The 144,179-nt window shown below is 44.0% G+C and overlaps 2 protein-coding genes and 1 pseudogene across 2 annotated transcripts; 2 read left to right on the top strand and 1 right to left on the bottom strand.

The window, feature by feature from the left end:
* Positions 1 to 6,404: 6,404 nt before the first annotated feature.
* LOC136120874 (RNA-binding motif, single-stranded-interacting protein 2 pseudogene) lies at positions 6,405 to 7,576 on the top strand (annotated as a pseudogene).
* Positions 7,577 to 63,242: 55,666 nt separating this feature from the next.
* SNAP47 (synaptosome associated protein 47) lies at positions 63,243 to 113,670 on the bottom strand. The gene is made up of 4 exons (XM_065874599.1): positions 113,132 to 113,670; positions 89,038 to 89,528; positions 81,408 to 81,532; positions 63,243 to 63,913 (listed from the first exon to the last, which is right to left on the bottom strand). The coding sequence occupies exons 1-4, from the start codon at positions 113,629 to 113,631 to the stop codon at positions 63,767 to 63,769; spliced, it is 1,263 nt and encodes a 420-aa protein (XP_065730671.1). The 5' UTR covers positions 113,632 to 113,670; the 3' UTR covers positions 63,243 to 63,766.
* Positions 113,671 to 124,664: 10,994 nt separating this feature from the next.
* Positions 124,665 to 129,634, top strand: JMJD4 (jumonji domain containing 4). The gene is made up of 6 exons (XM_065875163.1): positions 124,665 to 124,929; positions 125,185 to 125,350; positions 127,415 to 127,540; positions 127,890 to 128,157; positions 128,735 to 128,881; positions 129,332 to 129,634. Exons 1-6 carry the CDS (start codon positions 124,665 to 124,667, stop codon positions 129,632 to 129,634), a joined length of 1,275 nt encoding a protein of 424 aa, XP_065731235.1.
* Positions 129,635 to 144,179: the final 14,545 nt, after the last annotated feature.

Genomic DNA, 144,179 nt, shown 5'->3' with positions numbered 1-144,179 from the left:
GCCCTCCTACACTGTTGGTGGGAATGTAAATTGATGTAGCCACTATGAAGAACAGTATGGAGGTTTATTAGAAAAACTAAACATAGAGTTACTATATGATCCAGCAATCCCACTTCTGGGCATATATCTGGAGAAAACCATAATTTGAAAAGATACATGCACCCCAGTGTTCACTGTGGCACTATTTACAATAGCCAGGACATAGAAGCAACCTAAATGTCCATCAACAGAGAAATGGATAAAGAAGATGTGGTACATATATACAATGGAATATTAGCCATAAAAAGAATGAAAAATACCATTTGCAACAACATGAATGGACATAGAGATTATCATACTAAGTGAAGTATGATAGACAGAGAAAGACAAATATCATATGATATCACTTATATGTGGAATCAAAAAAAAATGATACAGATGAATTTATTTACAAAACAGAAACAGACACACAGACTTTGAAAACAAACTTACGGTTACCAAAGGGGAAACATCATTGGGGGGGAGGGATAAATTAGGAGTTTGGGATTAACATATACACATTACTATATATAAAATAGATAACAAACAAGGACCTACTGCATGGCGCAGGGAACACTACTTAATATTCTATAATAACCTATATGGGGAAAAATATGAAAAATAATGGATATATATATATGTGTAACAATCACTTTGCTGTACACCTGAAACTAACACAACATTGTAAATCAACTATACTCCAATATAAAATAAAAATCAAATTAAAAAAATAATTTTCTTAAAGAAAATAAGAGATAAATTATTTTCTTAAATATCTGGAAATTGAAGAAATGTTATAAATTTTTAAAATCCAAATTGAAATGTGAAATAAATCATTAACAACTGGATAATCTGTTATATATTGTTAACAGAAATAATAGTAAAGGCTATTTCATGTGCCTATAAATGTAAAAAAAATATTGAAACCAAATCCAACAATGTATAAAAAGGATTATATGTCATGATCAAGTAGGATTTATTCCAGGGATGCAAGGATGATTCAATATTCACAAGGTGAATTCAATCAATGTGATACATCACATTAACAAACAGAAGGATAAAAATCACATGATCATCTCAATAGATGCAGAAAATGCATTTGACAAAATGCAACATCGATTCATCATAAAAACTCTCATCAAAGTTGGTGTAGAGGAAACATATCTTAATATAATAAAGGGCATTTATGACAAAATCTTACCTAACATCATTCTCGACTGTGAAAAACTGAAAGTCTTTCCTCTAAATTCAGAAACAAGACAAAGGTGCCCACTCTTGCCACTTCAATTTAACATAGTATTGGAAGTCCTAGCCACAGCAATCAGACAAGAAAAAGAAAAAGTCTCCACCAAAAAACGATTAGAACTAATAAGTGAATTCAATAAAATTGCAAGATAAAAGATTAATATACAAAAACCTGTTGCTTTTCAACATAATAATAATGACTATCAGAAAGAGAAAGTAAAAAACCAATCCCGTTTAAAATTGCATCAAAAAAATACCTAGGGTAAACTTAACCAAGAAGGTGAAAAACCTATACTTTGAAAACTATAAAATATTGATGAAGGAAATTTAAAATGATCCAAAGAAATGGAAAGATATCCCATGTTCTTGGGTTGGAAGAATTAATATTGTTAAAATATCCATACTACCAAAGCAATCTACATACATAATGCAATCCCTATCAAAATATCCATGACAGTTTTACAGAACTGGAACAAATAATCTTAAAATTTATATTGAACCACAGAAAGACCCTGAATTGCCAAAGCATTCTTGAGAAAAAAGGACACAGTTTGAAGTATCACACTCCCTGGCTTGAGACTATACTACAAAGCAACAGTAATCAAAACAGCATGGCACAGAAACAGACACATAGTTGAATGGAACTGAATAGAGAGCCCAGAAATAAACCCACACTTATGGTCAATTAATCTATGAAAAAGGAGGCAAGAATATACAATGGAGAAAAGACTGTCTCTTCAACACGTGGTGCTGTGAAAACTGGACAGCTACATGTAAAAGAATGAGATTAGAACATTTCCTTATCTCATATACAAAAATAAATTCAAAGTGGATTAAGGACCTAAATGTAAGACCTGAAACCATAAAACTCCTAGCAGAGAACACAGGCAGAACACTCTTTGACATAAATAGTAGCAATAATTTTTGAAATCTGTCTCCTAAGGCAAAAGAAATAAAAGCAAAATAAACAAATGGGATCTAATTAAACTTAAACTCTTTTGCACAGCAAAGGAAACCATCAGCAAAACAAAAAGACAACATACTGAATGGGAGAAAATATTTGCAAATGATATGACCAATGAGGGTTAATATCCCAAACATATAAAGAACTCATACAACTCAATATCAAGAAAACAAAGAATCTAATTTAAAAATTGGCAGAAGACTGAATAGAAATTTTTCCAAAAAAGATATACAGATGAACAGCAGGTACATGAAAAAAATGCTCAACATTACTAATGATCAGAGAAATGCAAAGCAAAACCTCCATGAGATATCACCTCACACCTGTCAAGATGGCTATCATCAAAAGTCTACAAATAATAAATATTGTCAAGGCTGTGGAGAAATAGGAACTTTAGTACACTTGGTGGAATTGTAAATTGGTGCATCCACTATGGAAAACAGTATGGAGGTTTCTCAAAAAAACTAAATATAGAACTACCATATGATCCAGTAATTCCACTGCTGACTATATATTCAAAGAAAATAAAAACACTAATTTGAAAAGATACGTGCACACCAATGGTCATAGCAGCATTATTTACAATATCCTAGATATGTAAGCACACTAAGTATCCATCAACAGATGAATGGATAAAGAAGATGTGGACTATTGCTCAGCCATAAAAAAGAATGAAATTCTGCCACTTGCAACAACATGGATGGACCTAGAGTATATTATGCTTAGTGAAATAAGTCAGACAGACAGAGAAAGACAAATACTCCATGTTATCACTTGTATATGGAATCTAAAAAAATAAAAGTAAGAATATAACAAAACAGATTCACAGATATAGAGAACAAAATGGTGGTTATTAGTAGAGAGAGGGAAGGGGGGAGGGGTGAGATAGTTGTACAAGATTAAGCGGCACAAACTACAATGTATAGAATAAATAAGCAACAAAGACATTGTAAAGCTCAGGAAATTTAGTCATTAATCTGTAATGACCTTAAATGGAGTGTAATCTATAAAAATATTGAATTACTACGTTGTACACCAGAAACTAATATAATACTGTAATTCATCTATACTTCTATAAAAAAAAGAAAAATCTGGGAAAGGAAGTAATCAGACCTCCACAATTAGTAAGATTTAGTGGATAGCAATCCTTTAAAGCAGGGGTCTCCAAACTTTTTCTGTGGAGGGCCAGATAAAAAAATATTTTACAATTTGTGTGTCACACTTTCTCTGTCACAACTGCTCAATTCTACCATTATAGGGCAACAGCCTTAGGCAATATATAAAGAAATGAGCGCAGCTGTGTTTCAATAAAACTTTATTTATACATAAAAGGTGAAAGGCTAGATAAGAACCACAGGCCATACTGTCAAAATATTTTCCTCTGTTCTAAAGGAATCAAATGGGAATAATTAGGCAAAATTTTTTTGAATTGTAAGTTTTCCAAGTTTATAAATAGGTTGCACCCAACTAGATATAAACTATTTAGACAGATGAAGGTGAATAACATAGGAATAGAATAAACAGTATTCTTTAGTAGGTAATGAAGAAGATATTAATGCCCTCAAAGGGTGGAGATGCTTTGAAATAGAAGATAATAAATGTTATTTTCATTATATATAAACATTATTTCCCTTCTAAATGTTTGGATTGTAAAACAATGCTGATAAAACAGCATAGGTTTCATGCAGAAAACTCCAAAACTTGAAAAGTACATTTGAAACAAACAAACAAAAGAAAAATTAATGAATATTCCATTCTAAGGGTTTCTTTTCCTTTTTTCCTTCCCTCCCTCCCTCCCTCCCTTGATCCCTCCCTTCCATCCTCCTTGCTTTCTTTCTCTCTTTTTCTTTGTTTTAATTTAGTCTGTCAGTCCTTCTAAAAATAACTCATTTGGTATAGATAAACTAATTCTGAATCTCATTCCAGACTTTCAAAATATAAAAAGTAGAATAGCAACTGAAAGGTAGAATAGCAACTGAAAGCTATTGTTCCCTCCAAAGGATTTTAAACATTAAATATTTTTTAAAAAAGAAAAACAGACCTGAAGAAATCCAAATACTTGGATTATCAGTAACACAAATGTAAACTATAAAACAAATGTCCTTATTATGTTCAAGGGGATAAAACCAAGCTTGTAAATTTCTGTAACAACAGGAAACTATAAATTTGACATAGAAGATTCAAAAAAGAACCAAAAATGAAAAACACAAAAATCAAAGTTCAGAATTCATTGACTGTCTTTAACAACAGTTTAGACCCAGTCTTAAAAATGAATGAAATTTTGATACATTCTAAAATATTGATAAGCCTTGAAAACATTATGCTGAGTGAAATAAGCAAGACACAAAAGAACAAATGCTGTATGATTCCACTTATATGAGATCCCTAGAACAGGCAAATTCATAGGGACAGTAAGTAGAGTGGTGGTAACCAAGGGCAGGGGGAGGTGGGAAATGGGGAGTTAGTTTAATGTGGACGGAGTTTCAGTTTGGGAAAATAGAAAGTTCTGGAGATGGATGGTGGTGATGGCTGCACACTGCTGAGTGTACTTAATGCCACTGAACTGTACATTATAAATGTTTTAAAAGAGATTTTATACTATGTCTATTTCATCACAATAAAAAATCTAATCTTTATGAAGGGAATAAAACTATATTTTCACCAAATGTTTATATGTCTAATATAAAAATCTTTCAAAATTAAAATAATTGTCTTCCCTTCTACCCTCAGAGTATGGAAAGATTGTCTGGACTTGAGGGGCAGGTGACAGAGGGGAAGCAAGAGAGATACATCTCAAAACAGCTCTCAAAAGGGCCCTGTGCCTTGTTGTTCTGGGAAGCCAGATCCCCACAAAAGTGTTGGACATGAGAGCTGTAGTGGAAATACACTCCCTTTTCCTGAATAAGTAGGCATAAAGCATCAAAACCAGAGTTTCCCTATGGGTATAGGGAGCTTATTGGTGTTGAGCATATCAATAGTGGGCTTGAGAGCAGCTCAAATTTCCCAGGAGAATATATCTCTGAGAGGCTGAATGGAGCCCAGAGACCAGTGAAAGTGGGAGCCATGTGTTTTGGATCAGGAGGTCAATCCAGGAAGGGACAGGAGCCAATGACCAGTGTCCCATCAAAGTCCATGCACATCTGCAAGATGAATGATGACCAAAGATGAGATATCCCCATGTCAATGCCTTGGCATAAACAAAGTCATCATCCTTCCCAGGATGGGGATAACTCCTGAACTAAGTGAGATCTAGTTTTACATAACAAGCAGTTTGGGCTTGCAAAGTGGAATGTTCATTTACAGATAGATGAAGAAAAATACTATTCTTATTGTAATGTTGGATTAAGATTTATAACTGTGAACTCTGGAGAGAGAATACACATTCTTTTAAAACATAGGTAGAATGTCTTTCAAATAAAAGCCTATAACAGACTACAAGCAATATCTCAACAAGTCCCAAATTTTTATATAATACAGGTCGTGTCCACTGACTACAATGGCTTAAAGCTCAAAATCAGTAATAAAATGTGGGGCTTTTCCAAAACATCTCTAAACCTAGAAAAAAAAACCCCACAACTTCTAGAGGATTCTTGGGTGAAAGAGAAAGCCACCTACCACTCACATCACAGTTAAGGCTTTCCTCTTAAGATCAGAAAGAAGACAGGAATGTCCACTCTTACCACTCCTATTCAACATTGTCCTGGAGTTCCTGGCCAGTGTAACGAAAGAAGAAAAAGAAATAAAAAGGGTTTTATAAAAAGAGAAAGCAAGGAGTGAATCCATTTCTATTCACATGGTTGCCCATGTAGAAAATTCCAAATAATTTATCAAAAAGCTACTAGAGGCTGAGGGCGGGAACGCTGAGGTGGGACAGTTGCAAAGGCTGAGGACACGGAAGCGTAAGAATGATGGAATTCTCGGAGAGAGGGGGAAGCAGTCCCTCTCTACACTCAGATAAGAGTGAGCTCTGTTCAAGAGGTCTCTTAGTGAGCTTCGATATTCGAAGGCCAGATGCGGCCCTCAGTACCCCACCTCACAGTGCGGCATGGAGGTCGAACAAACACCTAGACTCCAGCATGCGGTTTTGCTCAGAGAAGTTTGAACAAACATCCCAACTCTGTGAACTTCGGCTTGGGCATAAATTTCAGGTTGGTCATATGTGCCATTGTCTTAGCAAATGGCACCACCAAGTCCAGTCAGCAGTATCCCTAACAGCAGCAGTGGGAGTACCTGTAAATGACCAGCTGAGTGAAATCAACTTCTACATCAGGGCATTGCAGCCAAGCACTACTGACTAGGACCTAGTCAAGTTGTGTCAGCCATACGGCAAGTTTGTCTCCACTAAGGCCATACTAGGCAAGACCACAAACAAGTGCAAAGGCTATGGCTTTGTGGACTTTGACAGCCCTTCAGCAACACAGAAAGCTGTAAAAGCACTGAAAACCAGTGGGTGGTGGGTCCCAATACACCCCTGTGCCTTCCTCTTTTTCAGTGGTGTACAAGCACAGATGGCAAAGCAACTGGAGCAGAACCCCACAAATTTATACATCTCAAACCTCCCATTGTCAATGGATGAGTAAAAACTGGAAGGAATGCTAAAGTCCTTTGGTCAGGTTATCTCCACTCGAATCCTTCGAAATACCAGTGGAACCAGCAGAGGGGTTGGCTTTGCAAGGATGGAGCCCCCACAGAGAAGTGTAAAACTATCATCACTTTGGAAAATATATTAAGGCACCTCCTGGTGTACCAGCCCCATCTGATCCCTTGCTTTGCAAATTTGCTGATGGGGGTCCAAAGAAATGACAGAACCAAGGAAATTTTATGCAAAATGGAAAGCCTGGCCAAGGAATGCAGACATGCGTGGTATGGCCTTGACCTATGACCCCACCACAGCTCTTCAGAATGGGTTTTACTCAGCTCCTTATAACATCACCCCCAACAAGATGCTTGCTCAGTCTGCACTGTCCCCATATCTTCCATCTCCTGTGTCTTCATATCAGAGAGTAACTCAGAAATCTCCTCTTATAAGTATCTAACCCATCTTGGATGCACCACCAGTCATATCTCATGTAGCCTTCAGGTTCAGTTCTGACACCAGGAATGTATCATCCCATTTCTCTCCAGCCTGCCTCCATGATGGGATCTCTTACCCAGCAAATGGGCCACCTTTCCCTGAGCAGCAAGGGCATATATATGCCAACAGCTGCAGCTATGCTAGGAGCTTACATCTCCCAATACACCCCTGTGCCTTCCTCTTTTTCAGTTGAGGAGAGCAGCGGCCAGCAAAATCAAGTGACTGTGGATGCTCCCTCAGACCATGGGGTCTATTCTTTCCAGTTCAACAAGTAACAGTGGATTTCCCTCCCCATATTTTTTTAATATAAATGAATTCTTGGAGATGCTGATGCTCCAGACTCAAGAGGGCTGACTAGGAATATAGCCCCTCTGTGGGCCCTGCTGAGGACTAACGCTTGGCCATCGTTTTTCACAAGCCTAGGCCTGGAAAAAGAAATCTCTGCACTCTTGTCCTCTGCTCTTCCTCTACTCCTGGTGGAACCTGGGAGAACTGTCACTTTTTGTGTGTGCTACAGTCAAGGAGATCAGAAAAACTTTTAAGAAAAAAAGCGCCACTAGAAATAATGAGTTTGCAAGGTTGCAGGATACAAGGTCAGTACACAAGTATCAGCTGTATTTCTACATAATAGCAATGAGCAATTGGAAACTGAATGTTTTAAAAATGCTACTTGTAATAATAACTAAAAATCATAAGGTGCAGAGGCATAAATATAGAAAAGTGTGTAATATCTAAATGCTGAATGATGTGTATAATAAAGAAAGTCAAAGAAGACCTAAATAAATGTAGAGATATACCACATTCATGGACTAGAAGATTCAATATTGCTTAAGAATAGCTGCTTCCCCTAAATTGACCTATAGATTCAACACAATCTTCATAAAAATCCCAGCAAGCTTTTTTTTTTCGTAGAAATTGGCAAAATGATGAAAAGATGATCCATGAGGGTAGGGGTAATTGCAAAACACATGTCGGATAGGTGACATATCCAGAATATATAAAAATCTCAAAACTTAATATAAGAAAATAACAAAAATATTGGCAAAATATTTCAAGACACTTCATCAAATATATGTATAGCAATTAAGCATGTGAAAAGATACTCAACATCATTAGTTATTAGGAAAATGCATATTAAAACAACAATGTGATATGCTATACATACAACACCATTGATATTACCAAGTGCCGGTAAGGATGTGGAGCAACTGGAACTCTGAACCATTGTTGGTGGGGATGAAAAATGGTACTGCCACTTTGAAATCAGTTGATAATCTTCTGTAAAGTTAGATGTGCATTTGCCATATGACCCAGCAACCCCACATCTAGTTATCTATGCAAAGGAAATGGAAGCTTGTGTTTGTTCAAAACCTGTACATAAATGTTTATAGCTTTATTCATAATTGCCAAAAGAGTAAACAATCCAAATGTCCTATAACTGACAGATGCATGAACAAACTGTGGTACACTGATATGACAGAATACTATTGTGCAAATGTAAAGGGAAAACTGCTGATAAAAGCAACAGCATGGATTAGAATTTTCAAAATCATCAAGCTCTGGTGTCTTTTTGTTTAACAGATCTTCCCTCAATTTCTCTCTCCTTTTGCATTTTTCCTGTAGCAATAAGTAGAAACCAGGCCTCCTCTTGAAGTTTGGAAACAATTTTTGCTAAGCATTCTTCCACTACATAACAAGGATCCTCCTTCATCCAGTCACCTGCAGCATTCTCAACATCCACTTTGCTACTATCATTTTCTTCTATACAATCTAGTCTTTTCCCATTATACTCTACAAAATATTTCCAGCCACCACCCACTGCCAGATTTCAAACCCACCCCACATTTAGGTACTTATTAAGGCACCAGCTCATGCTTGGTACCAAAATCTGTATTCGTTTTCTATTGCTGCATAACAAATTATCACAAACCTATCAGCTTAAATAAAAGCATATATGTATTATCTCAGTTTCATTAGGTCAGGAGTGCAGAATGCTGTGGCTGAATTCTCTGCACAAAGCCAAAATCAACTTAGCCAGACTGAGTTCTCATGTGGAGGCTCTGGGCAAAAACTCACTTTCAAGCTTATTCTTGTTAGCAGTATTCAATTTCTTGAATCTGTATAACTGAGGTCCTTGTTTACCTGCTGGCTGTCAACCAGGGGCTACTTCCAGCTCCTAGAGGTCACCGACATTCCTCATCATATGGCTCCTCCATCTTCAAGTCAGCTGCAGTGCATCAAATCCTTCTTGTGTTTTGCATCTCTCTGACTTTTCCTTCTGCTATCAGCTGGGAAAAGCTCTCTGCTTTTCAAGGGTTCATGTGATTAGGTCAGACTCAGGATAATCTTCCTATCTTAAGGTCAACTGTGCCATATAACATAAATAATCATGGGAGTAAAATCCATAAAACCTAAGCCCCAGGGATTATTTTGGACATGATTTATAGATTTAACACCATTCTTATCAAAATACCAGAAAAAAAATTTTTTTGTAGACCTAAATAAGCTTCTTCTAAAATTTATATGGAAAGGCAATGGTTCTTTTGCATACCAAAAAAAAATTTTAAAGAAGAATAAAGTGAGAGGAATTACTCTATCTGATGTTAAGGCCTACTACAATATCTGCAATAATCAAGACGGTGTGATATTAGTGGAGGGAAGACACATAGATCACTAGAATAAAGTAGACAAACAGAAATGTACCAATGAAATAAGCCCAACTAATTTCTGACAAAGGCAGAAAAGCATATAAATATGGGTAAATATAGTCTTTCAACAAATGATGCTGGAGCAATTAGACATATTTAAGGTAAAAAAGTGTAAACCAAACTCTATACTTCATAAAAAATTATTTCAAAATTGACCATGGGTTTATGAATAAATTTTAAAAGCTAAAAAAAATTAGGAGAAAAATCTCCAGGGCCTAAAGCTAGGTGAACAGTTCGTAGATGAGACACCAAAGGTATGATCCATAAAAGAAAAAATTAATAAATTATACATAATCAAAATTAAAAGCTTTTGCTCTATGACATACCATGCCAAGAGGATAAAGAGACAAGATAAAGAGTTGGAGAAAACATTTACAAATTATATATCTGACACAAGACTCACACCTAGACTATATGAAGAACACTCAAAACTCAACAGTAAACAAACAATCTGATTATAAATGGGCAGAAGACATGAATAGACATTTTATCAAAGGGATGGTAAAGTTGATGGTAAATAGCAAATGAAAAGATGTTCAACATCATTAGCTATTAGGGGAACAAGATATCACTACACGCTTAATATAACAGGTAAAATTTTAAAAAATAGTGACAATACCAAATGTTGGTGAGGATATTGAGAATCTAGGCCTCTCAAAGATTGCTGGTGAGAATGTAAAATGGCACAGGCTCTCTGGCAAATAGTTTTGCAGTTTCTTCCCAAATTAAACAAGCACTTACCATACAAGCCAGCAATTGCACTCTTGCACATGTATTTCAGAGAAATGAGCATTTTTGTTCACACAAAAATCTATATGTGAATGTCTATAGCAGCTTTACTCATAATAGCAAAAAACTGGAAATAATCTAAATGTCCTTCAATGGGTGAATGACTGTACAAATTCTAGTACATCCATACAAAAGAATACTACTCAGCAATAAAAAGAATGTGGTAAGATTTCCAGAATGGTGGTGTGAGGAGCTTAAGGAAACCTCTCCCCTGGAGAGACATCTATTAGTCTGGCCAAAATTTGCAGATATAAACATTTAAAGACTAGATATTGATCAAAGGGCTTACAACAAACTGAGAAATATTTATTTTAAAAAATCTATGGGGGCTTCCCAGGTGGTGCAGTGGTTGACAATCCGCCTGCCGATGCCCCGGTCCAGGAAGATCCCACATGCCACGGAGCGACTAGGCCTGTAAGCCATGGCCGCTGAGCCTGTGCATCCAGAGCCTGTGCTCCGCAACGGGAGAGGCCACAACAGTGAATGGCCCGCATACCGCAAAAAAAAAAAAAAAAAAAAAAACACTATAGAGACTCAGTAAATGGGAAACTGTGGCGTTCAAGCTAGGGACTGCATCCATTCCCTCACATCTCTGTCTTGCTGTTTCAGTTCAGTAGGCAGCCAGGTTGCATTTCCCATCTCTTCAAGTTCCATGGTATAGAAGAGCTATTCAGGATGGGTCTGGCAGCCAGTGAACATCAGCAGATGTTACCTTCCATTGCTCAATGCTACAGAAGGCCTATCTTGAGTGGGTGGTGGCAGCCAGGCAACATCCATCTTCCCACCCTCACCTTCCACCAAGTAAGGAGGATCTGGGTGGGTGCCTGGTGAAGAGTGCAGAAACTCTTTCCAAAACAGCTTTGTGTACTGGGGAAGCTACTTTGGTGTTCTTAGCAGCAGAGTTGCAACTCCCATCTCCACCAGCTTCTTGGGGCAGAAGAACTATTCTGGGTAGATTCAACAGCCAGTGAACATATGCAGATCCCCTCCTTCCTGGCTCTGAGCTGTGGAAGCTCCACAGTGGGTAGTGTCAGGAACTGGAAAGCAATACCTGCTCCTGCGTACCGCCCCTACACACAACTCCTATTCCATAGCACAAAAGTACTTCCTAGGGGATGGGTGGAGCAAGCCTCAAAGACTGGCAACACCCTTGCCCCTACCAAGGAGCTTGACTTTAACTGGATCAGACTGTGGGGCAATTTACATCACAGGGTTGTTATAAACATTGGAGGAGTCAGCTAGCAGTTAGTGGAGGCTAACAGCTGGGTGTGATACCAGTAGAGGCAGACCAGCCAAAAACTTGATGGGGAGACTGGACACAGAGACAAAGAGAGCCAACTAAAACCACAGTCATCCTGGTGGACAGGAAGACTGCACACATTTCCAAGACTGTTAACTCTGTGGAGCAACACCAGAGGCTACATTGCAGGGGAAATGGATTTCACTGAACTAGACCAGCCAGGGCTCTAAACAACTGAACAAGCAAACAGTGCAACAAGCCCCATTTCTGGGGGAGGGGGCAGTATTCAAAGTTACTACAATATATTATCTGAAATGTCCTGTTTTAACAAAATCTATATAAATAAACAGTAAAGTGTGACTGATACACAAGAAAAAAAACAGGTGATAGAAACTGCCTGTGAAAGAGCCTGTATATTTAAGTCACTAACATTCTGGTAAACAAAGATGTCAAAGAAGCTATTATAATATGTTCAAAGAACTGATGACAATGTCTGGCCAAACAGATAATATCAATAGAGATAAAAATCTTGAAAAAGAATCAAATAAAGTTATGGACCTAAAAGGAACAATAACCAAAAAGAAAAATTTACTAGAGAAGTCAACAGTAGATTTGAAGTAGAAGAATAATCATCAATCTTGAAGAGAGTTGTGCAATCTGAAGGAATAAAGAAAAAAGAGTGAAGAAAAACTGACAGAGCCTCCAAGAAATGTTAGAATCCATTAAGGGCAACATATGCATAACATGAATACCAGAAGGTAAGGAGGAAGGGACAGAACAAATGTTAGAAGAAATCATTGTTGAACATTTTCCACATTAGGTGAAAAATAGTAATTGACACACCTGTTGTAAGCTGAAGAATGGCCTCCCCAAATATGTCCTCACCCTAATTCTCAGAGAACATTATCTTGTATGACAAAGAGACTTTGCAGAAATGATTAAATTAAAGATCTTGAGAAAGGGAGATTTATCCTGGATTATTTGGGTGGGCCCAATGTAATGACAAGGGTCTTTATAAGAGGAAGGCAGGAGGGTCAGAGTGAGTAGTAGGAGATATGACAGTAGCAAGAGATTGGATTACTGTGGCCATAAACCAGGGAATATCAGCAGCCTCCAGAAGTTAGAGGAGACAGGGAACAGATTCTTCCCAGGAGCATCCAGAAGGAACTAGCCCTGATGGTATCTTAATTTTAGCCCTGTAAGACTCATTTCAGACTTCTGACATCCAGAACAATAAGAGAATAAATTTGTATTGTTTTAAGCCCTAAATCTGTGGTAATTTTTTACAGCAGCAATAGGAAGCTAACACAACATCCAAGAAGCTCAAGAACTTCAAGTAGAAGAAATTCAAAGAGATACACACCCAGACACATCATAGTCGAAATATTGAAAGACAAAGACAAAAATCTTGAAACCAGAAAAAGAAAAATGAATCATCAAAAGGGAACTCCAAAATATTAACAGCAGACTTCTCATCAGAAACAATGGTAACCAGTCGGCAGTGGATAACATATTCAAAATGCTGAAAGCAAAAACCATCAACTAAGAATCTTATATAGTAAAACTATCTTTTAAAAATGAAGGCATAGTAAAAACATTCCCAGATAAGAGAATTTTCTGCTTGCAGACTTGCTTCACAAGATTTATTAAAGAAATTCTTTGGGCTGGAAGCAAGTGACCACAGATGGCAATTTGAATCCATATGAAAAAATGAAGAGTTCTGGTAAAGGTAATTATATAGGTAATTACAAAAGACAGTATAATGTATACACCCTATCTTTTCTTCCTTTAACTTATTTTAAGAGCAATTTCATAAAGCTATATGTATATAATTGTATTTGGGGGTCATTAACATATAAATGTAATACATTTGATAATGATAAGAGCACAAAGGTGGTGGTTGGGTAAGGAAGTCACATTAGATGGCAACACAAATTCACAGGAAGACATGAAGATAGACAGAGATGGCAAATGAGAAAGTTAACATAAACTCTACAACTGTATGCTTGCTCTTCTTTCTTCCCTCGGATTCCTTAAAGAGACATAAAATTAGGTAAATTAATAATTATAGCAATGTATTATTGTGTTTGTAACACACACACATACATGTAAAATATGTATAGTAATACAACAAAAGGGGGGAAAAGTAAAACTATAAAGGAGTAAAGTTTCTACATATCCTTGATTTAAGTTAATATAAATCTGGAGTCAACTTTGATAAGTTAAGATTTATACAGGCACATCTCATTTTACTGTGCTTCACTTTATTATGTTTTACAGATACTGCACTTTTTTACAAATTGAAGGTTTGCAGCAACCCTGTATCAAGCAAATCTATTGGTGCCATTTTTCCAGCAGCATTTGCTCATTTCACGTCTCTGTGTCATGGTAATTTTTGCAATATTTCAACCCCTTCACCAGCAAAAAGATTATGACTTGCTGAAGGCTCAGATGATGCTTAGCATGTTTTAGCAATAAAATATTTTTAAATTAAGGTCTGTACATTGTATTTTTAGACATAATGCTATTGCACATTTAACAGACTACAGTATAGTGTAAACATACATTTCATACACACTAGGAAACAAAAAAAATTTATGTGACTTGCTTTATTGCAATATTTGTTGTATGGCAATGGTGTGGAACAAAATCTGCAATATCTTCAAGGTATGGCTGTATTGTAAGCCTTAGCAATCACTAAGAAAATCACACAAAAAATACAGTTAAATATTATTAAATTAATTAAAATATTACACCAGAAAATGTTAAAAACAATGCAAAAGAAAGCAGTAAGGGGAAACAAAATAAGTATGAGACATATAGAAAACAAAAATCAGAACAAAATAGGTATGAGACATATAGAAAACAAAAATCAAAAGGTAGACATGTATGCAACAATAACATTAACTATGAATGGATTAAAATATCCAATCAAAATGTAGAAAATATGAGACTGGATAAAACAAAATAAAACAAAGATCCTACTATTTGTTGTCCACAAATGACACAAAGATACAAATAGGCCAAAAGAAAAGGTTATAAAAAAATATACCATGAACACCACAGAAGAACTGAAGTAGCTATACCAATACCAGACAAAATGGATGTTAAAACAAAAATATTACTAGAGATAAAGAAGGACATTTAAAAATTATAAAAGTACAAACAGATGGAAAGATATACCATGTTCTTGGATTGGAAGAATCAACACTGTGAAAATGACTATACTACCCAAAGCATTCTACAGATTCAATGAAATCCCTATCAAATTTACCAATGACATTTTTCACAGAACTAAAACAAACAATTTTAAAATTTGTATGGAAACACAAAAGACCTCGAATAGCCAAAACAATCTTGAGAAAGAAAAAGGGAGCTGGAGGAATCAGGTTCCCTGATTTCAGACTATACTACAAAGCTACGGTAATCAAGACAGTATGGAACTGGCACAAAAATAGAAATACAGATCAATGGAACAGGATAGAAAGCCCATAGATAAACCCACACAAATATGGTCACCTTATTTTTGACAAAGGAGGCAAGAATATACAATGGAGAAAAGATAGCCTCTTCAATAAGTGATGCTGGGAAAACTGGACAGCTACATGTAAAAGAATGAAATTAGAATACTTCCTAACACCATACACAAAAATAAACTCCAAATGGATAAAAGACCTAAATGTAAGGCCAGACACTATAAAACTCTTATAGGAAAATATAGGCAGAAAACTCTATGACATAAATCAGAGCAAGATCCTATTTGAACCACCTCCTAGAATAATGGAAATAAAATAAAAAATAAACAAATGGGACCTTATGAAACTTAAAAGCTTTTGCACAGCAAAGGAAACTATAAATAAGACAAAAAAAAAAAACAATCCTCAGAATGGGAGAAAATATTTGCCAACAAAGCAACTGACAAAAGGATTAATCTCCAAAATATACAAGCAGATCATGCAGCTCAATATCAAAAAAACAAAGATCCCATTCCAAGAATGGGTGGAAGACCTAAATAGACATTTCTCCAAAGTAAACATACAGATTGCCGACAAACACATGAAAAGATGCTCAACATCACTAATCATCATAGAAATGCAAATCAAAACTACAATGAGGTATTACCTCACACCAGTCAGAATGGCCATCATCAAAAAAATCTACAAACAATAAATGCTGGAGAGGGTGTGGAGAAAAGGGAACCCTCTTGCACTGTTGTTGGGAATGTAAATTGATACAGCCACTATGGAGAACAGTATGGAGGTTCCTTAAAAAACTAAAAATAGAACTACCAGATGACTCAGCAATTCCATTACTGGACATATACCCTGAGAAAACCATAATTCAAAAAGTCATGTCCCACAATGTTCATTGCAGCTCTATTTACAATAGCCAGGACATAGAAGCAACCTAAGTGTCCATCGACTGATGAATGCATAAAGAAGATGTGGCTCATATATACAATGGAATATTACTCAGCCATAAAAAGAAACGAAATTGAGCTATTTGTAATGAGGTGGATAGACCTACAGTCTGTCATACAGAGTGAAGTAAGTCAGAAAGAGAAAGACAAATACCGTATGCTAACACATATGTATGGAATTTAAGGAAAAAAATGTCATGAAGAACCTAGGGGTAAGACAGGAATAAAGACACAGACCTACTAGAGAATGGACTTGAGGATATGGGGAGGGGGAAGGGTAGGCTGTGACAAAGCAAGAGAGGCATGGACATATATACACTACCAAAAGTAAGGTAGATAGCTAGTAGGAAGCAGCTGCATAGCACAGGGAGATCAGCTCGGTGCTTTGTGACCGCCTGGATGGGTGGGATGGGGAGGTGGGAGGGAGGGAGACACAAGAGGGAAGAGATACGGAAACATATGTATATGTATAACTGAATCACTTTGTTATAAAGCAAAAACTAACACACCATTGTAAAGCAATTATACTCCAATAAAGATGTAAAAAAAAAAAAAAGATGTGGCACATATATACAATGGAATATTACTCAGCCATAAAAAGAAACGAAATTGAGTTTTTTGTAGTGAGGTGGATGGACCTAGAGTCTGTCATACAGAGTGAAGTAAGTCAGAAAGAGAAAAACAAATACTGTATGCTAACACATAGATATGGAATCTAAAAAAAAAAAAAAGATTCTGAAGAACCTAGGGGCAGGACAGGAATAAAGATGCAGATGTAGAGAATGAACTTGAGGACACAGGGAGGGGGAAGGGTAAGCTAGGACGAAATCAGGGAGTGGCATGGACATATATACACTACCAAATGTAAAATAGATAACTAGTGGGAAGCAGCCGCATAGCACAGGGAGATCAGCTCGCTGCTTTGTGACCACCTTAAGGGGTGGGATAGGGAGGGTGGGAGCGAGATGCAAGAGGGAGGAGATATGGGGATATATGTATAGCTGAGTCACTTTGTTATAAAGCAGAAACTAATACACCATTGTAAAGCAATTATACTCCAATAAAGATGTTAAAAAAACAAAAAGATACATGTACCACAGTGTTCAATGCAGGTCTACTTACAATAGCCAGGACATGGAAGCAACCTAAGTGTCCATCAACAGATGATCGGATAAAGAAGATATGGCGCATATATACAATGGAATATTACTCAGCCATAAAAAGGAATGAAATTGAGTTATTTGTAATGAGGTGGATGGACCTAGAGTCTGTCGTACAGAGTGAAGTAAGTCAGAAAGAGAAAAACAAATACTGGGTGCTAATGCACATATATGGAATCTAAAAAAACGGTACTGATGAACCTAGTGGCAGGGCAGGAATAAAGTCGCAGATATAGAGAATGGACTTGAGGACACAGTGGGGGAAGGGGAAGCTGGGACTAAGTGAGAGAGTAGCACTGACATATATACGCTACCAAATGTAAAATGGATGGCTAGTGGGAAGCTGCTAGAGATCAGCTCGATGCTTTGTGATGACCTAGAGGGGTGGGATAGGGAGGGTGGGGGGGAGACTCAAGAGCGAGGCTATATGTGTACATATAGCTGATCCACTTTGTTATACAGCAGAAACTAACACAACATTGTAAAGCAATTATACTTCAATAAAGATATAAAAAATTATCAAAGGGTCAATTCATCATGAAGATACCATAATTATAAACATATATGCATCTAAAACAGAGTCCAAAATTCATGTAGCAAGAATTGACAGAATTGAAGGGAGAAATAGACAATTAAACAATGTCAAGATGAATACTTTAATAACACATTTCAATAATAGATAAAACAAAAGTTGAAGATAAACAATGATGAACAGTACTGGAACAATACCATAAACCAACTAGACCTAAGATCTATAGAATGCTTCACCCAACAACAGCAAGATACGAATTCTTCTCTGGAACACATGGGATGTTCTCTAGAATAGACTGCATGCGAGGTCAAAAAAAATAACCTCAATAAATTTAAAGGATTAAAATCATACCACTTATGTCCTTTAACCAAAATGGAATTGTCTGAAATGAATAATAGAATAAAGTCTGAGAAATTCACGAATATATGGGAAGTAAATAACACACCTCTAAATAACCAATGGGTCAAAGAAAATATGACAAGGTACGTTAGAAAATACTATTAGATAAATGAAAATAAAGCACAGCATCATAACACATCAAAACATCAGATGTAGCTAAACCAAGTCTTAAGAGTAACTTTATAGCTTCAAATGCCTACATGAAGAAAAGAAAGTTCTCAAATCAATAACGACCTTAAGTAATAAGACGGAGCAGAAACTAAACCCAAAGCAAACAAAAGGAAGAAGTTGATAAAGATTAGAGTGAATCAATGAAATAAAAAAAATAGAATACAAAATAGAGAAAATCAACAAAACCAAAAATTTTTTCTTTGTAAAGAGCAACAAAATTGATCAACATCTTAATTAGACTGACAATGAAAAAAAGGACTCAAATTACTATAATCAGGAATGATTTACCAAAAAAAAAAGTTTTATGAGGGAATACTATGAACAACTGTATGCCAACAAATGAGATAATTTAGATGGGATGGAGAGGTTCCTTAAAAAGCACAAACAACCTAGACTCAAGTAGAAAGAGAGTATCTGAATAGAGCTATTACAAAGATTGGATTAGTAATTTTTAAAACTTTCCACAAAGAAAAGCCTTGGACTAGATGACTTCAATGGTGAATTCTACCAATAATTTAAAGAATTAATGTCATTCATTCACAAACTCCTCTGAAAATAGAAGAGGGAACACTTCTCAACTCATTCTCTGAGGCCAGTGTTTCCCTGATCCAAAGACAAACAACACCATCACAAGAAAACTACAGACTATTATCTCATATAACGTAGACATAAATATTCTCAGTAAAATACTATCAAACCGAATCTAGCAACAAATGAAAGGAATTATACACCATGACTCAGTGGGATTCATGCCAGAAATGTAAGGTTGGATTAACACCCCAAAATCAATTAATGTAATAAACTACATTAATAGATTAAGAACAAAGTCTACATATCTACATTATCTATTGATAATCTCAATAGATGCAGTAAAAGCATTTGAAAAAATTCAACACCCTTTCACAATAAAACACTCAACAAACTGGGAATATAAAGGACTTCCTTAATGTGATCAAGAGTGTCTGCAAAACCTCCACGGCTAACATCATACTTAATAGTGAATGACTGGATGCTTTCTCCATAAGATGAGGAACAAGACAAAGATGTCTGTTCTCACCACTTCTATTCAGCATTTTGCTGGAGCCAAGGAAATTAGACAAGAAAAGAAATAAAAAGTATCCAAATTGGAAAATAAGAAGTACTGAACAATTGAAATGAAATTAATAAAACAATTCCATTTACATAGCATCAAAAAGAATAAAATACTTAAATAGAAGAAGTGGAAGCTATGTACACTGAAAACCATAAAGCCTTCTAGAAAGAGTTTAAAGAATATCTAAATAAACAGAAAGACATTCAATGTTCATGGATCAGAAGACTTAACATTGTTAAGATGGCAATATTCCCCAGATTGATCTACAGAGTCAATAAAATTCCTATCAAAATTCCAGGTGCCTAGTTTTTTCATAATTCAACAAACTGATCCTAAAATTTACATGAAAATTCAAGGATTCAGAATTGCCAAAACAATTTTGAAAAAAAAAAACAACCCAAAACCCAAAGTTGGAAGACTCATACTTCCTGATTTTAAAGCTGCAAAATTACACAAAGACAGTGTAGTGTTGGCATAAGGATATTACACATAAAAAATTAGCTCAAAATGATCATAAAAACCTAAATGTAAGAGCTAAAACTTTTAGATGAGAATGTAAGAGTAAATCTTCATGACTTTGGGTTAGCCAATGTTTTCTTAAATGTGATATAAATCACACCTCATCATGGTATATAATCCTTTTTATATATTTTTCTTTATTAAATGCTCCTTGGGTTGTGGCAAATTTTTGATTAGTTTCCAGAGTACTGAGAAAGTTGGTTTTGACAACTTTTGATGTTGCTTTATGGAGAAGTGGGTTTTCGGGGCAGTGTAAGTCTAAAGGGGCAGTATTAGAGCTCCTCTGTGGTGACAGAGCAGTTCTGTACCTTGATGGTGGTTGTTAATGAGATCCAATTGCAAGGAACTAGACACATGCACACATGCATGCACACACACATGAACGTAGGTTTTTAAAAAGGTGAAAATTGACTAAGGTCTGTAGTCTAGTTCCCTGTATTGTATCAATGTCAATTTTCTGGTTTTGACATTATGCTACACTTGTAAAAGATGTCAGTCTTGGATGAAAGTTACCTGGGTCACTTTGTACTATAACTGCAGCTTCCTATAAATCTATAATCATTTCACAATAAAAAGTTAAGAAAAGAAACAAATATCTTTCCCAAAGAAGCACTTTTAAAATGCCTGTATTATCAGAAAGCAAGAAAGTAAAAAAGTAAGTAAAAAGGGTAATTTTAAAATTTCCAAAATATTTAAAGCTCATAAAGTGGTGTAAATTAAAGCTCATACTATTCATGGGATTATAATAGGATTTGGATGGACTTCAGAGTAAAAAATAATCTGGGGCTTCCCTGGGGGCGCAGTGGTTGAGAGTCCGCCTGCCGGTGCAGTGGACACCGGTTCGTGCCCCAGTCCGGGAGGGTCCCACGTGCCACGGAGCGGCTGGGCCCGTGAGCCATGGCCGTTGGGCCTGCACGTCCGGAGCCTGTGCTCCGCAACGGAAGAGGCCACAACAGTGAGTGGCCCGCGTACTGCAAAAAATAAAAATAAAAATCTAATCTGTCGTGCCATTACTCAAACCTGCATGTTACCTACATATGTGCAAGCAATACATAAAATGAGCAGTTTTGACTTTGGTTCATAAACACATAGGGGGAAAAGATTAACCTGAAGTGTGTGTAAAAACTTGTGCTTAATTTCAAGAACTAAATTAATCCACAAAACTGGAAAAAATTATTAGGACTGAAGTGCCAATAATAACAGAAATCATGACATGTTGGGGTATAAAGAATGTTGAGCCATAAATGTCATCAGAGATGGAAAATGTTTTTAGCTTTCCTTCCTCTTTAATGTTCAATGTCCCACTGCATGTTTTTCCATAGTTTATTGATTTTTAGTTTACTATTTCGCTACTACAAATAATGTTTTAGTGAATTTTCTTATCATATGTCTTCTTATTATAGTAAAATATACATAACATAATAGTTATCATTTTAACAATTTACGAGCATACAATTCAGTGGCATCAAGTTGCACATCCACAATGCTGTGCAACTATCACCACCATTTATTTCCAAAACTTTTTCATCACACCAAATAGAAACCGTGTACACGTTAAATTATTTCCTGTTACCCTCCTCCTCCCAATCCCTGGTAACCTCTCTTCTCCTTTCATGTCTATGAATTTGCCACTTCTAGAAACTTCTTGTAAGTGGGATAATACAATATTTGTCCTTTTTGTCTGGCTTATTTCATTTAGCTTAATGTTTTCAAGGACTTTCCACGCTGTAGCATGTATCAGAATTTTATCTCTATTTAAGGCTGAATAATATTCCATCGTATGGATATACCACATTTTGTTTATCCATTCATCCATTGATGGGCACTTAGGTTGTTTCCACCTTTTGGCCTGATTGAGGCCAAGAGTTCTAGGATAGCTTGGGAGAGGCAGGGAGTCCTAGCACAGGCCTGGGGGTGGCAGGGAGCTCTGAACTTGCCTGGGAGGCAGCAAGGGCTTTTATTAGGCTCAAACTCAGAGCTAAGGTAAGAGGTGGGAGAAGTACAGACCACCCAAGCTCACAGACTGGTAGGTCCTCCTTGTACCTGCCATGTGGGGACAACTCGTAAATATCCTTTTACTGGTGAGGGGACCATGTGTGAGCAGGACTGTGGAGGCCTGCACTCTGAACTTTAGGTTAGCACAGAGGTTATGGGAGAATCTGCTGAGAAGCTCTGAGAGCTCAGAGGCCCTAAGTGTGGGTCAGCCAGGAGCTGAGTCAGTACAGAGCACCATGTACTGGCGACCAGCTGAGCCAGTGCTGCTCCAACCAGCCCAGCACCTAAATCAAGTCTGCTGCTGGGGCCCCAGTCAGAGGGCTCCTGCAGCACTTCTGTGGGTCAGAGGCCTTCAATCAGAGGCGAGCCCCTGACTCCCCGGCTAATGCGACAAGACCTGGGAGCTGGAAGCAGCAGGGTCAGACACACCCAGATCAGCCATCTGCCTTTGAACTTGGGAAAACGGGAGGCAGATTCCTACAGTCAGAAAAGCGTCTGATGGTGGGATAGTGAGGGCTGGTGGCTGGCCACGCTGACCTCTTCCTGGCACTTTCACCACCAGTGTTTGGAGCTTCCATGAGCCCTGGGGGTTGGGACTGAGCTGCAGTGATGAAAAAAAACCATGACCACAGTGTGATTGCAAGGGCATCTCCTACTTTGGGGGCTGGCAGAGGGAGCCGAGAGGCTGTTGCACTTGCTAGGGCCTTAAGGTTGGGTTCTGCGCGCTGTACTGGCCTGTGCCCTCACCCAGGACACCCGACAGCTGTTCAGGGAGCTGTCAGTGACCACTGTCCCCAGGGGCCGCACAGATATATGCTATCCAGCCGCCCGTGACCCGAAGAGGTTCCTCCCCCTCCCTCCTCTGACCCCTCACCTGGCAGGGTTCCTCCCCGAAGGCGTTCAGAGATGAGCATCGCATCATGAGGAGGGGCCTGGCCAGGTGCACGTTGACAGGAACTTCGGGCTGCCTTCCGAGGAGGAGCCAGGAGCCGGGTCAGCCAGAGGCCTCAAAAGGCTGCCGCCAGGCAGGCGAGGAAGGCCCGGCAGCGGCATCTGCGGAATGTTCTCTAATCCACCTCCCGCCCCAGCTAGGGCGGCCACGGGTGAGGCCCCCTCCCCTCTGCTGCTCCAGCTCCACCGCCTCTCAACGAAGACTGTCCCAGCTCCTCCGCGACCAGGGAGAGGCCCCAATCCTCATGACCATCACTAGGGGATAATGTGTAGACACAGGTGGAAATGGATGTGAACCCACTTAACATACAGAAGTATGTTCCATGTAACCAACACATCCTTTCACAGATGTTAACTATCTCAATAACCCCCTAGTAAAAATCACAGTTTTCCAGTCTTACAGATAATGCCACATTCTTGCACTCTCAACATGTATTCCTGTGGGATGGATTTTCTTTTGAATGCAATTGCTGGTTGGAAGGTCAGCATATTTAAAAGTTGGTGGGCACTGTCAAATTCCCCTGAAAAGACTGTACTAGCTTCAACTCCCACCAATACACTGCCAAGGAGTTTCCTAGGAGAATCTGGGCTGCTTGACGGCATTTGCCAGCAGTACCCACAGTTGCCCATCTCCACGGCCAGCTGAGTATTGCATATTATTGTATTTTCATGTTATAATTCTTAAAAGCTTTGCCATTCTAGCTCAACTTAACACTCTGGTTTATACCTGCTTTGGGATTGCCTGCCATCTAAGAGTGATTTTATGTTTTTAAATGAATGGAAAAAAAAAGTAAAATATATCATAACGTGAAAATTATATGAAATTCAAATTTCAGTGTGCATGAATAATGTCTTATTGAAACCTAGTCATGCTCAATCATTTATGGGTCATCCTGGCTGCTTTTCTGAGACAGCCACAGAGGTAAGGGATGGGACTGTAGGGCCCAGGCCTCTGGCCCTTCAGAGAAAAAGTTTGCTGACTCCTGACACAGCTCATGAAAACCATGGGAATTCACTGTTGTTTGTGAGTGTGGGTCCCCATGTGAAGGCTGCTCCTGCCATCCCCCATATCCCCTACTGCAGCTCCTGACTGTCCTTACCACAGGCCTGCTTTTCCACCCCTCATGTCTTCTCTTTCCCTTCCCACTGACTGTTCCCCACAGGCCTATTCCTCCCCACCATCCCAAGTCCCTTCCTGCATCCTTCATGTCTCCTTCTGTCCTCCTGGGGCTGTCCTCCCACAGACCTGCTCCTTCTACGCTCATGTCCCCCTCTATACCTCCGACTGTCCCCCACAGTCCTACTCCTTCCATCCTCCATGTTCCCTCCTGCCCCACCCATGTGTCCCCCATAGACCTGCTCCCTCCACCCCAGGCTGTCCGCTACTAGTACTTCCCACCCCTGTGATATGGCTCTTCCTCTGTTCATCTTGACCCAGGAGTCCACTGTGGCCCCACAGATCCTCCTGACTGCACTTTCCACTTCATGGGCCTGTTTCTGCAGAGCCATGCTGCCCTCCAGCTGGCATGGATGATGCCCCTGGGTGGGAGGACTCAGGCTATCCCTGGGAACCTGCCCTTGTGGGGGCTTTCTGCTGGGCAACCTCTCCCAGGATCAATTCTGAGGATTCCCCGCCCCACATGTTGGGCCTCATGGGCCTTAGTCAGGGTCAGTGGGGTGGATGAGCTGCAAGATGGGCTCAGACCAGGCTGCCTCTCATTCCCTGGAGTTGCTATCTGAGGCCAGCATAGCAGGAAAATATCAGGAACAATACTGGGCTCCTGCCCGGGGACCAGCCCACCCACACCTTGGTTCATGCCCTCAGTGTTCTCTACCCACTCTTCGCCCCCATGAACTCCATGCCAGACAGACCCAGGACATACCTAGGAGGCCAGGAAGGAGAGGCCTGGCCCTGCAATAGGTCCTGAGTGACTGCGAGTGGCATGGGGTCCTGGGTCCCGGCATCAACCCCAGGTGTGGTCATCATTTATCCTCAGGCCTGACATAGGTCTGATCCATGTCCCTCTGCTCAGAGCCTAGACCCAGGGGCTGGGCCAAGTAGCTCCCACCTGCCTCCTGCCTGGGAGCCTCTGCCAGGCCTAAACCAGGCCATGGGCATCCTCACTCTACCTCTCACCCCACTGCAGTTCCCCACCCCTGTCCCTAGCCCTTTCCAGGAGGGCTCAACCAAACTGGAAGCCCCAATGAGCTGTAACTCCAGTGCCATCCAGCCTCTGACCCCTGTGGCCCTCCAGACACCTGTGTGAAGACATCATAACACTCAGCTCCAGTCAGCCACCTGGGAAGCCCATAGAATCATGAGAAATGAGACATATCTGTTGTCCTAAGCCATCAAGTTTGGGAATAGTCTGTTATGCAGCAAAAACTAACTGATACATAGTAAGAGGTAGTAAGAGCTGAATTTTAGGATGTCTAGGGCTGAAGATCATGTGGTGGGGTAAGATCAGGCAGCTGAGATAAGCCTGGATTCTCCTACTGCCAGTGGCAGGCTGCTGGGGTTACACTCCCCACACCATGGCTATTACCCTTCCCAGAAACAACCCTAAGCTGACGGACCTGTGAATTATTCCTAATGTACAAAGCCTGTGTGCCCCCAAGACCTGGTGTGGGAAGAAACGCTCCTCACTCCTGAGTGCCCTAACCTGAGGGGAAGCTGTGAGGGTACTAAAGGGAAGCAAAGCAAACAAGAGCAAGCCAGAACATGCAAGTCTCACCCTGGGGAGCATGGAAACCAGACAGGCAGGTTCTGGTCAAGGAGGGCTGGGTGGGAGGCACACAGACCAGGAGCTGGGCCAACCCTGTTGGGGAGCTTTGCCTGGGCCTGAGGACAGTCCCCCTGGGCAGTGACCTCAAGGAGAAGCCATATGGAGGCCTGGCTCAAGGACCGCCAGCTGCAGTCTGTGTGGAGGAGCCCTGGACATGGGTCTATTGTGGCCCACCTCCCTGGGCCTCAGTTTCCCCAGCTGCAAAAGAAGTGTTATACGAAGTCTTCCCTGGGAGATGCCTTGAGCAGGGAGTACGTGGCCTGTGCTCCTTCCAGACACAGCTTCCCCCTCCCACAGCTGGTTCCCATTAGAACAGGGCTCAGATCCCACTGGTTAAGTGAACTTGTCAAGCAAATGAGGAAACCTGATCCTTCTCTCATTCCACATTCCAGCCTTGGGAGCAGGCGGAGCAGCATGCCCCTGTCTCCTCAACCCTGCCCTCCTGGACCTTTATTCTCAACCGGCTACAGAGGGCAGGCAGGGACTCCCAGGAAGAGGAGCCCTGGATGTGGCCCATTCCAACAAGAGAGCTATTTGGAGAGCCGCCTTCTTGTGGCCTAGCTTCTGGGGCCACTGGCTTTTGGCTTGAGTCCTGTTGACCTAAAACAAATAGACTGCCAGCTATTTCTCCAGCGAATATGGGTTTATTCGGGATCAGCAGAGAATTGAAATTCAGGGTCAGCCACCATGGCAAGCCATGTGCAAGCTCTTGCACAGCAAGGAAAGGAGAACTCTTTTATAGAGGGGAAAAGAAAGTTGGGAGGGCTACAGTAAACAAGGAGTCTATGGCTTTTCATTGGCTGAGTCCTTGCCGGAAAAAAAGAGGAGTCTTTCTTCTTCCTATTGGGCTGTGTTATTGACACAGGGAGTGAGAGCTCCCCTTTCTAGTGTCCCAACTCTATTTAATTGAGGTTTCTGTTTATTAGTTTTTTACATTTCTCTCTTTTTGATCTCTGAAAGCATTGCAGATCAAGAGTCAGGTTTTCAGGTTTCAGCAGCTTTTTTTCTCTCAGAGCCAAGAAGGACCTTTCCTGGATGTAGTGTCCTATGTAGGAGGGTAAGTACACAGGTTGGAAACCTACTGAAGTTGCATTTCAGTAACAAGGAGGGGTAGGAGGGAGAACTCTCAGGCACTTTTTATCTAAAGTCCATATGTTATCAAGATCATACCAAGGCTTGGTCTGGATATCTTAGGAAATTTGTCTCATCAGATGTCATCTGCTTTAATTCTAGGAAATCTTTACTTTCAGGTCACCAGATGATGTGCAGGTCCAGTCAGAGTTTGGTGCTTTCTTTAGGTGTGTCATGTGAATCCAAAGGTTTATTCCCTGGAGATTGGTGGCACAACAGTTGGTTAGAAGTATTTGATGGACACTTTTTAGTGAGGTTGAAGAGAGTCTTTCTGGAGGTATCTTTTCCAATAGACAAAGTATCCAGGTTTCAAGGTATGGTGCTTAAGGTCTTCATCTCTTGAGAGTGCACTGTGAAAAGATTGTTCAACCAAAACATGGTAATTTTAAATAGAAGCAATTAGATCTTTGCAATATTGGAGTCTCTCTCCTTTTATCAGTAGTGGGTAAAAAGAGGCAGGAGGTAAGTATGTTGGGCATCCTCTGACTATCTCAGTGGGTGAGAGTTTATGAGTTCTGAAATGCTTTTGGTCAAGATATTTGGAGAGTCTCTATGAATTTTGCCAATTGAGTGTTAATAGTGCCATTAGTGCCTTCGACTAACCAGAGTATCGAGAGTGGTAAGTGCAATAAAAGAGTCGTAAAATCAGCCAACCTGTAGAGACGTGTTGAAGTACCTGACCAATAAAATGGGTTCCTTGATCACTATGAATTCAAGAGGAATTCTGCAGATAGGGATAATGTTTTCCAAAAGGGCTTTAGCCGCAAAAGAGGCAGTAGCCTGTCTGCAAGGGAAAGCTTCAGTCCAATGTGAAAACATGCATACCATGACTAAAACATATTTATATCCACTAGACAGAGAAAGTTGTATGAAATCCATTTGCCAGAACTCAAGTGGTCCATTAGGCAGTTTAAAACGTCCAGGAGCAGTTCAAGTAGGCCTCCTTGGGTTGTGATTTGGACCAGCAGGGCAAGTGAGGTAGGAACTTTTTGTAGCCTTGTTAATGTTTCCCCATCAATATTGATTCATGAAGGCTATCTTTTTTCAGTGGACCACTAGATTAAGGCATGTACCGTGGTGAGGAGTGGGAATTTTAGAGTCTCCAGTAGGACTGGGCTGTTATTTGGTCTGAACCAAATTATTTGGTCTGAACCAGAGCTTTCTCTTTTTATGGAACCAACAATTTTTGGATTTCCGATCTTATTTTTCCTTTTCTGAGGCCAGTTGTTGGGCTTCTCTAGCCCAGTTTTTCTAAGTTATCCTTTGGGGGAAATATTCCTTTGGACCACGACAGAGGTTTGGCTGCTGTTGGTTCCTTTAAGGGCAGCATTCCTTGCAGAAATGTCAGCAAGGTGAGTTCCCTTAGCTTCCAGAAAGTCAAGTATAGGATGCCCCAGAACCTTACTAATAGCTAAAGCATCAGGTAAAATATCGTATCCAATAATTCCTGAACATAGGGGTCATTTTAAACTTTATTTCTGCTGGAAGTAAGGAAGACACATTGCTTTCGCCATATCCCAAAATCGTGAGCTATCTGAAAGCATATTTACTATCAACATAAATATTGTCCGTTTTGTCCTTGGCTAAAGGGTAAACCTATGTAAGAATGTATCAGGCTGAGGTAGCCACAGGTAAAGATGCTGCCTCAACAACATCAAAAGGGGTTGCAATAGCATTCCCAGCACAATATTTACCATTGTTACCTTTTATTTATTTTCTTATAAATGGCTGCTACATTTTAATCCTGAATTATGTGATTATCCCTAGAAAGGTAAAAGAAAAATACATAAACATGATGACTATCTGGATTATAATATGGTGATATTACTTCTAAGGTGATATTAAACCTCATTTTTAAAATTTCTTTTGTTATTAATTTTTATTGGTGTGTAGTTGCTTTACAATGTTGTGTTAGTTTCTGCTGTACAGCAAAGTGAATCAGCTATACATAAACATATATCCCCTCTTTCCTGAATTTCCTTCAATCTCACTCCTGGACATATACCAGGAGAAAACCATAATTCAAAAAGATACATGTACCCCAATGTTCATTGCAGCACTATTTACAATAGCCAGGACGTGGAAGCAACCTAAATGTCCAGAGGAATGGATAAAGAAGATGTGGTACATATATACAATGGTATATTACTCAGCCATATAAAGGAAAGAAATTGTGCCATTTGCAGAGATGCGGATGGACCTAGAGACTGTCATACAGGGTGAAGTAAATCAGAAAGAGAAAAGCAAATATCGTATAATATTGCTTATATGTGGAATCTAGAAAAATGGTACAGGTGAACTTATTTGCAAAGCAGAAATAGAGACACAGATGTAGAAAACAAACATATGTATACCAAGGGGAGAAGGGGGTGGTGGAATGAATTGGACGATTGGGATTGGCATATATACACTACTATGTATAAAATAGATAACTAATGAGAACCTACTCTATAGCACAGGGAACTCTACTCAATGCTCTGTGGTGACCATTGTTACCTTTTAAATAAGAACCATCAGTGAACCATGAGACTCAGCATTACGCAGAGGAGCTTCATCACAAGGAGTCAGGAGGTGGTCCATCAGCATTAAGCAGTTGAAGAAGAGTAACAGGGTTAAAGTTACCACAGTGCAAAAGCATTACATGAGGAACAGTTAACAAAAGGACTTCACAGGAGGTGAGGCAGCTGGCTGAGAAATATTGGGTAGGATGAAAATTCAGGAGAGCTTCTACTGCACGAGGTACAAAAATAGTTAAAGAAGATCCCACAGTGATTTTCTCAGTGACCTTCACCAAAAAGACAGTGGCAGTAATGGCCCTAAGGCAAAGTGAGTCATCCACATGCCACAGGGACCAGCTTCTGGTTATAATACTCTGTGGGTTGATGGTGGTTCCCTTGTTTTTGGGTGAGTACCCCAAGGGCATTCCCTTTCTTTTCACATACAAAAAAGAAAAATGGAATCTGATAATTATGATGCCCAAGGGCAGGGGGGTTCATCACACTCTCCTTTAAGGCCTTAAAAGTTATGTTATTCAGTTCTGCCCATAAAATTGGGTTGCGGTTGTTATTCTTTAGTTAAAAAAATAAATAAATACAGAGATTTGGCCATAAGAGATACATTTGGAATCCAATTTCACCAATAACTGACTAACCTAAGAAAACCTTGCAGTTGACACTTATTCTTGGGTTTTGGGAAACTTAGGTCACAATGAAGCATATCTGGATCTAGATATAGCCCTTGTTCTGATATCAGATGCCCTAAATATCAAACCTGGGTTTGGTCAAACTGCAGTTTTTCTTTAGTGACCTTATATTCCTTTAAGGCTAAAAGTTTTAGCAAGTGGAAGGTGCCTTTCCGTGAGGAGGCTTGAGAAGGAGAGCAAAGAAGCAAATTATCCACATACTGCAATAGAGTAGACCCTCTAGGGAACCTAATGTCATCCATACCAGCCTTCAGGATTTGTGAGACTCCCAGTAAAACCCTGAGGCAATACTGTCCATGTGAATTGTTTTTCTTCCCAAGTGAGGGCAAAAGGTATCGGCTAGCTCTATCAACTGGAGTATGAAGAATGCACTGCACAAAGCAATTCTGGTTGGAATGGATGTTAGTACAAGGGTTAGGAACAACAGGGTGTCGAGGGATAACAATGTTGTTTATTGCTTGGGGGTCCTGGACAAACCTCTACCCTTGGCCCTTAGGGTTTATCATTGATAAAATGGGAGTGCTACAGGGGCTAGTCCAAGGGATAATAAGATCTTGAACTTTGTAATCTTCTATTATGGGCCTTGTGCCTTAAAGGGCTTCTTTACTTATATTACTATATATATACATTCTGGGAAGAGGCTTTGAAGGATATATTTGAATCTTGATGAGATGTACATGTGAATTTTGCCAAAATCACTTGGAGATTTTGCCCAAAGGAGGATGGTAGCTAATTCAATATGGACAAATTATCAGTGTTTCCAGAATCAGCTCTGCTATCAGAGACAGAGCAAATAAAAGGTGTCAAAAGGTCATTTAATTCACCTGATTGGTTACTTTGATGACTACTGTCAAATTCTAGAATTATTTACTCTTTTTGGAGAAAATTCCAGCATAATACTTCTTTAAGAAATCTTGGCCTAATAAATGGATAGGGGCAGAGGAACTAAAGAGAAAAGGGCGTGGATCTCTCAGAGGGCCTAAGAAAAACAGAATAGGTTCAGAAACAAGAATCTGTTGAGGTTCATTAGAGATCCCCACTATTTAAACATTTTGGTACTAGAGTGTGGCTCTCCTGTCAGTTAGTACTGGAAGAGACCCAACCCTAATCTGGAGAAGTGTTTCTCCAAGATGATTAAGAGGGACTATTGGGAAGAGCCTCTGTTGTTCCTTTGAGCCTCATCATTGAGAACTGGACGGACATTGGAAAAGTTGGTCAAAGGGCTGCAGGTGCCTAAAGCACTTAAATTTGTAACAATCTCTTTTCCAATATCATTGTTTTGCAGTAACAGCAGAAACAAGAAGAGTTTTGGTTTCCCTTAGGGGACCTCATTTGCTGGAGTTGAAGATTAAGCATTTTAGCAGTCTTCCTTTTAGGTGACTCATTTAGAAAGTTTGTTTGCCAGATTAACTAAATGTGGAGTAGACACAGTTTCCCATTCCATCCTGGTCATTTTTACTAGAAAGGTAAGGCCCTGATTCAGTCCATTAATAAACATAGAGTTAAAATCTACCTTGGTGGAATCAATATCTGAAGGAAGACCAGAATTTTCTTTAAAAATAATCCGAAGTCAATTATAATAGTCATGAACATGTTCTTCAGATTTTTGTGTGCAAGTCTGACTTTTGTCCCAATCGACAACCTTTGGGAAAGCCCTAGGAATTGTCCAATGAAGTTGTGTAGTGATTGCCTGAACCTAATCATATAATAAGTTAGAAGGCTGATCTCCTGGTTGTAATACTAGAGACCTTTCAAGGTTTTCCCAGTTATCAGTTATCATGCAATGCTGGGCCTGGCCTTCAGTGACAAGCATATGAACTAGCTGATGTAAGTCAGAGAAACCAGGTTGATAAGTTTGAATGACTGTATTAAATTCCCCAGAAAATATCTGAGGATCTTTGGTTATTTTTGGAAATTCCTTGACTATGACTCACAGTTCAGCTTTAGTGTAAGGCATATAAGGAATTAAAGATTTAGCCTCTGGATCCTTAGAAGACTTAATTTTAAAGGGACAGATTCTAACAAATTCAGAGGAAAGGGGAGTGGAGAGAGTTTCAGAGAAAAGGGAAATACGGTGACAGAAATAAGATAGGGGAATTGAGAGTATAGCCTCAAAATACCAATCAAAATAGGCATTCCATTCAGTTTGGGAAATTTTAGAGCTATGGTAGCCTAATTTGGTTTTAAGAAAATTAAATTTGGGGATTTCAAACTTTCCCATAATGGTCATTAACGTTCTAAATTGCCTTTGGTTAGGTTGGTCCATTTAGTTAGAATTGTGCATGAGGAAGGACGGTGGTTTTTAAACATAAAATCAGCCAAAGTCCCTGTGTCGGGGGGTAACCTCAAAATATTTAGGTAACTAGGATCCCGTTTATCAGGGTTTCTTCTCTAGAGTGGAAGAATAATTTTCAAATGGCCTAAACAGCTTACAGCTCAAACAGTTTACAGTTCAAACAGTTTAAAGAGCTCAGATAGCTGTGGAGGCTTGAAACTCAAACAGCCTGCAGGCCTAATACCAGCCAGTTCTAAGGAAACAGCTTGGTCCTGGAGGAGCCAGGCCGAAGTCTCAGCTCAGTTCCCACAGGACAACCCCTATTTCAAAGGAATGGGCCAAAGGCTGAACTGGCACAGCTCCAATAAACCAGCCTCCCCCTCACCCCCTACCCCATTCCCAAAGGAATGGGTTGAAGACTAGCCACTTCCAGGAGAAACAGCCCCTGTTCCAAAGGGAATTTGCTGAAAGCTAACACAGAATGCCAAATGAGTACTCACATACAAAACAAGGCCTTAACCAGAAAGGATGAAACTTTAAATTGATCCCAAGTAAAACCTGGAGAGCTTCAAAATGCAAAGAGAACATGAGCTCAGATCCAGGAGAAAGATGTACCTTCAAATCCCAGGGTCAGCAAGAAAAGCAGTGAGTGACAGTGGGGTCTCACATCTGTTTGATTACTAGCTCTGGAGCCTTCTATGACCCCCATGTGGGCCACCAAAATGTTGACCTAAAATAGACTGCCAGTTATTTCTCCAGCAAAAATGTGAAATAACTGGAGACTGCCAGTTATTACTCCAGCAGAGAATTGCATTTTGGGGTCTGCAACCACGGTGAGCCACAGGCAAGTCCCTGTGTGGCTAGGGTAGGAGAACACTTTTATAGAGGGGAAAAGGAAGTTGGGTGGGCTACAGTAAACAAAGAGTCTATGACCTTTCATTGGCTGAGTCCTTGCCAGGAAAGAAGAGGAGTTGCAGGGTGTGAGAGCTCCCCCTTCTGGTCTCCTGACTCCATTTAATTGGGGTTTCTGTTCATTAATTTTTTTTTACATCCCTGAGGGAGGCTGGGCTGCTTGCCCCACTTCCAGGACGAAACACCACCCTGTCCTCTGATGTGAGAGAGATCCCCTTACCCTGCGAGAGCCTACCCAGTGAGAAGGAAGGAAAGAAGCTGCCCCAGGACCCCCAGAAGCCCACCCTGCTTGTGCCTGTGGAGTCATAACTCTGAGCACTGCATATGTTGTGCTGTGGCCCCACATCTCCACCTGCCCCAGCCTGTCTTCTTTCCCCATTCTGTCCGCCTGGCCTGTGTCTGCCCCCAGACAGGCCGAGCCATGGGACATTGTCTCTTGTCCAGGAGACCCAAGCTGGAATGACCAGGGTCCAGTGTCCTTGCTTGCTGCAGAGCTCCCTGCCCCACCTGCCTGGAGGTTGCTACGTCTTCCCCACACCACTGCGGGGGCTCCTTGGCATTGTACAGATGAAGGTTAAAGGGACGGGGAAGGCCTGACCCCAGGGAAGCTGATCCTCAGGACATGCCATGCATGCACAGTAGGGATTGTGGCCTTGCTGTGCACACGTGTGGAGCTGTGTGTGGGTGCCATGTGTGGGTACAGGGGTTGTGTCCTGTGCACTTTTCTTGGGGGCACCATGAAGGGGCCATTGGTGCCCCTGGTTCTTAGACCCCAGCCTGGCCCTGGTGACAGGGGACATTCACACTGGCATGTCCCTCCGGAGAGCAGAGGCCTCAGCCACTGTCCCTGAGGCCCACGAGGGAAGCTGCCATGAGTCTTCATTCTCTAGAACAGGAAATGAGGCTTGCCCCTGGCCAAACATGCTGCCCCTCTTCTCAGACCTTGTCTTATTCCTGACCCTGTGGCCTCTTGGTGGAGCCTGCTGGGAGAAGGGCAGGTGGGGCAGGGGGCACTGAGCTCCTGTTCTAGGCTGGGCCTCATGCCCAGTGTCCACTTCTCCTTATTCCCCACCTGCCCTGGGGCACGTACCCCTAGGGCTTCTTGACCCCAGGGGCCTCCTGGGGTTTCACTGTGTCTCACTGAGGAGAAAGCTAGAGACTGTTCTAGGTCCTGGGACCCTTTGCCTTCAGGTACCAGGGCTCTCGCAGCTGTAGGGGAGGCCCTGAGGCAGCACCAGTTGGGTAGCTGGTGGCCCTGGGAGATCCTGGTCATGGGGCTCAGGACCCTGGGGACAAGTGCCAGCCAGGCTGTGCTGGAGAAGTGGTCCAAACCTTAGCTGAGACCAACAGGGACTCAGGAGGTGGAGCTGACCCTGCTCCACAGTCTGGGAGCCAGCCAGACCCGTCCTTGAGTGGGACCCTTCAGGTCCATGTCCAACCCAGCTATGGGGGTCTGTGATTCCAGATTACCTGGAATCTGGCAGGACAGGGTCTCTTGCTCTCAAGTCCTGAGACCTCTTTACTCTCAACTGAGGATCACCACTTCCCTTGGATACCCACCTATCTGTCCATTTCACTTGTGCTCTGGGCTTGTCCCTCTTACTGTTTGGACCATAGCTCTCAGCCTCCATCTGACCCTGGTCCTCACCACCTGGGTTCTAGGAGCCTGTCTGCACCAATCTATAGCAATTCTGCTCCACACCCTAGGAGGCCTCACTGATGCTGCAGGATGTCCACCTGGAGGGTGTTGCTGGAGCCCCTGCCCTTTATCAACCATCTAGGGCATTGGTCCATACTGGACACACAAACAGGTACTCTGGAATGCACACACATACTTGTACATATGCACTGTGCACACACACACACATTTGTACTCACACGGGCAAACATACAGATGAACACTTGCATATGCACACACATGCACTCGTAGGTGCACTTGCATAACACACTCACACACTTGTATTCACATATGCATGCACTCACACTAGTATACTTGCATGCACGAGCACACTGGCATACATGCAGTCACGTGCACACAATATACACGTACACACGTGAGCATTTTCACACGTGCATTCACATACATGAACACATTGCACACTCTGGCATGCTTGCACACATGCAATCACAAGTATACATTACACCCACACCCAGGCAGGCACACACACAAACACTTGCATGTGTGCACACTTGTACGTATATGCACACATTTGCACATGCACAGGTACACTTGCACACATGTGATGACACTCATAGGAACTCATAAGAATTCAGGTTCACATGTGCTCTGGTCACACCAGCTGTGCCCACCTTCACCCATACAAGCCATCCTCTTTTCTTCTCTGGACTTTGAGTTTCAGTTGCGCCCCACACCCTCCCTGTTCCCTCTATCTGGTCAGCTTATGGTCCGCCCTCAGGGTCCAGTTCCTACAGGCTTCCACTCTGCAATGCCAAGCCTCTCAGATGGTTATCTATAATCCTATACCTGACCAGTGGTTATCTGTCCCCACATGCTTCTTGAGGGCAGGACTGTTCCAGGAACATAACCCCACCCAGGAAATTCCTGCCTGGTTTAATCAGCAGTGACTCACCTTGGCTGCAGTCTTCCCAGGGGCTCTGAAGGCTCAGGCCCAAGCAGGGGTAGAAAAGATGGGCTCAGCCCCTCACGGCACTAGGTCACTCTCTACTACAGGGTGGGCGGCCAGTCCAGGTTCAGACCATGGACATGGTCGAGCTGGGAGCTGAGCCCATGGGCGTGGGTGTCAGAACTGGGCCTTTACATGTACATACACAGGATCACCAACAAGTCCTGAATTCCCGGATCTGGGGCTTCCCCATAGCCCTAGGGTTTTGATGGGGCCACACTCCCGAACAGGATGGCCTCATGGATGAGGGGTGCTGGACCTCTGCTCTGAGACTTAAACATGGAGCAGGGACCCAGACCCAGCCCCGCTCAGGAGAGGGCCAACTGCATGGAGGTGGAAGGAGGGGAGGAGGGTGAGAATTGGGTGAGAAGGACCCACTGCCCTCCTCATTAGTGGGGCACTACCCAGGATGGACACAGGTAACAGTGGTGGACAAGGGCCAGCACAGATACCCACAGGCCACAGCTGGAGTAGACTTAGTGTGAAGCATGTCTAACCCCCCTTCAGGCAGGGACAGTAAATCAGAGGTAAAGCTGGGAAGAGGCTCAGGACCCAGGTACCCAGGAAGAATGTGAGTCCTGGTGAAGCTGAAGGAACAGTGATGGTTCAAATGCAAGGCAGGTTGTTGCACAGGGATAGACATAGGACCGATGGGATGGAGCTGGGAGTACAGGGACACATCAAGCATCTATGGCCAGTGGATTTCACCAGGAGTACAAAGACCATTTGGGGAAAGAAGAGTCTCATCAACAAATGATGCTGGGACAATTGGATAGCCACACACAAGTGGAGTTGGACCCCTACCTCAAATTAACCCCCCACGTCAATTAATCAAAACGGGTCCTAGATGTAAAACTATAAAACTCATAGAAGAAAACACAGGGACAAATCATGATCTGGGATTTGGCAATGAATTCTTAAATATGACACTACAAGCAATAAAAGAAAAATAGACCATCAAAATTAAAAACTTTTGTGTATCAGAGGACATTATTAATAAAGTGAAAGACAATGTACAGGAGAAAAATTTTGCAAATCATACATCTGGAAAGAGTTTAGTATACAGAATATATAAGGAATTCTTTCAACTCACCAACAAAAGGACAAACAATCCAGTTAAAATGGGCAAAGGACTAATAGACATTTTAAAGACAATATACAAATGGTCAGCAAGCACATGATAAGATGTTCATTATTACCAGTCATTAGGGTCATGCAAATTAAAACCACAACAAAATACTACTTTACACATGCTGAGATACAAGAAAAAGGGTGTGTGTGGGGGGGGGAATAACAACAAGGATGTGTAGAAATTGGAATCTGTGTACACTGCTGGTGAGAATGTAAAGTGGTACATCCACTGTGGAAAACAGAATGATGGTTTCTCAAATATAGAATTACCATATGACCCAGCAACTTCACTCCTAGGTAATGGAGTCCCTAGGACCGAAAACAGGGACTCGAGCAAATACATGTACACCCATGTTCACAGCAGCACTATTCACAATAGTCAAAAAATGAAAACAGCCCAATATCCACCAATGGATCATTCCGCCATAAAAAGGAATGAAGTACTGACACATGCCACAGCATGGATGAATCTCAAGAATATTGTGCTAAGTTAAAGAAGCCAGACACAAAAGGCCACATTTTATTTGATTCCATTTATATAAAATGTCCAGAGTAGGCAAATTCACAGAGACAGAAAGCAAGTTGGCGGTTGCTAGGGGCCAGGGGGAAAGGAATGGGTAGAAACTGTTTATTGGCATTTTATTTGGGGGTAACAAAATGTTCTGGAACTAGATAAAGATGATGGCTTCACAACATTGTGAAAGCACCAAATACCACTGAACTTAAAATGGTTACTTAGAGGGCTTCCCTGGTGGCACACGGGTTGGGAGTCCGCCTGCCAATGCAGGGGACACAGGTGCATGCCCCAGTCCGGGAAGATCCCACATGCCGCGGAGCGGCTGGGCCCACGAGCCATGGCCGCTGAGCCTGTGCCACCGGAGCCTGTGCTCCTCAGCGGGAGAGGCCGCAGCAGTGAAAGGCCCGCGTATCACACACACAAAAAAAAGGTTACTTAAAAATGGTTACTTGCATGTTATGCAAATTTCACCTCAATAAAAAGTATAAGGGCAGGTGGGGTAGTTGGGGGTGACCAGGACAGGGTGCACAGAGAGAGAGTGCAGTAGGACTTGAGCAGAGACTCTGTCCTGTAGGGATGAGGGGACCACCAGTGGTGTCTTCTCAGAGACTGTTGACAGCCCGCTCAGTGTGGACTGGGGAGTCCCAGGAAAGGTGGGACCTCTCCCATAGCACCTCAGCCTCATCAACACCTCTGCACCCCAGGCCCCTGTGCTGACTCAAGACAGGCAAGGAAAAGGAGAGTCAGACAGGGCCAAGCCACACCTGCCTAGGGTAGATGGCCATGGGGGGGGTCAGCAAACCTGACTATAGTGTTGGCTTCCCCCAGTGGACATCAGACTGCTGCCTGAGGGTGGGGCCCAGGACTTGGAAGACCCTGGCCCATGTACCCAGCATCATAGCCCACCCTGGGCCTGCAGGGAGCCATCTCCCACCCCAGGCAGGCCATCTGGTCCATACAAGTTCAGGGATACCTGTCTTAGTGCCTCTGGGCCACCCCTCAGGGAAAGCTCAGAGGTGTCCACACAGAGGCTCCCTCCCCTCCCAGGGCCCTGGCCACCCTGTGGCCTTCTCAGCAGTCTCCCTTGGCCCCTCTACTGCACCCCCAGGCCCTGGGCCACACCCTCCAGACCCTACCACAGGTGAGTCCTCTAGCCTACTCTATCCTAACCCCAGTCATGGAGCCCACGGCCAGGGCACACTGCCATGATGGGTGACCACTCCCTGGCTCTGTGGGTCATGTGGAACAAGGAGTACTTCCGTCAGACTTTTTTCAGGGGAGGGGTCTTAGTAACGGTACTATCGCTTCTGGAGAAAGGGGTTCACACACCACAGGCTTCAGAGTCATTAGGCTACAAATGCAGATCTCTGGGATCCCTAGGGTTCTGGTCCTGGCCTGTTGTGGGGCTCAGGAATCTGTATTTGTACCTTGAGACCCAGGTGAGGCAGGGAGGGGTCAGAGCCCTACAGATCCTGAAGGAGTGAGCCTCAGGTGCTGGAGGGTGTCACCCCTTCCCCTGCCCAACTCAGCTGCATCCCTGAAGCCCCTTCCCTTGGTGACCCAGCAACTCCACTGATGTGCTGGGTGCTACAGCTGAGGCTCCTCCTTCAACTGGCTCTCTGAGGGGAGGACACCCAGAAAACCAACACGGCCCTCAAGAAGCCCACACTCTGGATGCTAAGACAGGCTAACTCCAGAGAAGGAAGCAGAGATCCCAGCCACTCCTTTTTTTTTTTTAAGGAATTCCTTAATTTTTATTGTTTATTTATTCATTTATTTATGGCTGTGTTGGGTCTTCGTTTCTGTGCGAGGGCTTTCTCTAGTTGCAGCGAGCGGGGGCCACTCTTCATCGCGGTGCGCGGGCCTCTCACTATCGCGGCCTCTCTTGTTGCAGAGCACAGGCTCCAGATGCGCAGGCTCAGTAGTTGTGGCTCACGGGCCTAGTTGCTCCGCAGCATGTGGGATCTTCCCAGACCAGGGCTCGAACCCATGTCCCCTGCCTTGGCAGGCAGATTCTCAACCACTGCGTCACCAGGGAAGCCCCACTCCTGTTCTTGAAGTCTGTCGAATATGTGTGAAATCAGATATTCTGAGTATCTCACCATTCAGGACTTTCCAAAACTTTCAGGAGACAATGCAGGGCCAGAGGCAAGCAGCACTGAGTGAGACCCTGGGCAGCAGCCCACCTCTTTTAGCCCTTCTGAGGGATGATGCTCTGGGGTCCAGCGGGCCAGAAGGCTACGTGGAGGAACAGCCTGTGCTGAGCTCTGAGAGAAGGAACTATACTATCCCGGTAAGCTGGGGTCTTGGCCAAGCCTGTGCAGCAGGAGAAAGCAGGAGCAGGGTGCCGGGAAGTGCTGGCAGAGAGAGGTAAAGCCCCTGCCTGGGAGGGGTCTCTGGGGAGTTGGGGCAGGGCCAGGAGGGGACTGATGAGCTTAGCGTCCTTGGGGTGGGGAGCCCAGGCAAGAGTGGGGCGGGGCCTGGGTGGGACATGGTGGCCAAGCTGGGGCTGCAAGACCCACTTGGCCTGAGGACCAGATGGTGGGGGTACCTGGGAGATCCCAGCTCCTAGCCACCCAGGGCAAGTTCGGGCCTCTCTCCTGCCTGTACAGCTCTCTTTCATGCATCACCCTCTCATTCATTCAGGAGGTCCATCCCTACTCAGAGAGTGCAGCCAGCCTGGGGTATAGGGACCCCTCCAAGGGTAATAGGGGGCAGGTTAAAGGAGGTGATGTGTACGTCAGTCCCAGCCAACCCAGGGGTTGCCTAAGCACAAGGAAAACCCTAACTGCAGAGCCCAGGCCTGATTGCCCAGGAGAGAGCATATACCTGTGGGCCTAAGACACCAGAAACTCAAGGCTGGGATTGGCTGTGGGCCTTTGGCCCTCCTGTGAGTCATCTTGGTGGCCCCACTGGTCCTGGCCCACCCCAGGGGACAAGAGGACGGTTCCACCCTTCCTGGAAGCAGCAGGCCAGTCTAGTTCCGGTGATGCCATGAGGATTTTCTAAATTACGTTTCCGGTCCATCACATGGGTCAGAGGCAGCCTCGAGGGACAGGCCAGGAGCTGGTCCCTTCCCTCTCTCCTCCAGACTGCAGCCCAGACATCCCACCCCTACTGCTTTGCCCCACAGAGCCCACCGAGTGTCTCTCCAGCATCTGGGGACCTGAGTCTAGATTCTGCCAAGAGGAACTGGGATTCAGAGCGGCTTCCTGGACCCTGGGCCTGGCCTCCCCTGCTGTCTCTGACTAGGGAAGCTCCAGCGTGTCCTCCTGAGCCAAGGCCCCTCTGCCACCCCCTGCAAACCCCGTTACATCCCAGCAGTTCGTCAACAATCCATGGGCATCCAGGGCTGCAGAGTTTGTGAATCAGAGCACCCCTTGGTCAGCACCCAGAGTCCCACTCTGGTCAGGAGACCCCAGGTCTCCCTTTCCTCACTGCAAAAAACCTGACTGTGAGTGTGCATGGAGCTCCCACTCACTGTGGGCCTCTCTACAGTGGTGAGGCCACCCTGTATCCCATTGCTCAGTCCCCTCCCAGGACATCACAGATAGAATTCATAGGTGGTACCCTCCAAGCACCTCACAGGTAGATGTTAAGTATCAATGAGTGGCGGGGACGGGAGCCTGCCTGGAGGGGGAGATTCCCAGCTGGTGGCTGGGGGGCAAGCACAGGGAAGCATTTGGAGTCTCTTGGAGGAGCAGTAAGTGGAGAGGACTGCGGGGATGAGGGGAGGGTGTCTGTTTTAAGATGGTCTTAGAGCGTGAGTGTAAACTGATGAGATGATCTAGGACGGGTTGGTAAACTATGGCCCGTGGGCCAAGTCTGACTGCCACCTGTTTCATAAATAACGTTTTATTGGAACAGCCACACCCCTTTGTTTCTATATTGTCGCTGGCTGCTTCTACTCTACAATGGCAGAGTTAAGTACCTAGTTGTAACAGAGACCATAATCAGCTAGATTAAAGCCACTGGGGACCACTGGGGAGGATGGGAAAGATTTACAGGATGTGCTCCTGTCCTCATTAAAGGAAACTGCATGGTTGATGAGGCTTGGACAGAAACAACCAAGTATGACAGCTGAGCACCCTTCAAACTGTCCCCTGGGGGGCTATAGCTGTGACTCAACTCCAGCATGCTGTTGCCTAGAGAGTGAAGTACACATGTGCAGGCCTTGGACCTTCTGCTCTCTTGAGGCCTCTGCCTCAATGCCTGCTTTACTTCACCTGGGCTGCTCCACCTCACTCAGGCTGCCAATGAGGCCCGATGTGCACCTGAGATGGAACCTCCAACTCATCAATAATTTTGGATAAAGTCCCAGGTCTTATGGGTCTTACACCGCAGTTGTTGGGCGGGGACAGATAAGGATTTAAACAAACAGGAGAGCTTCAGACAGTATGAGTGCTACAAAGACTCTGGCAGGGTCCTGATCATGCACCTGCCCCATGAGGATCCTGTTCACTTGGTGGGGTTTTACCTGAGTTTTTGCTTCTCTTCCACTCTAGCTTTTCCAGGCTGCCAGATGGTATCTATCAGTTGAGAATTTGCACCTGTTCTGTTCTGAGGTCCCGCCTGTGGTTTCTATTCCCATCATGTGAGTGCAGAGTGTAGTCTTACCAGAAAAACAAGCTCATTTAAAGGGCCCGAAGGTGGTTTTTCAGAGACACTAGTCTGCCATTTCTTGATCTACCAGCTTTCCAAATAAAGTCGTATTCCTTGCCTCAAAAAATAAATAAATAAAGGGCCCAAGAAGCAGCAGGCCCTTACTGACCAGGTGGCCAAGCTGGAAAGGCCTGGAGAGGGAAGCAAATGCCTGGGACCACATGGCCGTACAGCTGGGACAGGTCTCTTGGCTGCCAATCATTCCTCTGAACAAAAAGGACAGAGATGATGACACAGGGTTTGTCCAAACGTGAGCCCCCCCACCCCTCCTTAAAATATCTTCTCTGACTCCAAACCATATTTGGGTCCAAGAGAACAGCCCACAATGCTCCAGCAATGGCCTTTGTAAATGCCAAAGCCACAGCATTCATCTGGGGCATGAGAGATGCCAGACACAGGCTGCGGGAGCAGAGCACACACACGGAGACCTCAGGAGGGAATCCCGTTCTGTCACCAAGAGGCACCGACCTGTGCGAGGCATTGCCTGGCGCTGGTCACAAACGTGGCTCAGAGGGGTTCCTGATGGATGGTTCTGCGCTTCACATGATGACACCATCAAAAGATGCCAGAAGAGGTGGCTGGACATGCAGCTTCTCACCTGGGAAATGCAGGATAATCACACATGCCTCAGCCCAGGCACATGGTGAGTGATGTAGGAGAGCTAGCTCTCACTGCATTAGCACCGTTATGCTTTCTGTTAGCTTTTATTCCTACCTCCATCTGAAGTCACTATCCTTTTCCCAAATTTTCTTTCTTGTAACTAATCTAGTTTCTGAGATATTTTATGCATCCTTTAGAAGCTGCTCTAAAAACTTTTGGAACAAGGTACATTGAGTATATGCTGTGTGTGTGCCTGTCTGCATGTGCCTGCACGTTTCCATGTGTCTGTGTGTCTGCATGTTTCTGTGTGGGACTGCAGGTCTCCTCGTGCCTGTGTGTCTCCATGTGCATCGTGTGCCTGAGTCTGTCTGCACATATGTGTCTGTGTGTGTGTATGCCTCTGTGTGCGCACACACAGGGACATATGAATAAATAACTGCATAATTACCTCTGAGTTGGTGGGGGATGAAGTCCCAGAACAGCTCCCCCACATTGGTTTTAGTGGATTAGCACATGCTCCAGGAGCCCATGTGATGGAAGGCTTGCTTCCATGGAGTGGCCACCAAAGGTGATGGAGATACAACCTCCTCCTTCTGGGCCCAGTTCCATGGGAAAGAAGTTTGTGTGACAAAATCTTGAATGTATAGAAACATTGCATAACATTACAAATGTACCTGACATCATAGGAAGACATGAAACTTGACAGCAGCTCATGGTTGGCATTGCTCCTCAGGGCATGCGCGGCCAGAAAGTTCTTCTGATGGCCCTTGGAGCATGGGCTTCCAGAGTCAAACACTCTAGCTGTGTCTGCAAGTCAGAGTTTTACCTGAAAATAACCTCTTTTTCCTTATGTAGATTAAAAAGTAACTAGGAAAGAAAACTATTTTTCCAGCATAAATTTCCCCTCTTCTTTCCTCTCACAAAGAATATCTGTTAAAATAGTTTTGAGAATATCACCACAAGGTGTACTAAAAAGCAACCATCAGTCTGGAGGGGAGATGCACAGGCTCCCACCCTGCAGGGCACCTGGTGAAAATGTGTCTGCACAGTTACTACGGCCAACAGTTCTTCAGGACCAGTTATTATCATAGGAATTAATGTTTAATGGTCAATCCATAAATAAGATGAGAATTGCAATTGAAGAACAATCCCAGAGAGAAGATCATGGATTTAAAGTTTGATCTCACATCAGTCTAATGATACACTTACTACTATGTGTTTAAACTGCGACTTTTACCATGGTAGTCAAGGAAGAGGCTGTTTTATGGTCAGTCTCAGCTACAATTTATTTTGTTGGTTTTACAGGAAATTTAATGTTTTGTTTTTAAGTTTGCCTTGCAATGTCAAGACACTGATCCAGAAGCTCCAGGGAAGGCAAACTTGTGTTGCAAAGCTCCACACAGATGCTTGCATTTTTAATCATAAATTAGAAAAGTCAGTAAGAAGCACCCAACACTTGCAAGGACCCTGGAGCCATCCCTAATCTATGCAGACATTTAGTTCCAATGTTTGTGGGTCATGGAAGAACCAGGAGCATTCCAGAACTGCAGCATGCAGTTAGTACCTTAAAGAAGGACCCTAGACGGCTCTGCATGGAAGGTGGTGTGTGGGAAAAACCTATTTGTGCCGTGAACTCTTCAGCTTGCCCACATTCATCCAGAGATATGACAAAAGTAGGTATTTACATGCCCGTTTGGCCTTGGCCTAGCCTCCCGAGGTGACTCCACCCAGTATCCTGGTTTGTTTCCTCCTCCACAAGCCAGAGTTTCCTAAGCTTTTTTCCAGTTTCAAGCATTCCATATACATGTTTTTATTTTAAGCCAGCATGATCCTTTCTGAGAGAAAGTAAACACAAACCATTAATTAGTTGACCCTCATTATTTGCAGATTCTGTATTTGTGAATTTTTCTACTTTTTAATTTTGATTTCCTTAAAATTTTTGAAACTCATTTGGCCTCTTTTAGTGAAGACCTGAAAATACAGGACTAGAACTGGGGAGAAACACCTGACCTCCTGGGCAGGATGGTTTGGCCCAGAGGGTGGACTCAGAGGTTATCTGCCCTATGCTCCTTCTCAGGGTAATACTGTTTCTGGCTCTCACCACAGTGGGGCCCTGAGCTGCCTAGGGGATGGTCCACTCTCCTTCTGCAGAGCCTCAGCTTCCCTTCCCTTTGTCAGGGGGTGGAGATTAAACCAGGAGCCTCTCTTCCTCCTCAACCCTCCTCAGCTGCCTCTCCTTGAGCTCTGTGCAGTATCGTCCATCACTCAAGGAGAAGATGAGCCAGGCTTAGGAAGGGAGGTTGGACAGCAGCCTCCCTTTCCTCAGTGGAAAGTTGGCCCAAAGGCTTCCTTTGGCTGTAACAAGGCACTGCGTACACTGCAGTGGGGAGTGGGACCAACAGCAACTGGGGAGGAACTGACAGCACTCAGGGAGGATGGGGTCCGAGAGATGAGGCCATGAGGGTCCTACTTCCCCTTGGAGTGAGGAGCTGGGTGTGGGCCCACCCGTGGGGGTCACCATCCCTGTCTGGAGCCTGGGCCTAGGTGAGCTGGCGTAGCTGTCTCATGCACATTTCCTTCTCCCATCCTTGGCTCTCAGCTGGCCAGGAGCCAAAGCCTGGCCAGCTAGGAGAGGCACCCCGCCCAGGGGGGCAGGGGGGTGGGGTGATACCAGGGAAGATGATGACACCATTCTCTGCTGGTCTGCAGAGAACTTGGGGTGCCACAACTCCTGTCCTTCCAAGAGAAATTCTATGTCTGACCCAGCTTCCTCAGCCTTCCCAGAGTCCAGAGCTCGACCCAAGTTTCCCTGGGTGGTGCATTAAGAACAGGGCCCTTGGTGTCCGGTGGGGCGTTGCGCCACTCCAAGCCAGCAGCAGATGGGCCGAAGGGAGCCCCGTGGCTGTGCACATCCTGTGCCCTTCCCAGCTAGTCCTTGGAGTGCTCTGATGAGCATATGGTCCCTCTCGCGTGGAGGGAGGAAGCAGTGGAGGTAGAGACGGGAGAGCACAGGAAACTAGTGTAGTATGCCCCCACAAAGGATGTGTGTGCCTTGCTTATTTGAGAAACACAGGTGGGAGGCTTTAGCGCTGTGAAGCCACTTTGGCTAATGAATTTCTTTACCACTGTGCCTTTTCAGAGGGACCATGTGGACCCTGCATTCACTAGGGTTCCTCAGGTCCCAGGACAGGGAAGTGACATCCTAGTGTTCATGCCAAAGTCCCACATCCTGGGAAACTCCTCCCTGGGGTGTGAAAGGTCCAGGGTCTGTGACTGAAGCAGAAGACTGGGAGAAGAGTAAAAAGTTCGTATGGTGGCCCCAAAACTTGACGAAAGCAGTACTGTTTGGTGTCCACCGGATAGGGCACAGATTGCTGGTCTTCCATAGTTACTGGGTGCTGTGACCTGTGACTCACACTGGTGGGCCACTCAGATGGAGTGATGTAGTCCAAGGACTGCTGTGCTCTGTGCTGAGGTGGTACTAGTTAACTGTTGCATGGGGAGTGCACAGAGTATGAAAAACTAGTGCCAGTACAACCTGGCTGTCACCAATAGGAAGGCTTCAACATCAGACGGAAGGACCACACACCTGGATGGGAAGCCAGAGCCCACACACAGCACAGGTATCCCACGCTGGATCTGGAGTGGGCAAGGAGCAAGGGTTGACCACACACGTGGAGACCAAACTCAAGTCCCTCTGAGACGACAACACTTCTGCCCCAGACACAGGTTTCCATCTCCCTAAGGGACACCAATGTGCCGCTGACAGTAGTGGCTGCTAAGTATCTTTGGCACGCCACCCAAACGAGCACCATTCCCTCAACCGCCGAGGCTGAGAATACTCACATTTCCTAATTCAGATGCTGCAACTAATGTACCGTGGGTGGTAGAGGGGAAAGTCTGGAGCAGACAGCCTCAGATCCACCCTTGCCCAGGGCTGTACAGCTTCTTTGGCAGCTACTGCCCGACGACAGAACAGAACATGGCTGACCTCGACGGTTAGGAAGCAGAATTCCTTGTCCTGCCACAGGGCACCCTGGTCCAGGCTCCCAACCCACCCAGATCCTCTCACACACCCATGCACACACACTCACACCCCAACCCCTTCACGTGCACATAGGTCCCACACCCAAATCCATATACATACTCATGCACACATTCATTCACATCCACACACTCACACAAATCCTAAAACCACATGCACACACACATATACACACACCCATGCACATACACACTCATGCACACTGAAACCTACACACATACCCATACACACACACCTCTAAATCCACCCACACACCCTCCATCACACACACCTGACCCCACACCCAATACACACACACACACACACTCACGTACACACACCATTGTCCCATGATGTGTCTTCACCCAGGCTCAGGAACACTGACAGCAACGGCACCAAGGGAGCCTGGTGGGCTACAGGTCAGAATACTCTCTCCCACTGGCTCCTCTGCCCTAGAGCCAGGCTAGCCCTCTCTCTTCCACCCCACAAGGCTGTTCCTGCTGCACCCTTGGACACCCCAGGCATGCATCCCCTGACCAAGCCTAGCTCTGGAATCGGGAGGGAGAGAGGCCGGCCCTGGGCAGGGCTCCTGGTTAGTATCCTGTGCAAATCCTGGTGACCAAGGCCTGAGGAGCTGAAGGTTAGGAATTGAGGAGGCCAGGGGTCTGGTCAGAAAGTGAGACCCTAAGGATCTATTGTACAGCACAGGAAACTCTGCTCAATATTATGTAGCAGCCTGGATGGGAGGGGAGTTTGGGGGAGAATGGATCCATGTATACCTACGGCTGAGCTGCCTGGCTGTGCACCTGAAACTATCACAACGCTGTTAATCGGCGATACTCCAATGTAAAATTAAAAGTTTAAAGAAAAACAGGTGGGACGCTCATCAAGGAGCAGGGAGCCTCCCGTGGTCTGCTGATGTCTGCCCAAGCTGAGGGCGGCCTACGTGCAGAAACACTTGTCCAGAAGGCTCCACGGTGTGTGCAGGTACCACTGTATCAGCTCAGTTATTGTTTTCGGAACACCAATCAGGGTTTCACCGTCTCCCTGTCTAGGCGTGGTGCCTGGAGGGTGTGGGTCCTTTACTCCCCTCACCCTGATGCTTTACCAAAGACAAGCAGCTCATCACAGTCCACCCCTTCCCACCTTCCATACACCCCAGATTCCAGCTGCTGGGAGATGCCACCTGAGCTCTGCACCAGCTGCACCCTGCCCCTTCCATCGCCTGTCCCCTCCACTTGGATGCCCTCCCCCGGCCCGTGTCCAAATTCCCTGCCATCTGACCATTGCCCAGCCCACTTCTGCCTCGCTGTGGCTATAAGCTCACTCTCACATCTTCCCAGGGGTCCTGAGGCGGGGGTCCAGGCAAGCCCACACTCAGAGGTGAGTGTGCTCAACAAATGAATGAGCAAAATACTTCCCGCACAAAATTTTATCTTGATCCTTTAGCACTACACAGATAGCAGGACTGTATTAAAATAGGCCTCAATCTGTATCTCATTTTTATCAGACTCTGAACATAAGGAAAGAATTAAGCTTTGAAGGAGGTATCATTTCCAAATCCAAGCAGACTTTTGTTTTGGAACTTTCTCCCTTGAAAATTACTGAAAGCCAATACTGACAGGCATGCTTTACTTCTGAAATTGCAGAGTAATTTATTTATTTATTCAGGCCATGTGCTCGCTGGGATGGCATCTGGAGATAAACATCTGCTTTTGGTGAGAGTCTGCGATTTAGTCATGCCAAGCACACAGCAACTTCAGTCATACAAATGCACAAAATGTCCAGCCCTCTTTCTAAAATAAGAGACTGGTCAGAGGCGGGTGCCAAGTGTGGAGTCCTTCCACAGGGACCGCCGACACCCTCCTGCAGGACTGTGCTTGTCCCAAGCAATGGGGCCTTCTTCTTTACAGGAAGGGGGCCTTAGGAACGCCCACCCCTCCCTCTCCCCAGGACGCTGCCCAGACCCTCTGCTTTCTGCTTCCTCACTCCCACCACCCATGCTCACCACTCCCCTGCTCAGAGACACACCCAAGCTGGAGGCTTGAGGTTTAGGGCAATAAAAATAGCTTTTCCCAGTGGCATACACATCAGGAGCCCTCCCCTATGCCATCCAACTGGACTTCATGTAGCCATGACCCTAAATGGGGTTTGGCGCCAACTGTGTGCCAGGAATGCCCTTATGGGTATAAATGTGCCCACTTGACCCCTGGCAGGCCCCACGGGAAAGGTGGAGGAACCCAGCTGCACGTGGGTATAGCTGATGCACCTAGACCCTAATGGGGGCTCCAGTATCACCTCTGGGCCTGCTTAGGGCTCACCCTGAATGCCAGCATGCTGCAGCCACCTGCCCTATCTCCCCGGGGGGGAGTGGGGGCCAAAACCAGAGAGCACAGACTGGGGCCTTGTCTCTGCTTCCTCTGCCAAGCACCCTCCTACAGGTGGGCCCCTCCCCACAGGGTTCCTGCAGCCCTAGTGCAAAGAGGAGAGAGAAGACAGGAGCCCCAAGGGGCTGCCACCTGGAGAATCTGCATCTCTGTCTCCCAGAGACTCACTCCATGGCAATTTCCAGAAAGGTTCCCAGGCACTGGACAGGTGAGCTTTGCTCCGTGCAGTCAGTCAATTCATCACAAGATCTGTCAACAGCACTGAGAACTTCACCCAGAACTTCAGACACCCTGGCTAGTTCTCCCCATTCTGTTTCAATCAGAGGGAGCCTCCTAGTGCCCTGGGTGCTATCAGAAGATCTCTGCCCCACTTTGGACCTCGGCCCCTCTCTCCATGGATGCTGAGCCCTTCCAAGGCAGGGACTTCCTCTCTTCCCTCCCAGAAGCTGAGGTGTGTTTGTTGAACAAAGCGCTGATCTCAGTGCCGGCCAGGAGGGCCAGACTTGTCTCAGGCCCAAACACAAGCAATTTGAGTTAGTGACCCTCTTGTAACAAGCAGGTAGGAAGGCGGGTTTTTTAACCACAGCATTACATGATGTTGCATGATGGACAGGTCCCTATGGCAGTTTCTTCAAAAAAAGTACAGTCACTCTTCGAGAGTGCCCTGGTTCCTGGAACACCTCCAGTGATAGGAGCTCACCACCTGTGCTCGATGACTGTCAGAAATGCTTGACGTCTACTGCACTGAAATGCTGTGGGAAGGAACTAAATTCAAGGGGATCCTGCTTTCAAACAGACAAGGTTCAAGCCCCAGAGGGCAGGGTGCTCTGGACTTGCTCTCCAATCAGGCAGAGCCAGTTTCCCATCAGAAACACTGTCTCGCCAATCCATCCACAGCATGCAGAGCGCCGAGGGACCCCACATGGAGCAGAGTGAGCTCCGTAGAGGCCTCACCCCTCAGGTCTGCATCTCTTCCTGCTCTCCCTTTGCACTGCCCTTCTCTTGGTGTGAGCTGTACCCACAAACAGCAGCAAACCACGATGTCCCCTCTCAGACCCTTACTCACATCCCTGGTCACTGGCAACTGGGCAGTGCCGTACTCGTTATATGGGGATCCTGGGCCCACAGTTACCTCCTGTCTCTCCTGACTTTACTGCTGGAAACACTGTGCACCACAATAGAAACCATTAAACTAAAAACATGCCGAACATGTGGAACAAATAGGAACATTTCTGTGGATGGGGCTGGTGTCCAGCTGGCCATTTTCATTGGAAGTCCCCAGCTGTACCTCCCTGGCCCGCTGCAGGTTCTGGTCTGGCTGTCACCCTGAAAATACCCTGCTAGAACCATAGCAAGAGGTTCCTTTTGAGACGACAAAGGCACCTGGTCACCTCGCCCTCCAGGCCAAGAGGGTGAGGGGGTTTCTTCCCCACAGCTGCAGCCCTCATGATTGGCTTCATCGTGCTCCTTCCGTCTCCTCAAACGTGTGAAGGAGAGGAAGGGGACTTCTCCCAGGCCCTCGGCACTAACAGCCTCCTGGAACAGGACTGGCTTCATAAAGCCCTTTCTTCACTCTCTCCTAGCTCCTGAAGCCAGTGTGAGGACATCTCACAGCCGTCAGGGGTGGGGGCGTCTCACAGAGAAGCAGAGAGGAAGTAAGCCTGGGCCAGGGGCTCTGCCTGGTTGTGACAGTGGATCTTCAGAATCCACCTATTATAGGTGCAGAAATGAATCTTCAAAGGTGGGAGGTAACTTACTGAAGTCCTACAGTCAGCAAGGAGAGCCAGCACTGGGGGTCGATGCGTCTACTCCTTGTGGGTGAGGAATGAGGGCCGGGCCACAGCTTTCCTGGGTGCTGGAAACAGAGAGGGGCAGGTCCTAAGATACCCTCAAAATTCCTGCCCTGGTGTACACACAGCCTCTCCCAGTTATTTGATCAAACACTAATAAGGTGCTGTTGCAAAGGGATTTTGCAGATGTATAGAATCAAAGTCCCAGATCAGTGGACCTTAAGATAGGAAGATATCCAGGTGGGCCTGACCTAATCACATGACTTCCTTTAAAAGTAGTTTTCTCCAGCTGGTTGCAAAGGGAGAGTCCTAGGCTCACAGCATGAGAAGGATTTGGCCTCTGCTGCTAGTGTGAAGATGGAGGGGCCATGTGGCAAGGAACATGGGTGACCTCCAAGGGCTCAGAGTGGCCCAGCTGACAGCCAGAAAGGAAATGAGGACCTCAGTCTCACTGCTGCAAGGAGCTGAATTCTGCCAACAACCTGGATGAGCTTGGAGCCCCAGATGAGCCCAGATGAGGACGCAGCCCAGCCAACACCCTGATTTCAGAATTCCGGCCTCCGAAACTATGAGAGTAACTTTCTGTTGTTTCAAGCCACCCAGTTCGTAGTACTTTGTTATGGTCCCGGGAAACAAATACAGATTCTATTACCCAGGAGTGGGGTGCCACTGCAACAAATACCTAAAAATAAGGAAGTGGCTTTAGAATTAGGTAATGCCTTGAAAAGTTTTGAGACACGTGATAGAAAAAGCCTAAACTGCCTTGAATAGACTATTAGTAGAAATATGGATGTTAAAAACTCTGCCAGTGAGTGCTCAGAAGGAAATGAGTAACATGTTATTGGGAATTGGAGGAAACTTATTATAAAGTGGCAGAGAACTCAGCTGAACTGTATTCTACTGTTGGGTGGAAAGCATAACTTGTAAATGAACATGAAGAGAGAGATTTCTAAGCAAAGTTTTGAAGGTGTAGCCTGGTACCTCCTGGCTGTTTACAGTAACATTTTAGAGGGAAGAGATAAATTGAGGAAGGAACTAACAGAAATGATGAGCACCTGATGATTTGGGAAATTCTCAGCCTGTTCAGATAGCAAAAGAGGCTAAAATTAGGAGATTCATGGTTGGGAATGTGTGCACTGGTGAGAAAGCCAACAGTGTGGCTGAAGAGATTAAGGGTGTGACCTCATGGATGCACTCAACCATCTCAGCAGAAGCCAGGAATAGAGATGGTGTTACCCAGGAAGGATCTATGGAGGATCTTCTTGTCTATGGTGTGGATCCCCATGACAAACACAGGCAACCCACAAGTTTTTTGAGAATGTTAATCAGCAGAAACACTGACAGCTTAAACTGAAAGGGATGGAGCGAAAAAAGGGCTGCTGGACTTCTGAAATTCTACAGGCAGCAAACAGGCTGATAGAACTACTGAGCTGTTGACATGTTCTATCCTTCAAGAAAAAGGAAGAATGACTCCAAGAGTGGAGTTGGGCCCAGAGGGCAAAGCCTTGAATCACAGAGGATTATTCTCAGGTCTTGAAACTGAAAGGACTTTGCTGGATTTTAGTATTGCTTGGGACTGGAGACTGCTTTCATTCCTTCCTTTACCTCCCTCTCTCCTTCCCTCCTTTCCCTGTTTTTTTTTTTTTAAGTAGTCTTTCTTTCTTAGAGCAGATTTATGCAGCAAAATTGAGTGCAAGGTATAGAGATGGTACTCCCTGTCCCTACATACACAGAGTGTCTCCCACTACCAAAATCCCACAACAGAGGGGTACATATGTTATAATCGATAAGCTTACACTGACACTCACCCGAAGTCCATAGTTTACATTAGGGTTCACTCTTGGTGTTGTATTCTATGGGTTTTGACAAATATAACCATTATTATGTTTGTATCATACAGAGTAGTTTCACTGCCCTAAAAACCCTCTGTGCTCTGCCTATCCATCCCTTTCTCCCTGAAATCCCTGGAAACCATTGGTCTTCTTACTGTCTCCACGGTCTCGACTTTTCCAGAACATCATATTGTTGGAATCGTATAGTATGTAGCCTTCTCATATTGTTTTCTTTCACTTAGTAATACACATTTAAGGGTCTTCCATGTCTTTTCATGACTTGATAGCTCATTTCTTTTCAGTGCTAACATTCCATTGTCTAGATGCTCCGCAGTTTGTTCATTCAGTCCTTTGGATAACAGTCCTTATCAGGTATGTCTTTTGCAAATATTTTCTCCCATTCTGTGGCTTGACTTGTCATTCTCTTGACCGTATCTTTCACAGAGCAGACAATTTAAATTTTAATGAAGTCCAACTTATCAGTTATTTCTTCCATGGATCATGACTTTGGTGTTGTATCTAAAAAGCAACACTATACCCAAGGTCATCTAGGTTTTCTCCTATGTTATCTTCTAGGTATAGTTTCATGTTTTACATTTAGGCCTATGATCCATTTTGAGTTAATTTTTGTGAAGGATGTAAGGTATGTGCCTAGATTCATATTTTTTATTTTTTGCATGTGGATGTCCAGTTGTTCCAGCACCATTTGTTGAAAAGACTATATTTGCTCCATTGTATTGCCTTTGCCCTTTTATCAAAGATCCATTGACCATATGCATGTGAGTCTACTTCTGGGCTGTCTATTCTGTTTCACTTATTTGTCTATTTTTTCACCAATACCACACTGTCTTGATTACTATAGCATTATAGTAGTCTTGAAGTCAGGTTATGCTCTGACTCTGTTCTTCTCATTCAATATTAAGTCACCTATTCTGAGTCTTTTGCCTCTCCAGATAAACTTTAGAATCAGTTTGTTGACATCCACGCAATGATTTACTGGGATTTTGATTGGAATTGCATTGAATTTATAGATCTAGTTGGGAAATACTGACATCTTGACAATATTGAGTCTTCCTATCCATGAACATAGAATATCTATTTAGCTCTTCTTTGATTTCATTAGTATTTTGTAGTTTTTCTCATAGAGATCTTGTACATATTTTGTTAGATTTCTACCTAAATATTTCATTTGGAGGGGTGCTAATGCAAATGACATTAATTTCAAATTACACATGTTCATCAACAGTATATAGGAAAGTGACTTTTGTATATTAACATTGTATCCTGCAAATTTGCTATAACGGTTTATTAGTTCCAGCAGATTGTTTGGGGTTTTTTGGTCAATTCTATCAGATTTTCTACATAGACAATCATATTCTCTGCAAGCATAAAGTTTTATTTTTTCCTTCCCAATCAGTATACTTTTCTTTTTCTTATCTTATTGCATTAGCTTTCAGTACAATGTTGAAAAGGGTGAGAAGGAACACCTTTGTCTTGTTCCTGATTCTAGCAGGAAAACATCTAGTTTTTCACCATTATGATATTTGCTGTAGATTTTTTTGTAGATGTTCCTTATGAAGTTGAGGAATCTCCCCTCTTCCTAGTTTGCTGTTTTTATCATGAATGAGTATTGGATTTTATCATATGCTTTTTCTATATCTATTGATATGATCATGTGATTTTCATTCTTTATAGTCTGTTGATGTGATGGACTATATTGATTGTTTTCTGAATGTTAAACTAGCCTTGCAAACATGGGATAAATCCCACTTGGTCATTGTGTGTAATCATTTTATGCATTGTTGATTTGGTTTGCTAATATTTTGTTGAGGGTTTTTGCATCTATGGTCATGAGAAATATTGGTCTGTAGTTTTATTGTAATGCCTTTGTCTGGTTTTGTATTAAGGAAATGCTGGCCTCCTAGAATGAGTTAGGAAGTTTGCCCTGTGAACTCACTTCTTTAATGGATCCAAGAAGGGTTGTTCATTTTCTGTCTGTTCAGTTTTTAAATTGTTGTTAGGATGGAGTAGCGACTTCCCAGCTCCTCACATGCCAGACAGGAAACAAGCAACTCTGGTGACCCTTCCTAACTTCCATTCCTCCTCTCCTCCCCCAACCTTTTGGAGTAGGAACAGTCTGTCATGTATCACATGCTTGTCCCACCACTGTATTTTGGAAGCAGATAAGTTGTTTTCTGGTTTCACAGATCAGAGATGGAGAGGAATTTTGCCCCAGATGGACCATACCAAGAGTCTCACCAATACTGGATTTAGATGATTCAGATGATGAGATCAGAGCTGATGATATTTAGATGAGATTTTGGATGAAGAGCTGTTATATAATGGATTGAGACTCTTGGAGATGTTGGGATGGAGTGAATGTATTTTGTATGTGGGATGAATGTGAATTTAGGAGGAACAGCAGGCAGACTATAATAGGCTGAACTGTTGCCCTCAAAAGATATGTCCAATCCTAATTCCAGGAACCTGTAAATATGACCTACTTGGAAAATGTGTCTCTACATATGCAGTTGGGTTAAGAATCTTAAGATGAGCAGATCATGCGGGATTGCCTGGTGGATGCTAAATCCACTGACAAGTGTCCTTATAGGAAAGAGACAGTGGGAATTTTGAGACAGACACACAGAAGAGGAAGAGGCAATGCGAAGATGCAGTGGAAATGGAGAGACGTAGCCTCAGAAGGTGGAAAGGGGAAAGAATTCTCCCCTAGAGCCTCTGAGGAGAGCAGGGCCCTGCCGACACCTTGATTTCAGAATTCTGACCTCCAGAATTGTGAGAGCTTAAATTCTGGTGTTTCAAGACACCCAGTTCATGGTATTTTGTTATAGCAGCCCCAGGAAGATCATACACCTCCATCTGCTCTTTTGCACAGTTTGCAGCCAGGCCAGGTGAGGGGGAGACCCTACTCCATGCTGTAAGGTCTGGTAAGAGTGAAGGGCTGGGTGATGGGGAGAACCCACCCATGCTGAGGTCTGTGGACCCTGAGGGCAGAGTAACAGGGAGACCCCACCCATGATGATGTTCCTGTGCTGGGCAGTGTGACAAGGGAGAGCTAAGCAAGCAAGAGTGGGTGGAGCTGTGAGCAGCCTCAGGCTAGCTTATGATGCCAAGAGGGCAGAGTGCTTACTTCATAGGACCCAGAGGTCAGAGTGGGCTTGAACAAGATGCAATGGTGTCTTTCCTCATGACCACACACTCCAGCAAGCACACGGAGTGAGTGAGGCTCCAGGTTCAGGCACCTCCTGATTTGGGGTTAAGCTGGAGGGATCAGGACAGTGAGTGTCCCAGAGGGCATCTCACCGCCTCCCCAGCTACTGCTTCAACCCCTCTCTGTGACCCTCCTGCACCAAGGCAATGTCCTACATGAACAAGCCAATTGGTAAGAAAGGTGGTCTGAAAGTTTAGCAGGCAGCTACTGCTTCCGAAAAGAAACCAGTTTTCTATGAGATGGGGCATAAATGGGTGGGTTTGGATCTGTAAGTAACCCTGGCTCATCCAGACCACACCCACGACCTGGGACACTTTCCCTTCTCCCCACAGTCCTTCCTGTGGGTTTGCTCCTGTTGGGCAGTCAGGATCTCAGCAGCCCCCAGAGGCTTGAGTGCAGACCCTGGGTGGGAGTTAGGTGTTTGTTTCCTTGCCCATAAGAAAGGTAAACAGAGCTCCCCTCTGGGGAGCTTCTGTAAGCACTCAGAGCAAGGTAAGCACTCAGAGCAAGGCAAGCACACATGAGCAGACTTGAGTGTTTGATTCACAGATGACCCACTTACTGGGCACTTGGGAATGGGATCCCTGGCCTTGCCCTCTGACCCATCCCTATCATCTTCATTCCCATGCTGTGCATCTTAATGCTGCCATCACATTAGGAGACTGCCCTCTAGAGCGTCATTTCCATTGGAAAATGCAGCGCAAGGTCCAAACAACTACACCCAAGGGACTTCACAAGGCTGTGCATTCTCTGCTTTTCCTCACCTTCCATGGTGTGGGAGCCCAATGGCTGCACCCCACCTCCCACCCCTTTCCAAGGCATCTGCCCTGAGCCTCTAAAAAACGGCCAGCCTCATTAATCTCTCAGCACCAGCTCCATGGGCCAGGTGTGGGAACAGAACAGCCACTGCTGATGGGTGGAAGCAGCCTAAGAGTGTGGAGGAAGAGGCATCCTGGGACACCTGTGAGGCCCTGACCCTCCTTCATGTACAGCTGGGTTTCTGCACCCTGCCCTTTACTCATTCTAGGAAACATGCCCTAGAGCTCCCTAACCCTCCGACTTCCAGAAGGGATAGATGGGGGAAGTGAGTTGCCCATTCCCTAGCTCACACTTGCCTCCCCAGAGTGAGACAAAGGGGCAGAGGTTGTGATAGGTGATAAGAGTAAAATCCAGAGGGCTCTGAGGAACAAGTGCTGCTTCAGACCTGGTGGGAGAACATGTTGGACAGTTAGTACGGCACCAGTGCCCCCCAGGACAGTAGCCACTCATGATGGGATGGCCTGGACTTGGTTGCCTAACCAGCGAGAGCCCAGGACATGAGTCAGGCCCACAGAACACAGCCTTGACCATGGTCCTGCTCATAGCTCCCCACCCCTGCAGCCTGGGTCTCCTCACCTGGACACTGCATGTGGCCCCTGAATGGCTCTCCTGAGCTGGCGAGCAGCTCCTGCTGTCTCTGAATCTATGCCTTCCCCACTCTGCCCATGCCAGTCTACTTCTCACTGAGGAAGCTGAGGGATGAGACTGAGCAGTCCTTTTGGGAAGCAGGACCACCCTAGCTGAAGGACCAACCCTGTGACTTTTCACTTTCAAAATGAATCAGGGAAAATTACCTCCTGAGCAAACCCACTGCTGTTCTTAGTTTCCAAATGGGTGCCAAAAGCTTGAGATATTATGTGGCTGTGGAAATCAGTTGCAAATGTGAAAACTGATTACAACTTGCAAGTGTTTCAAGTTTTATTCAAATCCATAGCTAATAATTAAACTGGGATCAGTGAAAGGGGAGAGGGCTCCTCACAGGTGAGACCAGTGGGGCCTTGGAGGCACCTGCTTGTCGTGTGGTCTCATGCCAGGGTTGAGGCCCCAATCAATACAAGTGTCTCCAAGAGGCCATTTCACCAAACCCAAAACCAAAGCCCCCACCCCAACTGACTGCATATAGTTGAGTTTCCTGTGTTATTTGAAAATGTCTCAAGGATTGACTTTTTTTTTTTTTTTTTTTTTGCGGTAGCGGGCCTCTCACTGTTGTGGCCTCTCCCATTGCAGAGCACAGGCTCCGGACATGCAGGCTCAGCGGCCATGGCTCACAGGCCTAGCCGCTCCGCGGCATGTGGGATCTTCCCAGACTGGGGCACGAACCCGTGTCCCCTGCATCGGCAGGCGGACTCTCAACCACTCCGCCACCAGGGAAGCCCTCAAGGATTGACTTTTGTTTTTTCCTCTCTCCTAAAATTTGTGTGTGTGCTGATTTGGGGCCTCCAGAGAAGATCACTTGTGGAAACCAGTACCCGCCATTTCCCATCTCACTCCCCTCTCTCTACAGTTTCCTGTTTCTGCCTTTAAAAGGAACAGGACTGACTTTGTGCCATCAGTGCAGGCTTTGAGGCTCTGAACAGCTGAGCAGGTGGTAGGGGTCTCCCAGCCTATGACCAGTATGTTTGCTGTAAGCATCTTTGCTGCAAGCATTTCGGTCACACAACTAATTGGCTGTACGGCAACTGTGCCATAAAAGATAAAGTAACTAATTCACAACAGTCTTTGAGAGCATTAATTATCGATTCTTTAGCTAATTTAGATATGGCAGCTTGTTCTCTGCTTTCTTTACCAAACTTATGCAATATTAGAAGTTGGAGGGAAAAGAAGAATCTAGGACCTCCTATTCCTCACAAAAATAAATGGTTATGTGATTCCTGATGAGCATACGTTTCTTGAAAATGGTGAAACGTTTTTCCTATTTGATAGCGGAGTACATGATGTAACCAGAATTTTGGCATTTGGCACAGATCTTGCTTAGATGATTTGGTTAAATATAAGAACTGGACATGTGATGGAACATTTAAATGTAGTCCAGATATGTACTACCAGTTATACACAAGAAATATATTGATAAGAAATAGCATCCTTCATCTGTTATTTTACTTCCAGAAAAACCTGAAGAGACAACAGATTTTTTTATATCGTAAAGAACTTACAACTGATATTAGATCCTGAATCCCTAATGACTGACTTTGAGAAAGGAAGTATCATCACTTCCTCTAAGTTATACCCAAATACAACTATAACCATGAATCTACACACATTTTAATTGTATTAAAATATTTTTAGTATTTTCATTTTCCCATAATAAAATCTTTTAAAGATTTTGTCATTAATTTTTCATGTTTCATTATGCCATTTTTGTCTTTTTCATTATGCCCTTTTTATCTTTTATGGCAAAAATACCCAGAACCCTCCCAGCCGCAACCCTAAGCTCAGCTTTGGCCACCAGCAGCAGTGGCATGTGAAGAGCTCAGGCCATGCTTGAGTTTGGGGCTGAGGAGGGAAGTAAGTTGCCCTCCAGGACAGACAATGCTGGACAACTTTATGTGAAACCTCAAAAGGAACACACTCACCTGGGCAGGTGACTACAAAGCCCTGCAGTCTGTTCTCCTATGGTCTGCAAGCTAAGGACATGTCTGAATTTTCAAATGGTTGAACGAAGAAAATCAAAACAAGAATAACATTTCAGGACACATGACATATATGAAATTCTAATCTCACAGGTAGTTTTACTGGAACATAGCATGGCCATTTGTTCACAACAGACACCATATGCCTTGAAAGATGAAATATTTTCTACCTGACCCTTATATAGAAACAAAACAAACAAAAGGATCAGCCATTTTTGATGAAATGTCAAAGCAGTTTCATTTCAGCTCAATATTGGTCTCACAGCTGCATCAGACGTGGGTCTTGTATTCTGCCCACCTCTACAGAGTGTAAAACTGAGCTCAAAGTGTTACATGTTTTAGGAAGTACAAACACCTTACGAGGTGACAACAAACTAACATAATCCCCTCATAATCCCCTCAGTCACAGGCTAAACAGCGGCAAATAGAGTTTGGTACTCATGTGGGTGAGCCTGACCCCACACATAAACCCAATGTCAATGTTAGAGGACATACTCCACATCAGGAAAGTAAAAAACAAAACAGGAGACACAATAGGTCCTGATCCAAACACCAGCGATGATGATGCCAACAGGCTCAGCGTGCCCTTCCTGCCACTCTCCAGAGGGTCTACTCACCTGATGGGATCCACTTGGTTCTAACCATCACGGCACTTACCACCTGGGCTGCCTGAGGATGGCAGGAGACATCACCAGCCTACCTGCTCATCTCCTTCCCCTGGTACTGCTTCTAGGAGCATCATAATATCTGTTCCCTCTCGTGTCCTTCCCATGTCTGAAGTGTGGAGGCAGAGTCAGTGCACCATAAGTTGAGGGAGCAATGGGAGGTGGAATTAGTGCACCTGGGGGTGGGGAATCAGTGTGCCGTGGGAATCAATGCCTGGTGTTATACAGTTCCTGGCAATTTTGTTTCAGCCTTGGTGACTAACAGTTTGGCACATGGATTTTCTGCTACTGGAAGGGGTTAAGGTTAAAAAAGTTAACTCTAGGGCCAAGGTTAAAAAAAATAGCATAAAATGGCCCTTGATGGCCTTTTTTTTTTTTTTTACACTCTATGTCTCCACATAAACAGACCATAGTCTCTATCAATTTAACTATTCATGGGACAGAAAAGGCCTGGAGAATAATCCTCCAGCAGTACAATGTCTTCTGTACCATACACCTTCATGCCCAGAGTGTCTGGGCTTTATGCATCCCCAGGTGATGGATTAGGAGAGCGTGAGGCCCAGAGAGCTCAGGGCTTGCTCCTGGCGAGGGATCACCAAGAGTCCTGGCCCCCTGCTTTCCAGAGGCCTGTTAGCAGCCGAGGTATGTACAGCCCTGATGCCACATGAGTGCTGGGTGGTATCTGTTCTCAGGACAAGCAGAGGCTGGCTGGCGGCTGGAGGCTGCACTGGGAACTCTTGAGCAGTGCCCACCTGGATTCAGAAGAGCATCATGAGTGGGACAGATCCATTTTCATTTCAGCTGTTCAGGGCTCTCTAGAGCTAGATGTAGAGAGAGAGCAGGTCTAGGGGCAGTAAGTCACCTGGCCTGTGGATCTTCCCCTTCTGCTCATTAGAAACATCTGGGTAATGTATATACCCTCAGAGATTCTGACTGAGGGGCCTGGGGTCAGTGCACGTGTGTGTGCGTGTGTGTTTGTATCTTCTGAGTTCCTGGCATGAGCCCGGTGTGTGGCCACGGTGAGAACCACATACTCTACCTCAGGGGAACTCACTCTTCATGCGCTGCTGTGAGAAGCTACAGTATTTGGGCACAGCCTGCACACCTGCACTTGCCCTGTGCCCAGGGCACGAGCTGCCTTTCCTCCAGCATTCCTCCAAGTTCCCTAGGGATGTGATCCAGCTGCTGCTGCCTCTAGGCATGAGCTCTCAATAACTGTCCTTGCTGACACATCTTCACACCTGCCATGTCCTCCCTGACCTCCCTGTCATCAAGCACTAGAAGGGGCTGCATGGGGCTCAGACCCCCGGGAATGACCATGAGCTCCAAGAGCTCCCTCCATCACTTGATGTGCCAGGAAAGGTCAAGAGCAAACTGCTCACATGCTGCATTAGTGTGAGAAACCTTGACAGAACAGGTCCACCTGTCATTTTGGAAGTTAGTAAGTACTAACCAAGTAAGACAAACGGAGACTAGGAATATAATATACCAAATTGCAGAACAGGAAAGAACTGAAAGACTCCTATGAACATTACTTTCTAAAAGTGCTACATTCCATGTCTTTTTGGAATGGGTCAGCTATGACAAGGCTGGGCATCCCTAGGTGACCCAAAATTCATACTCACTGGGAACCTCTGAATGTGACCTTATCTGGAAATGGGGCCTCTGTAGATGTCATCAAGGTAAGGATCTCAAGATAAGATGATCTTGGATTAGGATGGATCCTTATAAGAGAGAGGAGAGGGAGATTTGAGACACAGAAACACAGGAAGATGGCCACATGACGATGGAGGCAGAGATTGGGGTGATGTGGCCATAAGCTCAGGGATACATGGAGGTACCAGTAACTAGAAGTGGCAGGAATGATCCTCTCCTAGAGCCTCCAGAAGGAGCACAGCCTGCCTACACCTCGATCCTGGACTTCTGGCCTCCGGAAGTACATTCCTATTGTTGTAAGCCTCCTGTTCGTGGTACTTTGTTGGGGCAGCCCCAGAAAACTTACACTGCATCTGTGAATTAATTCTTAAAACGATCCAGGACTTAGTATGCAAGTGGAGTGGTGCAACAGGGCAGCACAGGGCTTGCGAGCGCCATCCCAGGAGGGCTGTAGGAAAGGCGCTTCAAAGTAACATCTCTACAAGGTCTAAATGAACCTCTCTGTGCTAGGTTCTTTGGGATGCTATTTCAAAGCAGTCTGGAGGTGGCTTGTTGTGAGAATCGGGGGAGGTCACCCACTTCTCTACTTTCCTCTTGTCTCCCCATGAGGGGCTCTCCCAGGGACACACTAAGATACCCAAAACCAAGCAAAAAGCAGCATCAATGCATAGCTTCAAAAAATATTCTAAAGCTAGCATTTCTCTTTTGTTTCTGGGTAGAAATGGGGCAAAAAAGCAAAAATTAACACTTTTTAAAATAGGTGCAGTATGTACTATTTTCATGTTTGACTAAAAACTGAGCAGTGAAAATATTTCAGGTGCTTACAGGATGACCTTGAGGTATACTAGACTCAGCTTTGGTTAGAAATTATAATACAACCAAAAAGAAACTGACCTGTTCACCAAAGAAAAATGGAACAAAGTGAAGGCAGTGGGGTCTGTGCTGAGCAGCCCATGTAGGAGAGGCAGGCTCAGACCTGAATGTGATCCTGGAGAAGAGATTTTGCTGACATAGGATATGCCTAGAGTGTTCAGATAGGCAGAGGGTTAGAAATAAGTAGATTTCTTTCACAGAGACTTAAACCAACCTTTTTATGCTTATTGAGAATGGAAAAAGGATGAAAATGCAGCTAGTTGTGCCACTGGAGACCTGGGATTGTGGCCAAGCAAAGTGGTCCCTGAGTGCTGGGTGCAGCCCACCCTCAGAATGAAGAGCCACCTTGCTGTCGTGGCCACCTCAATAGGGCTCAGCCCATGTTTGAATGCGTGTGTGCTCCTGACTCCACAAGCAGCCCGAGAGGGCCTTGGGAGGAAATGGCTCGCTGTATTTGCAGGCAGAACTCCTCTCCTTCAGCTGCACTTTCAGCTCCCTGCAAGGGAATCCCTTGGTGGAAGCCACAACCACCCCAAGCTAAGCTGCTCACAGCTGTCAAAAGCAGCCCTTCATCCTGAGGCAGCTGTGCACCTCCTGGGGCAGGGCGCTTGGAATGACTTCCTGGGGTCTTCATCTCAAAGGAAGCATGCAGGAGTTGAGAACAACGTACTCAGAGAAGTGATTCTCAACAAAAGCAGTCACCTCTATGCTTTCTTGTCCTTCTAGGTCAGTTTTTTCACTCGTCGATTATGCTTGTCAATGGTTAAGGTTGTCCGGTCCACAGCTGCAGTGATGCCATCCAAGGCCTCATCCTGTCTCTCCAGCTCTGATTCGGCATCCAACGCGAGATCTTTTAGTTTCCTCAGGATCTGCAAGGGAAGTACAAATGATAGGAGGGGTGCCTTTTCTTATACTCTCAAAAACAGACAATATTTCTTTCCGTTATTTTTACAGTACTTGTAAAATTACAGAAAATTTGTAAGTCAAGGGGAATGATGAACACTCTGAGCAGAGCCAGAGCTTGCAGCTCTGACCCTGGGTTTGGGTCTCAGTTCTGCCACTTTCTGGCACTGACCTTCAGCGAGGTAGAGCTGTTGGAAGATGATGTATTTGCTCTTTGGCCCTGCCCCAAGCCATAAGCAAGGAGACTGACCACACAGCCCCAGGAGATGCACCCCTGCGGCACTGCTGTTTCCAACCCACGGTTTGCTGTTTCACCAACCCTGACAGCCTTGCTGGGAATGTTACCACATCCACGTGGAATTCCTGCAAACAGTAGCAGCACAGGGCAGAACCAGGGATCTGGATCCTACAACTCAGATCTGAGTTCCAGCTCTCACCCAATCATTGTTTTCATTACCTTTCTGCATCCAAGTGCCTAACTGCAGACTGAAGCTGGAAAAACAAAATTTAAGAAGAAAGGCAAAACACTTTTTTGTCTACATGTTTGAAATATTTCACATACAAATACAAAAGGCATAACAAAACACAGCACAAACAACCCAAGGTGATGAAGCAGTTACACAACATAACCCCGTGGGCCTACTGAGAAAAACTGGGAGACGGCAGGGTTCTGTGGAGAGGCAAAAAGGATATCTGTGGGCGCAGACACGGGGAGGACACTCAGAAATGCCATAAACACACAGTGATGCCACAGGGGAGGATGGCGCCCACAGCGTGGAGGGCTGCTCCAGCGTGGCTAGACCAAGGGAGCTGACCAGGCTGGATGGCAGCTCCTCGTCCCCGTTTCTGTGACTCGTGTCATACTTCGTACAGTTTCATAGACTAGTTAAGAGCAGCACTGTACTGCATTCTATTGGGACTAGTTGCATATTGTGAAATGCACTTTAATTACATACTTACCGAACCTTGGTTTAAAAATTTAATATCCCCACGCCAAAACAAAAAGTAATGGTTTTAAGAGAAATCTTAATGACCAACTACTTGCAATAAATGTTAATACCTCTTTTCTTTTAGGCAAAGTTTCAGATCATTGGTTAGGTCAAGAAAAAGGAACTGCAGAATCTGAATTATTAAGATGAGCCCTTGGTGCCCTGCTTACTAACTCCCAGTGGATGAACCTGCCTACAGATCCATTCAAAGTCCTTTATCACACAGGGATGGATGTTACTAGTGAACAGCCTGGGTGACCACCTCAGAGGACCCCAAGCGCAATCTATTGATAATATATCATACTCCACACTGAAATCCTGCCCCCTGCTCCCAGAGGTCCCACCAGGTGACACAGGCAAGAAAGCTCTAGGTCCCACAGGTGGCCTGGGACAATCCTGAGCAGTGCTACTGCCGGGAAAGGAGGCCACACCTCAAGGAGAGTAAACTGTACCCGTGTGGTGTCTCAGAAGGCATAATAGTACCCGCGCGGTCAAATGGAAGCAGCTCTGTGCTTAGAATCAAAAGGAATGCCTGACCACCTGGCCCAGCACCCACTGCCTGGGAGAACTGCTTCATCTGATTAAAAAGAAACAATAAAGGCAGGGAGATGGCCAGGAGAATAATAAGATCAACTCCTGCCCTAAGAACGGTGAGGCTCAAATGAGATCACAAATGTGAACAAGCTGTGAAAACCATAAAGTGCTACGTAAGGTGCCGCCGCCAAGTCTTAGAACACTCAGACTGAAGAAGCCCAGCAAAGCAACCCCACTTTTGGAGGGGGATGTGGAGATGAGGTGAGCTGGGGTCATCCGCAGTCATCCGCAAGTTAGTGACAGAGGTGGGATTCACCCCCACATCTCTCTTTGAACAAAGCATCATCGCTGGGATCTTCGTCATGAGAAAGAATAAATCCAGATCCAAGTTAGCTGTCTCAGACACCACCTTTCTGCACCTTCTGGGAGCTGGTGGAAACTCCATCAGTTGAGTCACTTGAAAAACTGGACGGAGCTCTGGAAAGTACACTGTGGGGTCAGTCAGCTCTGGAGGGGATGGGCTGGATGACCTAATACAGGAGGTCTTTTCCATCTCTCATTTCTATGATCTCATATGGCTGAGGCCCAGAGAGCATAATAAAAAAGTCACCACTCATCACTACGTTAGGCAGGTCCTTCCATGCTGTTCTCTCTGGTCAACTATTCCTTCCTCATTACCTCCATTTTAGTGTGATAATAAGGCCATTCTACCAGGAACTTGCATAAAATGTCCCCTTTGTCACACACCTGCATCCGATTTGACAGCCTCGAGGAGGGTGTCAAATCTCTCTCCTATGGTGAGTGATCAGCCCGCACAGACCTTGCGGCTCTCTTTGCTACCTCTATATCCTTGTCAATCATATCAAACTGTGGTCGAGTTTATTTTCAATTGAACTGTCTTTCAGGACCACCAGATTCTGAACTGTAAACAATCAGTGTTTGCACGTGCACTGATGGCAGGAGATGGGCTTTCAGCAAGGCAGCCATGTATCCCCTTTAGTGCACGCAGTCAACTGTCCTGTTCCGTTCCGATAATTACAGTGCACATAGAAAACCAGGAGACAGAACTTAAGAGAAAATAAAATTCCTCCAAAGTTCAAATGCAAATTACTGCCTATCACATAAGCACAGCTGATAATATTGTGTGGCCTTCTCATCTTGCTTTCTCATCCCAACATCCGTACACTTTCAGAGAAAAGAAAATCTGGCGATTAAAGTATATACATATATATATATATATGTGTGTGTGTGTGTGTGTGTGTGTATATATATATATATATATATATATATATATATATATACACACACACACATGGTTTTGTTTTCTGTTTCCTCATCCTCCAGTTATCCTAAATAAGGACAGGAGTTATGAGACCCCTGCAATGTGCCCTAACTATTCCCTGTTGATCCTTGATCTAACTCTGTTTCACAGATGAGGTTGAGAAGGGTGGGTGACTTGCTCAAGCTCTTGGGGTCCAGCTCCCAGAGCAGCCCTGACGTGATCGTTGCGTGGACAATAGATGTCATGGCCATGACTCAGAGGTCACATCACTGAGACACTGAAAGAAATTGCCTAAGACCCTTAAAAAATGGCAAAAGGGCTCCCACCAGGAATAGGCAGTCCATTCACACACCCCAGAACCTGTGCCAGCTCTTAGAGCCCTGAGCAACTGTGGCAAGATGTCCAGTTAGGGGAGAGCCATACCTGTAATTTCAAATTTTCTAATAAAAAGTAAATAGTATAATTAATTTTAATAATATATTTTATTTAAACCCATCAACCCAAAACATTATCATTTCAACATGAAGTCAATATAAACAATTATTAATGAGATATTTTATATTCTTTTTTTATATGAAGTCCTAGCAAGTTAGTATGAACTTGGACCAACTGCTTTTTTTAAATAAATTTATTTTATTTATTTATTTATTTTTGGCTGTGCTGGGTCTTCAATGCTGCACACGGGCTTTCTCTAGTTGCGGCAAGTGGGGACTACTCTTCATTGTGGTGTGCGGGCTTCTCACTGCGGTCGCTTCTCTCGTTGCAGAGCACAGGTTCTAGGTGCGCAGGCTTCAGTAGTTGTGGCAGGCAGGCTCAGTAGTTGTGGCTCACGGGCTCTAGAGTACAGGCTCAGTAGTTGTGGTGCTCTGCAGCATGTGGGATCCTCCCGGACCAGGGCTCGAACCTGTGTCCCCTGCATTAGCAGGCAGATTCTTAACCACTGTGCCACCAGGGAAGTCATGGACCAACTGCTTTTTAAGTGCTCAGTAGCCAGTGGCTACTGTGCCAGGTAGCACAGGACCACATCACCACACGATAGCACTTCCACCAAGGGCCACTTTGTGTGACTGACCTTATGTGTCCTACGTTTCCATGGCCATCTTTCTCTAGAGAATGAATCAACTGCCTCTTTCCAAAATGAAACAGTGGCAAAAGCAAGAACACCTACGTTCCTGAGTCTACACTTAATAAGCACAGTAATAAAAGGCACATACAACTTATTTTGTAAGAACTGCTGACATGCCTACAAAAGTTGAGCATTTTACTGAGTGTACAGTCCAAATAAAGGCTGGTTCCTGTTGAATTTCATTTGGAAAAAGCTTCACTGAGACGATGGCCTTAAAAATAGCACCCATTCTATGCAGCCTGTTGAGACCCTTGGTTGGTCTGCCAAAACTGCACTTGAAATTAATTAATACCACAAAAATATAAACGAGATCTTTACAGCTACTAAGTCTGCAAAGAAAATTACTGAGTAAACTTTCAAACTACTAGTACCACTGGAATATTGGTCCAGTGTCTTTTTCCTTTAAGAAAGGGACTGAAGTAATTAAATGGCATCGTGTGCATTCCATATAACATGGGATGGAAAGAATGGAGAATATGAAGTCTGGCCAAACCTTAAAAACAGTTGTTACTTCTGTAGCCCAGGATGACAAGCTGTCTAGTCATCAATGTATGATGTTGCCAGCCTCTGGAATATCAACTGGCCTCTCAGATGAGACTTCGCTGGGCTCTGAGTCAAAGACCAGGGTCAAAATGGACTTTTCCCCAAGTTTCTGCTCCACTAATAAATAAACCCAGCAGCCAGCCATCTTTCCAGCCACACTTGTACCTACACAGAAATTACCTGATTAATAGTACATTGAGTTGTAGGAGAAACTAACTCCAAAGAAATATATAATGCACATAACCACAAGTTAAGACATAAAAACACACATGCCAATACCTCTGGGAGCAGTATCTTGGAAATAAAACCCACAGAAACACTCAGTGCTCTTCAGCTCAGGGGTCACAGGCGCTCAACAAAGCCAGAGCAGGAGGCTTGGTTCCCCACAGGCAGGATGCTGGGCTCACTCACAGCGTCAGTAACCGGCAAGGGGGATAGCCGAGATGACTCAGGCAGGAAGTGGGAGGCACCACATGGTCCCCAGGGCAGAGAAGAAGTTATTGTCCTCTCTGGAAGAGGAGGACCTTCTGCTTTGGTCACATGCTACAGTGACCTCCATCTCTGCAATACCACAGACCTCAGAAAGGTGGCACAGACACCGTCTGGGTTGATATAAGAGCTGATATGGAGACATTTTAGCCTTCCAACCATTTCCATTTTGTTTATAAAAACAGAAAATAAATTATGGAAAAATAGCTCATCCAGTAGAGGAGGTTCACTTATCAAAACAGATGTATTTAACTGTATGCCTCATGCCAGCTATCAAGGTGTGCAAGTCTGGGAATCAGAGGCCCCAAGCTCTGCTGTAAGCTGTGCCCCCAAAGGGGTCCTGAAACAACCAAGCTTGTGCTTTCACTGTGTAAGGACATGGTACATACAAGTACGGGCCTTAATATTTCTAAAATGTCTACAATATGCTAGTTGTTGCCTCAACTTATAGTCTGAAAAAAAATGTTTTGCTCTACCTCATGACAGAACTCCAGGATTTAGAGTATTAGTATATTAATATTAAGCACCTAAAGTGAGTTAGTATTAGCTAGACTGTTTGCCTTGATCTTGTTATTAAACTGACCCACTGAAAAACTGAATTTTCTTGCAGTGAGAAACTAGCAACCATTTAAGAATAGAGCTGGGATAAATCAAGTTGTCTGCAATTCTACCAGTTGGGGTAGAACATACTGTAAAGAAGGTAAAGAGGGAAAAATTGGCTCCCTCTCAGCCAAAGCTCTGGAGGCTGTAAAGAATATCCTAAGCTGCAACCTGTCACTTTCAGCACTCACAGACCACCCTCCGCATCCCACCCTGTCCTCTGTGCTGCATTCCTTGAGGACCTGAGGATGCCCTGTGGATGAACAGGGGCAGCACAGGGTTCTCTTTTAAGGAGCTCCCCCACCACGGTGCTCCCTTCCTCACGACCCCCTCTCAGTGCAGAGGGTGGAGGAGCACAAACCTGCCTTAGGCACCACGGCTGTGTCGGTATAGCAAGACTCAGAGCTGAGTCTTCAGGGATCTATTAGCCCTCACTTGAAGTCTGCTGACTGGCCTCCAGTTACAAATGGCCCCAATGGCCCACAGCAAAGATGGCCCCTGTAACTCAAGGTCTGGGCAGGGAAAGCACCTCCCAGGACTAGAGAGGGGTCCTGGGAGCCAAGCTGCTATCAGAGCTTCCCATGATGAGAACCATGTTTTTAGAGAACAATGGAATCCCTACCAAGTGAAATGCTCAATAAACTGAAGGTTCATCTTACATGCGGAAGTAAATGCCTCAGCAGGGACATTCTCAGAATATGAAACAGACAGAAAATGCATTAAGTTTGGGGCTCTTCAGAGTTGACTAGGTCAAAGACAGTTGGGGTCCCACTGATACATTTATTTAGAACTCAATATGTGCTAGAATTCTGCTCCATATAGTACAGGCCTCATCCTCACTTCAAACCCATGCAAGCCTTAAGGCAGGACCCTGTTGTGTAAAAAGTGAAATGTGAAGCCTGCTGAAGGCCACATGGCTAACATGGCAAAGGTACTTATTGGCTACGAGAAACCATGTTTCTAACAATCAGTCCCCAGCCCTATGCCACAGATGGGATGGACAGACATATGCTGCCCAAGGCCACGCAGCCTACTCAACACTGTGTTCATGCATACAGTCCAATTTCGCATTTAAAAACTGCACAAAACCAACTTCCCAGCCTGAACCCAAAAACCGTCTAATACTTGTTAACTATCTTTAAAAGTTAATAAAAAGATGTTGGTAATGGATAAGGCACCCAGATAGAAGATCAGTAAGGAAACAGAAGACTTGAACAACACTATAGACCATCTGGACCCAACAGACATACACGAAATACTCCATCCGAATCAGCAGAACCCACATTCTTCTCAAGTGCACACAGAACATCCTCCAGGACAGACCACATGGTAGGCCTCAAAATAAACCTCAAACTTAAGATTGAAGTAATAGAAAGTACCTTCACAGTGAAATGAAACTGGAAATCTAAACAACTAAAAAAGTCACAAGTATGTAGAAATCAAACAACCAGTGGGTCAAAGAGGGAAATTAGTAAATTCTTTGAGACAAATGAAAACAAAACCACAACATACTAAAATACTAGCAAACTGAATCCAAGTAGGATTTATCTCAGAATACAAGGGTGGTTCACTCTTAGAAAATCAATTAATGCAATATACCACATTATTAGAACAAAGAGGAAAAAAACACAATCAACTCAATTGATGGAGAAATGGCAACGACAAACCCAACACCCTTTCACGATAAAAATTCAGAAAACTGGGACTAGAAGAGAACTTCTTCAACATGATAAAAGGCACCTAACCTATCCTTCTGAAACTATTCAAAAAAACTGCAGAGGAAGGAATACCCCCAAACTAATTCTATGAGGCCACCATCACCCTGATACCAGAACCAGACAAAGATACCACAAAAGAAAATTACAGACCAATATCACTGATGAACATAGACGCAAAAATCCTCAACAAAATACTAGCAAACTGAATCCAACAATACATTAAAAGGATCATACACCATGATCAAGTGGAATTTATCCCAGGGATGCAAGGATTTTTCACTGCCTCAAATCAATCAGTGTGATACACCATATCAACAAATTGAAGAATAAAAACCGTATGATCATCTCAACAGATGCAGAAAAAGTTTTTGACAAAATTCAACACGCATTCATGATAAAACTCTCCAGGAAGTGGGCATAGAGGGAACAAACCTCAACATAATAGAGGCCATATATGACAAACCTACAGCTAACATCATACACAACAGTGAAAAGCTGAAAGCATTTTCTCTAAGATCAGGAAAAAGACAAAGATGTCCACTCTCGCCACTCTTACTGAACATAGTTTTGGAAGTCCTAGCCACGGCAATCAAAGAAGAAAAGGAAATAGAAGGAATCGGGCTTCCCTGGTGGCGCAGTGGTTGAGAGTCCGCCTGCCAATGCAGGGGATGTGGGTTCGTGCCCTGGTCTGGGAGGATCCCACGTGCCGCGGAGCAGCTGGGCCCGTGAGCCATGGCCGCTGGGCCTGCGTGTCCGGAGCCTGTGCTCCGCAACAGGAGAGGTCACATCAGTGAGAGGCCTGTGTACCGCAAAGAAAAGAAAAAAAGAAATAGAAGGAATCCAAATTAGAAAAGAATAAGTAAAACTGTCACTGTTTGCAGATGAGATAATACTATACATAACAAATCCTAAACAGCTACCAGAAAATTACTAGTGCTCATCAATGAATTTGGTAAAGTTTCAGGTTACAAAATACACGAAAATCTCTCGCATTCCTATACACTAACAACGAAAGATCAGAAAGAGAAATCAAGGAAACAATCCCATTTATCATCACATCAAAAAGAATAAAATACCTAGGAATAAACCTACTTAAGGAGACAAAAGACCTGTACTCTGAAAACTATACGACACTGATGAAAGAAATCAAAGATGATACAAACAGAAAGATATACCATGTTCTTGGATTGGAAGAATCAATATTGTCAAAATGACTATACTACCCTAGGCAACCTGCAGATTCAATGCAATCCCTATCAAATTACCAACGGCATTTTTCACAGAACTAGAACAAAATATTTTACAATTTGTATGGAAACACAAAAGACCCCAAATAGCCAAAGCAATCCTGAGAAAGAAAAATGGAGCTGGAGGAATCAGGCCCCCTGACTTCAGACTATACTACAAAGCTACAGTCATCAAAACAGTATGGTACTGGCACAAAAAGAGAAATATAGACCAATGCGTGAACAGGATAGAAAACCCAGAACTAAACCCACACACCTATGGTCAATTAATCTATGACAGAGGAAGCAAGACTCTACAATGCAGAGAAGAGCTCTTCAGTAAATGGTGCTGGGAAAACTGGTCAGCTACATGTGAAATTAGAACATTATTTAACACCATACACAAAAATAACTCAGAAAACATAGGCAGAACACTCTTTGACATAAATTGCAGCAATATCTTTTTTGAGCCGTCTCCTAGAATAATGGGAAAAAAAACAAAAATAAAAAAATGGGACCTAGTGAAACTCAAAAGTTTTTGCACAACAAAGGAAACCATAGACAAAACGAAAAAACCCCACAGAATGGGAGAAAATATTTGCAAACAATGTGACTGACAAGGAATTAGTCTCCAAAATTTACAAACAACAGCTCATGTGGCTCAATATCAAAAAAAAATCAACAACCCAATCCAAAAATGGACGGAAGACCTAAGTAGACATTTCCCAAAGAAGACACACAGATGGCCAAGAGGCACATGAAAAGATGCTCAACATCACTAATTATTAGAGAAATGTAAATCAAAACTACAGTGAGGTATCACCTCACACTGGTCAGAATGGCCATCATTAAAAAATCTACAAACAATAATGCTGGAGAGTGTGTGGAGAAAAGGGAACCCTCCTACACTGTTAGTGGGAACATAAATTGCTAAAACCACTATGGAGAACAGTATGGAGGTTCCTTAAAAAACTAAAAATAGAGCTACCATATGATCCAGCAATCTCACTCCTGGGCATATATCCGAAGAAAACCATAATTTAAAAGATACATGCACACCATTCATTGCAGAACTATTTACAATAGTCAGGATGTGGAAGCAACCTAAATGTCCATCGACAGAGGAATGGATAAAGAAGATGTGGTACAATGAAATGAAATATTACTATGAAATAATACGATGAAATATTACTCAGCCATTGCAAAGAATGAGATGATGCCATTTGCAGCAACATGGATGAACCTGGAGATTATCATACTAAGTGAAGTAAGTCAGACAGAGAAAAACAAATAGCATACGATATCGCTTATATGCAGAACCCCCCCCTCAAAATGATAAAAGGAACTTATTTACAAAACAGAAACAGACTCACACACTTAGAGAATGAACTTATAGTTGCCAGAGGGGAAGGGTGGGAGGGAGGGATAGACTGGGAGTTTGGGATTGACATGTACACACTACTATATTTAAAATAGATAACCAACAAACCCCTACTATATAGCACTGGGAACTCTGCTCAAAATTCTCTAATAACCTAAATGGGAAAAGAATTTATAAAAGAATAGATACATGTATATGTATAACTGAATCACTTTGCTGTACACCTGAGACTAACACAATATTATTAATCAACTATGCTCCAGTATAAAATAAAAATTAAAAAAAAGAAAATAGTAGACATAACTTGAATATATGATAGACAGATGGGAATCATAATGAAATATAAATGGAATACAATGGAGCAGATAAATGAAATGTTGAAAACATTTGTAATGATTAGAAATAGAAAAGCCTGTAATAAAGTAAAAACTTAAAACACTTTTTAAAAAAATGGGGGACTTGTGAAAAATTCAGCTAATAGGATACTCAATGGGGAAAGGCTGAAAGCCCTAAGATCAGAAAAAGACAAGAATGCCTACTTTCACCACTGTGCACTGGAAGTCCTAGACAGAGCAAGTAGGCAAGAATAAGAAATAAAAGGTATCCAAACTGGAAAAGAAGAAGTAAAACTATCTCTATTTTCATATGACATGACCCTATATATATAGAATATCCCAAAGAATCCACAAGAAAACTAGAAGAACTAATTAACAAATTTAGCAAAGTTACGGTATACAAGAGCAACACACAAAAATCAGTTGTGTTTCTATACAGCAGCAATGAAGAATCAGAAAAAGAAATTAAGAAAATAATCCCATTTATAATAGCATCCAAAAGAATAAAATACCTAGGAAAAAAGAACCATGCAGGTGAAAGACTAAAAATTATAAAATCATGCTGGAACTACCTAAATAAATAAAAGACATCTTGTGTTCCTAGACTGGAAGACAATATTGGCAAGAGGGCAATACTCCTCAAAGTGATATACAGATTCAATGTAATCCCTATCAAATTTCCAACAGCCCCCCTACTCGGAAATGGAAAAGCTAATCCTCAAATTCATATAGAATTGCAAGGGGCCTTAAATAGTAAAAACAAGTTGAAAAAGAAGAATGAAATTAAACTCACACTTCCCAATTTTAAACCTTACCCAAAGTTATAGTAATAAAAACAGCTTGGTACTGGCATAAGAATAGACTAATGGAATAAAGAGTCCTCAGATCAACAGATTTTTGACAAGGGTGTCAAGTCTACTCAATGGAGAAAGGATAGTCTGTTCAACAAGTGGTGCTGGGGCAACTAGACAGCCACATGCAAAATAATGAAGTTGGACCCTTACCTCCAACACTTACCTCCTTATCTATTCTATTTGATAGTTAGAATAATTTTAAAATTTTAAAAAAAGAAAATAAGTGTTGGCAGGGATGTGGAAAAACTGGAATCCTCATACATTGCTGGTGAGAGTGTAAAATGGTGTAGCTGCTAAGGAGATAATTTGGCAGCTCATCAAAAAGTTAAACATAGAATTATCCTATAACCAAGCAATTCTACTCTTAGGTATATGTCCAAAAGAACTGAAAGGTGGAAATAATCCAAGTGTCCATCGATGATGAATGGATAAACCAAGTATGTTTTAACCATACAACAGAATATTATTCACCTATAAAAAGGAAAGAAGTACCAATTCATGCTACAAGATGGATCAGCCTTGAAAACATTATGCGAAGTGAAAAAAGCCAGATGCAAAAGGATTACACTTATAGGAGGTTCCCAGAATAGGCAAATTCATAGAGACAGAGAGAAGATTAGAGGTTACCAGGGACTGGGGGGAGGCAAAATGTGGAGCTACTGCTTCATGGTAACAGAGTTTCTGTTGGGGTGATAAACGAGCTTTGGAAATAAAATAGATAGTGGTGATGGTTGCACAATATTTTGAATGTAATTAATGATATTAAATAATACACTTAAAATAGTTAAAATGGCAAGATTTTATTCTATATATTTTACCACAATAAAAAACATGGTTATAATATATGAAACCTTCCATAGCCAAGCACTCAATAACAATATAATCAAACACTTGATTTTAAGACTTGAGGTTCATTTGAAAGCTGACCAAGAGCACAGGAAAATGTTCCAAAGGGGGAACAAGTCATCCTCCCAGTCTAAATGCCTGAGCATCTGTTTCTTGCTCCTTGGCATTCTACCTTCTGCACAGCCAAGCAGCTGCTCTAGAATTTGTTCGCTGAGATGCTGGTACATTCTGGAATCCTGCCCTTGGCACAATATCTTAGAGTTCCTTATTTGGCAGCTTCCTCCCTGTCCACAGTTCCCAGGGGCAGTGGAAGGGACAGAATACACCCCCAAGATTCATCTGCATGGGTATTTGGACCTGAAGGGCAGATGCCACCTCCATGCAGCTCAGGTTTACACCATGGCCTCTATGTGAGGGAGGTCCGGTGTGCCCACATAGCCTTCTCTGTCAACTGCAGAGGACACACAGCCACACGCTTTGACAGGTCCTCCCACTCCGAACAACCACTGCCACAGACAACATGGGCCTCTGCTAGAGTGGTGACCACATCCAACATAATGGGAGTTCTGAAGGCTGCTGTGGAGAAGAGCTGGTTGTCCCAGGCAATTACAGAAGGCAGCAGTGGGAGGCACATGAAACCACAGCAGGCAGGGCTGGGCTAGCGGTGGGGGCACCGCGTGTCTGTCTCTTGTCTGTCAAAGTAATGCTCATCGTTACCAGTGACCTAGTTAACCAACAGAGCAGACAGGAAAACCATGAACGAATATTTAAAAGTAAGGCATGACATTTTTCTGTAACTCAGCTTTCATTTCATTGCGGTGGATTCTACATTAGACAGTAGATACTGGAATACGCTACAAGTCAGTGCCCTTTTCAGAGCTGGAGACTGAGGACAGGGAAGCACACCAGCCTTCCCAGGACTACAGAGCTGACAGGGAGGGGCTGGGACCAGCGCCAGGATGCCAGGTTCCTAGGCCAGGGCTCATCCTAAGACATATGACCTCTTATTGAAATGTCCACTGTGTGTGGACATCAAAAGTTACTAGGTATGTTTTCCGGGTTACCAAGGCTCTTCTTATGGTTTAACGTTTAGAAGTGACATAGGATATGATGTCAGAAACATTTATTAATAATTCACAATTAGAGTAACACATATTTAAGTAAACGGCCTAGCTCATTGCTAATATCCAGGCTGGTATCAAAGCCACAAATAAAAACACTAACCATCTAACTGTGCCCCATAATTAACTAATGAAATGATACAGTCTGAAAGATTCAGAAGGCAGCAGAGGACAATAGGAGAACCTGAGGAGAATGGGTAAAAATCTGAAATTATCTCATGACTCCTTGCTTAAAAATCTTCAATGATTCCAAACTGCTTACAGGACAAAACCCAGACTAAATGAAGGTACTGATAAGTGAGTGGACATGTCCAGCTCTCTGTCCCCAGACCCCTCCACAGAGCTCACTCCAACAAAGGTGTCTGCACACCGTCCCAGCACTGTTTGGTGGTCCTATAGCTGGAGTGCATTGCCCTTGCCTTTCTACTTTTGAGGGCCCACCAGTTTAGCCATCCCCTCCTTCCTAAGAAGTATCAGTTCTGGAATCTGCATTCCTGAAGTGTGGTCTAGTCCATTGCCACAACTGATGAGAAGCATCAGGGATTATCACCCCTTGCTCATTATCTCATGACTTTGTCCTGACAATTATCCAAGGAAACCCAGATCTGTTGTCTTCTCCAAATAACTCACTGAAGCCACAGCTAAATAATTCACTGATTCAGACATTTAGTTTAGGCTGAAGAACACTTGCTAAACACAATTCTTTTTTTTTTTTTTTTTTGAAGATGAAACCCTTTTATTTTTTATTTATTTATTTTTTTAAACATCTTTATTGGGGTATAATTGCTTTACAATGGTGTGTTAGTTTCTGCTTTATAACACAATTCTTTTACATAGATTCGGTATGCAAGAAATGACAGATCTTTTTTTTTTTTTCCCTGACTAGTAGGAGAGGAGACAGATGAATTGGGACAAATTTAAATAACTGGGAACAAAGTACAGGGGAAAAGACCAGAATGGTGGAGTTACTGAAGATGAAATGTATTCTACAATTTCTAAAAAAAAGAAAATAAGATTACTTTATAATAAATCATAATGGAAAAGAATGTGAAAATGAATATATGTATCTGTTAAAAAAAAAAAAAAGAAAAGAAGGACATTAATTTCTTAAGATAGTTTCACAGCAAGTAGAGAACCACAGCATCCTTTCCGGCCTAGAATTATTTCAGGAAAGATCCAGTGAATTGCCAGTGCAGATACATGTGGAACTTGGCTCTGCTAAGCAACACAGAGACAAAAGCCCTGGGCCTCACTCATCTCCCCAGCACAGGCCTCTGCAGGGCTGCCTTCTCAATAAACTCTTCTCCTCACGCCAGCTGACTAGCTAGGTTTTCCAGTAAACGAACTTTCTGACTGAACTGAATTAATCACCTCCGTTTTTAATTTTTGTGTTTTGCATTTACTGTTTATAAAGGTACCACATACAGTAGGCAGACTAAATGCCGAATATAATCAAACAGAAAGTTCAAAACTATGACCTAAAAACTTGCCATGAATCCACACTCTGTGCATCCCTCTTTATTGGAAATGATGAGAACATCCAGTGCAAGTCTTCCTTCATTGCTATTCCCAGTGCCAGGGCTGTTGCAGAGGCTGATAAACCATGAGACCAGACCTGGGTCAGCTTTTCATTCTGATTCCTTCTTGGTGAAAGAGGGAGGCGGGATGAAAAAACACCAAACGCAGGACAAGACAGAGAAGTGCGGATTAAGAAGTTATGAAGAAACTTTATGTAAAACTGCAATGTCCTCAGGACAGAGCCATGCTGCTTTTTGTTTTATCACTTCCAAATGTTGTATCAAATATATGGTAGCCACAGACTTAGTAACGAAAGAGCAGGAGTTCTGAGGCAGGAAAGGTTAGCACATCAGACACTGGAAATGATTTGAGGGACTCTGCCAAACCCATCCGAGGGACTCTGATTCCTCTCCCAGCCTCCTCCACCACGTGCCCTCCCACAGCGGATGGTGGACAGCCACAGCTACGCAGCAGATGGGGCCTAACCGCAGCCCACATGCCCGCTCCAGGGGCCCAGCACAGAGGGAGCTGGCACACTGCACTAAGCACGGCTGCTCCCTGAGGAAATCACGGCAAATCCTCTCTCTAGCACCCCAACTGCAGTTTAAGTCACCAAAACCCATTTCCACGTAATGACTTTAATAGCATCTGCAACAGAAACCACAGATGAATGGAGGGAGATTTTCTTGCATTTTCGTTTTCCCCAGAAATTTAACTCATTCCTACCTATGCTTGAGCTTCAACTACACAGCTCAGAATTCTTCTCTAAATATGAAACATGTGTTTTACCTCAAAAGGACAATCTCTTATGAAATTAGGTTCTCCCTGCAGGGAAGGAGAATGAGGCAGCTAACTAGCACAAAGCCCTGCCCCTCCTGTGGGTGGGTCTTCCCAGCCTAACTGCTCAGGGATCACCGTGTCCTCTGCCCCCAAGCCAGCCTCCTGATTCATGACCATGGCATCTGCTGTTCCCAGCATGGACGGCATAGGGCTCACTAAGACTTGTTGATGACAGTCAGGACCAACCACATAAGAAACACACTTTCATGGGAAAGAATGGTGACCTCAGTGGTCACTGAGGAATTTTATTCTACTCACAGCTGTTGGTGCATTCATCCTGACCTCTCCCATTCTATCACAGCTTTTAGGGGAAGGGCACGTTGTATATACATGGTAGTAGCGATTGGTTATTTGAAATTGCAAGGGCCCTCTCAAACTACATGGCCACCACTAGAATTAACAGATAAAATTCCTACATTTCCCATGTCCTACAAAACCCATGTTCTTGCTTCAGCCTCAACACAACTGTGGGACATAGAAGAGCTCATCTCAGCCACAGACACCTTCATTGGAGGATGGGAGAGGAGGGTCTCAGATCCTACCAGCCTGAGGCCTATATGCAATCTTACCCACTTTCATGAAAACAGGTTAAGTTTGCCTTTATAGTATGAGGGTTTCTCAAGCCCCAAGGCAGACAAGATCTGCAGTGTTCTGGAGTCACTACGCCTATCAAAAGAAGTGATTAGTAATCTGCAGAATTTCCTAGTTGCAGCTAGAAAGTGGCATGTCTCTGTGTCATTACTTAAAGTGATTAAAAGTTAGACCAGAAGAAAAGGTGACAAATCATGTATATTTAAAATATCCCATAGCAAAAGATGAACACTTTTTTCCCAAAATGGAAAAGGCTGAGCTTAAAGGAGTCTATGCCTATGTAGACACACAGAATAAAATTATTTAAAAACAGGTTTAAAAGACATACAGTCTCTTGTATGCCTTGATGTTAAGTGTGGGTTGCCACCAATGAAACAGTCTCTCCAAAATGGAGCCTGAATCTGATGGAGCCTCTAGAGGTACAAACCGACCTACAAGAGTACCAGGGCAGAGAGCAGGCAGCTCACCACCTGCTGGGAGATGGGGAAACCAAGTCAGGAAGATACAAGCTGCAAAATCTTGACAGAGGAACAATTTAGTTTTTTCAACAAATAAACTTCACAGGAAAAAGATGACAGAGGAAAGAGAGCTATGCATTAAAGGCACTTCACTAAATGCAACACACGGGCCTCATGAGGATCCTGATCTGAATAAACATGTAACACATTTTCCTAAATGAGGTAACTAGGGAAATGTGAGCACTGGCTTGATGTCTGATGATACCAAGGAATTTACTTTTTACTTTTTTAAGGTGAGTATGGTATTGTGCTGATTTTTTAAAATGGTTCTTATCTTTTAAAGCTACATACTGAAATATTTATGAATGAAATGATATAACGTCTAGGTATTTGCTACATAATTATTAAAAAAGGAAAAAGAAAAGGCCACTGTGTTGTCCAGCATTAACATAGGAAGATAAGTTGCAAGTATTTCTATCAAATATTGTTTAAGTTTCAACTTCCTGGACAAAAAGTGGCAAGCCTCCGCTAGAACCTGTGTCGAGCACTTGAGAGCAAGTGCCCTCAACTGTACATGCCCAGGTAGTGCACACACAGATGGCACACACATACAGGTCTGCACACGTGTGCACACAGTACACACGCCACACATGCATACATGTACGTGTACAGAGCCCAGCTGGACACACACATCGTGCACATACACAGCCTACATGTGCATCTGAGCCCACATGTACAGACATACACACACATACAACAGACATAGGCAGCTGCCAAGACCACTGTGTGTGCACAGGAATGCTATGTGTGTCTGCATGCCACAAAACGCAAGGACTCAGAATGGGCACCGCCCTTCCTCAAGCTATAGGGAGCTGAGCAAATCAGGTGGATGTCCCAGCATTTCCGTGCAGGTGACAGACAAGCATAAATCAGTGGAGAGTTGTTTTTAGACAAGAAAGAGAAGTGAGTTGCCTGCAGGGGAGGACATGACACTACGAATGCATGTTACCTGTCTCAGTTCCTGGCTGTCCCCCTCGGAAATTAACGGTTCGCTCATCTGTAGCTGAAGTGGCCTCCCTTCCTGGTTCCCTGAGGAGGGCTCACAGTGCATGGCTCGGTCCAAAAGCCCAGATGCTGAAATGGAAAGTCAAACAGAGTGGCATCTTCTAGAAGGTGTGAACAACGCAAGGGCATTCAGAACTCTACAAAAAGTGTTTAAGACCGTCAGAACTCTTTGGGTTGATGAAGTGTTTTCCCAGGCATTTACTGGTTTAGAGCTTCTGTGTTTGCGGGAGCGGTGAGTCCACCTCTCTGAACCTCTGCTGAGCTGACTGAATGTGGGACCCGCCTGATCCTTGCCTTCTACCCCAGTCCAGGGCTGCTTCCTTACCCCACACTGATCAGAGTGTGCAACACTGTAAATACTCAGGATCTAGTTCTATAACTGGCTTTTAGAAGAAAGATGCTTTATCCAGGAGTGATTTTTTTCTTTTTGAGAGGACAATAGATTGGAGTATGAAACATAATACTTGTTGAGCCCCGGTGAAATGTACATGAAATACACTACTAGGAACTGCATTACCATCTGATTGCCCCACAAAACACTGTGGTTCTAGAGAGCACATGAAATGGTCAGCTAGTCAGGTCAAGCAAAGTTGAATGTGGAGCTGTACTGAGGTAGGGGTGAGCCAGACTGCTGCACGTGGCAAGGCATTGCTCAGGGGTGTTTCCACTCACATATCTATGCCTGGGTAGTCTTGCTAAGAAGCGGAAGAGCAGCTTGGCAAGGAACAGTGAAAATCCTTTATTTAAAGAGCTGCCTCCATCTGCAACCCTGGCACTGTAAGGCCCAGATAAGAGCATAGCTTAGAGTCTGTCACCTGCTTTTCTCCATAATACAGACCACCTCAGATGTGTCAATATAGCCATGCTTATTTATTAGGATGCTGGAAAGCATTCTGGGGTGAGAACCAGCAGTGTGGATTCCAGCACCAATTCCTTTGAGCAGATTTCTCTGCTTCAGCAAAATGGGAGGGCCAAAGCAGGATACCCCACTTCCTTCCTAGGACCCTAGTGGCAGTCAGCAGAGCTGCCTTTCATCTGAGCAGCCTGGAGCAACTGATAAATGCATTGTTAGGAAAGGAAATCCATTTTGGGGTAAAGGTCTTGCTGGGCCTGAACAGCAGGAACCCAGGTGGTGAATCCAGGACACACCAACTGCACAAGCCCCTCCTCCCCAGGGAGAGACCAGCCACCTCCAACAGGTACACAAACATCCCCTTATTCTTATTTCTCAAAAAATTTCTTACAAATTAACACTCCCTGAGATTACCTAGCTGAGCAAAGAAGACATGATGACAAGAAAGCATGTCTCAAAAAAAAAAAAAAAGAAAGCATGTCTCTTGGGATCCTAGAGAGGAAAAGGGTCTTGGCCAGATGGAGTGAGTTCAGGAACCAGTTGATGCGAAGCAAAACCTGCATGGAGGCAAGACCCGAGGGTTCCACACTGCGGGCCTGAGCCCTCCCAGGCCCATCTCCACTAGGAAGGAGGCCCTTTGTGAGAGTCTTCGTGCCCTTTAACTGTGCACCACTGTGCGAAGTGCTTCCTACACAGAACTGCTACACCCGTACAAGCACCTTGGAGGTCTGAAAAAGTTTCACAAGACAAAAACCTTAGTACACACCATGTACTCAGATGTGCTTTTCTATTCTATTCTTTATATAAAAGCTGGTTGCAACCAACCAAACTGATTTTACAACCTGTGTCCTGGAATCTCCAAAGTGCCACTACTTCAACATCCTAAGGGCTTATTAATTAGCACAGAACTTTCCATAGCATACAACTCACTGTCGGTTGGTCTTACATGATCTAAATGTCACTAACATGTTACATAATGAAAAGCACTTTTCTAAAACAGCAATAGAACACCATCAGAGCTAAACTAGACAACAGAGGACATGTTTTACTAGATATTATTAGCCTAAAGGAAAGGCCAACTAACATACCTGACGTTAAAACATTATCAGTGATAACATGATGGCAAAGCGCACTTCACTTGTCTATGTTAACAGTGGTTCTATGGCCTAATGGGTGAAAGCAAACTCCCCATTCAGCCTACACCCTCCTCCTTCCTAGTCTGCTCTTGATCCTGCAGACTCCTGTTCCAGCCACCCCGGCACCCTGGCCCCAGCATGCTATTCCTGCCCACCTTGCCCCCGCTCTGCACATGTCATGCAGACAGATGTCTCCTAGCCCAAGTTTGGAGACATGCTCTCCACTCAGCCCTTCCATTAACAGCAATCTTCCCTCATCTGTCCTGGTACCATTCAGTTTACACACCTTTGACAGTCACTTGCTTGGTACTGCACTGCTATTTATCTTTTTCAGCATCTTTTCAAACTGGGATCTCCCCAGCTAGCTTCTCTGAGAGCATGGCCCATGTCTAATTCACACTTGTGCCCAGAACTGTGCTCCTGCACTGTCACTCTGGTTTCCATTTCAACACCTACAGCTATATTACAGTTAGAGACATACTATTTTTGAATGTTTAACAAATGGGATTACTTAAACAACCAGAAAACCAAAACTGAGGATTCTGCTTCCTGGAACATACTAATAAGAGATGTTTTTCACAACGAGCTGTGGGACCAGCAGGATCCTGCCTAATACAAAACTCGGCCACCCCCGTGAACTTTGTGTTGAGACTTGGGTTGCTGACTCAGTTACTTCAATGCTTTGAAATATCTTCTGAAAAAATTAATTTAGTTCAGTATAAGATGGTTTTTGTCTCAAAAGTCATTAGTTATCTCAGTTAAACAAAATAATCACAAATTGTTCAAGCTACATGCTACCTTACAGATGATTCCACTTTCCAAGAACAAGGAGGCATCGAGGGAAACCCTGAGTAAGGACTATGCTGGCAGGGGCAGCACTGGGACGCCAGTCTCCTTTGTGCGTCAGACATAGACTCCTGACCTCATTGCAAGTTCAGACCAAAGACCACCAGGGCCTGACCTGGGAGCAGAAAAACCGCTCCAAGCCTGTTCAGCCTTGAGCAAATCTTTCTCCCTGTCTCTGGGCCCCGTATGCCTCACTGATGACACAGGAAAATGCCTACTCTACCCAGGGATGGATCCAGCAGCTTATATAACTGGGGTGGGAAGCCCTTTCAGAAAAAAAACACAAAACGGCCCATGTCCTCAATACAACAGGAAGTGTAACAGAGAGAAAACTGAAATGGAGAGAGACAGCAGTCTCAACTGACTCATGGGTCCTTGGAAGGGATCAAGTGGGTGAGGGCCAAGCAGCTCTCCAGGGGTCTGTTGATAGTCAGGGGGTCACCATGTCCTAATAAACTAATAACATGGGGCTTGTCTGAAGTCAGTGCAGTGCTTGTGTCCTAGTGACCACATGGAGGGGTCTGTTGGTGGTCAACCTGATACCCATATCCTAGTGACCACATGGAGTCTGTTGGTGGTCAGCATGGTGCTGTGTCCCAGGGTCAGAACTTTACTATTTCAAAGATGATCTTAAATTAATGACCCTATGCAGAGACTTCAATGCCTCAGAAGTTTATTTATCATTACACAGAGATGCGCGTGCCTTCTGGTTACCTGGGCCTGTCCTGGGTGCTGGAGATGGGGTGAGAAAAGACAGACTTGTGTCTGATTCTGGAGCACACATCCCAGTGTGGGAAGTTGAACAGCAAACCAGAGGGTACCAGCACCAGAGGGCAAGTGCTAGGCAAGATTTCTATAGGATCAGTGAATGGGAAACTAGTCCTCTTAAATTAGGTGGTCAGAGAAGGCCCCTCTCAGAAGGCGACAGTTCGCAAACAGTGAAAACAAAAATCAGTACCGAAAAAACTCTTTAAAAATGCTACGCACGGACCTTGCTCTTACATGATAAGAGCTTTGTGGGCTTCCTCCCAAAACCCATCACCCCAGTGGATCATGAGACAACATGACACAAAGTCCAACTAGGGGAGTCTACAAAAACCTGACCACTACTCCTGAAGACCATCAAGATCATCAAAGCAAAGAGAGTCTGAGAAACTGTAACAGTCAAGAAGAGTCCAAGGAGATGAAATGCTGAAATATCATGTGGGGTCCTGGATGGGATTCTGGAACAGTAAAACATAAGGAAATCTGAATAAAATATGGACTTTAGTGAATAAAGATGCATCAGTACAGGCTCATTAGTAGTGACAATGAACGATACTAATGTAAGATGACAAGAATAGGGAAAACTGGGTGTGGGAGACATGGGAACTCTCTGTACTATCCTCACAACTTTTTCTCAAGTCTGACACTATTCTAAAATTTAAAAGATTATTTTAAAGATACTATGCAGAAAAACAGCAATTTGCAACTGCTCTTCCTTAAGGTGAGATCTGCCCACTTGTATCATTTCCAGCCCTTGAAGCCCAGGAGACTCTCTTCCTCCCCCAGTCCTGGCCTGGCCACCCCAGGCCCTCAACCTGTCTACTCTATACATTACTACAGAGGTCTCTGGAAAGTTCTTCTAGGACACTGGTCCCCTGTTACTAGACCGCCACCTTCTGGCCACACACAATTTACCAAAATAGCTCATCAAGGAGAGAAATATGTTTCTGAGAGGTCAAAGTCATGGTTTCTACCTCCACTGTTTCTGTAGTTTCCAGTGCAGAACAGTAAAAACAGAGGTGCTGACAGATGCAACAACGGGAGGTAACAATGAGAAGTAAGTTCTCATTGCTGGGCTTATGCAGGATTCCTGTGAAGTTCCAAGCAAATGAGATACCGTCTTGCTTATTGAACTCAGCATGCCGGCTTCTTCCAAACATAACTCCTTGTCATCTGTACCTCTCCAAATCCACAGCTGTAAGGTACACCTGCCTCGCCTACGCAGGGAGGCTTCACCAGGGGAGGATGGCACTTCATGCTCAGTCCAGACTCAGACACACTGTAGGGATCCTACCCACAGGCTAAAGTTAGCACTGAGATGAAAACCCATCTGTCACCGTGGATGTGGCTCAGCTCATTCCATACATATACAATCCGTTACTGTGATGGGTGAGGCCATAGTCCCCAGTTATTCAATCCAACCCTAATCTAGGTGTTACTGGGAAGGTATTTGTAGACGTGGTGAAGGTTCTCAGCCAGTTGACTTTAGTGAAGGGAGCCTGTCCTAGACAATCTGGTGGGCCTGGTTCAATCAGCTGAAAAACCTTAAAAGTATATCTGCAGCTTCCTTGAGGAGAAAGACGTTCAGCCTCTGGTCAGCAGCCTCAGCTTGTGCACAAGAGGTTCATTTTCCCCTTCCTGATGGGTGGCCCTGCAGAATTTGCACTCACTCAGCTTCCTGCAGTCTGATTATGGCTGCAGAGGCCCTGGCACTCACTCCCTCCTCTCTAGGCCCATCTGCCACCTGTATGCTTGGAGTCAGAGCTTACCATCCCATCTTCCTTGGGACCCACCCTCCATGACAGCAAGGCACAGCAAGCTTGCACCCTTCTCACTTGTACAGTGTGACTTTCTGTGACACACGTGACATGCTCGCATCTGCCATCTCATTTGTAACATTCTATGTCGTGTTCTCTCTCTGAAACCACCATGCCTAACATAAAACCCACGAATATGGTAGAGCTCCATAAGAAGAAGGATTGTTTTCAGGACTGTAGGTACCTGGCACCATGCCTGGCACAGAGGGATTCTCCAACAGCACTGTCAGAACCAACAGCCCACGGTGCTCTGCATCTGGTCCCACCAGCCAGGGCCTCCTCCCTCCTCTCACTGCTGAGGCTCCTCCCAGAGGAAAACAGCAGTGAGGGGGACTCAGAGATTTGGGGTATCAGAGAGGCTACCCAGCTGAGCTTGCAAATGGCCTTTCCTGAAGGGCCCTTCTGGTCAGGATCTTATGTTGGCTGGTACAGTGTACCCTTCTTGGCCCTTTTATGGGCCAGCTTCTGAGCCCTGCCTTGAATGAGGGGCCAAAGAAAAATCTGGAAATGTAAGTTTCTAAATTAAGAAAGTAAGTTTCTAAATTAAGTTTTTACATTAAGATTTGCAACATTTTGATATTTATGGGACCAGATCTATTATCAAGCAGTTTCTTTTTGAAACTTGAAGTCATCTAGAATAACATCAAAATATTCATATGTTAGGGAAACAGATTATATATTGGAATTGAAATCAATCACTTAAGAGGAAAAAAGAAAAGGAACTGGAATAGTAACAAACATATCTCTTACTTTATTTTTTGTTTTTGTTTTTGGTTTTTTTTGTGGTATGCGGGCCTCTCACTGCTGTGGCCTCTCCTGCTGCAGAGCACAGGCTCCGGACGCACGGGCCCTGGCGCTCCGCGGCATGTGGGATCTTCCCGGACTGGGGCACGAACCCGTGTCCCCTGCATTGGCAGGCGGACTCTCAACCACTGTGCCACCAGGGAAGCCCATATCTCTTACTTTAAACAAACTCTAGCAATTGAAGTTAATAAGAAAAGACTATTACTTGTTAGAAAAATCACTATAACATAGAAGTAATGTCACCTATAATGCTAGTATTAGAATATTTTATGACTTTGGGATTCCTTAAGCAGGGCTCAAAAATAAACTTAAGGGGAAAAATGGTAAATCTGACCATAGAAAAATTAAAGATTTCTGTAATGGAAGCTGACAATCTAAGAGAAGTATTGGTAGCTTCTAAAGTCAACAAGGGATGAATATCTAGAATGAATAATGAACTCCTGCAAATCAGAGAGGAAAAAAAAAAAAAGCCCAGTAGGAAAAAAAAAAAAAAAACCAGAACAAGCAACCCACAGAGCAAAATCTGTGGGACCAAAAAGCAACTAAAAGGCGTCAGATGCTCCACCTCACAATCAATCAAAAAAATAAAAATACCTTTAAGATACCACTTGACATCAGTCAGAATGGCAAAACCGAGAAGTCAGATACCACCAAGTTATTCTATGCTAGCAAGGAGGCTGGGACCTGGGGACATATCCACATGTCCTGCCACCCACACTAGAACCTCAGGCCAAACTCAGCTATACCCTCTATGCCCCATAGAGACCTAAAAGAGGATACTGCAGCCATAATGCCAAGAAAAGCAAGGGTTTCACAATACTTCTGAGATGCTAAAAAAAAAAAACACACAGAAACTATGGTGTGTAATTTTCAAAAATTCTGATATCCACATGCCCATCTGGAAGGTGGGCTGGGAATACCTCAATTAAGTGCCAAGAAAACCGAGTGTGATGCTGGGTCAGGGGAAGGGACTGGAGACACACCAGCGCAGGTGGGGATGATGTTAGTTAAGACCCTAAAGTGTTGGTTCTCAAATCAAACAGAGGAAAGAGGTGAAAACATCTAACTTGGAGCTTTCCTTTGTTCTGAAAGCATCACCAAAACCATTTCTGACCTATTTGAAAAGGCACAGCTCTCAAGTACATGATAAACCTGAGTGATTTGAGATTCAGGGGGCAAGTACTAAGGAAAACTGTCTGAAATTATTTTTATTTACAAACAAATAGGTAGTCACTAGTGAGCTGAAACTGGCAGTTGCTCTACGTGATGCATCACGGCAACGCACCATGGGTGTGTTGAGTTTGACTGTGACTTTAGAGGCCTTGCGCACAGATTGTTTTGATGATCACTCACCTGCATGCCAGACTGAGTAGCCCTTCTCTGCTAGGGGAGAGGTTCTAGTGCTTCTGAGCATCAAGGCATCTTCTAAAAACTCGATCTTCTTGCTGAACTGCACTTCCAAAATGGGGATAACCTCTGGCATCTTGGCAGATATCAAACGATAAGCTATATCTGGCTTCCCAATGAACCGCTGGCGGATGCTAATTTCATAAGGTGTATGAACCTTGATGTCATCTACTTCTTCTCTTTCAAATCTGTGCATGAGCAAAGAATCTGAGTTGTGGATTTCCAACCCAGAAACAAAGACGGTGAGCCTTCCTGGTTTAACATGAGATTCTGTTTTTTGGGAAATAACAGCAGGAATTTTGATCACTATCCCTTCTTTTCCCAAAGCTTTGGAACTAGCCATTGAGGCGTCCCACTTGGGCTTTGTTTCTGATGGCAACTTCCAAAGCTTGAAGCTAAAGGGCCACCAAGAAGGAGACTCCAGTTCTGTCAGCAGCCTAAAAAAGCAAACACAACACAGAAAGTAGTCAATGAGTTAATTTTTTTTTTGAAAATTGTTTTGACTTTTATAAAGAATGTTACCATTTTATAGTTTTCTTTTCCACAAGCACTCCATGAAGCAGAAAAAGCAGGCATTATTATCCCCACATTTTAGAAAAGAAAACTGAGGCTAAGAGCAGTGGGACATTTGCCTACAGATACAAAACTAACCAGAAGTAGACACACAACAAAAACACACATCCTGCGACTAGAATATTGCTCTTTTCACACTTGACCTGGTGTAATTTTGACCAAAATAAATCCTGATCATAATCTCTAGAGAGCTGTCTAATAGAACTTTCTTCAGTAATCTGTATTGCCTAATCCAGTAATGGGGACATGTGGCTACTGGGCACCTGAAATGCAGCTAATGCAATGATGAATTGAATTTTAAACTTAATTTTTTTTTTTTTTTTTTTGCGGTACGCGGGCCTCTCACTGTTGTGGCCTCTCCCATTGCGGAGCACAGGGTCCGGACGCACAGGCTCAGCAGCCATGGCTTACGGGCCCAGCCGCTCCGCGGCATGTGGGATCTTCCCGGACCGGGGCACGAACCTGTGTCCCCTGCATCGGCAGGCGGACTCTCAACCACTAAGCCACCAGGGAAGCCCTAAACTTAATTTTAATGTGGCTAGTGGCTACCATATTGGACAACTCTAAATTAACCACTTATAATATCCAGAGATATATCTAAAAAGACAATAAGAGAGGAAAACGGTGGAAGCAGGAAAGGAAAAGCAAAGGAACAAAGATCAAATGGAATAAACAGAAAACAAATAACAAGATGGTAGAATTATCACAACCATATTAGGAATCATACTAAATGTAAGTGGACTAAATTCTCTAATCAAAAGGCAGATTGTCAGCCTTTAAAGGCAGATGGTCAGTCTACAACAAGACAAAGTTATATCTTGTCGACAAGAAGCAATGTGAAATATAAAGATACAGATACACTGAAAGTAAAGGGATTGGAAAAGTAAAGTAAGAAGATATCATGCCAAAAGTAAACTTTAAGACAAGGAGTGTTACTGGGGAAAAAGAGGGGCAATGCATAATAATAAGAGGATCAATCCAAAAGAGAGACTTAATGATAGTAAATATGCGTGCATCTAATAACAGAACTTCAAAATTCATTAAGCAAAAACTGGCAAAACTAAAAGAAGAAATAGACAATCATACCTGTAGTTGTAGATTTTAACAAACTGCTCTCCACAACTGATACAGCAAGAAGACAAAAGTAATTAATAAGAATATAGACATTTTGAACAACACTATTCAACCATCTCAAACATGACTGATATTTACAGAAACATCATCCAAATGCTGAATGCACTCTGTTAAGTCCCAGAGTGTTAAGTCCCTGAACTGTTATTGTTCAGAATATAAACAATAACAACAAAAAGATTATATATAACAGAGTGGTCAACATGGCAGAGAAGAAACACCTGGAGCTCACCTCCTCCCACAGGTACACCAAACTTACAACTACTTACAGAGGAACTAACGATGAGAAGGACCTGAAGACTAGAAGAAAAAGTTTTCCACAACTAAAGTTATCAAGAAGGAACTACAGTGAGATGGGTAGAAGGGGCAGAGACACAGTATAGTTAAGACCCACATCCCCAGGTAGGTGACATACAAAAGGGAGGACAATCACAATTGCAGAGGTTCTCTCCAAGGAGTGATGGGTCCAAGCCTCACACTGAGCTCCCCAGCCCAGTATTACACAGAAGATAAGCCTCCATAACATCTGACTTTGAAGGCCAGTGGGACTTACATAAGACAGAGCTAGAGGGCTGTAGGAAACAGAAACTCTGCTCTTAAACAACATAAGCAGGCTTCCCTGGTGGCACAGTGGTTGAGTGTCCACCTGCCGATGCAGGGGACGCGGGTTTGTGCCCCAGTCCGGGAAGATCCCACATGCCGCGGAGCAGCTGGGCCCGTGAGCCATGGCCACTGAGCCTGCGTGTCCGGAGCCTGTGCTCCACAACGGGAGAGGCCGCAACAGTGAGGGGTCCGCGTACTGCAAAAAAAAAAAACCACAAACAAAATCTCACATGCTCTTAGACCCAGCACAGAGGGAGTAATCTGAAAGAAGCCTAGGTCAGTCCCACTTGTTGAACTTGGAGAAGGCTGCCAGAGAGGGAGGAGGCCACCAGAACTCCCCTGGGGACATAGATGCTGGTGGCAGCCATTTATGGGGGCCATTTAGGTTCTACCATGAGGACACTGGTGCTGGCAAGGGCAATTTTGGTGTCTAGACTATCTGCACCAGGACACGGTCCCACCCACCAGCAGGTTGGCCACAGTCCTGGGACCTCCCACACTGACAGGCCAGTTACATGAGGAAATGACCCTGACTACCAGCAGGCTGAGACCAGTCCTGGACCCACGGCCCTGTAGTCAGCCACACAAGGACCTGGCACCACCCACCAATGGACTGGAGCCAGCCCCAGGACCTCAGGCCCTATAGCCGACCATACTGGGATACAGCTCTGCCCACAGGCAGGCTGGCACCAGCCCCAGGAGTTTCAAGGCCCTTGCTCCACATACTAGCAAGCCAGTACCAGTACCGGGACTTGTCAGCACCTGCAGACAGCAGTCCAAGGCCCCCCAGGCCCCAAAGTCAACTGCACTGGGACCAGGCACCACCCACCAGCAGGCTGAGATAAGCCTCAGGAAACCCCAGGGCCACTCAGTTGGCCGCTCTGGGACCTAGCCTTGCCCACCAGTGGCCAACAGCCTCTGCATGAGGCAAGGCCTGGTAGCCAACTGGGACAGGGACAGCCCTGCCTACCAACGTGCCCACAGGGGCATCCCTAGATCATATAACTCTGGTGCTGCTGGGCACCATAGGATGTCTCCTACACAAGCCTACTTCTCCAACATCAAAAACATAACCAACCTACCTAATTCATAGAAATAAACACAGAAAATTAAGTAAACAAAAGGAGGTGACAAAGGAGCATGTTCCAAACGAAGGAAAAGATAAAATCCCAGGAGAAGAACTAAGTGAAGTGGAGATAAGCAACGTACCCAGTAAACAGTTCAAGGTAATGATCGTAAAGAAGCTCAACAAACTCAGGGAAAGAATGAATGGCCACAGTGAGAAGTTTAAGAAGAGACAGAAAATATAAAGAAGAACCAAATAGTAACTGAAACTAAAAAATACACTAGAAGGAATCAATAGATTAGATGATACAGAGGAACAGACAGGTGATCTGAAGACAGAGTAGTTGAAATCACCCAAGTTGAACAGAAAAAAGAAAGAGAAATTTTTAAAAATGAGGATAGTTTAAGATAACTCTAGTCTCATATCACAGTACTATGAGACAAGAAATCAACTATAAGAAAAAAACTGCAAAAAACACAAACACATGGAGGCTAAACAATATGCTAGTAAAACCCAATGGGGTCATAGAAGAAATCAAAGAGGAAATAAAAAAATACTTGGAGACAAAAGAAAATGGAAACATACAATCCCAAATCTGTAAGACACAGCAAAAGCAGTGCTAAGAAGGAAATTTATAGTGATATATGTCTACCTCAGGAAACAAGAAAAATCTCAAATAAACAACCTAACCTTACACCTGAAGGAAGTAGAAAATGAAAAACAAACAAAACCCAAAGTTAGAAGGAAAGAAGTCATAAAGATCAGAGTGGAAATTAATGAAATAGAGACTAAAAAAACAATAGAAAAGATCAATGAAACTTAGAGCTGGTTCTTTGAAAAGATAAATCTTTAGCCAGACTCATCAAGGAAAAAAAGAGAGAGGACCCAAATACACAAAATCAGAAATGAAAAGGAAGTTACAAATGAAACCTCAGAAATACAGAGGACTGTAAGAGATTACTACAAACAATTACATGCCAATAAGACGGACAATCTAGAAGAAATGGATAAATTCCTAGAAATGTATAATCTTTCAAGATTGAGTCAGGAAGAAATACGAACAGACTAATTATAATTATTAATTTAAAAACTCCCAACAAACAAAATTCCAGGACTAGTGGGCTTCACAGGTGAATTCCACAGAACATTTAAAAAGGAACTAATGCCTATCCTTCTCAAAGTATTCCAAAAAATTAAACAGGAAAGAATGCTTCCCAACTCATTCTACAAGGCCAGCATCACCTTGATACCAAACCAGACAGACACTACAAAAAAAGAAAATTACAGGCAAACATCACTGATGAACATAGAAGCAAAAATCCTCCAAAAATATCTGCAAAGCAAATTCAACAATACATTAAAAGGACCACACACCATGATCAGGTGGGATCTATCCCAGGGATGCAAGAATGGCTCAATATCTGCATAGCAATCAATGTGATACACCACATTAACAAACTGAAGAATAAGAATTATATGATCTCAAAAGATGCAGAAAAAGCTTCTGATAAAATTCATCATCGATTTATGATAAAAATGTTCAACATTGGGTCTAGAGGGAACATACCTCAACATAATAAACACCACATATGACAAACCTACAGCCAACATCATACTCAACAGTGAAAAGCTGAAAGCATTTTCTTTAAGATCAGGAATAAGACAAAAATGCCCACTCTTACCACTTTTATGCAACATAGTATTGGAAGTCCAACTCATAGCAATTAGACAAGAAAGAGAAATAAGAGGAATCCAGATTGGAAAGGAAAAATTAAAACTGTCACTGTTTGTAAATGTCACGATACTATACGTAGAAAATCCAAAAGATGCCACCAAAAAACTACTAGAACTCATCAATGAATTCAGTAAAATTTCAGGATACATTGCATTAATTGTTAATGGGATTCTTTTTTAATTTCTCTGATAGTTTGTTATTAGTGTATAGAAATGTTGCATTTCTATACACTAATAACAAACTATCAGAGAAATTAAAAAAGAATCCCATTAACAATTACATCAAAAAGAATGAAATACCTAGGAATAAATCTAACTAAGGCAGTTAAAGACCTATATTTGGAAAACTATAAGACACTGATGAAAGAAATCAAAGGTGACAAAAACAAATGGAAAGATACCATGCTTATGGATTGGAAGAATTAATATTATTAAAATGACCATACTATCCAAGGCAATCTACAGATTCAAAGCAATTCTTATCAAAATACCAATGGCATTTTTCATAAAACTAGAAAAAAAATCCTAAAATTTGTATGGAAACACAAAAGGCGCAGAAATAGCCAAAGCAATCCTGAGAAAGAAGAACAAAGTAGGAGGTATCATGCTCTGATTTCAAACTATACTACAAAGCTACAGTAATCAAAAAAGTAAGGTACTGGCACAAAAACAGACACAAAGATCAATGGAACAGAACAGATAGCCCAGAAATGAAGTCACACTTATATGGTCCATTAATCTACAATAAAGAAGGCAAGAATATACAACCTGGTAAAGAAAGCCTCTTCAATAAATAGTGTTGGGAAAACTGGACAGCTACATGCAAAAGAGTCAAACTGGACTACTTTCTCATACCATACACAAAAATAGACGCAAAATGGATTAAAGAGTTAAATTTAAGATCTGAAACCATAAAACTCCTATAAGAAAACATAGGCAGTACACCCTTTGACATCAGCCTTAGCAATATTTTTTGGATATGTCTCCGCAGGCAAGGGAAACATAAGAAAAATAAGACACTTGCAAACAATATACATGCACGGGGTTACTATCTAAAATATACAAAGACCTCATACAACTCAACATCAAAAAAAACTAAACAACCCAATCAAAAAAATGGGCAGAGGACCTGAACAGGCATTTTTTCCAAAGAAGACATACAGATGGCCAACATACACAAGAAAAGATGCTCAATATCACTAATTATCAGGGAAATGCAAATCAAAATTACAATGAGATATCACTTCACATCTGTCAGTTGGCTGTTATCAAAAAGACAACAAATAAGAAATGTTGGCAAAGAAATGGATAAAGGGGAACTCTGGAACACTGTTGGCGGGAATGTAAATTGGTACAGCTACAGAAAACTATGGAAAACATTATGGAAATTCCTCAAAAAATTAAAACTAGAACTACCATGCGTTCCAGCAATTCCACTCCTGGGTATTTTTCTGAGGAAAACAAAAACACTAATTCAAAAAGATATATGTACCTCTATTTTCAATGAAGCATTAATCATAACAGCCAAATTACAGAAGCAACCTAAGTGCCCATTGACAGATGAATGCATAAATATGTAGTATATATATAGAATGGAAACCGTAAAAAAAGATTGAAATCTTGCCATTTGCAACAACATGGATGGACTTGAAGGGTACTATGCAATGTGAAATAAGTCAGAGAAAGACAAATACTGTATGATTTCACTTATATGTGGAATCTAAAACAAAACAAATGAACAAACATAACAAACCAGAAACAGAGTCAAAGATACAGAGAACAAGCAGGTGGTTGCCAGAAGGGAGAGGAGGATGAGTAAAACAGGTGAGGAAGATTAAGAGGTACAAAGTTCCAGGCACAAAATAAATGAGTCAAAGGGATGAAATTCAGCATGGGGAATATAGTCAATAATAATATAATATCTTTGAATGGTGACAGACAGTAACTAGACTTATCATGGTGATTCTTTTGTAATGTACAGAAATTTCAAAACACTTATGTTGTGCACCTGGAACTAATATAGTGCTGTAGGTAAATTACACTTCAAAAACTGATACAGATGAACTTATTTACAAAACAGAAACAGCATCACAGACAAAAGAGAACAAATTTATGGTTACCTAAGGGGAAGGTGGGGCGGACAGATTAAGAATTTGGGATTAAAAGATACACACTACCATATATAAAACAGATAACCAACAAGGACCTACTGTATAGCACAGGGAACTATATTCAGTATCTTGTAATAACCTGTAATGGAAAAGAATCTGAAAAAGAATATACATACACATATATATGTATAACTGAATCACTTTGCTGTACACCTGAAACATCGTAAATCAATTATACTTCAATTAAAATAAATAAAAATCTTTAAAAAGAAAAAAACAAAGAAACAAACTAATAAAAAAGGAGATCAGTTTTGTGGTTACTGGAGGTGGAGACTGGGGGAAGGGGAAATTGGATGAAGGTAGTCAAAAGGTACAAACTTCCAATAATAAGATTAAGTACTAGGGATGTAATGTATACAACATGATTAATTTAATTAACACTGATGTATGTTATACATGAAAGTTGATAAGAGAGTAAATCCTGTAAGTTCTTATCCCAAGGAAAAAAAAAATTTCTGTTCTATTTTGTATCTATCAGAGACAATGGATGTTCATTAAACTTACTGTGGTAATCATTTCATAATGTATGTAAGTCAAATCATTATACTGGACATCAAACTTACACAATATGGTAGGGCAGTTATATCTCAATAACACTGTAAGAAAAAAGAGTGTAACAAGTCTCAATAAATTTCAAGTATTGAAATTATATAGAGCACATCCTTTGTCCTCAAAGAAATGAAACTAGAAATCAATAACAAAAAGCTAACTAGAAAATCCTCAAATATTTGGAAACTAAACACAATTCTAAAATAAAGGAAATTAGAAAATATTTGAAGTGAACGAAACTAAAAACATGATACACAAAAAAACAGGGGGATGCAAATAGAGCAGTCATAAGAGGGAAATTCATATCTCTCAATGCATATGTTTGAAAACTTCTTAGGAAGGTTTAAAATCAGTGATCTAAGTCTCTACCTCAAAAAGTTACAGATTATACCCAGAGTAAGTAGAAGAAAGGAAAAGTAGGAATCAATGAAATGGGGGCTTCCCTGGTGGCACAGTGGTTAAGAATCTGCCTGCCAAGGCAGGGGACACGGGTTTGAACCCTGGTCTGGGAAGATCCCACATGCCGCGGAGCAACTATGCCTGCGTGCGCCACAACTACTGAGCCTGCGCTCTGGAGCCCATGAGCCACAACTATTGAGCCCATGTGCCACAACTACTGAAGCCCACGCACCTAGGGCCCATGCTCCGCAACAAGATAAGCCACCACAATGAGAAGCCCACACACCGCAATGAAGAGTAGCTCCTGTTCGCTGCAACTAGAGAAAGCCCGTGTGCAGCAACAAAGACCCAGTGCAGCCAAAAATAAATAAATAAATAAATTTATTTTTAAAAAACTCAATGAAATGGAAAACAGAAGAAATACAAAATATTAACAAAGCCAGAAGTTGCTTCTTTGAAGTAATTTTTAAAATTAAACACCTAGCAAGAAATAATAAAGAAAAAATAAAGAAAATGCAAATTACCAATATCAGGAATAAAAAAAGGGGCATCACCACAGATCATTTAGCCTTTGAAAGGTTTATGGGGAATTTTATACTCAACTCTATACCTATAAATGGGACAATTTACATGAAATACACAAAACACTGGAAAAACCCAAAATTTCAAAACTGAGGCAAGAAATAGTTTAATAATAAGAATAGCCTCACAAGGAAATTGAATCTGTAATTTAAAATCTTGCCATAGAGAAAACTGTGGTCCAAGTGGCTTCACTGATGAATTCTGCCAAATATATAGAGAGGAAATCATCATAACTGTATACCAACTCTTTAAAAGAATAGAACAAGAGTGAATGTTTTGCCCATTTAGTTCACAAGACCAGTATAACTCCTATACGTAAACCTGATGAGGACATTACAAGGAAATACGTACATTAACAATATCCTTCAGTAACACAGATATAGAGTTCCATGAAAATATTAAGTCAAATCTAATAATATATAAAAAAAGAATATAATATCATGATTAAGTGATATTAATCCCAGGAAACTGAAGTTGGTTTAACATTTGAAAATTAATCACCGCAACTTATTTCATTGGTAGAAAAACAAAAGGAAAACTGTATGATCATCACAAAAGATGCAAAAACAGATTCTGATGAAATTCAGTACTCATTCATGTTAAAACCCCAGCAAGCTAGAAGGAAATTTCTTCAATCTGATAAAGGATATCTATAAAAGCATACATGTATGTATGTATAAAAAACGTACATGTAACTGTATGCCTCATGTTGAAAAAGTCAATGTCTTCTGTTTAAGATCAGAAACAAATTTAAAAAAATGGGCAGACTTCTAAAGTATCTGAATTTTGAAAGTATTCCCCAAGTCTACACAGAGATCCAATGGCAAAGGGTAGAGCCTTGTCAGCACAAGGCACTTAAACATAACCTCTGACTAATCAATGGCTGACCACTAAGCTATGCTGATGCAGGGACAACCACCAGGAACCAAGCCATACTTAAAAATTAAAACATAAAAAAAAACAAAAATAAAAAAGCTGCACATGACAGTGGAAACACACTCCACAGAGTTAGTTCAGGCAAATTACTAAAATGAGTAAACAAATAAAAACAACCACAAACACCACCATCCTGTGGCAAGGGAGATCAGAATCCAGAGTTGCAACAATGTATTATTTAAAATGCCAAGTTTTCTACAAAGAAGTATTAGATATGCAAGGAAACAGAAAAATGTGACTCATACACAGGAGTAGAAAAAAAGGTCAACAGAATCCATTTCTGAGAGCACTCATATACTGGACTTAAGAGGTGAAGATGTCAAAGAAGTAATTATAAATGTTCAAGAGTTAAAGAAAACCATGTTAAGAAGAGTAAAGAAAAGTATCGTGACAATGATTCATCAGAGACTATCAAATCAGAGAGAGAAATTATATAAAAAAGAACCAAATGGAATTTCTTAAATTAAAACAATAGTAAGATACATCCTAGTTAAACCACTGAAAGCCAAAGACAGAGAGAAAACTGTGAAAGCAGCAACAGAAAAATGATTTATCATGAATAAGGAAATCATAATAATATTAACGGTTGACCTCTATCATAAACAATGAGCACCAGAAGGTAATGGGATGACAAAAACCAAGTTCTGAGAGAAATAGAACTGCCAGTAGAGAATTCTACACCAGCAAAACTAGCAGGGAAAATACATTACCAAACACATAAATGCTGAGAAACTTCACTGCTAGCAAGCCTGTTTCCTGAAAAAAAGACTAAAGGATGTTCCTTGGGCTGAAAAGAAATGACACCTCCAGAAGGAAACTCAAATCCACACAAAGAAACAAAAAGCACTGGTAATGAGATCATGCAGGTAATTAGAGAATATAAGTATTTTGTTTACTTTTCCTAACTGATTTAAAAGGTAATTGCATAAAATAATAATTTTAAATTATACTGAGGCTTATAACATATAAAGATATAATATATATGACAAATAATGGCATAAAAGGGGGTTAGGAGTGTGATAACAGATTGTAACTCAAGTCCACAGGTAGAAATGATGTGTACTGAAAGCAGTATCTGGATTAGAATAAAATATTCTATATTTTTCTTTCTTCTCTTAATTTCTTTAAAATATACAAGACTGTACAAAGTAATAATTATAGTACTGTTTTATTGCGTTTAAAATATATATAGATGTACTATATATGACAATGGCACAAAGGTAGGGGAGGAAATGAAGCTATAATGGAGTACATTAAATTGGCATTAATCTGAAATAGATCATAAGATGTACATTGTAATATCTAACATAACAATTAAGAAAATAATTTTTAAAATACTAATGAAATAATTTAAATAGTACACTAGAAAAAAAGCTAATGCACACACAGAGGTGGTAAAGGAGAAATAGAAAGAAAAAAGCTACAGACATATAGAAAACACATAGCAAAGTCACAGAAGTAAATCCAACCATACCAATAATTAGAATAAATGTAAATGAATAACACTGTAATCAAAAGGCAGAAGTTGTCACTCTGGATTAAAAAAAAAGATCAGACTATATGTTGTTCATAAGTGACACATTTTAAATTCAAAGCTATAGACTGCAAGTAAAAAGAGAAAAGATACACCACACAAACAGTGATCCTAAGGGAGGTATAGAGTTATTCTATTGTTATTAGACAAAATAAAAATTTTTTAAAAATTAACACAGGTGAAGAGAGTCATTTTATAATGATAAAAGGGTCAATTCATTATGAAGAAACAATAATTATGAATATATACACACCTAACAATAGAATCACAAAATACATTACGAAAACATTGACAAAATTGAAGGAGAAATAGACAATTCAACAATAATAGTTGGAGACTTCAATGCCCTACTCTCAAAATGGACTGAAAAAACCATCAAAGATACAGAACACTTGAACATTATCAACCAATTCCATCTAACTGGTATCTAAATAACGCTGCATCCGACAACACTGGGATGTACACTCTTCTCAAGTATAAATGGAACATTCTCCCACATAGATGCTATGCTAGACCATGGGTCAGGAAACTTTTTATACAAAGGGCCAAACAATAAATATTTTAGGCTTTGAGGACCAACTGTCTCTGTTACAAATATTCAACTCTTCCATTAGACCAGGAAAACAACCACAAATGAATGGGCATGGCTGTGTCCCAATAAAACTTCATTTGTAAAAATAGGAGGTGAGATGAATTTAGTCTGCTGTCATTTGCCAGCTCCTTGCTAAGTCATAAAACAGGTCTCAATAAATTCAAAAAGATTTAGATAATGCAAAGTATCTTTGTTCACTGACCATGATGGAATGAAATAGAAATCAACAGAACGGAATTTCAGAAGACCACAAATATTTGGAAATTAACCCACTTCCAAATAACCAATAGGTTAAAGAAAGAATCCTGAGGACAATTAGAAAATGGTCTGAGCTACATAAAAATAAAAATACTGCATACCAAAGTTTATGGGATGCAGCTAAAGCAGTAATTAGAGGGAAATTTATAACCATAAAACCTGTATTACAGAAGATCTCAAATCAAAAACATAAGCTTTCACATTAAGAAACAAGAAAATAGAAGAGCAAATTAAAGAGGGGAGGAAATCAATGACATAGAAAAGAGAAATATAAAAGTCATTGAAAACAAAAATTAATTATTAGAAAATATCAACAAAATTGACAAACTGTTCAATTGGACCAACCAAGAAGAAAGAACACAAAAATTACTAAAATCAGGACTTCCCTGGTGGTCCTGTAGGTAAGACTCCACGCTCCCAATGCAGAGGCCCCAGGTTCGACCCCTGGTTGGGGGACTAGATCCCACATGCATGCCACAACTAAGAGTTCACATGTGGCAACTAAGAAGCCCTCATGCCGCAACTAAAAGACCCCACACGCCACAATGAAGATCCTGCATGCCACAACTAAGACCCAGCACAGCCAAAATAAATAAATAATCTTTTTAAAAAATTACTAAAATTGGGAATGAAAGCAGAACATTAATACAGACCTTACATAAATGAAAAGGATTATAAAGGAAGTCACAAGCAACTTTACGCTACAACATTAGACAATTTAGATAACATTTTAAAATTCCTAGAACACCACAAACTACTAAACTGACTCAAGAAGAAAAGGAAAATTTGAATATACCTATTCAAGTAAAGAAATGAATTGGTAATTATATTCCACACACATAAAAAACTCAGGCCCAGTTGGCATCAGTGGTAAATTCTATTAAGATTTAAAGAAGAAATAATACCAATCCTTCACAAATTTCTCCAGAAACTACAGATGAGGGACAGTATTACCCAAACCAAATTTAGATAAACACATCACAAGAAAGAGAACTACAGACCAATAAACCTCATGACTACAGACACAAAATCCCCAACAAAGTTACCAAACCAAACCCAAAAGGACTATGTACCATGACCAAGTGGGACTTATCACAAGAACAAAAATATCTGAAATGTTTAGTATCTGAAAATCAATTAAGATACTACACTGTATTAACAGAATCAAGGACAAAAACCACATGACCATCTCAATAGATGGTGAAAATGCTTTTGATAAAACCCAATATTCATTCTTAATAAAAACACTAAATGAACCAGATATAGAAGTGAACTTCCTCAATCTGATATCAGAAACCTACAGGCAACATCAAACTTAACAGTGAAAGACTGAATGTCTTCTCCCCTAATACTGGGAACAAGTAAAGGATGTCTGCACTCACCACTTCCAGCCAACACTGTATTACAAATTCTAGATAGTACAATTAGGTAAGAAATAGAAATAAAAGGCATCAAGATTAGAAGCAAAAAAGTAAAACAATCTTTATTCACAGAAGACATGATTCTGCAGGTGGAAAATCCTACAGATCCACACAGAAGCCACTAGGACTAATAAACGAATTCAGAAAGTTGGCTGGATACAAGACAAGATCAATTGAAGGCCTTCCAATTCTAGGACTAGATAGAGTAGATACACTTCTCCCTGTTCTCCCCACTAAATACAGCTTAAAACCCTGGATATTATATATGAAACACACATAAGATTATGGAGAGTGGAGAGAAAAAGTCAGGCTGGTAGGTCTCAGGACTTCAGAAACTCTGAGGAAGCGAGTTCTCTTTTTATTTACTATATTCTGAACTGAGTCCTGAAGAAGCCAGAAACCTGGATAAACAGACAATAAATAAATAAATAAAAGAAAGCCTACTCTCCCTACCCTGTAGAAAAGGGGAAGCTGACAAGACAGAGAACTTTTAGTCAATAACAGCTCTACTCCAGCCAAACTCCCCAGAAAGAAGTGCAGCCCACTCCCATCCTCATCAGCAAACACCACATGAGGAGCCTAGACACGGACCCTCTCCTACCTGCACTGAGGGGTACTTCTTCCTAACTGGGGTAGTGTCAGAGAAGGCCATGTGAGGAGCCAGCAGTAATGAGGGAAACCTTACAGGTCAACATAGGCCAGGAGGGGGTAACAAGACAGCCCTCATTCTCCCAATCAGGGTGGTATTAGCAGAGGCCTATGGGGAAACCTGAAATTCCACCCCCAGTCAGTAGCAACAGGTGTCCTTTTCCATCCCAAGGCATAAACTAGGGCCAAGAGAAGAATCTGGACTCTCATCCCCACATGGCAGTAAGAAGAATCAGCTCCTTGCTCCCCGGGGCAATGTGTCAAAGAAAGATCTGCTAAAACAGAATATAATGTCCAGAGTTCCATAAGATAATACCCTATACAATAGAGAAAAGAGAATAGATAGATTAGTGGTGACCTGGGCTAGGGTGAGAACAGAGAGTGACAGCAAATGGGCTTGAGGCAACCTTTGGGGGTGATGGAAATGTCCTAAAATTGAACTATAGTGATGTTTGTCCAACTCTGTACATTTATTAAAAATCATTATTCATATAAAATGAGTGAATTTTGTGGTATATAAATTAGAAAGCTGTTCTAAAATATCTACACAGACACAATGGAGTAAAAAAACATCTAAAATAGGGGGAAAAAAACATTAGCCACAAAGAAACAGTAAATTCTCTTTAGCAATAACATACGCAAAGAGGACAATGGAAAAACATCTTCAAAACGTTGAGCTAAATTTGGCTCAACTGTGAAGAGCCAAATTATCATTCAGAGTGTCAGTAAAATAAAGGCATTTTCCAACATATAAAGACTGAGACAATACTACTTACTCACAGACCCCAGTGAAAACAGAATCAGACCAATTATTTCACCAAGTAGATTCCAGCAAACTGCGATCAAGTCTGCATTACTAACACGTCCTCGTTTCATTTAAAGAGACATGTGTGAACCTGTGTGCTTAACTGAACAGAACAGACTGCATTTTGGATTTGACCTCCACCTTATGCTGATATAGCATGAACCAAATTTTACTCTTGTACTGGGCAAAGGCAGATGGCTGACCACATGACTGCTATGGCCACATTTCCAAGATAAAATCTGGACACTCCAACAATAGATTTCCTAGTATCCTATGCAAAGTGCTTAGAAACCCAATGAAACGTAAATTGTAATTATATCTTCAAATCACAATTCTTGACAAACAACTGAGGTAATGGTTCTAAGACACCAAATAAATTCTTTTGTTTATTTTAGCTGTGCCTCTTTTCTCGGTTGACATACAGAATACCAAAAAGTAGGAAGTGTCTAATCCAGAATTTTAATATATGTAAATAAACTTTGTTTTCTAAAAATTCACTATGTAGTCCTTATTTTACCACAGAATGTGAGGAAGTGGTGAAGATCTGATTAAAGAATGGCATGGCTGTTGAATGAGCATTAGGGAACCAGGGCTCTTAACTCCCTCCCAAGAGGCAGCTGCAAATAAAGCCTCTGGATGCCAACCTCACTGACAAGACTTGCTCCAGTAACTCTGACGTTCTGCGCCATCCCTTGCTACTGCTCTGTAATGTGGACTTTATCTGGTATTTGTCTGACCATTCACCCAACATAGTTATATTTAAAGTGTAAAAAATGGTCACAGGAACTGTCCAGGAACCCATGATATTATATAATTTAAGGTTTACAATCCTAGACATTACTCCTTGCTAAATTATTGGATCAAAAATGTCACAACATGCTCAAAGATGGAAGCTTAAAGTTCAATAAGATACTAATTGCAACGGATTGAAACTCAAATATTTTTAAATCCAGGGATTCAAAAGGATTTTAAAAATAATAACTGAACATCTTTTGAGGATAAAGAACAAAGTCATTACCTTGAAAACTGCTAAATACAGAAAAACAGCAAACCTCCATGAAATCTGCCCCAGAATGAAATGGTACATGAAGGGCAGCATCTATTCATAAAAGCCATATAGTTAGTGGCAGCAGGGAAGATGGTGGAATAGGAAGCTGCAGGAATCTGTCCCTCCAGCAAAATGAAGGAACTGGCAGAACTGTCTGAAGCAACTATTTTGGAACTCTAGGTCAAGGAGAACATCTGCAGCATCCAGCAGTGAGTTTGATGGAGAGACCAAGAAATTTCAATCAACTTCTGCTTTCAAGCAGTAGCAACTACCAACCCCCATCCCACAAATCCATAACTGGCAGCTGTGGGACGGCCGCAAGTATTCTTAGTATGGCCTGTTGAAGCCAGGGTGGGCAATAAAGACCCTTCCTCCAAAAACTGGGACTGTGAGTCTGATTGGGGCTTCTGATTGCTGAGAGGTTGGCACAGAGTTTTCTACCACCATGAGCTGAAGTGGCTTCCCAGCCAGGAGGGAATTGAGAGAAACAAGACCTATTTACTTTTTCCTTCTTCGGAAATTCAGTGACCACACTTAACAAGGAATACACACTTTGAAAAAATAATTTGGAAAAGTCACAAAAAGTCAGTTCCAACCCTCAGCAAGCAAAACCCAGCAACCCCTGAGGCATACGAGAATTAGATTTCCAGAGTATTATCAGTTAACTTGGGCTGCCACAGACTGGGTAGCTTAAGCAACAAATATTTATTTCTTACAGTTCTGGAAGATGAAAAAGTCCAAAGTGTTCAGTCTCTACTAAGGCCTAGTAGCAGGCCAAGAACTGTTTCTCAAAAGGAAAGTAGTTATCTGCAGAGGATAGCAGGGCTTTGCTCCAAAGTCCTAAGGGTGAGCACTGTGATTCCCTATAGAGGTCTGCAAAAGGCTCCAAAGAGCACCCCTATCTGCCACTGACCCATCATATACCACTGGATCATATGGCCCAAGTGACAGAGCAGCTCTGTGGCAATCTGGACCTGTTTCAGAGCCTTCTCTTGCTCTAGGCCCTACTCAAAACTGGCAGTTTTCGAGTCACTTGGTAAATGTGCCAGAGTAACACACCCAAATGAGGAATATGTTGCTTCCAAAACACTAAGAAGCATTGTGCCTCCTTTCTGGTTGTAGGAAGCGCCAGATGCAACAACTTAACCTTCACCATAGAAGAGATACTCCAATAAGCCATACACCATTGGACTTCCAAAAATTTCACTGAAGTAGAAGGCCCTTGAATTTGTCAGATTTCCCATCCTCTGACATGCACATGTCTTATGAGTCTAGAGTATTTGCTACTTCTTACTCAGTCCAATCAGCATTAATAGCATGCTATCTTGTGGAAGAGAAAGGCATCAAGATCTTTGTGAACTATATTATGACATAGGGCTGAAAAGTTGGTATACCCTTGAAGTAGGACAGTGAAGGTGTATTGCTGGCCTTGTCAGCTGATAGAAACTGCTTCTGGTGGTCTTTACTAACAGGGATGGAAAAAAAGCATTTACCAGAGCAGGTGCTGCATACCAGGTACCAGAGGATGTGTTAATTTGCTCAAGCAGTAGTTACATCTGGAATAGCAACTGCAATTATAGTCACCACCTGGTTAAGTTTAAGATAATCCACTGTCCTGAAAGATCCATCTTTTTTCTGCACAAATAGGTGACCTGAATGGAGATGGGGTAGGACTCACTATCCATGCATCCTTCAAGTCCTTGAAGGTGGTACTAATCTCTGTAATCCCTCCAGGAATGCAAAATTGCTTTTGGTATACTATTTTTCTAGGTAGAAGCAGTTCTAGTGACTTTTACTTGGTCTTTCCCACCAGAATCTCTCTCATTCCAGAGGTCAGGGAACCAGTGTGGGGATTCTGCCAGTTACTGAGTATGTCTATTCCAATTATATACTCCAGAACTAGGAAAAATTACCATAGGATGGGTTCAGGGGCCATCTCACTGTGAGATGAACCTGAGCTAAAACTCTACTGATCACGACCTCTATAAGCCCCTAGGTGAGCCACAGTGATCTTTTGGGTCTCCTAGAATCAGTGTCAGTTTGGAGCCAGTGTCCAGTAGTCCCTGAAAAATCTGATTTCCTTTTCCCCAATGCACAGTCACCCTGGTAAAACGCCATATGTCTCTCTGGGAAAGGCTGGGAGAAAGATTAACAGTACAAAATTTGGTAGCATACTGGGGTCCTTCCACAAGGGGACCCACCTTCCCCGTCATTCAAGGGGTTCTGGGTGTGTAAACCGGGTCAAATCTAGAAATCAATTAAGGAGCCGTGACTTTTTTTTTTTAATTCAGGTTAGATGCTTGTTCACATGACCTAGAACTCTTCTGCTTAACAGATCAAGTAAGAATTGAGCAGACTGCCCAACTGTTTCTCTTCTAGGGGCACATGACCAACTAGCTAATGCCATAGGTCTCTGGGAGTCAGACTATTCTGATTGCTGCTTTGACTCTGCTGTCCATTATGGTAACCAACCCAGTTGTCTTTGGTGATTAAGTGCTACCACTTAGCTTTGCCACCTCAGGATCCAATTATCCCTGCTGCATTTAAGGATCCCAGCTCAGCAGCTTCCCAGCTCAGATCCCAGCCACTTCCCACTGTAATTTCTGGCCTACAGAGAAGAGCAACCACACAGCTCAAGGATGCTGGGGCTCCCCTTAAAAATTTATTTCTCACAGTCATGGTAAAAAGTGTGTCTTCTTGGACCCTGCCAGGATGGGTGAGGAGATCTCACATAATAAATCTATTCTACCATTCCAATCTTCCTCAGTCTTGGATCCTTCCTCTGGAGTATACCAAGGCAGTTCTGACATTTCAGACTCCATTTAGAGTAAGCCACCTTTTAGTCCACATCTCAGCCAACCAACCAAACTGTTAGAGCCTTTCTAACTCCTCGAGCCATGGTACCAAATCCAGGATCTCTGCTTAGTGAGTCCATTTCAGTAAAGTCAGCCCCATCCAACTTCATATTCCTCTCACCATCATCCCACACCCGAGATATCCATTCCCACAGGATTTCTGTCTGTATAAACTGGAAAACTCATGCAGTTCTTTCAGAGTGCAGTGCACCTCTTCATGGGCCACACTTTATGCCTCATCTTCTGGGCTGTGCTGAGACTTAACTCTAACTCTAATATACCTGGAAGCAAAGGGGGGGGTGGGGGGGGGGTCTTGAAAGAAATCTGCACCGTCTTGCAAAGCAATTATCTTGGGGGAGGCCATTACAGCTTCCTCAGGCAAAGTGTGGTTAATCGCCTCAGACAGGGGAGGAAGCGCTGCTTCTACTGGCAAAGAAGATTCATCAGAATTTAGGGGTTCTATTTTCTCAGTTTCATTAGGATCTTCCCATATGTCTACATTCCAATTTTCAGGATCCCATTTCTCCCCTATCAATACCCTCAGTTTAACAGCAGACACCATGCAAAGTTGAGATTTCAATTTACATTGTAATTTAGTCACTCACAGGATGACACTCCGGATCTGAATTTCAAAAATCTCAGTGCTGCAGCTACGGGACCTAAGGTTTTCCTTCAAGGCAGATATAGAAATGTTCAGGTCATTATGGGGCACTCTGAACTCACCCTTTCCTTTCCACACTTTGTCCAGTAGAGTTAGAGCAGCCAGCCAATCTCATTACTCATTAGTTTGACAAAAATGTTATTAGGTATCAAATACATGGTCACTCAGAGCCTTTTTAAAATATTTGATTACGAGTATCCCATAACAATTATTTTACATATCACCATTGCCACATCATCAGTGCCTTCTACACCACTTGAAATAAGAGTTATTAGTCGCTTTAAATCTAATCAGATTAGAGATTCCAAAAACCTTAGAATTCATAAAACTCACCCTTCACTCTCAGTACAGAAAGAGAAAGAGGGAGGGGGCCAGGGAGACAGAAAGGGAGACAGAGAGGGAAGGAGGGACAGAGGGACAGAGAAACAGAGAGAGAGAGAGAGAGAGAGAAGAGACCACATTTTGTGAAGACTACTGAAAACACTATAACTGCATAAATCTAGGACTGTCATGGGAAGAGAGACCAGATATTCTCAGACCACAGAGCACTGCTCTCAAACACTGTGACCACACCCCTTTTCAGCAGAACCAAAAATTTCACAGTCCACGCAGGCCTTCCCATACAAGACATAACATACCAAGACAAGGCTATCCATAACAACCCAAGAGATAAGAGAATAGGGCATCCATGAAACAATAATAGGCTGCTGTTCAAAAGGAACATTGGAAAACAAAAAATAAGTCTTGGAAATTAAAAACATGATAACAGAAATAGAAGGTAGGAAGATAAAATTCAAGAAATAAAACCAGAACAAAAGGATGAGGAGAAAGAAAAATGAGAACAATATTAGAAGATCAGTTCAGGAAGTCAGATAACAAAAAAAGGAGGAGTTCCAAAAGGAACACATTTTAAAAACTGAGGGGGAAAAATTATCAAAGAAATAATACAGGAAATTTCCCCAGCTCTGATGGACAAATTAGAGAGCTCACTTTGGGCCTACCACAATCGACTTGAAAGGACCCACGCCAAAGAGCATGATGAACCACAAGACCACTCCAGGAACATCAGTCAGCTGCTCTCTGGATAACTCACCACAGAGCTACACAGTGTGGTGCCCTGCATGCACCCTTCCTGTTCAGGTTTTCATATTTTAACTCAATGTTTTTCCTATAGTATTATTTGGCATATTAAAAAAAAATAACTTTATAGGGCTTCCCTGGTGGCGCAGTGGTTGAGGGTCCGCCTGCCGATGTAGGGGAAACGGGTTCGTGCCCCGGTCCGGGAAGATCCCACATGCCGCGGAGCGGCTGGGCCCGTGAGCCATGGCTGCTGAGCCTGCGCGTCCGGAGCCTGTGCTCCGCAGCGGGAGAGGCCACAACAGTGAGAGGCCCGCGTACCGCAAAAAAAAAAAAAAAAAGCCTTATAAATGGTATCCTGCTGTACACATCTCTTTGCAACCTGCTTTGTTTTTTTCATACTGCTTTGGGATTTATTCAAGCTGATATGTATAGATCTAACATATAACAGTTACCGTGAAAGAATTAGTCTATTTTGTGACTAAAACATAGCTTATATACCCAATCCCCCTTGAGAAGCAACTGACTGCAATCGCTCGCTACCATCCACAATCCTTTAATGAAAGTCATGTCCACACATGCTGTGCACAAGTGCCAGTTTCCCTAAGATACACATCTGAAAGAGCAAGGTCACAGTCATGGGTTCTGTGCACCTCTGGCTTCACTAGGTATTGACAATTGCTCTCCTAAGTGGCTGAACCATTTCATATTACCGACAAAAACATTAGAGTTCTTATCACCCCACATCTTAACCAACAGCTGGTGTTACCCAACTAATACATGTGTTGGTTTAATTTACCTTTCCCTAATCACTAGGGATGCTAAACTCCCTTTTCATTGGTCTTTTGGGATTTCTCATTTGTGAGACACTGTGGCAGAGACAACTAATGATCCCTAGTATCCATTTTCCTGTTCTTCCTTCCATAATGGAATACCTGAGTAATCTCTCACAACTACCCCACTTCTTTGTTCCTAGGTGTAACTATGAGATTAAGTCCTACCAGTAGGATATGAGCAGAAGTAATATGTGCAACTTTGGGGTCACCTTCTTAAAGACAAGGCTGTGTTCCCTGGCCTCCCTCTTTGTTCCCCTTTCCCACTGGCTGCGAATGAGTGATACCAGCAACTTTTGATGTAGTGATGGTTCCATGTGATAAGACAGGAGACCTTCTAGCCAACATGCAGCCAGAGGTGAAGGCCTAAAGCAGAGCTTTCTATCTGCCTGGGATAACTACCTTCCTCTGGATCATTATATGGAGGTCTAGCTTATTTCAACCACAATATTTTTGGATCTCTGTTATAGTAGCTTCTTAGCCTAAACTCCAGTCAACGGCCTTTACTAACTTTTCTGCTGAATTGCCTTTTTCTCATTTTGTCTTTAACTAGCTGGGTGTTAACCCTGTGTTGGGATATGGGTAGGTATCACAAATACTTTCTCCCAGCCTCAGGTTCATCCTTTCACTTTGTTGTTTGTCAAAAGAAGATTTACAAATCACCCAATTGTTCTCCAAAAGGATTATACCAATTGTCATTCCTAATAAGCAGTCCATGAAAATGATTATTCACTATCCTCAGTTGGTATTGTGTATTCTTACTTTTAATTGTTACTAATTTGATCATTAAAACCTAGATTTCCATTATTTTCGTGTGCATTTCTTAGATTTCCAGTGCAAATGAACATTCTTCTAAATCTCTGGTCTCTATGTCCTGTTATGTATTGAAGATATTTAATAGATGTCTCAATTTCCTACAGGAATGTTGTGTTATTCTGCGAGGGCTGACTGCTATAACAAACAACTCCTGAAATCTTAAGGGCCTAGCCCCAATAGAGGATTATTTCTTGCTCACACTGTAGTCCAATTGAGGGCTGGGGTCAGCGTTCTGCTCTGGGAAGACATTTGAGGCCCTAAACTCTGTCTAACTAATGCTTCTGTCCTAGGGCCTTCGAGTCCTGGAGGATTCCAGCAGGTAAAGGGGAAGACAGTACTAGAGACTGGGTAGCAGGGCTTTTAGAGACTAGGCCTGCAAGTGACCTACATCACTTCTGCCACAACTCAGTCATATAAACCCCAAATTGCAAGGGAGGGTGGAAAAATGTCTAGCCATGTTCCCATGAGGAAAACTCACAAAGGTCTGGTGATCTTACATCTCAACCACCATAAGCACCCCCTCTAAGAATAGGATGCAGGGCCCTGTTCCCTGTAGCTCTAGCACGATGCCCTTTACCACATAGTGCTTAGAAATAGCAACAGATGGTAACTGCAGAGTGGGGTCACTCAGAGGCAAGGGGTCTCACAAACAGCAGCCATGCAGCCCTGGTCTGAGACAGGGGGCCCACACTCAGGGCCCATCACTGAGAGGCTGCCACCTCATCCTGAGCTCTCAAGCAACCATTCCAGACATGGGGGAGAGGTTATTCCTACTAGACTCTAAGATCCCTGACTTACCTTATATGTCTTATAGTCAGTGCAGCGCTTCTCAAAGTGTGGTCTTTGAGACCCTCCAAAGGAGTCTGGGAGGTCAAAGTCACCTCATACAATACCACAACACTATTTGGCTATTTGGCTTTTTACTCTCATTCTCTCATGAGTGTAGAGTGGAGTTTCCAGAGACCATGTGACCTGTGATAATCACAGCACACTGACTGCAGAAGCAGGCATGAGAATCCAGCTGTTTTCTGCTAAGCTTTACTTTAAAGAGAGGTACAAAAATCTCAAACAGTGTCACTCTTCTCACTACACGTTTTGCTTTATAAAAGTTATTTTTCATTAAAAAAATGTTATTTATGTTACTAGGTCATGGATTTATCATTGTACTTTTTAAATAAATAATTATTTAATTTCTTAGTTTAATGGTACATATCAGTATATATAACCCACATCAACAAAAGTTCTTTGGGTCCTCAGTTTTTAAGGTGGGTGGAGTGGCCCCCAAGACTGAAGGTTTGAGAGTGGCTAGTGCAGTGGCTAAGATGGCAGCTTCTGAAGCCAAAATGCTTTGGCTCAAACCTTGCTGCTCTACAGCTATGGAAAAGAAATTAAGATAAACTACGCTAACGAACTTAGTGTGTGCGATCTTGAACAAATTACCCGGCCTCTCAGCCTCAGTTTCCCCATGGGTAAAATGAAGAAGAACACACTCTTCTTGACTTGTCTGCTGATTCAGTGAGGCAATCCCCCTTCAACACTTAAAACTGTCCTTGGCACATACCGCACACTTAGCGAACGCTGGCCCTCATTACTTGCACGCCCACAGCAGTCAGCCCAGTGTAACTGTCCACAACAGGGGCACAGCTTGTGTTTTCAGAAGGCTGAATGTGTAATAAATACGGGATGATGGAAAAGATACCATACCTCAGCCATCCAAAGGTCAGGTTATGATTACAGTGTTTGTTTACCTGTCAGCCACATCCAGGTCAGATTCCATCTTGTCCAGGCCTCTCGAGATACTGTCAAGCTGCTCGCCCTGATGGTAAAGGACTCTGGCTGTGTCTTCCAGACGCTTCTGGGTACAGGCCATCAGACCAGTCAACTCCTTCCCCTTGGTCATGGGGGAGGATGATTCCTCAACAGCAGCTCCTGACTGGGACAACAACATCTCTCTCCAGAAATGCTCGATGATGCTGAAAACGACATTTCGACTAGGCTGCAAGGAACTGAACCAGTGCTTGTTGTGGTCCTTTTCCAGGATGGTAATAGAACTGAAGATAAAATAAGAAGCTTCTTTCTTGATCTCAATTATACTAGAAAGAGGAAAGTTGACAAGAATTTCTCTAGTTTTATCAGTCATAAATTTTAGTGAGAGAGAAGTTAATGAAAGTTTGCCAGGGACCCATTGCTTCTCAAGTTCTAAATAATAGGAGCATGGCCAGGTGTGGACGCAGACGTCTCTGCTCATCTGGTTCCTAGGTCGGTTTGTACTACGGCCAAGGTCACTCTGCCTCTGAAGGAGAGGGGGACAAATTAGTGGATAGATGAGCCTAAAATAGGACATCACACTTGAACTAGAGATACTAGGACACTGACAGCAAGGATATGGTCTGGATTCCAAGCACACTGGAGACTCCAGCACATGGCCAAGTTCTCACCTAGCAAGGACTCTCACACCACCTGTGATAGGCAGGATGAAGACCTTGCCCTACTCAGCAGAGAGGTAAGGGCTGGGGCCAGACTTGTGCTTGACCCAAAGCATCAAGGTCCCCAGGGGCTCTTCACTCACTAGAGCACCCACATTGGGACCAGGGTCCACAGCTGATGTGACCAAAAGAAGAAAATCACTGGAAAAGACCACCCAAGGATTCTTCATAGGAACACCATCAGCTGTGATGACCCCTATCAACTACATACTCTACAAAGTTTCCAAACTAACATTCTCCTTTTGAAATTTTTATAAATTTATTTAGTTTCATATAGAAAATAATCTTACAGACAACCTTTTCCATTCTTGTAATCCCAACTAACTTTATAGGGTTCTACATAATTATATAATTATATGTATATATTTTATATACAGTTATACATAACAAAGGTGTACTATTCACCATTTGCACTTATCAATGCTTTTTTTTTTTTTTTTTGACACGCTGCACGGCTTGTGTGATCTTAGTTCCCTGACCAGGGACTGAACCCAGGCCCTCGGCAGTGAGAGTGTGGAGTCCTAACCACTGGACTGCCATGGAATTCCCTATGGATGCATTTTAAAGTCATGAATCACAGATTTGAAACAACCATTGTAGAACACTTAGTCCAACCATCTCACTGTACAGATAAAGAATATAAGGCCAAGAAAAGATGAGGACTTTGTACAAGGTCAAACCACAAGTTCATGACATTAACATGGCTAGAACTAGGCAGGGTAATGCCTAGTCCAGTGCTCTTCCAATTAGAGGTCCACCTGTAATATGGCGTTTCTTCTTTCCTTTCTCCTCCTTCTTTCCTTCTTTCTTTCCTTCCTTCCCTCCTTCCTCAAATCCTCGTTCTCTCTCTCTTGCATGCACGCACGCACGCACACACGCGTGCGCACACACACGAGTTTAATTATGACATGATTTCACTTATAAAAACAGGAGAAGACATAATATTATCCCTAAAAATGTTGAAACGTGTGGACTTTCACAGAATGGGTACAGGGATTCTCTGCATTTGGTTAACAAGTTTTAAGCCCCCACCATGCCATGCTGGGCTGCAAGTACAAAAGAAACAACAATGACATAGTCCTTGGCTCATGGAGCTTAGAGTCCACTGGAATTCTATAAACTTCCTCACTGAGTTATATTCTAAAGACTCAGACTCTTCCATATAATTACTGTACTAGATGCCACATCAAGCAGCACAAGCCTGGACAGCAAAAGAAAAAGGCAGTACCTACACCTGAAGAACCTGAATTGAATTGAGATTCCTAATTATGAAGAAACAAAGTGATTTGAGATTAGGCAATGTATCATCAAATATGAAATATGTTAATGTAAACAAAACCCCAAAGCTCATAGGGTTGTAGGCATGATACGGAATGTGAGGAAGTCTTAAGTGGACTACAGTGGCAGTCTAATTGGTCTCCTGCCTTTGGTACTCCAAAATACCCGCCCCGCACTGCCACTGCAATCTTCTTTCCAGAGTAAGAGAGGCCCCATCCAGCCCTCGGCCTCTCCCACCCTCTCTCTCCCTTGTGGGGCTGTACGGAACTTATGCACACTTACTGTACCTGTTAAATGGTAGGATGACCACTTGTTATTTGACTGCAAGCTCTCAAAGGGCAATGACCATATTTTATTCATAATCCTAACTCAGGAAACACTTCGTGACTGAATAAATGGAACAGACACTCGTGGTTTATGGTATCTGTCCATCTGTGACTCTCAGCATAGCTGAGGTCAATGCTCAGGCTAGTCTCATCCTACTGCTTAATTAAATACTGCACATACAAGGTATGGACATTATGGAGGCAATTCTTCACGGTGCTTCTCCTCATTTTATGTCAAAAACTGACATAAAATTTTATGTACCAAAAACTGTCCCAGGCTATCTTCCTTGTAACTGTGGACAGTGTCTCCCTCCTGGTTGAAAGAAGATCTGTTTCCTGACCAGGATAATAGGTCAGTGTCCCCTTGGAGGCAAGTGTTGGGCAGATTTGCTAGCAGCCCCCTCATAAGCTGTGACACAAACCCATGGTATATGCAGCATCCACCTGTGCCCTCAGAATGTAGGGGGCAAGGGGAACAGATGCACACATGATTCCTGCTGTGCCATGCATAACAGGCCCTTTCTGCCAGAGGGCCTCCTCTTTTCTGCCACATCTACAAAACTATGGCAGGCTCACTCTTCAACCCGCAATAAAGTCTCAGACCCTTCACAATCCCCAACAGTGAGGTGCAACACAAAGATCATTCTACTTTGGGTATGGGTTCTTCATATGAGAATCTCTATTAAGCTAAATATTTAGGAAGCAAACTTTACAAATCGACTCTATCGATTCATAACACCCTAGGATGTTTTTATTTGACTTATGGGAATTAAAACTTTCCCCAAACTTTAATTCATTTTAAAAATAAGTACAGGAAAAGTTCAGTAACAGGAGTCAGAATGGTGGTTATAACTGGGGAGAAAGGAGGCCTTGACTCTGTATGCTGGTAATGTGCTATTTCTTGCCCTGGGTGTATTAATTTTCTGATAATTCAGGATTTGTGCATTTTCAGTTCTTATGATTTGTTCACTTTTCTTCATTAATACTTCAATGAAGGATTTACTAAATATTTAGTAATAATATAAAATTTTATTAAAAATTAATAATAAATGTACATATGAAAGATATACCAAAACTAAATTTCAGCTGGGCATTACAATTTCAAAAACATCTGAAATCACTGCCTTAGGTAGCAGCACAGCTGGAAGACTACAGCACAAACCTTTGGACAATGGCAGGTATTCCCACTCATCTGTGTGTGACCCCTGGCTACTCAGCCCCACTGCCTCCACTTCCTGATCTGTCAATGGGATAATAATTGTACCTATCCCACACTGCAGCTGTAAGGCTTAACTGAACTGATAATGTGAAAGGTGCTTAGAAGAGTACCTGGCACCTAATATATGCTATAGGTGTTATTACAATCATTGTGAATACTACAAAGTATCTACAGAACTAACTCAGCTCATCTATTAGGAATGTGAAGAGTCTACTCTTGATTCCATTTCTTTAACGACTGCTAAAACATCACCATACCCAGAATCTGTTATTTGGTCTCATTAGTTTTCACCACCTGATCAGAGTTGGCTATCGACAGCACCTGGCCACAAAAACAAACATGACAGTGAAAAGGAGGAGAAAGAAAGAAGGAAGAATGTGCCTAGTGTACACAAAATTAAAGTGCCAAACAACTTGATTCCATTATAAGAGAAATAAATTTAACTCCTATGTTAATCAGATTGAAGTACTTCCCAAGTACACTCTAGAACTTCTCTTAATCACAGTAGCAAGGGCTGACCCAAACTTCCCAGATATGCGTATGTGCCAATCAACCCCTGTTACTCAGTACTACAAATCAGTCCAGTCTACCAGCTCTGCTAATTACTAATACCTGAAATTAGGACAAACCTAAAAGAAAGCTGCCATATTAAGCATGAGAATGTTGTCATCACGACAAAATGATGTCAGGGCTGGAGGGACCACAGAGATCATCTCCAACTCACTTCATTCAACAAATGAATGAGCACAACTCTATCATGGCAGAAGCTCTAAAAGTCCACTGATAGCTTGGCTCTTTCAGGAGTATTAGCATCTTCAAGTGTTTTCTCCGAGTGTCAATTCTGAAAAAGCAATAGCCTCAGGACCTACATATTTAAGGTAGCCTCAGGACCTACATATTTAAGGAGATACAATACAGTGCAGGGACCAGAGGGTACAGGGCTAAGGAGACAGAACATATACAGTTAAAGATAAGCAACAATTAGACTGCAGGTACTTGCACCGAACTGCAAAAACAGTAAGTGGTAAAGAACATTGTAGAAGAGACTACTGCAGATTAAGACTATAAGGAAGGCAAGCCTCCTACTTGAAGAATGTAGCAGGGCTGGAGCAGGAAGAAGCAGAGACTTTCCACTCTCAGGTCTGGTGCCACCTTCTTGTGCGTCAGTAGGAATGACCATTCTGAGTCACAGAGGAGCCTGAGGCTTATGGGGTCAGAAACTTCCCCAAGGAGACACAAACCCAAGAATCCATCTTCTTAGGCAACATGATGATGAATGCCAGACCAAGGGGAATCTCAACACTACAAACAAACAATCTCATACTCCCAACTCAGCAGGGCTCTGTAAAGGATCCAGGAAACCCATGCTCTTATGTCGCTGGAAAGCTAACAAAGATCTCAGGTGTTTAAAACTCCTGACCTCCTGTACAGAAGACTGGTGTCTTCTTTAGGGGCTTTATCTGTGAGCTCCCTGCACACAGTGGGACTGTGTGGAAGCTCCCTGCGTGGGGCAGAGCAGCTGGGAGGGTGCATTTCCTCTTTAACAATGGTTCACTCTGGACAAAAGGAACTGTAAAGCCAAAGTGTCTTCATCAGACCTTTCTCCCTAATAAGAAGGACACTCACCTGAGCACTCTGAAACAGACATAAAACAGACTACAGAGTGTCGCTGGACTAGGGATTCTCACAGGACAGGGAAGCAAGGATGTGTAGACCTTCAGCTTTTATGACTCACACACCTACAGTTCCCCATGAGCTGTGAGGTCCCCGGCGAGCCACTGGCACAACCTGCTAGCGCTGTCCTGCCATGAGGCCACTCGGCAGTTATTCAGATGTGAATAATAGAAAAGTTTTTACTCTCAGCATTAGGGACTACTAACCCCATCAACCATGGTTTTCAGTGTTTCCACGTCCAAAACAAATGTCAGAGGCAAGGTACCTCTGGCCTCAGTCACTGCAATGTGCTCACAGCTCGGGTCAGCCCCTGAAACCAGCTAGACTCTGGTCCTCCTGGCTGAAAAGAGCCTCCTGCCACTTGGCCACCCCCTGTCTGCCATAAACCACCCCCAAGAGAGTCGAGGAGGGGCCATATCTTGTTTACCGCTATTCCCCATACTTTGAGACATTGATTTAGCATGAAAATTGAATTTATATTAACAATTGCCTGACCCGAGCTGTCATTCCTGAGTGTGTACTCTGAGAGGTATTCCCTAAGCACTGAGTGAGATTATGCACAAATTCCCCAAAGAATTACTGAGTCTGGCATTGCAGCATCCAAGGAACCATGCTGTATTTCCAACTCCAGCTCTGCCACAAACTTTATGACTGTGGAAAAGCTATTTCATCTTCTGGGCCTCTGTTTAACCATGAAAATAACTAAAAGACCTAAGGACAATATCAGCTCTAAATTATTCTAAAATTCAAAAAGAGAGAAAAGTTAGAGGAAAGAAAATTTAAGAGAAGAACGAAAACACTTCTCATGATTGTACTAATACAAGAAATATGAGAAAAGTACTCAGGTTTGACAAATACCAAGGAAAAAGCAAAAGGAAAAACCTGTGGCCACAACTTTTCCTACCACAGATTTCCATGGCAGCTTTCCCAACAGACCAAAATAAATGAGGATTAAGTGGAAGGGCCAAAGTGAGAACAACATTCCCGTGTGCATTAGAATGACCCCACCCACACCCTCCCTCTCCCTCAGCTGAGGACTCTGATACCACACCTGTTCCTGGGTATCCTGCCTTTCCTCTGGTCTCCGTGCACAGTTTGCGGGAAGCAGTGTCCCCGCACCCTCCCTCAAAGACCAGATTCTAGTCTGGTCTCCATCCCTTCAACACTAGGAAAGGGCATACTTTTTTTTCCCCTAAGGGCCAGGTAGTAAATATTTTAGGCTTTGTGAGCACATGGTCTCCCTTTAACTATTCTGCCATTGTAGAGTAGAAGCAGCCAGCGACAATACAGAAACAAAGGGGTGTGACTGTTCCAATAAAACTTCACTTATAAAACAGGTGGCAGCCAGAATTGGCCCATGGGCCATAGTTTACCAACCCGTCCTAGATCATCTCATCAGTTTACACTCATGCTCTAAGACCATCTTAAAACAGACACCCTCCCCACATCCCCGCAGTCCTCTCCACTTACTCCTCCTCCAAGAGACTCCAAATGCTTCCCTGTGCTTGCCCCCCAGCCACCAGCCAGGAATCTCCCCCTCCAGACAGGCTCCTGTCCCCGCCACTCACTGACACTTCTCTGTCCAGGCCTCCAGGTGGCCAAATCCAATGCCCACATCTGTTCTAACCTCTGTCCAACACACCTGCCCATCTCCTGAGACACATCACGTCTTGGTTGCCTGGATACCATGCTCCCCTGGTCTCCCACCCCCTGGGGCCTGTCTTCAGTCTCCTCTGCTGATTCTTCCTCTTCCACCTGACTGCTAAATGCTGGAATGACCAGGTCACAACCTTGATCCTCTTAATCAATACTCTCTAAGTGAGTCAACACAGTTTCACAGCATTAAATATCACCTTCCAGCTGTTGCCTGGCCTGCCAAACTTTCCTCTCCAGCCCAGACTCTCTGAGACTTGAGTATTGCCTGGGCATCTCCACATGACCATCTAACAGGCATCTGGAATTTGGCAAGCCCCTCCTTCTGCTCCTGCATTTCAGTGAAGGCACTGCCAGGTGAGTTCTCCTGGATCCCCTCTTCCTCATCCCTCTCAGTCTGTCATCAAGTTTTGGCACTTGTATCTCACATCTGCCGTCTGCACCGCCCCCCATCCCCACAGTCACACGACTATGCAACACTGTCATTACTCTCCTGGACAACTTCCCACCTGACCTCCTTGTTTCACTCTGCCTCCCACTACCCGTTCTCTAGCCAGCAGCCAATATGACAGTCATAAAACAAAATTAGAAAACATCATTCTTCTGAAACCCTTCCCCATGTACCTCGAGTAAAGTCCAAAGTCGCCACCCAAGTCATGTAGGCTTTACTAACTACAGCCTCACCGACCAGCCCGTACCCTCTCTGCTCTGCTCTGTTCCTGTCTCAGGCTCCCCACCTGCTGCTCCTGGGACTCTGAACAGCCAACTCTACCTCACTCTCCAGGTCTCTGCTCCAGTGGCATCCTTGCCCCTTCACCAACCACAGCACTCACCAACCACAGTACTCACCATAATTCCAAAAAGCCTGTGAATGTGCTTACATGTTGACCAACTCAGTCAAAACAATGGAGAAGGCAAACATTACAAGGAGGGTGCCTTGTGCACAATGCTGGTGCACCATAGGAACCCATTAAATATGTGTTGAGTGAACCACAAATCATATGATGTGAAAACATTAAGTGTGTCCACTGTGGACAGTTCTCTTCCATCTATCTGCTGAACTAGGTCTTCACTCTATGCTAAGTTCACAGAGTCCTTATTTGGTCCTCACCTCCTGTAAACTGGAACCCACATCTTCCAGTGAAAACACAACATGCCTGCTGAATTAGGGAGAAGAGGTCATGGCAAGGTACCTCAAGAGTCTTTGAGACTAATCCACACAGTGATGCTCCTGGGGAAGAAATGAATGGTCACAGGGACTGAACTTATTAACACACTGCAATTAGTATAATGGATCTCTCTTAGCACTTCCATCAGACCTGTGTCCTGGAGTAGACTCAGTATCAAGTAAACATCCTATTTTTAGTTAATTTCCAAAGTAACAGACCAAGCAACATTTTATGCACCTTCCAGTAACTCCTGACCACAAGAAGGCTTTGAGTCAGAACACTGGGAGCAGTGTCTCCAGGCATCAGTGGCCAGTCTTTTCCATTACCTTCACCTCCTGCTCCTCAGAGGCTCTCACTTTCAACCGGAGAGGTTTGCGGGTGTTCGTTTCATTGCAATAACACAGCCTATTCACATGGTACGCGCTATCTTTCTAACCTCTCAGAGCAGACAACTAGGATTTTATGTTATTCCCACTGCATCTCCTACAAAATGCTAACTTTTAAACTCCACTCCTGCCATTTTTCTTTCTGGCCCTCTGTGGGGTGTGTCACTGAGATGTGACAAGGCTTAGAGCAGTACCCTGCTCCCAGATTCTGAGTCAGGTCTGGGTGGGGCCCAAGAATGTGCATTTCCCACCAGTTCCCAGGTGATGCCAGGGCTGCCGTCTAGTGGCCTTGGAGGGACACAGACCTGTGTTCCAGTCCCCTGTTCTCACTAGTTATGTCAGGGCCTCATGTGTACAGTTGTGATAATACTGTCAACACCAGCGAGCCATCATGTGAACTAGGGCAAATACAGGACAAAATGCCTGGCCCAGGGCAAATGCTCAAGAAAGGAGACCCTCTTTCCTACCCTGAGTTACTGGTTTAGTTGCCCCAACAATCCTGGGGAGCATGTGGACCTGCTGGCCTAAAGCGTCCCCTTTCTTATGAAACTTAGTCTCAACCACAGAGCTTCAGAAGCTAGAATCCTGGGATTCTTCCCAGGCAATGTCTATCTGAATTTCATATTTCCCCTGTGAGGCAAGCTTTGAGCCATATTTCCCAGTTCTTTAGACAATTATGAACATTCTGCTTCCCACACTTTTTCTATTTGCCTTCCATGATCTGTACTCACCACAACTAAAACCAAATAATTAAGGAACATCTGGTCAATATGTGGCAAGAAATTGACATTTGTTAATGTTTTTTAAAAAGTTAAAAGCAGCAAAAGCTTATATATATAAACTTACATACATATAAAATAGAAAGAAAGACTGTGTCTTTGTGTGTGTGTGTGTGTGTGCGTGTGTGTGTGTGTGTACAGGGAGGGACAAAGAGAAAAAAAATGAATGAATGAGTGCATGCCTGGAAGGATAACTCTATTTCAAGAAACAAAAACTGCTCATCTCTGGATGGAATTAAGGGTGACTCTTTTTCTCCATTTTAACTTCCCAGTGCATTCTAACTTTCTGCCCAACACTGGCCCAATGAAGAATTCCACAGCTTGACCATGTGAGGTACAATGAGACAGACTGGGAAGGGAGCACAGTGCACACAGAATCACACAACCCCTCACACTGCTCTGCTTGCAACGAACTCTCCACTCCAACATCTTGCCCATGTTCTCAGCTCCCACTTTAGACCCCTCCTATACCTGGACTTCAGGCTCTCCCTAACTCACTTTTTCCTAGTCCTCCCCTTCTCTGCCTTTCCCCACTTCTGGTCCTTGCTGTTCACCTTCTGCATAAGCTTCATAACCCTTGGAAAGAGTCCCCCCTCAAGCCCCGCTCCAAAGCTCAGAGCCCTCATATCCCCAGAATCTCACTTATGCCATCTATAAGGGTAAATAAGATTACATCTTCACTGTTTAACAAAGGGGAAGAAGTTGCCCCTTCCCTGCCCTTCGAGTGTTTCCTTTCGTCAGGAATGAAACAAACTCAGTGTTCAGATTTTACACGGCACAGTCACCACCTGCTGACTCAGAGCAGTAAACACGGACCTCCAGAACTGAGGCAGGAGTCTCTCATCAGCTGCAGACTACACTGGTGCATCTATTTTTCCCTCAAGGAGATGAGAGAGGTCTTAACAGTTCATTCTTCTACTTCCTTGTGTATAAAATGTGTGACGTTCTGCCCAGCTCTGTACTCTCTTGAAGATGCCTTACATGCATGTAATCTGCTCATACAGTAATGAAACTGCTTTCTTCCTTTCCATATTGATATGGGTAGGAAGGACATCTATTTCTCCAACACGCTGAGGCCCTGATGTGTCACCCCCACCCAAGTTCCTCTTTGATGTCCCCCATTTCAGGTCTGCTGGTGTGCACAGCCTCATATCCCCACCCTTGATGCCCCCACACCTTCACTTCAGACCCACCCTATTCCCCCAGCATCCCCTCCGGGTCCCCACCATCGCCCTAGTCCCCCAGCATGCCTCCAGGTCCCCACCATGCCCTTCAGGTCCCACCATCCTCTCCTAGTCCACAGCATTTCCTCCGGGTCCACAGCATTTCCTCCGGGTCCCCAGCATCGCCCTAGGCCCTCAGAACCTCCCTAGTCTCCCAGCATTCCCACCAGGTCCCACCATCACCGGCAAGTTGCAGCATTCCTTCCAAGTCCTCATCAGCCCCCTAGGCCTCCATCATCGCCCTAGTCCCCCAGCATCCCCTCCAGGTTCCCAGCATCCCCTTAGACACTCAGCATCCCTCAGAACACTACCTTTGGCCCTTGTGCCTCTCTGGTAGCCCAGCCCACATCCCACCACCTTCCGTAGTCCTTGGAGCATTGGAAAGAGGAGGAGTCCTCACTTCGGCGGTAGCGTTAGGAGGGACCCTGACGGAAGAGCACAAGCCCAGCTGCAGACTGGAGCCACGCCTTACCTGAGTCGCGGGGGAGGCGCGAAGTCGACAAGACTGGAGGCCGACACCGCTCAACAATCTCTGAAGCCGCGGGGGGCGGGGGAACCCGGAGCTGGGAGGACTGTGCTGTGGGCCGCTCCTGTGCCTGCGCCGGGTGAGGGCCGCAGAATGCCGCGAGCATGCGCCCAAGAACTGGCTCGCCGTGTTTCAGGCTCGGCCAGGAACTTAGACCGCGGGCTCTAGGTTCCGGTCGAGTGCTCCGGGACGACCGCGGCCTATGAGTGTCTGTACCTCGCCGCTTTCGCTCTAGCCGGCGCGGGGCTGTGAGCCGCGGGTGCTCAGAGCGTGTGCTCCGGAAGCAGGTTTAACAAATACTTCCTTTTTCACCTCCCTGTTTAAAGAGCAGAGAAGTGGGAATCCGGAAGCCGGATTCTGGGCCTCCAGGAGCACTCCGTCCCCAGCAGCTCCTCCGACTCCGCGCAGCCTCTGTGACCGCCCCGCAGCCCTCCTTGTGCCCTGCAGCTCCTCCGACTCCCCCCCCCCGAGCCCCGCCCTGTTCCCGGCAGCCCTCCAGATCCCCCCGGCAGACTCCCACCCCACGCACCCCGCACGCCAGGGACGCCGAACCTGGCCCGGGATGGACAGGGAGGCGCGCGTGTTCGCCGAGAGCCACTTCCGAAGCCTCGAGGGGTGTCTCCCCCGCAGGGTCTGCCCGAAACTGGACCGCGTGGACTTCATCGAGAAGCCGGACTCCTTTTCCTACGCCGACTTTTTCAAGGGTTACCTGCTCCCTAACTTACCCTGTGTTTTCTCCAGCGCCTTCACCGAGGGCTGGGGCAGCAGGAGGCTCTGGGTGACACCCAGCGGAAAGCCCAACTTCGATTATCTGCTTCAGAACTATGGTAAGGACTGAGCGCGAGTGACCCGGGCAAGAACAGCATGGAGTGCAAACACAGGACTAGACTCTTAGGTCGGACTGTGAGGGAGGGCGCAAATGAGGACAGCCACAGAGGGCTTGAGGGAGGCAAGGCATGAGTCACTCCCCAGAAGAATTCACCTGGAGACCGTGTAGCAATGAGTTGGAGGGCAGACAGGGTCAGGGAGGATTGACAGGCTGGAGGACTCTCAGAATCTTGTCCCTGACCCTTTCCTTTCAGGAGACGTGGTTGTACCTGTTGCAAATTGTGGGGTCCGGGAATACAACTCCAACCCCAAAGAACACATGACCCTCAGAGACTACATCAGCTACTGGAAAGAGTACATTCAGGGAAACTACTCCTCTTCACGGGGCTGTCTCTATCTCAAAGACTGGCATCTGTGCAGGTAAAGGAGCCTGGAGCACTGGCCACAGCACTGTTTTTCAGTTCTGAGTGAGCCCTGGCTGCACACGGAGGAACTCATCTTTTCCCCAGTTCGGAATTTAACCCATTTTCCTCGGCCTGGTTGGAAGTGTCATTCTCTCCAATCATGGCCATCTCACCATGCCTGCACAGGCTTGGTTGCTATGGGGAATGTGGGCCTGGCAGAGGCACAGATGGGCTATGGTTACCCACCTCTTCTTTGTCACATTTGCCCAGAACCATGCTTGTCAGCTTCACCTCCATCTAACTGGCAGCATCCAGCCTTTGCCTGTCCTCTCAGATGGCCCTGGGACCAGCCTCCCCTGTCCAGACCTACTTCTCCAAGTCAGGCCTGTTATCATCCACTTTGGCTGTTGCCAGTCTCCAGACTAGCTGCCCCGCCTCAAGTCCTGCACCCCACTGCTAAAGTCCAAGTGAGCTTTCAAGCAGGACTGTGCCCCACCCATTTAAAATCTCCATCACTAACAAGCAATGCCAACTCTTTAACAAGGCCTTCCGAGATCTGTTGCCACTCACCATATGCTTCTTCCACCTGGGGAGCTCAAAGGATGTGCTCTGAGAAACGCCTCGCTCTTGAAGGCAGCCCCACCCCTTCTGCTGGCCTTCCCACTCTCTGAGGTGGTCCTTAGGTTTTGTAGCCATTTCCCCTGCCAGGGGTGTGCTTTTCACAAGCAGAGAGGAGGTCCTAGTCAGACCCCCGCCATCTAGCACAGGGCCCTGGCACAGATCAGGTGTTCATTTAATGAATGAGTGAACAGTGGAATTCTTGTTTTGCTGATGCAGGAACTAAGACTCAAAAAAAAAAAAAAAAAAATTCAGGCCCTTGTGATTCCCAAGAGCAATCCAAGAGTACATGAAGTTTGCTCAAAGTTTGCCCTTGGTACTGTCTGCCACACAGCTTCTTACTTGTCAGAGAGACCTGGCCCGGCAGATAGTCACTAAGATGCAACCAGACTCTGGTCCTAGACTTCACGGACTCATATTCCAACAGCACAGATGGACTCATAGATTCAGACACTCGTGCACTGTGAATTTGTGCTTCAGATAAGCAGCGAGTAGTTTTTTGGGTATAAGTATGTCCCAGGTATTACAAGGGGCATACTTATTCTAGAAACTTGTTCACTGTTTATTTGAAATTCAGTCTTGAGGAAGTGTCTTGCGTTTTCCTTGGCAACCCACAAATAAAAAGAACAAAGGAAGGCCTGGATCAGGCACGCAGGGGTAGCCACAGGGGAGGTGATATCTGAGCAGGGTTTTGAACGATAAGCAGGAGTCTGTCACTGTACAAAGGCATGGCAGCGGAGGGACCTGCATGGTGTTTTGGGGAACTACTGGTGGTTTGGTACTACTAAGGCTCTCCCCTGTCATGGCCTCTGACCGAGAGTGTTGTGTGACCATGTTGCTGGTAGAACTGCACTCTCCCTTGGGCTGGTTTAGAATGCTCCTCTGTTTGGGAGCCCATTGGTTGGGTTGTGGGGATGGATCCAGGGAAATGAGGGGTTGAAAAGGACCTCCGTGTACCTGGGCTGTCCTCATGCCTGGGCCTGTGGCTTTGAATCTGCTCGGCAGAATCAAGGTCACTGGTGTGGTTAAAAAAGTGGAGGAGGCCCCCAAATTCGGGAAACCAGCATGATGCAGATGATGTATTTAAACCCCAGCTCAGCCCGAAGCTGAAATCCTGGAATGGGTGTGGGAGTGGCCAGGAACATCTAGGTCACTGCCTGTACAAGTTGTGTAGGCTGTGTCACAGCACCCCCAAAGCCATTTCATCTGCTTACAATTCTGGTTCAGTCATTTGGGCAGGGATCAGCTAGGGCTACTTGGGGCTGTGGTCATCTGGTGACTGGACTATGGCTGGGTGGTCTGAGGTGGCCCCACTTCTGGTGGTTGGTGCTGACTCCAGAAGGCAGGTCAGGGTCATTCACATAATTTCAAAGCTCTCATGATATTTCATGCACTCAGGACGTGGGTGCTGGGAGGTTGGCTTGTAGCCACTTCTGCTGTAGCTTCATGCCGCTTTCTAAAGGGACTCCTCAGCAGAGGGCGTGTTCACCCTGCCCATATACTTCTCATCTGACTGGCTCAACGAGTACTGGGATGCCCTGGACGTGGATGACTACCGCTTCATCTACATGGGGCCCACCGGCACCTGGTAACCGCCTGTCTGCTCCCACCCACCATCCTACACCCCATCCCTGGTCACTCTCCTGAACCTTCCTGCTGGTGTGTCAGCTCTTGCCCAGAGCCTCTCAGAGATTCCTGTTAGCCAGGTAATGGAGTCGGCTGCCAGGTCTGGCATTTCTAAGCCCACTTACCTCTTTCGTCTGTGGAAAGAGCTCATGCACCTCCTGTGTGATGTTCTGGGGTGGGGGAGGTTTGGCCCTCCCACCTGGCTCACAGACCAGGTGTGAGAGCTGGGGACCACTGAGCCTGGTCAGTCTACTCAGAAGAAGCAAAGCCCACATCCAAGCCACACAGCACCAACAGAAGGTCTCGCACAGGTCGCCGTTCCATGCTGACATTTTCCGCTCCTTCAGCTGGTCCGTCAACATCTGCGGGAGGAAAAAGTGGATCTTCTTCCCACCGGGGCAAGAAGAAGCCCTGCGGGATTGCCACGGTAGCCTGCCCTACGACGTGACCTCCCCCACACTCCTGGATAGCCGCCTACACCCCATGCGAGATCACTGTAGCCCACCACTGGAGGTCACACAGGAGGCAGGCGAGATGGTGTTTGTGCCCAGTGGGTGGCACCATCAAGTCCACAACCTGGTATGCTGGGTATTCCCTACCCCATGTGCTGTGGCCCAGATGGGTCAGGGAGACAGGCCACAGGGCTCCACTGAGCTGACTCTTACCCCTGTTCACCTGTGCCCCTTGGCCTGCTCAGCAGCTCTTCTTGCCCTCGGCACCTTCCTAAATGCGTTCCTGCAGAGCGAGGGCCGAGCCCACCCGCCCTGATCCCATAGAGTGGGCAGGCTGTCCCTCTGGGAGAGCCTGGGTATGGGATGGGGCAGGCCATGGGCAAGGCTGGTACTGCATGTGGCTATATTGGTTCCCTGCACGCAGCGCTGCTGAGGGCCCCCAGCCTCTTTCCCTTCCTCCCATGTTGCTTTCCTGGGCAACAGTGGGCAAGGGGTCCACACACTGTGGTGTCCCAGCCCTTACGGAGCCCCATTCTGGGCTAATTGTGGATTCAAATGATCCCAGCTCCCTCTTCTCTGCTGGCTCCCATTGGGAGATGGAAGCAGCTCCTCCCAGCTGAGGAAAGCTGAGAGGACCTCAGGACGGGGAGGGGACGGTGCCCCCTGTGGGCTCACGGGGACAGCCTGTGCCCTACCCCTTCCAGGAGGACACCATCTCCATCAACCACAACTGGGTCAACGGCTGTAACCTGGCCAACATGTGGCACTTCCTGCAGCAGGAGCTCTGTGCCGTGCAGCAGGAGATCATTGAGTGGAGGGACAGCATGCCCGACTGGCACCACCACTGCCAGGTGGGACAACTGGTCTGAGCAGGAGGGGGGCACAGGATGAGGCTCACCAGGGCTATCTATAGTGGGAGGATTGGTAGGGGGCTCACCTGAACCAGGACCACAGTCAAGGGCAAGAGGGTGCTCACCTGGCCCAGGGCGTCAGTGGGGGGAGGGTATGGAAAAGCCCCAGGACAGCCTGCAGTCTTAAGGGAGGGTGTGGTCTCTAAGGTCAGATCTGTAGTCTTGGGGGCCTGGTGGCAACCAGGCCTGCCTATTTGAGTGAGGGTTCTGGGGCTTCCAGGCTGCAGGACTCAGACCCATTTGATCACTGGCTGTCCCCCAGGTGTCTCCATCCTCGAGGACTGGACTGTGTCTCAGGGCCCTTTGTAGCCTAGACTCGATGCAGGGTCAGCAGAACTTGCCTAGAGCTGTGAGTGAGCAGCAGCTCACTGGTTGTTCTTTCTGGCCCAGGTCATCATGAAGTCCTGCTCCGGGATTAATTTCGAGGAATTTTATCACTTCCTCAAGGTCGTTGCTGAAAGGAGGCTTCTCCTCCTGGCGAAGGGGATGGGTCCTGGCAAGGTGGAGGGCGGCAAGGGCACCAGACTGGGCCCCCAGCAGGCCGCTTTTGACATTTGCCGCATAGCTGAGGTGCTGGAGTCCGTGGTGGCCCACCCTGACTTCCAGAGAGTGGACACCAGTGCATTCTCACCACGGCCAGAGGAGCTCCTACAGCAGCTGGAGGAGGCTGTGGCCGCCACCACATCCCTTTAGTGCATGCTACAAGGATCGGGTGCAGCACATCCTTGGGGGACCCTCGAGGCACCAGTGTGGAAGGCAGTCACCCTGTGCAAGGGTCCCTTCTGGAAATAAAGCTCTGTCCTCCTTTGTGGCCTGGGATGTGTCACCTCCCTGTTGAACTGTCACCTCGGCGTCCCAGGCACAATTCCTGCTCTTTGGGGTCTGATAGGTCCTGGCTGTCTCTTGGCATCCCTGGGGCCCCAATGCCTGTCCAGAGGGTCCAGGCTCCTTGTCCTCGTGAGGCCCAGCCAGGACTGGGAACTGGATCCGGTGAGGGGGGGGTGCATGGGGAGGTGTTGGTCATTTGGACCCACAGCAAGGAGGCTGGAAATGTGCTGGGGACTCAGGAGTGGGGGTGGCGTGTGGCTAGGTTTTCTTCTCCCCCACCCCCCCAGCCTTCCCTCAGCAAAGGCCAGCATCCAAGCTGACAGGCCTCCCATCCTCAGCAGTGCAGGGCAGCTGGCTCGTCTGGCAGGGCCCCCTCTGCAGTAGCACCACATCCCTGCATGAGTCCACACATCTCCCACTGGAGCAAGACCCTCAGTGTAGGGTGGAGACACTGGGCCCCAAGGCAGCCCCGAGACCAAAGGCCTGTGTCTCTATCCCACACTAGAACCACCTGTGCCCACCTCCTCCCCAGCAGGATCCTGAGCCAAAGATGTCTGTTGGTCAGGGCTCTAGGCCTCATGTGCTGTCCTTCATGCAAGCCCCTCAAGTGTCATAGATACATCATTGACGTGCCACTTGGGCCCTGCTGGCAGTAGGGCAAGGCAAAGCACCAGTGAGTTTATCCCCCTCCTGCTTGCTACAGCACCACCTTTCCCCTTCAGAGACTAAGCCCACCCTAGCAGCTGCATACCCAGTGAGGGAGAGGGCCTTGCCCAAGGTCTCCCTGCAGGCCAGGTAGGGCCCAAAAGGCCAGCTGGAACCTGGGCCTCTTCCACACTTCATACACCTGTTCTGCACCATACTACTTCAACTCATTGAACACCCACTATCCGCCATCTAAAGTCACTTTGCAAACAGTGTTTGATTCAACAACGACTCTTTGTGCACTCATTCTGCCCTGCCCAGAATTTTTTGTCATTGCAGACTCTACACTTGTATGTACTATCCAGTTTCCACTTCTTGCACACCTATATTACACCCAATAGTCAGAGTTTCAGGATTCTCCAGAGAAATGGAACCAATAGAGTATGTGTAGAAAGAGAGGTGTTAAGGGCTGTTGATTGTTAAATCTGCAGGATAGGCTGGAGACCCAGGGAAGAGTTGACCTTGCGGTCTTGAGTCTGAAGGCTGGAAACTCAGGCAGGGTTTCTGTGTTGCAGTCTAGAGGCAGAAGTGCTTCTTCGGGAAACCTAGGTCCTCTGCTCTTAAGATCTTCAACTGATTCGATGAGGCCCACCCACATTATGGAAGGTAATCTGCTTAAAGTCGGTTGAGTTCACAGCAACATCCAGACGCTGGCATTTAGCCAAACAACTGTGCACCATGACCTGACCACACTGGCACATAAAATGCACCATTGTAATCACTCCCCGCATATTCACTGGTCACTCTGCTTCATCCGGTGCCCACTTCTTATGATATTGACCAGTGTCTCCTTGCTCACTCACTGTGCAATTCAAAAGCCAATGACTGTATTTCCATTTGACTTAACACTTTGCACACCTCTTTGCCATTCAGTCACTGTTTACACACTCGCCATGGGCAGTTCAACAGCCAATCTATGCATGTGCATCCCACTTTCACTCCAGCACACTCTTGCAGCATTTAACAATTGCTCCTCCCATGCTCCCATCAAATTTTCTATTCTCACACACCCACTGTGTGCTATTCAACAAAGTCTTGTTGCACCCACTGCAAGTCACTGCATACTCCCGGGGGCCATGTTGTCAACTGCTCTTAACTATTCCAGCTTCCCCTCCTATACAGCCACTGTGTGCCATTTAACAGTCAGTGCTTGCGCACTCACTGCAAAACAACTACTCTTTTGCACGTTTCTGTCAACTTATCAATCTTACCTTGCACATTCTGCACCATCCAAATTCCACTAAGCCATCAATAATCAACTCCTTTGCAATCGCTATCTGTAGTTCAACAATCATTTGCTCCATTTTGCTCTATTCTGTGTCTGCTTCTTGCACTCCCATTTGCATTCAACAGTCACTTGCACAAATCACTTAGGGCCTGGCAGAGGTGAGCCCTGCTCTGTGTCTGAGTGACAGAGCCATCACGGAGGAAAGGGTAACTCAGAATTGCCCTGTATTTCATCTGTCTCTTGCCTTTATAGGCTGTATATTTAGGGGATGTTACTGAAAATAGGTGACAGGGTGCAGGCTGAAGGCTGTATAGGGTCCCAGGGGCTCCTTCCCTGTGGCTGGCATTAGCCCTTTAGCTTCCAATCCTGGGAGAAGCCCCAGGAGGGCACTCAGGTGAGTGCAGGGCAGTGTGTGTTTCCCACCCAGATTGGAAGCACTCTAGTGTTTAATTGGTAGAGCTGTGTCTGTGCTGCCCATGGATTGTTGGTCCTGGTGGTACACCTCCTCCCCTGCTTATCAGGCTGCATCTTTTAGCCCTTCCGACATGAAAGGTTGACATCCCCTTGACATAACCAAAGTACATTCATCAGGCCCCAGCCAGAGAGGAGTGACTTGATGTACCTGATCAGTGTACCTGATGGTGGACTGGGGGCCATCTAGGGCATTTCTGGGTTAAAACAATTATACAGGGCATTGCAGGGATGCTTATAGAATGACACCCAGCTATAGGCCTAAACTCTGCATCACAAATCTTTCCCCTGGATAAGAAATAAGCAGGAAAAGGAATTCTGAAGTCAGAGGAGTATTCAAATTTAGGTAGAGTGCTGACCTTGGTGGGGAGGGATGATGAAAAATCCTGCCTGCCCTCAGTCTGTTTGCAAATAATCTTCCTCTGGCTTTTTCCTTTCCATGTTGTTTTTTTTTTTTTTTTTTTTTTTTTTAACCATTTTCCCCACTTAGGGCCTATAGAATTCCAGAGTTTGACCTACAGTTTCCTAATTGGTGGTCAAAAGATACCTCAGCGAGAGAAGCAAAAAGCTCTCGCCAGAGTGTAGAAAAGCAGCCATTGTCCTGGGGTGGGAAATGGTCCTGGCAAGAGTTACTTTTAAAGATGCCCAGTTTTCAGTGGTTGTTGCTATGCCTGTGAAAGTACCTTCAACCTCCCTCCAAGCACCCTGAGTTCTGAGGGGCTTTCTCAGCTCCTTGCCCAGTTTAATGATACTGAAACAAACATCTCTGTGAAAGATGGACTTGGGCATGTCCTTCAGAGAAGGGTAGCTGGCCCTTCCTACTTCTCCCACATACAATAAACTGATGGCCTTAAAGACTTATTGAATGAAGAGTGAGAGTGTCTATCTCTTTTTAAACACAAGAAATGAAAGAACAAAACCACAACTCCCAGGCTATAGTAGAAATGGGATTTTAATATAATATTCCAGTACAGCTTTTGCTATTTACAACTATAGTAAACCTTTTTTTTATCTTTTATACAAAAAAATCAATCACCCTCTCACCTCCTCTGAATTTTTCCCTTCCCACTGACCCCATCTCCTGTGGTCTCATAAAGTCCTTGGTGTCTGGCACTTGCAGTGGCACCAGACAACATCAGTGGGACTCAGCTGCCCCTCACCTGGTGAAGAGCAAGGTATGTGAAGTGGGGTCTCTCCTCTACTGGGGGAGGGGGGTAGGTAAGTCCATCACTCTCAGTTGGCCTTGATGGAATCTAGCCTGAGAACACGGTGGGAGGCAGGGCCAGGACCCCTGGGAGGGTAACAGGCAGGTGCTGTAAGTCATGAAGATAGAACTGAAGTTGTCAGACCCATTGGGTGGGTGAGTGCTCTGGGATGCCTGTGGGCACAGATGACAACGACTGGTACCTGTGAAGGAATGAGAGAAGTGTACAGAGGGCAATATCTGGCAGCAGGCAGGGCACTGTGCCCATTGGTAGTGCTCCTCAGCTAAACTTAACTAGCCTTCTGGTTCCCAGAGAGCACAAGGCAACTAAGGCAGTAAGAAGGTCCACAGGAGTCCAGGTCAGCCTGTCAACTGTTAGGTGTCATACCCAGCCAGAAGAGGTTCAGTGGTGAAACAAGCCTGGAGGTGGCCTGGGCTGTCACGTTGGGAGCACGGCGCCTGTCTGGCCTGGGCCACTCCAGTCTGTAAGTTTTTAGCTCACCCTGGAGAGGGTGATCCTGAGGCTAGCTATTGCCAGGAGTCAGTTAGAAGATGCCCTTTGTGAACCAGAAAAAGAGCAAAGTAAACCTAAAAAATAAATATTAGAGCCGAGATGAATAGAATAGGGAACAACACAGCAATAGAGAAAATCAACAAACTAAAAGTTGTTCCTCTGAAAAAATGAAAAAGTTGATGAACCTTTAGCTAGATTGATTAAGAAAAAAGTAGAGAAGACTCAAGTAACTAAAGTCAGAAACAAAGTTGGGACAACACTACCAACCCCACAGGAATAAAAGGGTTTATAAGAAACTGTGAAAAATTATACACCTACAAATTGCATACTCTAGATGAAATGGGAAAATTCTAACAAGCACACAAATTACAAAACAGGTGAATCCTACCAAACATTTAAGGAAAAACTAACACCAATTCTTAAACTCTTCCAATAAGTAGAAGAGGAGGGAACACTTAGGATTTCTGTGAGAGCAACATTACACTAATACAAAAGCTAGACAAAGATCTCACAAGAAAAATCTAGAGACCAATATCCCCCATGAGTATAGATGCAAAAATCCTTGATAAATACTAGCAAACAGAATCCAGCAGCATATTAAAGGATTATGCATCATGGTCAAGTGGGATTTATCTCAGGGGTTAAAGTACTGCTCGATATATGAAATGCAAACTATACCACATTAGTCAAATGAAGGGGGGAAAAATCCACACGATCATCTCAACTGATGAAGAAAAGGCATTTGACAAAAGCCAACACTCTTTCAGAATAAGAGAACTCAATAAGTAGAAATAAAAGGGAACATCCTCAACAAGATAGAGGACACGTATAAAACCCCACAACTAGCATCACGTTCAGTTTTGGAAGACTGAAAGCTTTCTTCCTAAGATCAGAACACAAGACAAAGACATCCACCTTTACCACTTCTATTCAACATTCATTTCATTGGAGGCTCTGGCCAGAGCAATTAGGCAAGCAAAGCAAAAAGCATCCAAATTGGAAAGTAGGAGGTAAGATTATTTACAGATGACAAAAGTTTATATGTAGAAAATCCTAAAAAATTCACACACATACGCACAACTGTTAGAGCTAGCAAACGAATTCAGTCAAGCTGCAGGATCAATGGAATAGAAATTGAGACTTAAAAATTAAACCCATGCCAGTGGATTTTTCAACAAAGGCATTAAGACCATCCAAGGAAGGAAAAACAGTCTTTCTACAAATAGCGTTGGGAAAACTGGATATCCCAGTTTTCAACATGCAAACAAGTGGAGTTGGAACCTTATCTCACACCATATGCAAAAATTAACTCAAAATGGATCCAAGAGCTAAAATTCCAAAACCCTTAGGGGAAAGAAAACAAACAAACAAACATAGAGGCCAATCTTTATGTCCTTTGATTTAGCAATGGTTTCTTAAATATGACACCAAAGGTACAAGCAACAAAATATAAAACAAATGGACTTCATCAGAATTGGACTGCAATTGGACTGATAAACAGCTAGTCAACCCAGCAGACCAGTGCCCAAGGCCAAGTCCAGGATGCCCAAGACACCCAAGACAAACAGCTGATTGACCTGGCAGCCCAGTGCCTGAGGCCAAGTCTTGGATGCTCAGGAGCCCACGTCAGACTGCTGGTCACTTGGAAACCTGGCACCCAGGGCCGAGCTCAGGATGGATAACTCGCCAACCCAGCAGCCTAGTGCCCAAGACCAAGTCTGGGAAAACTGGTACAAACAACTGATTGACCCAGCAGCCCAGCACCCTAGGTGGGATCCTCTGGGTGGACAGCTGGCTGACCCAGCACTCTGAAGTCTAAGGCCAAGTCTTGGACACCCAGGAGGCTCAGAATGAATAGCCCAGTCTATTCAGCAGCCTGGAAACTCTGGCCAAGTCCAGGATACCCAGAACAAACAGCTGGTAGACCTGGCAGCCTGGCACTTGACATAAAGTTCAGAAGGACCAGGCTGGACAGCTGGTTGACTTGGTTACCCAGAGCCCCAGGCCAAGTATGGAATGTCTAAAACAAACTACTAGTTGACATGGCAACCTGAATCCAGAGGCTAAGTTTGGGATGCCCAAGATTGATGGTTAGACAGGTCAGTATCCTGGTGCCCAAGGCCAAGTCCAGGATGCCCAAATGGACAGGTGTTCAACCCAGCAGTCCAGCACCTGAGGTCAATTTTAGGATGCCCAGGATGAGCAGCTGGTTAACCCAGCAACCTGTCTTGTGAGGCCAATTCCAGGATGACTAGGATGACTGTTGGCCCCCCAGTCTGGTGCCAGTGCCAAGACAGGGACACTCAGAACAGGCAACTGGCCAACCCAGTGCCCGAGGCCAAGTCCAAGATCAGAATGAATGGCTGGTCCATCTGGTATCTCAGTGCCTGAGGCCAGTTCATGACTCCTGGGACCAGAAAGGGGGTCTACCCAGCAGACAGGCACCCAAGGAAAGTTTTGAATGACCAGGATACATATCTGTTTGACTGGGCAGCCCCGTGCCTGAGGCTAAGTCCAAGATATCCAGAATGCCTGGGACAGACAGCTGTTTGATTCAGCAGCCTGTTACCTAAGGCAAGTTCAGGGTGCCAGGCAGCTGGTTGACCTGGATGCTCATCACCTGATGCCAAATATGGGATGCCTGGGACAAACTAATGGTCAAAACAGCAGCCTGATTCCAGAGGGCAAGTCTGGGACAAGAAGTTGGTTGAGCAGGCAGCCCAGGGCCAAGGCCAAGGCTGGGACACCTTGGAAAGATGGGTGATTGACCTGGCAGCCAGGTGCTAGAGGCCAAATCTAGGATGATTGGGTCAGACAAGTCAACAAGACAGCTTAAAGCCTGAGGCCAACTCCAGGATTCCCAGAAGGGACAGTGGTCTCCTCACACATTGGCACTAGAGGTCAAGTCCAGAATGCCTGGGACAGACAGCTGGTTGACATGGCAGCCTGGCACAAAAGGCCAAGTCTGGGACACCCTGGAAAGACAGCTGGCCAACCCAGCAACGTGGTGACCAAGGCCAAGTCTGGGATGCCCAGGACAAACAGCTCTTCAACCCAGAAGACCAACGCCCAAGTCCAAGTCTGGGAGGCCTAGGGAAAACAGCTGGTAGACACAGCAGCTCAGTGCCCAAGGCCAAGTCTAGGACATATGGGACAAAGAGTTGGATGATTCAGTATCCCAGCATCCAAGATTAAGTCTGGGAGGCCCAAGACATACAGGTGGTCAACTAAAGTCGGGCAGTAGAGGCCAAGTCCAGGACACTTGCGATGGACGGCTGGTTGACCCAGTAGTACAGTATCCAAGGCCAAGTTCAGGAAGCCTGAGATGCCAGTGATAACTCGACCTGGCAGCTCAGTGCCCAAGGCCAAGTCTGGGACCCTCCAAGACACACAGGACACCCAAGTCAACCCAGCAGCCCAGTGCCTGATGCCAAGTCTAGGACTCCTAGGATTGTCAGCTGGTTTACCTGACAGTCTAGCACCCAAGGCCAAGTCAGGGATACAAGGGATGCCCAGGATTGACATGTGGTTGATCCAGAAACTTGACACTTAAAGCCAAATCCAGTATGCCCAAACAGGACAGCTAGTTACATGGCAGACCAGCACCTGAGGCCAAGTTTGGGATGCCCAGGTCAAAGAGCTGGTGAACCTGCCAACCAAATCCAGGACACTAGGGTGCTCAGGAAGGACAGCTTGTTGACCTGGCAGCCTAACACTGGAGGCCAAGTCTGGGATGCTTCAAATTGACAGCTGGTCAACTCTTCACAACATCTGAGGCCACGTCTGAGACACCCCAGATAGATACCGGGTTGACCCAGCAGCCCAACACTGTATCACGTATGTGATGCTTGGGACAAACAACTGGTTTCACCTGGTAGCTGGGTGTCTGAGACCAAGTTCCCTATGCCACAGAATTCACAGTTGGTCAACCCCACAGAACAGCACCAGAGGCCCAGTCCGGGGCACCTCAGACTACTGGTCAATGCAGCTCGATACAGGAGTCCAAGACTGTGATGCTTCTGAGGGACAGCTGGTCAACTTGGCAGCCCAGGGTCTGAGGCCAAGTCTGGAATGCCATGGGATGCACAGATGATCAACCTGGCAGCTCAGCATTCAAGGCCAAGTCTGGGACTCTCAAACAGTCCAGGACATCCTGAAAGGACAGCTGGTCAATCCAGTAGCCTGACCTGATGCCAAGTCTCAGACATTCAGGATACCCAGTATTGTGTGCTTGCTGACCCAGTAGCTCAGTGCCAGAGGCCAAGTCTGGGAGGCCCAGGAAAGATATCTGGTCATGCTGGCACTCTGGCACCTAAGGCCCACTCAGGGTTGTCCAGGATGCCCAGGATAGACAGCTGTCCAACCCAGCAGCCTGACGGCAGAGGCCAAGTCTAGGACCACCAGAATGGACAGCTCATTGGCCTGGCAGCCTGGTGCTTGAGGCAAAGTTTGGGATTTCCAAAATGCATGAGACAAATTGCTGGTCAACCCAAGCTTGTCACCAAAGGCCAAGCCGGGGATGTTTGAGACACAGAGCTGGAGAGCTTAGCTGCCTGGCACTATAGACCAAGTCCAAGACTTCCAGGAACGCTGGGACAGACAGTTGGTTTACCTGGTAACCTGGTGGTGAGGTCAACTATGGAATGCCCAAGCTGGGCAACCTCAGACCTGGCACCTGAGGCCAAGTTCAGGATGCCTGAAAAAAAGCTGAACTACCCAGCAGCTTGGTGCCCAAAGTGGTCCCAGTATCCTGGCACCCAAGGCCAAGTCTGGGATGCCCAGGACACCTGAGATTGACAGCAGGTCAACCCAGCATCCCATCACTGAGACCAGATGTGAGATGAACAAAAAGCTGGTTGACTTGGAAGCATGATGTCTGAGGCCAGGATTTTGACAGCTGGGACAAACAGCTTGTTAACCCAGAAGCATGGTTCCTGAGGCCAAGACCAGGAAACAGGATGGATAACTGGTCAACCCAGCAGCTTGGCACTTAAGGAAGGCCAATTCTGGGGCAGAGAGGAAGGACAGCTCCTTAACCCAGAAAGCCAGTGCACAAGGCCAAATTAGAATGCATCAGACAAAGAGTTGGTTGACCTGGAAGCCTGGCTTACATGGCCAAAACCAGGACACTTGGGATAGACAGTTGGTTGACTTACCAGCCCAACACCTGAAACCAAGTTTGGGACATCCAAGATGGACAATCCAGCAGCCTAGCATATTAGGCCAAGTCTAGCATGTACCAGAATGACAGCTGGTCAACCTGGAAACAGGCACCTAAGACCAAGTCCAGGATTCCAGGATGGACAGCTGGTTGATCCAAAAGTCCAGAGCTCAAGACCAAGTGTTGGATGCCTGGGAAGCCTGGGAAAGATAGCTATTTGACATTGCAGCCTGACACTGGAGGCCAATTCCAGGACACCTAAGATGGATAGCTGGTTGGCCTGACTTCCTGGCTTCTGAGGCCAAGCTCAGGATGCCTCAGATAGACAGCTGGTCAACTCATTAGCCTGAATCTGGAGGCCAAGTCTAGGACACCCTGTCGACCTGGCAGCCCAACACTGGAGGTCAAGTCCAAGATGGACAAGTGGTCTACTCGGCAGCGTGGTGCCACAGCTCAAGTCCAGGATGCTAGGGATGGACACTTGGTCAATCCAGCAGCACTCTCTGAGGCCAAATCCAGGACACCCCAAATGGTAGTCTGGTCAACACAGCAGCCTGGCAACTGAGGCCAACTCAGGGATGCCCAAGATTGACATCTGGTTGAATTGGTGATCCTACATCAAAGGCCAAGGCTGGGATGGACAACTGGTTGACTCAAAAGCATAGCATCCGAGGCCAAGTACATGACACCAGGGACAGACAGCTGGTCAACTCTAAGTCTGGGATGCTTGGGAAGAACTGCTGGTCATCTGGCACCCTGGAGTCCATGGTCAACTTTGGGATGCCCTGGAAGAAAAGCTGGTCAGCCAGGCAGCCTGGCACTCAAGGCAAATAATTTGGTGATCTGGAAGCTTCAGATGGACAACTGGTTTACCAGTCCAGTGCTGAGGGAAAGTCCAAATGCCTAGGGCAAACAGCTGGTTAACCAAACAGCCCATGCCTGTAAAGTTAAAAACTTTACTACATTTATTACAGAATGGTTATCAGTCTTATTCATTTAAAGAACAATCTGCAGTATGCAGCTTGTAAGTGGTGTTTTAGAAAATAATTTCTTACAAGTCTCTTACACATATTACAACATGCATTACACATGGGGTATCACCTTCATTCACTGAAGAACACAACTGAAAACATCTTGCTGTTAGAAAAATGCCTTTATACAAGACTTTAAACATTTCATTACATGCATTACAGAATGGGTATCACATCAATTCACTGAATAATGTGCTAAATATAGCTTGCATGAAGCTTGTTAGAAACCACAAATTTCTTAAACACTTTGCTACATGCATTACAGAATAGTATCACTTCCTTTCTCTGAGAGAACACTTGCTGAATGCAGTTTTCAAGTGGCTTATTAGAAACACTGTTATTAGTCTCTTAAGCACTTTACAATATGCAGTAAAGAATGGGATTCACTTCCATTCACTGAAAGAAAACTAAACTGAACACATCTTGCAAGTAGCTTGCTAGAAACACGTTTATTACAGTTTCTTAAACACTTTAGTACATGCATTACAGAAAGGACATCATTTCCATTCATTGAGAGAACATTATGCAGAACACATATTGCAAGTGGCTTTTAAGAAACACTGTTGTTACAAGTCCTTGTTAGAAACAATTTTATTACAAGTCACATAAATACTTCACTACATGCACTACAGTATCTATTTCCATCCCTGAAAGAATACCATGCTGAAAGCAGCTTGCAAATAGTTTGTTAGAAAAACTTTCATTACTAGTCGCTTAAACACCTCACTAAATGCATCACAGAATAAATATCACTCCTATCCAATGAATAAACTCTGTGATAAACATGGTTTGCAAGTGTCTTGTTAGAAACACCTTTCTTACAAGAACTTAAAACACACACAGCATGCCTTAGTGAATGGGTATCACTTCCATTCACTGAAAGAAACTGCTGAACAAAGCTTGCTAGTAGGCTGAAAGGAACATCTTTATTACTTTCAAAATTAAACACATCACTACATGCATTACAGAATAAGTATCACGTCCATTCAGTGAAAGAAACTGCACTGAACACAGCTTGCAAGTGTTTCCAGAAACAGTTTTATTGTACGTCCTCTAAACAGTTCTCAAATGCAATACACAACAGGTATCAGTTTCATTCACTGAAATAACACCGTAGCAAATGCATTTTGCAAGCAGCTTGTTAGAAACTCCTTGACTACCAGTTTTTTAAACACTTCACTCCATGCATTATGGAAGAATATCAATTTATTCAATGAATGAATACTGTGCTGAATATCGCATGCAAATACCTTTTTAGGATAACACTTTTATTATGTCTCTTAAACAATCATGATATGCATTACAGAATGAGTATCACTTCCATGAACCGAAAAACAAATTGTGCTTGTGGTGCAACTTGCAAGTGGCTTGTTATAACCATCTTTACTTCAAGTATTGTAAACAATTCAGTATATGCGTTACAGAATGACTATCACTTCCAATCATGGAAAGAACACTGTATCAAACACATCTTGCAATTAACTTGTTAGAAACTATGACAAGTCTTGGTAACACTATACTACATGAATTAAAGAATGGATTTCACTTGCATATACTGAAAGAGTACCATGGTTAACACACCTGTGAACACCTCTATAGAAAAATCTTTAGTTCAATTTTTGACACAATTCTTTACAGTCATTATATAGTGGGTTTCACTTTCTTTCACTGAAAGAACTCTGTACTTAATGCATAATGCAAAGTAGCTTGTTAGAAATACCTTTATTACAAGATTCTAATCATATCACTACATGCCTTAGTGAACAGGAATCATTTCCATTCACTGAAAGAATACTCTACTGAATGCATCTGGCAAGCAGGTTGTTAGAAACACCTTTTATTACCAGTATCTTACCATTTCACTTAAGTTTTTAAAATTGAAGTGTATGTTCACGTAAAATATTACATTAGTTTCAGGTGTACAACACAGTGATTCAATATTTTTATAGATTATGAACCATACAAAATTATTATAAAATATTGACTATAGTCCCTGTGCTGTACATTACATTCCACTGACTTATTTATTTTATAACTTGTAGTTTGTACTTCTTAATTCCCTTCACCTATTTTACCTCTTCCCCCACTCCTCCTCTCTGGCAACCAGTAGTTTATTATCTGTATCTGAGTAATTTTCTCTCTTGTTATATTTGTTCATTTGCTTTGGTTTTTTAAAATTCCACATATAAGTGAAAATATACAGTATTTGTCTTTGATTTATTTCGCTAAGACTTATACCCTCCAGGTTCATCCATGTTGTCACAAATGGCAAGATTTCATTCTTTTTTAAGGCTGAGTAATATTCCATTGTGTATACATACCACAATTTCTTTATCCATTTATCTGTTGATGAACACTTAGGATGCTTCCACATCTTGAGTATTGTACTCCTGTAAACATTCAGGTGCAGTGGGAGGGAGCTGTGAAGGAGGAAAAGTTTCCACACACTAGGAAGCCCCTTCGCGGTCGGAGACTGCGGGAGGCCGAGCGGGGAGCTTCGGGACCGCGGAGGAGTGCACAGCAACGGGTGCGGAGGGCAAAGTGGGGAGATTCCCACACAGAGGATCGGTGCCGACCGGCACTCACCAGCCCGAGAGGCTTGTCTGCTCACCCGCCGGGGCGGGCGGGGCTGCGAGCTGAGGCTCGGGTTTCGGTTTCGGACGGAGCCCAGGGAGGGGACTGGGGTTGGCGGCTTGAACATAGCTTGAAGGGGTTAGTGCACCACGGCTAGCCGGAGGGAGTCCGGGGAAAAGTCTGCACCTGCCGAAGAGACTTTTTCTTCCCTCTTCGTTTCCTGGTGCGTGAGGAGAGGGGTTTAAGAGCGCCGCTTAAAGGAACTCCAGAGACGGGCGCGAGCCGTGGCTAAAAGCACAGACCCCAGAGACGGGCGGGAGACGCTAAGGCTGCTGCTGCTGCCACCAAGGGGCCTGTGTGCGAGCACAGGTCACTCTCCACACCCCTCTACCGCGGAGCCTGTGCAGCCCGCCACTGCCAGGTTCCCGGGATCCAGGGACAACTTCCCCGGGAGAACGCACGGCGGGCCTCAGGCTGGTGCAACGTCACGGCGACCTCTGCCGCCGCAGGCCCGCCCCGCACGCAGTGCCCCTCCCTCCCCCCCCCCCCCCGGCCTGAGTGCGCCAGAGCCCCCGAATCAGCGGCTCCTTTAACCCCGTCCTGTCTGAGCAAAAAACAGACGCCCTCCAGCGACCTACACGCAGAGGCAGGGCCAAATCCAAAGCTGAGCTCCTGTGAGCTGTGAGAACAAAGAAGAGAAAGGGAAATCTCTCCCAGCAGCCACAGAAGCAGCGGATTAAAGCTCCACAATCAACTTGATATACCCTGCATCTGTGGAATACCTGAATAGACAAGGAATGATCCCAAATTGAGGCGGTGGGCTTTAGGAGCAAGATCTATGATTTTTTCCCCTTTTCCTCTTTTTGTGAATGTGTATGTGTATGCTTCTGTGTGAGATCTTGTCTGTATAGTATTGCTTCCACCATTTGTCCTAGGGTTCTATCCGTCCATGGTTTTCTTAAAAAGTTTTTTTCTTAATAATTAATTTTAATAACTTTATTATACTTTACTTTCTTTCTTTCTTTCTTTCTTTCTTTCTTTCCTCCCTTCCTTCCCTCCTTTACACAACAAATCATCCCAAATTGAGAAGGTGGTCTCTGAGAGCAAGATTTATGATTTTTTCCCCCTTTACCTCTTTTTGTGAGGGTGTATGTGTATGCTTCTGTGTAAGATTTTGTCTGTATAGCTTTGCTTCCAACATTTGTCCTAAGGTTCTATCCGTCCCTTTTTTTTCCTAAATAAGTATTTTTTAATTCAATAACTTTATTATACTTTATTTTATTTTTACTGTATCTTCTTTCTTTCTGTCTTTTTTCCTTCTTTCCCTGCTTCCTTCCTTTCTCCCTCCCTCCTTTCTTTCCTTCTTGCCTTCTTTGCTTCTTTCTTTCTTTCTTCCTTCCTTCCTTCCCTCCTTTCCTTCTTTCTCTCCTCATACTTCTACTAATTCTCTCTACTTTTTCTCCCTTTTATTCTGAGCTGTGTGGATGAAAGGCTCTTGGTGCTCCAGCCAGGAGTCAGGGCT

The sequence above is a fragment of the Phocoena phocoena genome, chromosome 3 (assembly GCF_963924675.1).
Source record: "Phocoena phocoena chromosome 3, mPhoPho1.1, whole genome shotgun sequence".
NCBI lineage: Eukaryota > Metazoa > Chordata > Mammalia > Artiodactyla > Phocoenidae > Phocoena > Phocoena phocoena.
The sequence above is the reverse complement of the archived record's forward strand: the minus strand, read 5'-3'. Positions and strand labels throughout refer to the sequence as shown.

Bases quoted from the DNA above. Each gene is read 5' to 3' on its own strand.
- JMJD4 (XM_065875163.1), top strand. From the start codon at position 124,665: ATGGACAGGGAGGCGCGCGTGTTCGCCGAGAGCCACTTCCGAAGCCTC. The intron at 125,351-127,414 runs GTAAAGGAGCCT...CGCTTTCTAAAG, and splicing joins AAAGACTGGCATCTGTGCAG to GGACTCCTCAGCAGAGGGCG. The intron at 128,158-128,734 runs GTATGCTGGGTA...TACCCCTTCCAG, and splicing joins ACCATCAAGTCCACAACCTG to GAGGACACCATCTCCATCAA.
- SNAP47 (XM_065874599.1), bottom strand. From the start codon at position 113,631: ATGAGCAGAGACGTCTGCGTCCACACCTGGCCATGCTCCTATTATTTA. The intron at 89,529-113,131 runs GTAAACAAACAC...TTGCTTTTTTAG, and splicing joins GACCTGGATGTGGCTGACAG to GCTGCTGACAGAACTGGAGT. The intron at 81,533-89,037 runs GTGAGTGATCAT...TTTCCATTTCAG, and splicing joins CTACTCAGTCTGGCATGCAG to CATCTGGGCTTTTGGACCGA.